This window comes from Curcuma longa, chromosome 5, assembly GCF_044706935.1.
Source record: "Curcuma longa cultivar G26 ecotype Majalengka, Jawa Barat chromosome 5, ITB_CL_G26_1.1, whole genome shotgun sequence".
NCBI classification, from domain to species: domain Eukaryota; kingdom Viridiplantae; phylum Streptophyta; class Magnoliopsida; order Zingiberales; family Zingiberaceae; genus Curcuma; species Curcuma longa.
In genome coordinates, this window is record NC_133865.1 from 4,662,823 (window position 1) to 4,807,001 (window position 144,179).

General features: G+C 37.1%; 7 protein-coding genes, 1 long non-coding RNA gene and 3 pseudogenes across 8 annotated transcripts in view; 5 read left to right on the forward strand and 6 right to left on the reverse strand.

The window, feature by feature from the left end:
• Positions 1-1,098, reverse strand: part of LOC141829642 (cytochrome P450 703A2-like) — a 1,581-nt gene extending 483 nt beyond the window's left edge. The window contains exon 1 of the mRNA XM_074717166.1: positions 1-1,098. This exon is cut by the window's left edge and continues 483 nt beyond it. Coding sequence (XP_074573267.1) covers positions 1-1,083 — 1,083 coding nt within the window. The 5' untranslated portion in view covers positions 1,084-1,098.
• Positions 1,099-1,186: 88 nt separating this feature from the next.
• On the forward strand, positions 1,187-6,163 carry LOC141829745 (uncharacterized). The gene is made up of 8 exons (XM_074717263.1): positions 1,187-1,196; positions 2,453-2,770; positions 3,387-3,502; positions 3,706-3,819; positions 3,893-3,949; positions 4,537-4,641; positions 4,721-4,978; positions 5,939-6,163. Exons 1-8 carry the CDS (start codon positions 1,187-1,189, stop codon positions 6,161-6,163), a joined length of 1,203 nt encoding a protein of 400 aa, XP_074573364.1.
• A 281-nt stretch (positions 6,164-6,444) lies between these two features.
• Positions 6,445-6,945, forward strand: LOC141829746 (uncharacterized; annotated as a pseudogene).
• Positions 6,946-18,280: 11,335 nt separating this feature from the next.
• On the forward strand, positions 18,281-54,562 carry LOC141829014 (uncharacterized). Its single transcript, XM_074716422.1, has 22 exons — positions 18,281-18,579; positions 25,978-26,232; positions 26,310-26,434; positions 26,538-26,582; positions 27,192-27,273; positions 29,050-29,118; positions 29,242-29,412; positions 29,501-29,566; positions 41,783-41,851; positions 41,988-42,059; positions 42,189-42,250; positions 46,052-46,333; positions 46,623-46,759; positions 46,945-47,039; positions 47,110-47,145; positions 47,249-47,308; positions 50,932-51,057; positions 51,168-51,219; positions 51,309-51,346; positions 52,067-52,131; positions 53,475-53,526; positions 54,126-54,562. Exons 1-22 carry the CDS (start codon positions 18,406-18,408, stop codon positions 54,195-54,197), a joined length of 2,205 nt encoding a protein of 734 aa, XP_074572523.1. The 5' UTR covers positions 18,281-18,405; the 3' UTR covers positions 54,198-54,562.
• Positions 33,448-34,258, forward strand: LOC141829082 (lysine histidine transporter-like 2; annotated as a pseudogene).
• A 1,445-nt stretch (positions 54,563-56,007) lies between the features above and the next one.
• Positions 56,008-57,534, reverse strand: LOC141829747 (cytochrome P450 703A2-like; annotated as a pseudogene).
• A 12,392-nt stretch (positions 57,535-69,926) lies between these two features.
• On the reverse strand, positions 69,927-71,519 carry LOC141830223 (cytochrome P450 703A2-like). The gene has a single exon (XM_074717707.1). The coding sequence runs from the start codon at positions 71,490-71,492 to the stop codon at positions 69,927-69,929; it is 1,566 nt and encodes a 521-aa protein (XP_074573808.1). The 5' UTR covers positions 71,493-71,519.
• A 1,454-nt stretch (positions 71,520-72,973) lies between these two features.
• Positions 72,974-73,925, reverse strand: LOC141828812 (uncharacterized). The gene is made up of 3 exons (XR_012601835.1): positions 73,587-73,925; positions 73,329-73,427; positions 72,974-73,233 (listed from the first exon to the last, which is right to left on the reverse strand). It is a non-coding gene; the product is annotated as an uncharacterized LOC141828812 (long non-coding RNA).
• A 17,418-nt stretch (positions 73,926-91,343) lies between these two features.
• On the reverse strand, positions 91,344-92,839 carry LOC141828992 (tubulin beta-1 chain-like). Its single transcript, XM_074716391.1, has 3 exons — positions 92,446-92,839; positions 92,086-92,355; positions 91,344-92,017 (listed from the first exon to the last, which is right to left on the reverse strand). Exons 1-3 carry the CDS (start codon positions 92,837-92,839, stop codon positions 91,344-91,346), a joined length of 1,338 nt encoding a protein of 445 aa, XP_074572492.1.
• Positions 92,840-94,005: 1,166 nt separating this feature from the next.
• LOC141829748 (uncharacterized) lies at positions 94,006-95,091 on the reverse strand. The gene is made up of 2 exons (XM_074717265.1): positions 94,177-95,091; positions 94,006-94,038 (listed from the first exon to the last, which is right to left on the reverse strand). The coding sequence occupies exons 1-2, from the start codon at positions 95,089-95,091 to the stop codon at positions 94,006-94,008; spliced, it is 948 nt and encodes a 315-aa protein (XP_074573366.1).
• Positions 95,092-118,881: 23,790 nt separating this feature from the next.
• LOC141829721 (protein RGF1 INDUCIBLE TRANSCRIPTION FACTOR 1-like) lies at positions 118,882-120,682 on the forward strand. The gene is made up of 4 exons (XM_074717247.1): positions 118,882-119,094; positions 119,946-120,020; positions 120,115-120,255; positions 120,350-120,682. The coding sequence occupies exons 1-4, from the start codon at positions 118,882-118,884 to the stop codon at positions 120,680-120,682; spliced, it is 762 nt and encodes a 253-aa protein (XP_074573348.1).
• The last annotated feature ends 23,497 nt before the right edge of the window (positions 120,683-144,179 follow it).

The window sequence follows — 144,179 nt, forward strand, 5'->3', positions numbered from 1 at the left end:
GGACTCTCGCACCATACGATCCCGTCCGACCACTCTGTCCAGCTCCTCCTGTGCCCGCTCTAGCACCTTTGGGTTCTTCATCACCTCCGCCATCGCCCACTCGCTTGCAACCGCAGCAGTATCAGTCCCCCCTGCGAATATATCCAGAATTATGGCTTTCATCTCCCTAACATCCATCCGCTCCTTCTCTTCCACCCCTGGCAAGGAAAGCAAGACATCAACGAAGTCCCTGTCCGCGCCATGCTCACCATCTGTTAGATTCTTTGCCTCAATGGCTTGCTGGTGTTCGTCGATAACCCTTTGCAGGAACCCATCCATCCTTTGAGAAACCTCCCTAATCTTCTTCTCAATTCCGACGAAGGGGTCGACGAGCCACCTCCATAACGGCAGGTAGTCGCCAGGATAGATCAACCCCAGAAGCCAGAACAATTGGTGTGTGAGGTCTAACAGCTCAGCCGCCTCATCTGGGCCGTCCCCTAAGTACCGCCTTCCCAGGAGCATCCTCGTCACGTTGTTCATTGTGAAGTTGCCGAGCACCTGGCTCACTTCGATTATTTCACCTTTGCACGCCTTCTCTCGCACATCGCGCATGAGGTGGAGCACCTCCAGCGCCCTATTCTTGGCGAAACACTTGAAGCGCCTGGCGGTGAGGAGGTGCTCAACGCAGGTCCGGCGCAGTCGCTTCCATTGCGGGCCCATCGAAGCGAAGGCGATGTCCCTACCGCCATAGGTGAACTGGAATGCGGACACCAACTTTGGGCGGGATGCGAAGAGATCGTCTTGCCGGACAAGGATCTCGTGGACGACGGCCGGGTCGTCGGTGGTGATGGCATCGACGGTGCCGAGGCGGAGATAGACAAGCGGGCCGTAGGAGGAGCAGAAGCGAGCCATGTCCTTGTGGGGAAGAAGGCCCAGCTGCGTCAAGTTACCGACGATCGGCCATCTTGCTGGGCCTGGTGGAAGCCTCAACTTGGAGACACGGCGCCTCTTCTCAGCAGCCGTTAGCAGAAGGGTGGACATTAACATGAGAATTAGAACAAGAGGAATTGAGAATGGAATGTCTCCGAGATTAACCATCTCCATTTCTTAGCTTGGAACAAGCATGCAATGCTCTTTGCCTTTGATCTCCTCAACTGGATGCAGATTTATATAGAGATGATTGCGAAAAGTGGAGATGACATAAGGAATGTTAAATGGTAATTTGTACTAGATTACTATTATACGAAGTATTGATTGTGTTTATAATTTTTTAGGTTACGTCAAAGTTCAACAGTAGTAATTGCGTTAAATGTTTTTATTTTTTTTAAGATGGCCAAAGATTATATATTTTCTAGCTAGATTAATTTAAAAAAATTAATTCCAAAGCATTCTTATATCTCCAACAGGAAAAAGCCATGTTTTAACGAAAAAATCAAAAAATTACAACAGTAGCTTTGAATCTTCTTAAAATTTCTTTTCTTTTTGTTTCTATCGCCAACAGGAAGAAGCCATGTTTTATTCATTTAGACTATGGAAGCCAGCCATGTTTTATTCATTTAAACTATGGAAGCCAGCCATGTTTTATTCATTTAGATTGCGAAAGTACACCGCCAAACAAGTAAAACGGTACACTGAATAGCATTTTATTTATTTATTAATAAAATAATATTTCATTCTATTTTTTATTCTTAAAAAAAATAAAATATCTATACTTTAATAATTACGATTCGTAATTATTATAATATAATATTGACGATAATGGATCGAAAATCCACATTTAATCTTTTTTTTCTGTTTAACATCTATGAATTTGAATAAAATAATTAGTTTAATGAATTAAACGTTTAACTTTCATTTATATCTCTTTGTATGACTGATTGACTTTTTGCTGTATCAATTCCATATCTCTTATTTTAGATCTTTTCATTATCTATAGTCATTTGCAAGAAGATATAAATATTTTACAAATATAATTAAAGAGATTCATATTAATTCATAATAGAAAGAAATAATTTCTTAAAAACCACTACAACAAAAATGACTTTCCGCAGCGCGTCATCCGCAGCGCACATCATAGGCGCGCCGTTAATAGTTGCTTTGACAGCGCGCCCAATAAAATGCGCTGCGGATAATACCATATTTTTATCAACCGCAGCACGCAACAATAGTACGCTGTTAAAAATACTTTTAACAGCGCACATTGTACGCCGTTAAAATTATTTTTGACAGCGCATATTGTGCGCCGTTAAAAGTATTTTTAACAGCGTACAATGTGCGCTGTTAAAAATTTATATTGACAGCGTACAATGTCCGCCGTTAAAAATTTATAAATTATAACATTAATAATATTAATTTTAATTTCTTTTTTAAAAACCCCTAAATTTTAATTTTAATTTCTTTTAAAGTAACGCCTTTTTCCCCATCGCCCTCGCGCTCGCCCTTTTCTCCGCGCTCGCTCGGAAATTTCTCTGAGCCCTAAACCCTCCCGCCCCGCCGCCGCCCAGACCCTCCCTCCCCGCCGCTGCCGGAGATCCCTGCTCAACTGCTCCAGGCAGTTCCTCTCTACGTCGTCCTTCTCCTTGCCCCATCCGTTCACTCTCTTGCTCTTCGTCGGCGCGTCGGTGCGAGGCGGCAGCGCGACCTTGTGGGAGGCGACAGGGACAAGGCAGTAGATTCGGCCGTGGTGCAGGCAGGCGTGGGGCGGGAGGCGTGGTCCCTCCTACTCATCTTATCGCGCTCCGTCAATCCCAGTCTTCATCGACAGGCCGTGCCCTAATCTCATCGTCGCCAGGTATCGCGATTTGCAAGGAAGATTTAAGAAGCTTACTTCTAGTTTATCAGCTATCATTTTCCATCTTTAAGTTTCATGTTCCTGCCATTGCTTATGATTTTTGCCTTAACTGCAGTTATTCCATATTTTAGTTTCTTTACTTTAATTTTGGCCTTTGAATCTCAAAAGCACCATGCACTGCAAACTTCAAGCATGTTCCGTTATTCGGGTTTGTCCTCCAAACATTTGATGCACGTTCAAGTTCTATCACTAGTCTTCAGTTAAGCAATCAATTTGTTCATCTTTACCCTGAAAAGGGGAACTTACATCCCCTTAGAGATGCGGACTTACATACACTCTGTCTGTCCATCCAAAGTCAGTTATGAATTCGATCCCCAGTCGCGACTTAGCTTTACAGTAAACCATAAGTAATAGTTTCAGAAACATGTTTTCAGTCCCAATAATTAGTAACCTCTTACTTCAACTGAAACTATATATTATTTGTTTTGTTGTGCCAATTTTTTTGGTCCGTGCTCAGCCAACCATATTTCTATAAAGACAAAAGATGTTACTCCATGCTAGAAATCCTGTTTAATTTGGGATTCTGTCTGTAACCCTATCTGTATATTCGATGTAGCCTTGTACAGATGGGGTGTGGCTCTGCAGCAGCGATCCAACCTGCGTCGAAACAACAGAGGGGAAAAGCTGAAGCTTCTGCAACAGGCTAAGAGCCTGTTCGAAGATCGTCGCCAGGTATCACCCCCTTCCGTAAGTCCTCTGAATCATGTCTGTATGTTCCTGTCTGTCCTCGAACAGATTTCATTTTGTGAACTATGAGAATCTTGCTCCACTTTTAGTTGAGACAGTTCTCTGAATCATCTCTGACTCTTTGGTTAATGATTCAGTTAAAAATTTCAAATCTAGGTTCCTTGCAGTAAAATGTTCTGTTTTTGCAGGTGGAGAAACTCACAAATGAAATCGAGCTGCAGAACAAAAGAAGAGATGCTTTGGGTGCTCTAGCTTGTGAAGCTGAAAAGAAAGCGCAAGAACTTAATTTGAAATTGGAAAACGTAATTCTAGAATACTGCACATTATCTGTTAGATGCTAACATTACCTCACTGTTGCCTTCCACGTTGCTTTAGGAAGAGCTGATGAGGGCACAACTAGAAGTAACAACTAAGTCAAAGGTGTTGTCACAGGTAATGATATTTTTGGAAACAATTGTAGTAGTATCTTACATATTGATCTTTGGTCAGTCTATATCATGTTATTTATTAAGTCTTTTATAGTAGTCCTTTGAACAATTGTTCTCTAAATAATGTTTCTTGACTATCCATCTTTGCAAGACGTGACACTTGAACTTTTGCATTCCTTATTTTCTCTAGCGCATGCTTTTCCATATCATACATAGGTGTTGTTGGAATCTAAGCAATTTTCATGTAACTTGTTTGGAGCAAATTCCTATTGGAAAATAAAATACTTCCTGCAAATTCGGATCTTAATTTATATGTTTGAATTTAAGAGCGAAAATTAAACCTGATGTTTCATTTGCTTATGTTTTGAATAAAAGACTATGGATGCTGACAATTGGCATTGTTTTAAGAGTTCTTTTGCCTCATACTTATCTGCAAATCATCTTCCATCACTTATAGAAACATATATAGTGCCTAAGTGTGCTTTGTGGCATCTGTTGTGTTTTTATGAATTATGTGATTTGTCTTTGCTTTCTACTTCTGCTGTTACAAACTTTTAGTGTTAGAAGATTATCCATGCTTTTCTGCAACAGGTGCTTATTAATTGCAGGAACAACAAGAAACTACTTGATCAAGTTAGAGCATTTGATCGCCACTGCAACATGGTCCTCGAAAATGTTAGGGAGATGTGGACCGAGGTATTGCAACTTTACAAATGCATACAATTCATCATCTCTTTTCATGCATGACTCCTTATGGTTTTTACCCTGATCACAGATACCCAAGACGGGCAAGGGGAAGAAGAAAGCTCTTCCAGTCAACAAGGATAGATTCATCAGCAAGATGTTCCTTCGCAGAGACTCTGTATTTTCGCATAGATTCATCAACAAGGATAGATTCATCATCAAGAAAGCTCTTCCAGTCAACAAGTATATATGTGCTAAGTATCAACACATATATACACACAACCTCACTTATTTTCTGTTTTTCTTTATGTTCAAGATAACACAGTCTTGTAAGCTTATCAAAACAGATGTGAATGTTATATATAATTGTTGGATTATAAATGTGTAATTTTATATGGTATTTGTGTGTGGTATTTATGTTATTAATTATTTGAGTTTTGAGTTTATAATTGTGATTTGAATGGTTTAATTATTTTATTTTATCCACAGCGCACATTGTGCGCTGCGATTGATCACATCTGCAGTGTACATTGCGCGTTGTGGAAGCTCACATCCGCAGCGCGCAATGCATGCCACGGATGATCACATTCGCAGCGCGCATTGCGCGCTGCGGAAGCTCACAATGCGCGCTGCGGATGCGATCATCCGCGGCGTGCATTGTGCGCTGCGGATGCCTAACGACTTTTAACAGCTTGCAACTGTGCAGCGTGCGATGTGCGCTGCGGATAACATATTTGCGCGCTGCGAAAAGTCATTTTTGTTGTAGTGAACACATATAAATTAGTGCATGACATTTACTTTAAAGGAACATTTCCAATCAACATCAAATCACCATCTTTGTCTTTGTAAGTGATTACATATTCACATCCATTGCAACATTATTTTCTTAATACTTCTCCTACAAGAGATGTGATAATCAATAATTTGCAATGATGTGGTGGGAATTTGTTACCTCCATGTGTCATGTGGGATAAAGTTACAAAGTCAATTCATCATTAAGATTAGAAAACTCTAAGACCGTTTCACTTGAAGAATAAGAAAAATATTTTAAAAAATATGAATAATTGGAATGCATATATCGGAACAGAATCTCGTATTTCAGAATATTTCCTAAACGGATGTCAATATTTCGAAGATCAATTCTATAAAAGGTTGCACATATTTATGGGTACACGTATGCATATATTACCCCTAATTTTTCAAGTCTTTAAACTCATTCCTCATGTAAAATCCTAATTTAAGAGTCGGAGTGGCTTGCTAGGACTCACCCCTAGTGTCATTCTAAGCCTTTTTTTAAAGTATTTTTCAGGTCTCTTCATCTCTCCAAGCGACTATCTTCGAGGATTGTGCACGTCAGCAGTTCGTTGGCTGGTGCCTTGATCATCCACGCTGTATTGGCCGGAATAAATTGGCGTCATCTGTGGAAAATCTGAGCCAAGACGCTGCAATGGTTAACATCGGAAGAATTAATGACAATCATGACTCCATCGGAGAGAAAAGCTACGGCGAGAATATCTTCTCTAATAGCATGTGATCTATCCCCTCTTTGGATTAAAATCCTAAGTTTCTTTTTTCCCTTGCAAATGAAACCTTATATCTTTGATCTCCTCTTCTCTCTTTCTCTTCCATCTCCCCTCTCTAGTCGTCGTCCAAATCCCTATCGCCCTCCGATCGATTTTCAATTTCTCATCTCCCCTCTCCGGACCCCTCGGCCGCAGTCTTCGATGGGAAGAAACACTCGAAACAAATTTAACTACGCAGCGACTCTTGAATCTTCCTCCCCAAATCTCGACCTGACTCATCCTCTAGGATGCCATGGCGATCTTCTGTTCTTCCTCGTCTTCTTCTCACTTCTTCTTCTTTCTCCTCCTCCTCTCCTATCTTCTTCTTCTTTCCCTCACTACCATTAAAGACCACTCCTCGGCTTCTAACGGCACCACTATCTTTGATCTCCTCCCTCGGTACAGTCTCCCTCCGGGTCTCCTCCCTGACATGGTCAAGTCCTTCTCCTTGAGTTCCAATGGAAGCTTTTCTGTCGATCTCAACAGCCCTTGCTATGTCGACTTCGAGTACCTAATCTACTATGAGACCAAGGTCTCTGGCATCGTTAGGTATGGCGGCATCAAGGACCTCAAGGGAGTCAAGGTCCACCAGTTCCTAATTTGGCTGGAGGTCAACGCCATCAAGGTCGACCTCCCACCTTCCTAGTATATATACTTCCAGGTTGTGTGGATCATGCGCAAGCTCAGTGTCGAACAGTTCCAGATAGTGCACTCCTGCAACAAGAAGCAGGAGCTTTTTGATTGGTTTCTATAGCTCCAAAATGACGTCACACATATAACGAATAAGTTGGAGAATACTCCCTACAAGATATAAATGAAGTGTAATTTTTTGGAAGAAAAAAATGATTTGGCTATCACTGCAACTGCTACAGTGTTGGCTTAAGACATATACTCTCTAGCAAATGTCATCAGACAAGGAGTCATTCCAACTATTATTGAAGTAGAGCCTCCACACTGAGTATAAGCTTCTCTCCGAATCATCAGGATATTTTCCTTAACACTCTTTATCTTATAATTCATTTATCAAATTACTAATGTTTATAGTATTGCTTCATTTAATATTTGTTCACTTGAAGTATCTCTAGAAACTCTCAAGTACTTCCAAAAACTCTTTTGGTCTTAGACCAGTGATATTTATCAGCAATTACTTTTCTCAAGGTCCGATCTCCCTAGACTTGGAAATAGTCGTGGACATAACACAAAAACCAGTGGTTTCTCCCATTACTAGCGAATCTAAAGCCTGAAGTTGATAATGAACCGACCTTGCCAATGAAGGGCTCCGATAAATTTAAATCATTTCATCAATGTTAGAAATATAATATTATCAAATATTTTCCATGATGATCCAAGATATTACAGGCCTGGAATACCAAGCCCGAGCTTATGACTTTGCTTTATGACAAGAACACAGAGTCTCGAACTCGTGACTTTCTTACGATACACCTAGAACACCAAGCTTCCTGACTTTGCCTTACGATAGGCCTGAAACACTTAGCCCAAGCTCGCGACTTTGCCTTATGACAGACTGAAACACCAAGCCCCAAGCTTGCGACTTTATCTTACGACAGGTCTGAAACTGAGTCCTGAGCTCTGAATTTTGTCTTACAATAGGCTTGGAACACCGAGCCCCGAGCTCGTGACTTTGCCTCACAACAGGCTTTGAACACTGAGCCTCAAGCTCACAACTTTGCCTTATGATAGGCCTAAAACACCAAAGCCCCGAGCTCACGACTTTGCCTTACAATAGATCTAGAACATCGAGACTCGAGCTCGTAACTTTGCCATATGACAAGCTAGAAACACTGAGTCTCGAGCTCACGACTTGACTTTATGACAGGCCTAGAGCACCGAGCCTCGAGCTCTTGATTTTATCATATGATAAGCCTAGAGCACCGAGTCTTGAGCTCATGACTTTGCCATACGATAGGCCAGAAGCACCAAACCTCAATCTCGAGACTTTACCTTACGACAGGCTCAAAGCACCGAGCTATAAGCTTGCGACTTTGCCTTACTATAGGTTCGGAACACCGAGCCCCGAGCTCACAACTTTATCTTATGACAGGCCTAGAATACTTAGTCCCGAGCTCACGACTTTGTCTTATGACAAGCTTGGAACACCGAGCCCCAAACTTATGACTTTGTCTTACAACAGGCTTAGAACACCGAGCCTCAAGCTTGTGACTTTATCTTATGACAGACCTGGAACATCGAGCACCGATCTCGCAACCGTAGGATCTATAGGACGCACTAGAGGAGGGTGAATAACGCGTTCTTCGTTCATTCATTTTTCATTCTATCAAAGATACTTAGTAGCGGATATTATAAAATTATGCAGGGACACACGAATTTACTTGGTTCCTAACCCCTCAGGATTAATACATCCAAGGTCTATGTACAGGAGGCGCCCGCCCACTAGTGGTCTCCTTTCCGAACCTTGTTTGTGTTTGGACCAATACGTTCGCTAGAGGGGGTGAATAACATTTTTCGCTCTTGCCTGCAAGATTGTCAGCGGAAGCACAAAAACAAAAGTGATATAGAAGAAACCAATGCTAACCCAGTTTGTTTACTTGGTATCCACCTCAACGAGGTGACTAGTCCAAGGATCCACACACACAGATGACATTTTCACTATGAAAAATCTCCTTTTTAAAGCACGCTTTGAAGGCGGAGAAACCCTCACACAATCAGTCTCTTCCTTTCACAAGATCTAAGTGAAGTTTTGAGGAAGAGGAGAGAGATATTACAGAGTCAGAATTTTACCAGAAAGGTGTAAAAATGAACTGTGTTTTTCTTTGGCGTCGTCTTCTATTTTTGTGTATTTTCGTACATCAGTCGACTGCTCCAAGTGCCAGTCGACTGATGGGCTTCAACAACTCTTTGATCTGCATTTAATCAGCCAGCTGTCGCTCCAACAGTCATCTATCAGTCGACTGCACCATCGCCAGTCGACTGCTCCAATCGACTGATGGACTTGATTGATTTTTCTGTAAACTCTGTGTGTGCGTCTAATCAACCACCAGTCAAAGTCTAATCAAACATATAGAAGTTAAACATCACTTTATACGCGACCACTTTGCAAAGGGGGAAATTGTACTCGACTACATCGAGTCAAAGTCAAATTTAGCTGACATCTTCACTAAACCCTTACCTGAATCCGAATTTAGCATACTTAGAAGAAAACTAGGCTTATGTTTAGTAGAGTAGGAAAAAGAAATTTATTTTCGAAAAGTCATGTCTTTCAAATCTATTATTATTATAATTCAACAGGCTTTCAAAAATTATTAAGTATATTTTAAATAATTTTTAAATTTATTTTCAAAAATAAGCAAATGGAGATTTTTGTCTTAGACTAGATGCAAACCCCCTAGAAAGCATGTACCTATAGATCTAGGTGGACATCTCACAAAGCACACTAGATATCTTGGTTGTGATTGCAAAAATTTAGAACGGTGTAAGATGTATAGGCCTCTAGTCTAAGCTAAATAGATGCTTTAAGTCAGTGCATCAAACCAAAAGCTTAGACTCTAATTTCAATTGATCAAGTTAAGTGTCCTAAAATAAAAAGACAATCTTTTAAACTAGGATTAAACACTTATACTTGGCTAACTGGGTCAAGCTACTACTTTCTAGTAGATAGCTAAAACCTAAGTTGGACACGCGCCCCAAAGGAATATTTTTTTTAGCTTGGACTCAACTCAATAGAATCCAATAGTTTTTGATTATGTCATAGGGGGAGAGAATTGAGATTCAAGTTAATCAAAGAATTTTTCAAGTTAAAAATTTTTTATAATTTTTAAAAGTTAAGTTTTTTTCAAGTTAAAATCTTTTTCTGAAAAGAGAGAAAGCATAAGTTACCTGGAAAAGGGGGAGTAAAAGATTCAGGGGGAGTAACACACATGCATGCATTGAATTTCCATACTTAACTTATTTATGCAAAATTGTGATATTCGCTTTAAGTTGTGATTTGTAACTTAACTTGAAACCTTAAGTTGTCATAATCAAAAAGGGGGAGATTGTTAGTGCAGGAAGCACTAGCAGATCAAACCTGAGTTTTGATTATGGAACTAGGATCAAGTTAAGTATGTGGTTTGGTTAATCAGGCTGAATTGAGTGTGCAGAAAATAGATTAAGTCCTAGTGTGGTTAGACATGAAGACTTGGCAGAGTCAAAGTGCACCAAGCAGAAGACTGGACTTGGTCAGGAGGACCAAGTTGCAGAAGGACTGGACTTGGTTAGGAGGACCAAGTTGCAGTAGAAGAATGGACTAATCTGGAGGATCAGTTGCGTTCAAGTCCTGGGGGGCAACGACAGAGCCGAGCAAAAGTCCAATAGGTCAGGAGGACTTGGTTGGCATCAGGTAAATTCTCCCGAGAGGAGTGGGTGAGAACGCGTTCCTACGAGGAACAGTAGGCGCCGGTCTAACCCAGAGTCTCACCGGAGATCTGAAGTTAAGACTCGAAGTTGGTTCGGTGAACCAACTTGTTCCTTTACATGTTATATTTGAGCTAACTTGTTGTGCAGGAAGGAAAAGCCCGACGAAAGCTAACTCCGGACGAAAAACTTAGTTTTTCGGGTCTGGAGTCGACCCAGATGGGCTCTGGAGTCGACTCCAGCCGAATCAGCACGATTCCGGAAGTTAGCGCGTCGAGGTCTCCGCCAGATCAGCCTGGAGTCGACCCAGGAACGCTTCTGAGTCGACTCAGGTCAAAAAGTTATCGCCGCTGCCGCCACCGCGACTGGAGTCGACCCAGAATGGGATCAGAGTCGACTCAGGAGGGATAAGCGACGAAAGGATTAAGTTTTATCTGCCACGTCGGCTGGAGTCGACCCAGATAGCTATCTGAGTCGACCCAGGTCGGCTATATAAGCCCTCCGCGAGCAGCAGCCGAGCAACACATTCAAAACGCTCACAAACTCCGTTCCCGCGACCTCTGAGCCTCCATTCTTCGATGTCGGTGCTACGCCTGCTCTAAGACACTTCTACAAACACCGAGGCGTCGAGTTTGATCTCCGGGGAGCGAAAAATTTGGTAACAAAGTCTTGTTTTGTAATTCAGTTAAGATCATTTCTGTAATCGGATTTTGTATCGGATTTTTCGATACACTTGCTGCCGGATAGGGGCAAGTGAGTTAGTGGATTGCCCAACGTAAACGGTCAAGGATCGTGGGCCTTGGAGTAGCAGCGTTGCGCTGTGAACCAAGTAAAAACAAAGCGAGTCATTTCTATTCTGTACTTAGTTTCTACTTTTGCTGCGTTATTTTTTCCGCTTCCGCTTCCGCACTCGAGTTTTCACGAAAAATCGAAAAGCGTGCAAACACGCTATTCACCCCCCTCCTCTAGCGTGTTTTCGATCCTACATAAGATTCCATATGCTTCGGTAATAGGATCAATCATGTAGGCTATAATATGTACAAGACCTGATGTATCATGTGCTCTGAGTGTTACGAGCGGATACCAGTCAAATCCAGGAATGAATCATTGGATGGTTGTTAAGATAATTCTTAAAATACTTGCAAGAAAATAAGAATTTATTCTTGGTACATGGAGAAGGTGATATGGTTACACGCGGGTATATGGTTGTCAGCTACCAGACAAGACAAGGATGACTCCAAGTCCCAGTCTGAGTACATATTCACTTTAAATTATGATGCAATAAGTTGAAAGTATTTCAAATAAGACACCATTGCAGCTTATGAAGCAACAAATAAAACGGTTAGATCAGAAAGTTTATCACTGAACTTAGAGTGGTTCCAACCATTATTAAAGTATTACTTGCTTACTACGACAACAATAGAACAATTGCACAAGCAATGGAACCTATGTCTCACCATCGATCTAAACATGTGTTTTGGTGATATCAGTTGATTATAAAATTATTAGTAGAAGAAAAATATAAATCAAGAAGAATCCCACCGAAAGAAACCTTATGGATCTTTTAATCTCTACCTTAAAGTAAATTTGAGGAACACATAGAGACGAGTGATATTGGATACCATGGCAATTGGCTTTAGGCCAAGTGGGAGTCTGTTAGATTTGAGATGTGTTCTAAGAGAATCACCTTACGATTATATTATTTATTAGATAAATAACAATTCACTATTTGAGTGCATATTTTCTATGTGTTGATTGGATCTTAAATTCATTTACTGAATGTCTGCAATACGATTTATAACATGAGAGAATTTGTGATTGGATCACAACTAGTGAGTATATCTACATGTGCAATTATGAATGTATTAAAATTATCCCTAGTCGAGGAATTAATGAGTATGAACGTTATCGATTCTGTTGAGACTAATATGTTTTGAACTCCTTGTTAGCCAAGCAACTGATCTCGCTAGCTGGAGACATTGGATGTTGAGAGTTAAATGTGGATGTTGGTTAAAAGTAACCAGTTTATTGGAGTGACCTGCCTTGAGATTTTATATGGTTCTATACATATGTCAATGAAGATCTCAGTGCAGCTTAAGTATGAGTTTCCTTTGACTTGCAGTATTCAAGTCACCTAAATCATGGAGACTTTTATTTTGACATCTTAAGCAAGTATCTCTGAGGAGGTGTGGACCCGGGATGATTAGGTATAAGTCAAAGTGCTCGAAGGTGTTTAAATAGCCCACAGAGAATTCATCGCTCCTTGAAAAAGGAGACATATACTTTACGATCACTTATCAGGATTGTTACTAAAAGTCCTTAGCCAAAGAATTACATGTCAAGAGTACGGTACTCTTGGATATATGTACAAGTAACTTGAATCCACAGAATAAGAAAGTTAGCTTGGGCTAACTGTGACGTAGTCAGCCTAGTGGGGACTAACACACATGAACTATGTCCTGAACCAAGCGGATATAAGACAATGAAAGGAATAAGACACGATTCAGTATAGCTACTGAAGGGTTTAAAAATCATTCTAGAATCAATTATTGATTTTTCGATCAATTGAAGGTCATGATGTATTACTAGGTGTCACTCATGATTGTTCCGTAATTAATAGTTAATTACAGACGACCAATATAGTCGGAAACCTATTGGGTCTCACGCACTACAAGTTCTCTGAAGAACTTAAAATGTGCTTGAGAATTGGATTCTTAGAATGAGAGAAATAAAGTCTGACTGGACTAGATAAAAGACAAAATGATAGAATTCGTCTTATGAATACGAAATGAACGAAATTGATTTTATTTAAATCGGAGATCGTTTGGTTATTGAATCAAATGGTATGATTTTAAACCAAAATTGAACCAACTTGGTTTGGTTCATGATGGAAGAAGTTTTGGCAAAATAGAAGAGATAAGAAATTAAGAAGTTTCATCTAGTAAAGACGAAATGAATAAAACTAGTTTGAATCAAATCGAAGTTCATTTGGTTAGTGAACCAAGCAATTTAGTTTTAAACCCAATTTGCTATAGTAAACCCTAAATTAATCCAGTCTGGTTTGGTTCTTTTTGGGTTTTCTTTAGTTCAAGCTTTCTCGGATTTAGTCAACCTAATCGATTTTGATTCAATTTAAAGGCCACTCCTGTAGCTCCTCTTTACCATGCGACAAAATAGAGGAAACAAGGTCGTTCTTCTTCGAACCACGTGGCGGTGCTCTCCTTTGTCGATTATTGGAAACCCTAGGACGCCGTTCCTTCCTCTCATAAGAGCGTGCAGAGATGGAGTGGTTGGAGAAAAGCCCTAATCGCGAGCTTCTCCCAATCATGATTTAGGTTTTGGGACAGGGGATAGCCAATTGTGAAATAAGGAGCTTGGAGCCCGGCTTTGTCTTCTTCCGTGCGAGAAGAGAACCCATCTCCCAAATTCCCAATCGGCTTTCTCCCGTGGCTGCTGCGTTCTCTCCTTTTCTCCTCCCATAGATCGCGATCTCTCTCGGGCTGATCACGTGACTGTCGTTGCTCCCTGATCCCCCCGCGTGGGAGTGAAGAGAGCATCGTCGGCGCCTCTCTTTGCCGGAGCACAAGGGGTTGTAGTGTCGCCTGCCTCTTCGCCGAAGCACAAGAGGTTGTAGGAGCACAAGGGTTGTTGCTTCCGCGTGATCTTCTTCTTCTTCCCGATTGTGGCTGCTATTTTAGATTCTCTCCAACATCGGAGCTACTATAGCTGCTGGCTGGAGTTTGTTTTCAGCCACGGGTGCTCTTGTGAAGGGCCTCCGTTGACCGGTGAAGTGTTCATTGAAAACAACGGTTGTCGGAGAAGAAATGCCATTGATAACTCTTGTGAAGAGTTGTCCAATCGTGACTAATCAACCTTGATCGTCTGATGATCATCTGCCAGCTTTTTGGGAGCTTGTGAAGCTTCCAAAGAACGTTCCATCAACGTCGGAAAGGTTTCGACAATTTGTCCTGATCGGCAGTTAATGGTTGACCATCAAAAATTACATCGGAAATATGATTTTCGGTGATAGTTAGAAAACTCCAAAAAATGATCGTGATAAAAGTTGTTGTGTGTTTTCAAAATAAGATTTTTTCTCTCGAATCGATTGTTATCGATCATCGGCTAGTACTGAAGACGATGACGTGACTCGTAGCTTCGGAAGCCGTCTAGATGAGAGCTTGGCATGGATCACTAGTAGAGATAGTACTTCAACAAGGATCACTCGATTGATGTCAATTTCACTCAACGTCATCAATAAGATACGCGTTAAATACTTTGTTATTCTGTAAAATTTTAATTTCCTGTCATGCCTTGTACATGTTATTTCCTGTTTTGCATATGTGTGTTATAAATAATTTTCTATTAATTATTTATATATTTCTACTAATCACATTTGTGAAACGTGTAAAAATGTGCATTGCCCTGGGACGATCCCAACCCACCAAGCCTCGAGCTCGCGACTTTGCCTTACGACAGACCTAGAACACTGAGCTCTAAACTCGTGACTTTGCCTTATAACATTCCTGAAACACCGAGCCCCGAGCTCATAACTTTGCCTTATGACAGGCCTGGAACACTGAGTACCCGAACTTACGACTTTACCTTACGATAGGCCTAAAACACCGAATCCTAAGCTTGTGACTTTGCCTTACGAGAGACCTCGAACACCAAGTTCCGAGCTCGTGATTTTGTCTTACAACAGGCCTGGAACACCAACCCCCAAGTTTGCGACTTTACCTTACTACAGGCTTGGAACACCAAGTTCCGAGCTCGCAACTTTGTCTTATGACAGGCCTAGAACACCGAGCCCCGAGCTCATGACTTTTTCTTATGACAGACCTAGAACTCTGAGCCCCGAGCTCGCGACTTTGCCTTACGATAGGCCTGGAGCATCAAGCACCAAGCTCGTGAGAGTGCCTTACGACATACCTTAATTACCATGTCTCAACCTTGTGACTTTGCCTTACGACAGGCTTGCAACACAAAGCCTCGAGATCACGACTTTACCTTACGACAGACCTACAACACAGAGTCTCAAACTCGCAACTTTGTCTTACAACATGCTTGGAGCCTCGAGCTCGCGACTTTGCCTTACCATAGGCCTAGAGCATCGAGCTCGGACTTTGCCTTACAACAGGCCTGGAGCCTCGAACTCGCAACTTTGTCTTACAATAGGCCTAGAGCACCAAGCTCGTGACTTTGTCTTACGACAAACTTGGAGCACTGAGCTCTGAGCTTGCTACTTTGCCTTACGATAGGCTTAGAGCACTGAGCCCCGAGCTCGTAACTTTACCTTATGATAGGCTTGGAGCATCAAACTTCAAGCTTGCGACTTGCCTTGCGACATGCCTAGAGCATCGATCTCTAAGCTCGCAACTGTACCTTACGATAGGCCTGGAGCACCAAGTCCCGAGCTTACGACTTTGCCTTACGACAGACCTAGAGCATTGAGCCCCAAGCTCACGACTTTGCCTTATGATGGGCTTAGAGCCCCGAGCCCCGAGCTCAAGATCCTGTTATGACCACTTTATCCATATGTGGCGGAGCGAGGACACCTTATCAAATATAGTCCAATCAGTCAGACTACACCTCTTTCAACTAGACTAATTGGGGATGCTTGTGATGTGACGGAAATCTGCCACCTCCACATGTCATGTGAGATAAAGTTATAAAGTCGATTTATCTTTAAGATTAGGAAACTCCAAGATCGTTTCACCTCGAAGAATAAAAAATATTTCAGTAAACATGAATAACTAGAACGTATATATCGGAATAGAATCTCATATCATGAAATATTTTTTAAACGGACGCTAATATTTCAAAAATCAATTGTATAAAAGGTTCTCCCTACCTATGAGCACAAATATGCATACATCAATCCCAATTTTCCTAAGTCTTTAAACTCCATTCCTCACACAATCCTAACTTGAGCCTCAAAGTGACTTACCTGAATCCATCTTCGGCACTATTCAAACTCTCTTTTTAAGTGCTTTTCAAATCTCTTTATTTCTTCGGACAACTATCGTTAAGGAACATGTACGTTAGTCATTCATGAATCAATGGTTTGATGATCCACGATGCATTGACCGAAACAATGAAAAAAAATGAAAAATAGACACTGAACTTAAAGACTACAAAGATTCCAATTTGATAAGAATTTAAGATTTTTAAGATCGTCAAACATTATCAAACAATTTTAGTTAAATATATTTGACAGGCGAATTGAAATTATATATTGTAGACTAGTTAATCACAGCTGATTGATCATTTAGGTGGTAATAAATTTATAAAGTGAATTGGGAGAAGGATATTTTTGAAAATAAATATATCTTTTAATAAAATTTAAAATATAATGCACCCTTGTGTATCCTTCCTTACAGACGAGATAAAAAAAACAATATCAGTAAAATAATAGTTGTCCAACTCACAATTTGATTTGGCAGTGATATTTATTTATTTTGAATTTTGTATAAAAATCAAAAGACAGACTCTTAAAAATATTAAAAAAGTATTTGATCTTATTTTTCAATTTAAAATATTTTTATTTTGTTATTATTATAATGTTTTTGATCAAAATTATTAAAAAATTATAATTGATCACTGTGGAAAGGATATTTTTCTTGATAAAATTGAGATTTTACCTTATCCGTTATAGCAATATCTATCCACAATAACCAACTCAATATTATCTTAGAGATCAAAAAATATTACATATGAAACATTATTACAGAGATGGAGTTAGAAAAATTATATTAAAAGAGTAAAATTTTTTATTAGTATTTATAAAGGTGAGAGAGGGCGGCTATTCACCTTCAATTTCTATATCCTTATACTTCTTATACTAAAAAAATTATTAAGGGATCCATATACCCCCCTTTTACGTCACCATTACCCCCTTGCTTCCTTCAATTGTTATATAATATGAAGCATTGATATATGAAAAAAACCCTTTTATGCCGGCAAAAAAACTCTAAATTATTTACACTTATGTCAACTTAATTAAAATCATATTATTTGAAACAAAAGTTATTTATAATAATTTTAATTAAAATAATTAATAATTTGATTAAAATATTAAAATAAAAGTATTTTAAAAATAAAAATAAAAATAAAAATAAAAATAAAATGAGATGCTTTATTATTATTTTTAAATATGAGATGCCGTCACGCCGTGATAAAGAAAAATTAAGGATGCACTCTTTAAATTTTGCCTTATTTATTTTTGGATGTGCCTTGATTTTCTGGAGGAGGGGGGCGAATCTTCGACGATACGCTGCCCCAGAAACATCCACACTCTCGTACTCGACTCGTACGCGCATCGCGTTAATATTCCGAGACCCGATACTGCAAAGCGGGTCCAGCAGCAATAATGCCAGGAGGCAAGTGGCTTGGGTTCATTTCCCCGCATGAATAACACTCGCCTCTACCCCAATAAGCATTGCTCACCCGCTTTCAATCTTGCCGGGGACCACTGCATCCTCCACGACTAAACCTGGTAGGAGATGTGGACGAACTTCGGCAGCGATTGGGAAGAACGGGTTCGTCATGGGTCGGTGAGACCCGACCCGAAACCTTCCTGCCGCTTTCGCGTGGCCTCTTTTGGGCTTCCTTTCCGCCGTCGCGCGGGTGGTACGGACCACAACCCGCCGCCCATCGCCACGTCAGCTCTCGCCATTTCCCATCGCGCTCACTCTCTCTCTCTCTCCCCCACACGCTCTCGATCCGTCCGCTTCTCCAGTAGTCATCTTGTCTTCATCTTCGGTTTTACGCCCTCCCTCTGCTGCTTTTGAAACGGCGGTCAACGGTGGTAAGAAGCGGACGAAGGGTGGCCGATCGGAAGAGGATGTGGAGGAACGGGAGCGTGAGGCGGAGCTACTCGTTGTCGCCGAACGACTACAAACTGCTGGAGGAGGTCGGATACGGGGCCAGCGCAACTGTCTACCGGGCGAATCACCTTCCCACCAACGAGTTCGTCGCGGTCAAGCGCCTGGATCTCGATCGCTGCAACAGTAACCTCGTGAGTTAGCCCCTCTCTTTGTTTACCAGCTGGATACCTTTGTTTCTTACTGAGGCACAGTGCCAGGAATTGGTTATCGAGAGCAGATTGGATCGAGGCTATCGGGAAGGTGGCTTTAGGCAATCTGAGATCCTTTTGGAACTTTTTTGCTTTGTTGCTAGTCAAATTTCATTCTTGATTTTTTAGATGGTATTGTAGCCGAACTATGAACACGTTTATGCTCTTTCTAAAAAGTGCAACTTGCGCTTCTTAGACAGTTCGGAAGGAATTTTACTGCCAGGGTTTCGACAAAGGGTTAATAGAGTGTTGGCAGTTGGAAATTTAAGGATATTTTGTGAAGTAGTAACGAGTTTCCATATTCAGAATTCATTTTGGTCGATGCTTGCTTCTCAGTTTGACTACTGACCATATACTTTAGGAAGCCTTTTTAGAGTCTGTTTGTCTGAGTACGCATAAATCTATTCAACTTTTTTTTCATGTTTATTTCTGTTCGGAATTCAATTTTGAGAAACTGATCTCAGCCATTTATCAATTCACAGTTATTGTGTGTCCTTGATACAATATTCCCAGCTTCTGGAATTATTGTTTCCAGTGACTTGGGTGGTGTTTAAGATGCACATTTATGATTTAAATTGCAAAATTATGTTTTCCACTTCTTCTTGTTTTCAGATATTTCCTTTTCTCAAGAAAACACACATTATATAAGGGCAAATAACTCGCAATCTGCTGAATAAAGGATGCATCGTATATAGGGATGAACGACCCACAATTCATAGAAATGCATCATAAATAAATATAAATATATAGAGTGAATGACCTGCAATTCATCCATCAAAAGATGTATTGTATATGTAAAGGTGAATGACCTACAATCTACTTGATACGAGAACCCATCATATATAAATGTAAGATAAGTGTGAATGACTCACAATCTGCTCTATATAATTATGCATTGTATATAAGAGTAAATAACCTGTAATCCAGTTGCAATAAAATGCATCATGTGTATGCACATATACACATACATAAGGTGAATGACCAACAATCCACTTGAAATGCACCTCACATAAGAATAGGATCAATAATCTGCAATCCATCCAGTGAGTAATACATCTCGTAATATGACTGAAGTATATGAACACACAAAAAGATGCAAGAGCCCTTGTTTAAGTGTGGAGCATATGCTCTATAATGTAAGTAATTTATTTATTTTATTAATTCAAATAAGTCGTCATGCAACTCCTTCAGAGTGGAGCCGAATCTATAATACTGCAAGTAGTGACGCAACTCTTTCAGAGGGTGGAGCCAAAGTTCTATACCACAAGTAGTCACGTAACTCTTTTGGAGGGTATGATGTAAGCGTTGATTTATTATAAATAGTTTTACAACTTCTTGAGAGCGTAGAGCCGAAGCTTTCTTATATAATTTACTTATTATTTGATTTGTTTTACATAATTTGTGTAATTTAACTCATCGTAATTCTCATGGTATTTTGAATTCTTTAAGGGGATTACTCTAGGTTTCCCTACTTTTCTTTTAGTTTATAGTTAGTTGTTGATAATCTAATCAATAAGTATCAATAGAGAATAAACATGATAGATAAACAATCATAATATATCAAGATGTTAATGAGAGTAGGGACGAGATTATAAATAATCCTATTTCTAACAACTACATAACTATACCATCTACTTTCATAAGTTAAATCATGCACAAGATAAATGTTCTGAAACAAGTAAGAAAATCCCACCTCGAATAAAGAAATCCCACTGCATGTAATTAAGTTTAAACTATTATATTTGAGAGGTATCCTAACACAATCGTCTTAGATAATATATCATTTATTGGATAAATAAAATCATTATTTGAGTGTACATTCTCTATGTATTTGATTTGATCTTAAACTCAATTAATGAGGTGTACAATACAATGTATAGCATAAGAGAAATTGTGATTGGATCATAATTAATGGGTATCTCTACATGTGTAATTATGTACGTATTAAAATATTTCTTAATCGATAAATTGATGAGATTGGACATTATTGATTCTGTAAGACTAGCATATATTAGACTTATTGGTTTTACCAAGTAGCCAATCTTAACTGGCTGGAAACATTGGGATGTTAAGAGTTAACATATGGATACTGGTTAAGGGTAATTAGTTCATTGGAAATGATCTGCCATGAGATTTCATGTGGTTCTATACATGTCTATAAAGATCTCATTGCAGCTCGAGTGTAAATTTCCTTCGACTTGAGATATTTAAGTCATCTTGGTCATAGAGACTTATATTTTGATATCTTAAGCAAACGTCTCTACGTAGGTGTAGATCCGAGATGATTGAATATAAGTCGAAATACCCAAAGGTGATTAAGTAAATCATAAAGGATTCACCACTCCTTTTATTAGGAGACGTATACCCTATGACTACTTATCAGGATTGTTACTTATAAGTCTTTGGCTAAAGTAGAAACACGTCAAGGGGATGATCCTCTTGGATAGATGTTTTGAGTAATTTAAATCTGCAAGATAAAGAACTACTGCTTAGGCTAGGTGTGACATAGTCAGCTTAGTGGGGACTGACACATAAACCATGTCCTGAACTAAGCGGGTATAAGATGAGTGAAAGGAACAGACACATGAACAACTATAGCTGCTGAAGAGTTCGAAGTTATTCTGGAATCAACTGTGATTTTTCGATTAATTAGGGGGGTATGATGTACTATTAGGTGTCACTCATGATCGATCTATAATTAATGGTTAATTATTGACAGTTAACATAAATCATGAACTTATAAGGTTACATGCACTACGAGATTATTCAAGAGACATAAAATAAGTTTGAGAATTTAATTCTCAAGTCGAAAGAGATTGAGTTTAGTTGGATCAGACAAAAGCAAATATGGAAGATATTTTATCAGAACAGAAGCGCGGATGAACTACATCTTTTGACAAAGACCTCTTTGATTTAATTATAAACCAAATTGGTTTGGTTTTAATTAAAAGGTGGTTTGATTTTGAACCAACATGGTTTAGTTTTGAACCAAACTTAAGATTATCAGTTTGGATTTTGGATTAACGGATACGGGATTTTGGTTCGCGAACCAAACCCATTAGAGATCTATAAATATATCTCTATGGAAGAGTTTTTAAATGGAATTAGAAAATCCTAAGTGTTTGATTTTTCTTCCTCCTATTCTTCTCTTCTAGTCGCTGGCCACAACCCCCCAAACCCTATCCGTTGCCTACCACCTTGGTGGAGTTGCCGCCGTCTAAGAGGGGTTGTCCAAGCTCTCCTCCGGCTAAGCCTCCCTCCACCGGTCAGTCATCTCCCTAAGTCAGCCATCCACCGAGCCAAAGGAGCTACAACTAGCGGTGGAAGCAAGGAGCAAGAGGAGAAGCAACGGTTGTTTCTCTGCCACGAGGTATCCTTCTTCCTTCCTCTTTGGCTATTGTTCCCAGCAATTATTGTTGCCGAAACTTCCACGCCATTAGACTCGCTACCCCTTATTGATAGGAAACTATTTGACCTTCGAACGGCGGTGTGATCACTTCCATTCAGTTCGATTCGTATTGTCAGGTTGCTTTGAGCCGTCGGATACCAAATCAGACCATAGGTCCTCTCTCGGATCGTTTCGTCTCCTTCTTTCGACTAGTATCGAAACGGAGACACGACACGTGACTTAGTGAAGTCGTCTCGAGGAGATCTCGGCGTGGATACGAGTAGAAACAACCTTTCTCAAGGTTGCTAGTTGATGTCATTTCCGCTTTACGTCATTGACAGATATATTTTATGTATGCCATATATTTCTATGATTATGTTTGTATGCGTGTGCATCCTTGTGTGGATTTTATACAAATTGTAATAATATAGATTATTACGCTTCTACTGTTTGTTTAGTGAAATAAATTTTTAAAACGCGCATAGAGAAATCCAACATAAACACCTCGAGTCTCCATAGCCACTAGATACACAAGATGTGAGTGAGAATAAATAACAATTAAAATTCTATAGTAAGAATGAATTATCACAACAAATCAACTTACTTTCCAACTCATATCAAGAGCGATACTATTCGAAACCACATCCTTGGGAGTCATAAGTCCCAACCTTGTAAATTCAAGAATTTTGGGTTAAGGGCCTTAGGAAATGACTATAGTTGCTGCTCAAAATGAAGATCCATTAGGAAACTCCTCAAACACAATTTAATTAGATAATCACTAGTGTGGAAACCTCAAGGATCCAATACACAACAAACTACATGACAATGGCCAAAGAACGTAGATTAATTAGTTCCTATTTAGAGCTAGGTGGGGAGGTGCAATGTTGCTGGTGGTGACCTAGCATGATTGCTGGGCATCAGATGATTCCGACATGGGTAATTGTTGCTTCCAACATGTGGCAACCCTAGCAATTGAGGCAAGCAATGGAAACCACGACAACATGTGGTTGCCCATGACGGTGATGGCAACAATGGGCATTGTTGTTGCAGGCAGTGGCTTTGCGGGGTTGCAATAACGACAACATCGTCGCAGGTGGTGGCTTTGTTGGGCTGTGATAATGGCAACATCACTAAGCGATGGTGTCGCGAGGCATAACATCGCAAGGCAGTGACGACGTTGTAAGATTATTGCAACGATAGCGATGACATCGCAAGGGCATGATGGTAGTGGCGGTGTGAGGTCATTACATTGATAGCGTGGAGTGACAATGGTGTGGGGCCACGACAAAGACAACATTATATGGAGAAAAAAAATTAGGATTTGGGGTGTGAAGATGACACGCACGAGGGAGAAAGAAAATAGGGGTTGGGTCATTAAGTTGCACTTTGGCAAAATGATCCCAACATTTATAAAAATTACAAACTGGGTCCTTTGAAAATTTCAATAATATAACAATGACTTTTTGAATTTAAATAATTTAGCTTTAACAAATACTAGGTGCCTAGTAGGATGGTGCCAGAGGCATCTATACTCGACTAGGAGAACATAATGGAGTAATAGGTACTGATAAAGTTTCAAAGTTAATCCTGTTTGGCTATTTAGGCCTACATTACTTTCTTTCATCAACTTATATATAAGCTACTGTGCTGATTATTTATCATGATGTTCTCTTTATTCAATTCTCTGCTATGTGGTCTTTGAATTTAGCTTCTTTAATCATTATTTGACTATTCATGGTAAAGTTGTTGCCATGTGATATTGAGGTCACGGGTATGAGTCGTGAAAACAACTTCTTCCGAAATGCAAGGTAAGGCTATGAACGATATAACCAATGTGGTCCTTGGATTCATGATATTCTCTTTATTCAATCCTTTGCCATGTGGTCCTTGGATTTAGCTTCTTTGATCATTATTTTACTATTCAAGGTAAAATTAATGTCATGTGATCTTCAAGTTATGGGTATGAGTCGTGGAAACATCTTCTTTCAAAATGCAAGGTAAGGTTGTGAATAATAAACCCAATGTGGTCTGATCTTTCCTTGAGACCCCGCATTAGCGGGAGCTTCGTACACCGGATTACCCTTTATCATTATTTAACTATTCATATTCTATATTGAGTTGCAAACTTTCCACTAAATTGTGAAGAATAGCGGAAATCAATTCTTTTAACCACTTATTTATTGTTACAATTAAAAAATAATATGACAGTTAATAATCTGATGACATTCTTTGAAGCATGCATCTTATTTGTAGGTGGGTCTGGCAATACTAATATTATCATGCTTGATAAAAATTTTTAGGGACAACATTTGAAGTTGCAATTTAGAATATCCAAACTGTGATGAGTGAGAGAAATGGAAGAAGGGTGGTCTTCCTCCAATGTGGATATTATGAAGAATGCCATGCCTTTAACAGATCATATGTGAATTTTGATAATTATTATCTCCATACTATAAATTTTAAATGTGTCAAGTAGCACCTGAATTATGTCACGATTAGTAGTATATTTATACCCAACAACTAGTCTATCAGTTGTAAGTGCGTGGTTTCTAGGTTAAATCTTGCTTAAATAGACTCTTTGCTATCCTAAGATGCTGTTACATTATTTGATAGTGATAAAAAACATTGTGTACTATGAGTCACACCTCTTCTGTATGAGAGAAGATGCTAAAATATCTTTAGATTATTTTTTATTTATTTTAAAAATAAATCCCCTTGCACTATGCTACTTGGGTTCGGATATGAGTATTCGATGCAAGTATGGATCTAGGTGTAAAGCGAGGACATGAAGACTAACTAGAAAAGTGTCCAAATTTTGGACACGGATATGGGTATATTATAAATCTTAGAATTAATTATGATGTATTTTAATAATATGATAATAAAGCTTAATGATTATGAAAAATGATAAAATAAGTCAACTACAAGTTAAATAGCTAGTACTAATATATTGTGCATATAACATATGTTATTATTACCTAATGCTTTGAAAAGAGGTTATACATTCCATGCACATCAAATCTATTCCCATTTATCATCAGTAGAGGATTAAATGAGAGAATGCTTCCTTCTCTCTTACAAGGGTACATAGTTCACTCTATTAAAAAAAAACTTTGCATCTTTTTCATCTTCTTTTTGCATCACATTACCTTCCTCTTCATCTTCGTACATGATAGATCTTCTTCTTGCTCCAACCTATCACCTTCACCACAGCTTCTTTCAATATCTTTGGTGATAGACTAGCCACATTTGGGAAGTTCAGTGCAAGTAGATACACACAACATTCCAGAAGAAAGCAAGTTGAAAATCAACTCATCTCATACTTGTACCCTTGTTGTGTTGCCACGGGTATGAGAGGATGAATAGAAGAGTCCGAGCATCAAAGCTCAAACATAATATTTTATCTCCTCTAATATATTAATTCTCATTCTGAGTGTCTTGCATTTGGTCAGTCTCTTTCCCTAAGGATACATATAATATATGCTACTGAATGTTACATTCACAGAATTGTAAATTTTTTCTAGCAAAATTACCAGAAACATCCTTTATTTTTTCCTATGTTTGAAGTGATATTCTAAAATTGGTGCAACATACTAGCATTCACGTTATCCATATCCATCCATCCATCATCATGATTCTAGACAATCCTCACCATCTATGTTAAAGAAAGAGATGAAAAGGGCAATGCTCTTCTGGTATAGCAGATAGTTGTTTTGTCTATAACAAGCTACTCAGTATAACACATCTATGATATTGATTATATGTTACCATCAGTGTAGTTATGATTTTTGAAGGTACAAATGCTAAAATATCTAATTTTTTTCTCTGTGAAATGCTTTTTACTGTGTCATTACTGAATTTGAGGGAGGCTTATTGTATTATATTAGGAATTGATTATGTAAATTTGGTTATGTTTCCTTGTTATATTGTAGTGATCAAGTTAGTTTATATAGGATGACATACGAAGGGAAGCCCAAATAATGAGCTTAATCGATCATCCAAATGTTATAAGAGCATATTGTTCATTCGTTGTTGAGCGATACCTTTGGGTTGTTATGCCATTTATGGCTGGAGGCTCGTGCTTTCACCTGATGAAGATTGCATATCCAGATGGATTTGAAGAGCCTGTCATATGTTCAATTCTTAAGGAAACACTAAGGGCTTTAGAGTACCTTCATCAACATGGGCATATACATCGTGATGTCAAGGTTACTTTTGTGTTGTAATTCTTTTTAGACATTATACAGGAGGCTTTTTCTTGCTTAAAAAATTAATTTGGCTATAGGCTGGGAATATCCTTCTTGATAGTTCTGGCGTGGTGAAGCTCGGAGACTTTGGTGTTTCAGCCTGTTTGTTTGATAAAGGTGACAGACAACGTTCAAGAAATACTTTTGTAGGAACACCATGCTGGTGAGATATTAAATTTCATTTTATCATATACATGTAATATTAGTAATTATTTCTGGGTAATGCTTAGATAATAGCAAAAGTTTTGATGGGAATTTTTGTATAGGATGGCTCCAGAAGTGTTACAGCCTGGAAGTGGGTATGATTTCAAGTAAGTACTATATCCAATAATCAAGCATTTAGACATTGCATATAACTATTCATGCCTATTTGTAAATCGTTAGGGACCTACTTAAAATTAGGTAAATACACAGAGATGTGCAAAGTTAAAATTGTATGACATATATATGGAAGAGTTAAAATTGGTGTTCTCTGGTATTCTAAGTACCTGTGTGCTAAAATTAATTATAAAGATTTTACTAGATTTTTTTCAATTGAATCACTATCGCCAATAACAATATAAAAGGTATTGAAATACAATTCAATTAGAAGAAGCACCATTTTTTTTGTGGCAACAAGACTTAATATAATAATCGTATCACTTATTTTATGAGATAAAATAGTAATATTCAATACACAGCCCGAAAAGCTACAGCCACACTTAGGTGGATTTTATAATCTTTTACATAGAATTCCAAGTCCAGATGAATACCATGTTATTCCATGAATGAAGATATCTAAACACAAGTATGAATGATGGAAAGAGAACTCCTGTTCCAAACTAAACCTTGTTGATATAGGCAAGTATAAAACTGGATTTGGCTTTGTAACTTTTTTTTTTAGTTTCTGCTCTCATGACTGATAACTTTTCTGTCTGTAGAGCTGACATTTGGTCCTTCGGAATAACTGCACTAGAATTGGCGCATGGCCATGCTCCATTTTCAAAATACCCTCCAATGAAGGTCTAATTAGTCCCTGATTAAGGCTTTCTATATGCTTATACCTATTTGTTTCTGTTGCTTATTATTACATGCTCACTGAATAAGAGGAAGCATATGTATTTTTTGGCTTTTGCTTGATCACCATATGTGACATAATGTGTTCATTTGGGAAAGGATTATTTTTTGTCCCTGGCTAACTATGCTAATCACATAGTTGTGACTGACATGTGAGTTGTCACCATGATCATTTCCAATTTGTTACTCAATCCATCCGTGGTGAACTAATATTGACAAATTATTTTGGTTGTGATTTGCTAGCCTATAATTTCCACTTCCATCCATGGTGAACTATGCTGAAACATTATTTTGATTGCGACTTGCTAGTCTACTATTTTCATTGGTTACTCAGAAGATAATCAAGAATATAACATTCAAGGAATAATAGGAGTTTGTATAAAGGTGGATAATTTGATGTGATAATTAGTTGGCTTACATGCAACTTAACTAACTACAAAGGTGAAAAATACGATAGGAAGAAAATTTCAAGTATGCTAGTTTACAATCTTGCTCGTACATGACATTACACATGGGTTGGTAGGCTGCAAAACGTTATGACAAACTAAATTTTGCTTTGGTTTATTGCAAGGATTGAAATTTCGAGCCGTATTGGGCAATACAGGCGAAAATGTTCCGTTGACGCACCGGCACTAGCACAGGCACAGCGCTGGCATAGGAATTTCGACCGGGGGACGGGAGGTGCCGCCCGAGGCCGGCAACGCCGCCGAAGGCGTTGCCCGGGCACGGTGATGCCTCCGTGCGTGGGCCGCGCGTACCTGGTCGCGCATTGTGGCCGCGATTTTTATTTTTTTGGTTTTTAAAACTTAGGGTTTAATTAGATTTTAATAATCAATTTCTAGCTATAGTTCGGGATAATTTAAATAGGCTTTATTAAAATCTATAAAATTATCAAAAAAATTTATTTTTTATTTTTAAATATTTAGATTAAATTTGTTATTTTAATTAATATATTTTATATTTTAAAAATATTGAAACTATACCGACACGGTACCGAAACTGTATCGTTCCAGTCTGGGACCGAAACTTTGGCACGGCTCGATATTTTAAATCTTGGTCTATTGGGAGCATTGGGTCAGGTGGTCCTTTGTGCACTGATATAAGATAGTGTCCTTGCCCCCATTGGCTTGTCATTTTGGGTTGGTCTAGAGGACATCCTAAATTTGCTTCTATTACGAGCACCAAAGAAGGTGGTTCTTTGAGTGTTTTCTCTCTCTCCCATTTGGCCAATTATTTTGTGTTTGATTGAGCTGCACTACATGGTATCGAAGCCAACTCACACCTTTGCACTGCGTAGGCATGTTGCGAATGTTGAGTGCTTGTGGGAGGGTTTTCCCTTTCCAATTAGCTAGTTATGTTAAACTAGATTAGTCTCCACCCCTTCAACATCTTTTACCATGACGACAAATCTAAACTCTTCACATGAATTTCAGTGTCATGATGAATCCATGATAACAATGGACATGCTATGTGGTTTGGATTGTACAACATAATGGATTAATATTTTTCTGTGAGATAGTAGTTGCTTATTTATAATTTATGTGGATTTAGATGTTTCTTGTACATTACTGATCAAGTACGCTAAGAATTATTGACAATTCAGTATAATCATGAAGTTTTTCATGCTAGTTTATATTTTTGAGTGCCCCTAAAATATGAATAAGCTGGAAGTGTAGAGTCTTTTAGATAAATTTCTGATTTATTCATACCTGCATGCTGTAGGTTCTCTTGATGACTCTTCAAAATGCACCTCCAGGACTTGATTATGATCGTGATAAAAAGTTCTCAAAGGTATTAAAGGTCCCTTTTGATAATGGATACCTGTGTATGTTTCAACCGCTTGAACTTTTTATGGAATAGTTTTACAATTTATTTTGGCAAATCTTCTAACAAACAATAATCAGTTGTACTCAGTCCTTTAAAGAGATGATAGCAATGTGCTTGGTGAAAGATCAAACAAAGAGACCAACTGCAGAAAAATTATTAAAGCACTCTTTTTTCAAGCATGCAAAGCCTCCTGAGATATCATTGAAGAGCATTTTAAGTGACTTGCCTCCACTTTGGGATCGTGTGAAGGCACTCCAGGTTAGCTGTTAATGCTCTTTTATACTGTGGCTACTCCTTTGCTCCTTTGGACAATATGATATGAACATAAATCCATTCATGTGTTTAGTTAGATGATGCTGCACAGTTAGCTCTTAAGAAAATGCCGTCGTCTGAACAGGAAGCATTATCACAGGTTGGTGCTACTTTTGGTGTTATAATTATGTTTCTACTGAATTTCAAAATTATCGCTATTAATTTCTTTCTATTTTTGAGAAATCTCCATGTTTAAAATTCAATGGGTATGTGCAAAATTAGGTCAAATGCACATATTCAACTTAATTTATCTGGAATACACAGAAAAGTGCAAGTTCAATTCATAAATGTGACTAATAGGTTGCTAATTCCATGGTTTGAAAGCTTCTGCTATGTTGAATGACAGTTAAAATTTACCATCCCATTAAATTAACAAAATCCACTATCAACATAGATAATCTATCTCATGCTGCTTAGATCATACCAATTATTATGATACTGTGTCGACGTTCAGCACATAATGACACACATCAATATGAATTAAATTAATGTTTGATATATTTTATAACTAGTTTCTCCAAACTTTATTCAATTTATCATCTAGTTGTCATAATCTTATTTTGAAAAATAGACAAGTGAAAGAAGATTATAGGGTTAAAACTTATGTGACACATATTTAAGTAAAAAAGAGTAAAATATTTTCATTTTAAATTAAAAAATCTAATTAATATTGTATTGTTATAAGTAAAAAAATCTAAGTAAAAGAACAAGATATCTAAAATCATTTCAAGATACTGTAATACATGACAAATTATGATGAATATTAGTGTGGTCTACAACAAAAACAACTAAAGCCTTATTCCACTAAGTGGGGTTGGCTTAGTGTGGTCTAATACAACAAAATTTTAATCCAATGAACTATTTAATTGCTATATCTTTTTAGAAGGAAATAAACTAAGGGAAGGGTGTTAAAGGTGTAAAACTCATCTAAATTCATCTCAGTGCACGCTTTTGATGCCTTCTAAAGCAATATTGATTGTTTGTGCAACATGGTGCGAGAACCATATTAATTTGGCCTGGACCTAAACTTTGAAACGGAATGATACTTTAATCCTTGGCTAATTCTTCTGTTTTATATATTTTGCTTAAGCACAATATCATGGATTCAATTAACCATTATCAAACATCTTAGTTTCGAGGTTTGACTTAATTACTTTTAAATTTTTAAGCACCGTCTTTTCCCAATTGATTTATCTCTTCTTGTATGCACTGTAGGTTTCACAAAAGCACATTCATATGTTATCCCTATATCAAATATTTCCTGAGAATCCTTCCATCTCCAAGCCATGGCCATTTCAGAAATGTGATCTTTTCATGGAGCAGAAGATCGCATGCATTGTTTCCATTCTTTGTTCATGTTGTTGTCACATATTTCCTGTAAACCCCATATAAAAATGCCCTCCCCCTCCATCATGCTCGTTTGAAGCTTAAATCCTAGTATTTCAAAGTACTTTTGGTGCTTGGAGCAGCACATTGAAATGCTTATGTCCCTACTCTCATGCGAATTCTCATTATTCAGCAGGTTAAAATCCATAGCTCCCCTTCTACCCATATATTATACTACATGACATATTCACAAAGATAAGTCGATACATTAATGTATTTTCAAGTTAGACCTCAATGCTCTCTCAAACTGGTTCAAAGATATATGCCCCAGTTTGTTATCTATGTAGTGATTAATATCTCAAAGACTTGGTTGGATAATCGTAATTGGTTATTACATATTAAAACTAATAGAAGATTTTTTTTATTACTTTTGCATCTCTTTAGCAAAATTTCATTCTATGTAGGTTTTATCCTAGTTGAAATGGGAGGGCGTCATGTATTCTTTATATTCTTTGTGATCATGAGATACATCTAAAGCTTAAAGGGAAGTTTTACAAAATAATGGTTAGACTTGCTATGATATATGGAGTTGAATATTAGGATACGAATCAAGGGCACGAGCAGAAGATGAGAGTCACAGAGATGAGGATGTTAAGATGGATGTGCGAACATATGAGGATATACAAGGCAAAAATGAGAATATTAAATTGAAAGTTAGGGCTGCGCCTAGTAAGAGAAAACTCCGAAAGATACATTTAAGATGTATGAACATGTACTTAAACGACAAATAAATATCTCAGTTAGACGATGTGAGACTATAACAAATACACATTAATCGAAAAAAAGGGAGACTAAAGAAAACTTGGTTAACAATGATAAAATAAAATTATTTAAATATAAATAATGATATACTAGGAGATCCATTTAGTGGGATACAAAATTAGTTGTTGTTATGTTTCATCCTCCCAGAAGGCAACATTGGAGGTAATGTGCATGATAATCTTTTTGTCACAAGATAGTTTCTAGAACCTAACCCAATTGGATTATAACAAATATGATATATGCAAAATCTTCATTTTCAACTAAATAATGCTCTGGCTACTATGAAAGCACACTACTATTCTTAATTTAGTCTAGCTGAATCAAACCAATCAGGGGCTTGTTTACAAAAGTTGGGTTTCTCTAAAACTCTAGCGCTAAATAAACAAAGGCATAAAATGCATTTATCATTTAATTTTTATATGCAATGGATCCAATCGCTTCCCTATCTAACAAAGATCAGAAGGAGATGATTCCAAGGGAAGAGGGGGTTATAGGTTCAACTAAATAATGCTCTGGCTACTAAAAGGGAACACAACTAGTCGTTAGTAAACATATCAAACCAATCGAGAGTTTGTTTAAAAAGTTGGGTTTCTTCTACAAAACTAGTATTAAAAAAACAAAGGCATATCAATCCACTTAGACATTTAACTTAGACATTTATGCAATTAACACTTTTGCAGCATCTTCACCCACTTAACAGGGATCACTTGGTCAATTATCTGAAATGTTAAACAACAACCTAATCATCATCATCCAAACAAACTGAGTTCATAAGAACCATGATTCCTACATTGAACCATCTAATAGTTGACACTACGATCTAAGATTGATTGACCAACAAATCTTTCCTTTCCTCATTTGAACATGAGTCATAGCTAAACAGTCATCACAACATGCTCTTTGACCTACCTAAATTAGCATAAAAACATATATCATTTAAAACCTTTAATTAATCATTTGTTACACCTTTAATTGATAGAAACCAAATATTTAGTAAGTTAAGCAAGATTAAGTATTCAATTAGTTGTACCTAGGAACAAATGTAGCGGGAAAACATGATTTATAACTAGATTATGATTTTATAAATTATGGGATATAATAGCAATGCATTTTTTTTATTGAAAAAGTGTGTTATTTTATGAAGAATAAATCGTGTTATTAATCTATACAAGGGTTATGATCACATCTATTAGAGGATGTTAGAGTTAATATAATTTTCAATTTCCAATATGGTATCATAGCAAACCCTAGCCATCTCTCCAAATCGTAGTTATGTCTCTAAACTCTAACCATCTCTCCTTTTGTATCCATTGAAGGACTCTCCTTTTGCAGCCATTGAAGGACTGCTAATACTAGCCTCCTCTCTCATCTTGATCGCAATGGATGGAGAGGTGTGATTGAGGCAAAGTTTTGATTAAGCCAAATGACAACGCCTGGTATTAAAGGCGACAATAACTTCCATGATCCTATATTCCAATAGCATTAGTCGAGTTCATTAATCCATCGGTTGAGTTAATCTAATCTATGGTTTAAAATTTTGACTCGTATTGAAGTTTCAATTGTAATCCAGAATGATACATTTTTTATACCGTATTGTGCCGTGATGATACAAAAACTAAAAATTTAAACTTAAATATTAAAAAAAATGAAAAATACAAAAAATATTTTTTTAAAAAAAGGGAAAAAATATAGGATTGCGGCACCTCTATGACCTCGTGGTGGCCCGCAGTGTCGGTGTTGGGTGGTGGATGGAATCGTAAATTTCTTCTGATTCATCCGACACGATATGAAATTTTAAACATGATCTAATCTGTTGTCTAATCATGGAGTAGCATGACGGTGCATATCAACTAGCAATGTTGGAGAAGCAAAACGCCAATGAGGATTAGCTTCTAGTCATCTCCTTCTAGGATGCCAAGTGGTGGTACTCTCCCTACGATAATGTCATCGCCATGATCGACTCCAACATCCTCAGCCTCCCTCATGCCTTTTCAGAGCTTGGATGGGGACCTAGTGTTGCAATACTCTTGACATAGTGGATCATCACTCTATACATCTTATGGCAAATGGTGGAGATGCACAACATGGTTCTCGGCAAGCAGTTCAATCGCTACTACAAGCTTGAGCAACAAGTGTTCGGGGAAAAGCATGGGCTCTGATCATAGTTCCACAACAACTCTTAGTCAAGGTGGGCGTAACATCGTTTACATGGTCACTGACAAGTCATTGAAGAAATTCCATGAAGTCTTTTGCCCTAATAGCAGCAACATCAAGCTTTCCTACATTATCATGATCTTTGCCTTCATGCAATTTGTGCTCGCTCAACTTCATAACTTTAATTTCATCTCCGAAATCTCCTTGGCTATCGTAGTGAGGTCCCTTATATACTCAACCATTGCCTGGGTTGCATTAATAAACAAAGGGAGGCACGTGAATTTTAGCTAAAAGGTTACAACCAAATTAAGAATTTTCTTTTAACTTCCTTAGCACGTTGGGAGATGTCTCCTCATATCTAGGGCACAATGTCATTATTGAGATCCAGACAACAATACCTTTGACCTCCGAAAAGCCTTCAAAGAGGCCAATGTGGGAGGACGTTCTTGTGCATAACTTATTTGCTACGCCTTTTGTCACTATTGGGTAGGGGACTTTTGGCAATGCTGTCGATGACAACATTCTAATCACACTTCAGAAGAGGGTTGATTGCAAAGTGCTGCTCTGTTCTTGAGGCATGGAAAGTGATTGAGACTCTTAATGTCCAAGGGGTCATCTGGCTTGTCTACACTATGAATCTAACAGAGAATCTTTGGAGAAGAATCATTGGACGTATTTGCTCCATCACCCGTCTCCTTCCTGTTATATTCTTGCTTGGACTCTCCTTGGCTTACCTATGGATGTTAATGCAAAGATGGAGAACGACCCATCATCAGCTGCAACTTTGTGGAAGGAGGCATCCAGGATGCTTGTGATAATGCTTGCAGCATGTCTAGAAGCCTTGTGAAAGTGAAATCCACAGTTGCTAATTGCAAGCATGAATTCCATCTACAATGCATTCTTGAATGGTGGCAAAGAATGGATTGGCCGCCGTATGCACTATCTGTAGGGATCTATATGCGCGAAAAACCGATTAAACCGCATATAACGCAGCGGAAAACAGGATCCCTCCAGAAGATCCATGCGAAAAACATACTCGTTTGACGATTCTACCTACTAGAATCGAGTTTACCTTCGATGCGTGCCCTTCGCAATCCCGACAGCAACTCTTTGCCTTCAAGGTCGTCGGATCTCAGCACGATCAGTGTGTTCGCGCCTCCACGGTATCCACACGAACACTGAAATGGAGAAGAACCGAACTGTGGTGCTAGCCACAAAGTAAGGTTCGGCCAAGGGAAGAAGAAGAAGAAGAAGAGCAAGAGCAAGAGCATCCAACAACCCCTTCATCAAGAGCCTCTCACCCTCTTTTATATCCCACCATGAGATATAATGGATGAAGGGGAAATTAATATAATATTAATTCCGAAATTAATATTTTATTAATTCCCATGCATCTCATGCATGAAGATCTTTCTCCTCTTTTAATGAAGATCATGCATCTCATGCATGACAATCTTTCTCTTCTTTTAAGGAAGATCATGCAGCTTTTTAATGATCATGCATCTCATGCATGATAACCTTTTAATCAAATTCGAATTTGGCTTGTGTGACTTGAGTCCAACTCGAGTCTCACACAATCTGAGTTGACTTGAGTCCAACTCGAGTCCAACTCGAGTCCACTCAATCCGAATTGACACTAAGGGCTAATTTTAACACTCCCACTAGCACTAGTGTCAATCACTGTAATCCGAATCATTTTGAGTCCAACTCAATGAATCTTCCTTGAGTCCCACTCAATGAGTCTAATCTACATTAGTCTCAACCCAATGGCTTAATGATTCATCACATGAACCATCTCCAAATCACATGTTCTAAGTGTGTGACCCAATAGGTTCTCGTAACGTTGGCAATGTCTCTAAAACCATTTTAGAGACATAAGCAATGAGCGGCATCTAGCAATACATCATTGCTACCCAAGTGACGAGAATGTCGAGATCCGACACAACCTTTCCGTGACTACTATCTTGTATGACTCAGTCCTTCTATCCTTGATATCTAGATTGATCAATGAGGCATAGACCGTGTCATCCTCTTATCAATCATGAATTTCTTGATCTCCAAGTAGACTACTCAATCAAATAAGCTCAATATCTCATATTGACTTATTTAAGCATGATCATGACTTCTGTAGTCCTACTCTATCAAGGGGCCCATAGATATCGCTTCCGTCATATGGAAGGGATAGATCCCATCTACATCACTCACATCCCTCCGCATAACTCATTGCATACCCAGTGATCGCCTTTATAGTCACCCTGTTACGGGTGACGTTTGACGAAGCCAAAGTATGCAACTCGTTATGTAGGGAACCGTAGTGACTTCAGGTCTAAGGACTATTCATACCAATAGTCACATGAGAATGTTTATGACACTCATATAACGATCCATGAAACATTCTCATGGCGGGTCTATTCAGTACATAGTCTCTAATATGTACCCATGTGTCAACGTGATATCACATATCCATGACTTGTGAGATTAAGTCATCAATTGACCTACATGCTAGTCTTAACGCATTAATATTGTCCTTGCATATTAATGCTCGACTAGGAATAGTTAAGAGTAGTGTTCTATATATGTCTACAATCTCTCACTATCAATTCAACCAATTGATATGTTGTAGACAAGAACCTACTACTCAAGGACATTATTATATTTATTCATATAGCACAGATAAGAAATAAATATAATAAGCAAACCTTGCCTTTATTAAGTGAATATGATACATATGTTCCTTATACAATCATCTCATGAGTGACACTAAGGGCTGACACTAACAATCTCCCACTAGCACTAGTGCCAATCACTGTAATCTCTAAGACCCAGTGACCTAGTGTGACCATCATGCTTCCTCTGTGCTAAAGCCTTGGTCAAGGGATCCGCAATGTTAGCATCAGTATCTACTCTGCATATCCGTACATCTCCTCTATCGATGATCTCTCGAATGAGGTGATACCGCCGTAGTATATGTTTGGAACGCTGGTGAGAACGAGGTTCCTTAGCCTGTGCTATAGCCCCGTTGTTGTCACAATAAAGCTCTATAGGGCTCACAATGCTAGGAACTACACCAAGCTCAGAAACAAACTTTCTGATCCAAACTGCCTCCTTTGCTGCATCTGAAGCAGCAATGTACTCGGCCTCTGTAGTAGAATCTGCAACTGTTGCTTGCTTTGAACTCTTCCAGCTCACAGCACCACCATTTAGACAAAAGACATACCCTGACTGCGATCTGTAATCGTCCTTGTCCGTTTGGAAGCTAGCATCGCTGTAACCCTTTACAACGAGCTCCTCATCGCCTCCAAATATCAAGAAATATTCTTTAGTTCTTCTCAAGTACTTAAGAATATTCTTGACGGCTGTCCAGTGACTATCACCTGGATCTGACTGGTACCTGCTCGTCATGCTCAAAGCATACGAGACATCAGGGCGAGTGCATAGCATGGCGTACATGATAGACCCTATAGCAGATGCATAAGGGATCTGATCCATGCGGTCCCTTTCTTCCTTAGAAGAAGGGCATTGAGCCTTCGAAAGGCTCACACCATGTGACATTGGCAGAAATCCCTTCTTGGAATTCTGCATGGCAAAACGATTAAGCACCTTGTCAACATATGTACTCTGACTTAAGCCAAGCAATCTCTTAGATCTATCTCTATAGATCTTAATGCCTAAAATATAGGCTGCTTCACCTAAGTCTTTCATTGAGAAACAATTCCCAAGCCAAGTCTTTACAGACTTTAGTATAGGGATATCATTTCCAATGAGAAGTATGTCATCCACATACAAGATAAGAAATACAACTGTGCTCCCACTAACCCTCTTGTAGACACAAGGTTCATCTTCATTCTTGATGAAACCAAACGATTTGATCGCATCATCGAATCGAAGATTCCAGCTTCTAGAAGCTTGCTTTAATCCATAAATGGACTTTTGCAGCTTACATACCTTTCCAGCATTCTTTGGATCAACAAAACCCTCAGGTTGTGTCATGTACACATCCTCGAGAAGATTTCCATTCAGAAATGCGGTTTTGACATCCATCTGCCAGATCTCATAATCATGGTAAGCTGCAATAGCAAGCATGATCCGAATGGATTTAAGCATCGCAACTGGTGAAAAGGTTTCTTCATAGTCAATACCATGAATTTGCTTGAATCCTTTTGCCACCAATCTCCCTTTATAGGTATGCAGATGTCCATCCATGTCAGTCTTTCTCTTAAAGACCCACTTACACCCAATGGGTTTGATCCCCTCAGGTGGTTCAACCAAAGTCCATACTTGGTTAGTGTACATGGATTCCATTTCGGATCTCATGGCCTCCAGCCATTTCTCAGAATCTGGGCTCATTACAGCCTCTTGATAGGATGTGGGCTCATTGTGATCAACTATCACAACATCATCGTTGTCACACAAGAGAAATGAATACCTCTCAGGTTGACGACGTGTCCTATCAGATCTGCGTAGAGCATGGTCTACTTGAACAGGTTGTTGCTCTACAACTCCTTGTGGTGCAACCATATCCTCAACACTTTGAGGTTCCTGTTCGGTGTCCATCAAGGTCTCAGTGCTAATTTGTGTATCTTGAACTTCTTCAAGATCAATTTGACTCCCACTAGTTTTTCTAGAAATAAATTCTCTTTCTAGAAAAATGCCATCTCTAGCAACAAACACTTTGCCTAGTGTGGGATTATAAAAGTAATATCCCTTTGTTTCCTTGGGATATCCTACAAAATAGCACTTATCTGATTTGGGTCCTAGTTTCTCTGAGACTTGACGTCTAACGTAAGCCTCACAACCCCAAATCTTCATAAAAGACATCTTGGGACTCTTCCCAGTCCATATCGCATATGGTGTCTTTATGACTGCCTTAGATGGGACGCGGTTAAGTGTGAAAGCAGCCGTCTCTAAAGCGTATCCCCAAAAGGAAGGAGGAAGATCTGTGTGACTCATCATGGATCGTACCATATCTAATAGTGTACGATTTCTCCTTTCAGATACACCATTCCACTGTGGTGTTCCTGGTGGAGTGAGTTGAGATCTAATCCCAAACTCAACTAGATAGTCACGAAACTCTTGGCTAAGGTATTCCCCACCTCGATCTGATCGAAGCATCTTAATACTCTTACCAAGTTGGTTTTGTACTTCATTCTTGAATTCTTTGAACTTTTCAAAGGATTCAGATTTGTGTCTCATAAGATACACATATCCATATCTACTGAAATCATCAGTAAAAGTAATGAAGTACTGATAGCCTCCTCTAGCTGCTATACTGAAAGGCCCACATACATCAGTATGTATGAGTCCTAATAAATCAGTAGCTCTTTCGCCTTGTCCACTAAAAGGAGTCTTGGTCATCTTGCCTAATAGACAAGATTCGCATACCTCATATGATTCAAAATCAAATGAGTCCAAAAGTCCATCCTTATGGAGTTGGGATATGCGACTCTCATTTATGTGACCCAAGCGACAATGCCAGAGATATGTTTGGTTCAGATCATTAGATTTGAACCGTTTGGTATTTATGTTATAGACTGGGGTCTCAAGATCTAGAAGATAAAGTCCATTCACAAGATGTGCACTACAATAAAACATATCTTCTAAGTAAACAGAACAACACTTGTCCTTTATTACAAAAGAAAAACCTTTCTTGTCTAAACAAGAAACAGAGATAATGTTTTTAGTTAAAGCAGGCACATAACAGCAATCTTCTAGTTTGAGGATAAGCCCAGTAGGCAAAGACAAAGTATATGTTCCTACAGCAATGGCGGCAACTCTTGCTCCATTGCCTACTCGTAGGTCCACCTCGCCTTTAGTCAATGATCTAGTCTTTTGAAGGCCCTGCACATTAGTACAAATGTGAGAAGCACATCCGGTATCTAATACCCAAGAAGACGAAACAGATAAATTGACTTCTATAACAGCTTTTAATTATCATGCATCCCATGCATGATAGCCTTTAATCAAATTCGAATTTTGTCTTGTGTGACTTGAGTCCAACTCGAGTCTCACACAATCTGAGCTGACTTGAGTCCAACTCGAGTCCAGCTCAATTTGAATTGACACTAAGGGCTAATTTTAACACCATTGTAGAGCCAAATAATGAGGTTGTTACTGCTGGTCAAGTTGACACTTGTGTGAATGCTGGCAGTTCATTAGCAGCTCATGCAACAACTTCAGGTCCCAACTAAGGTGTATTGGATTTTCTAACTCTCTAAGATTGCTTCAGTATTTTGCACTGAAAGCAATAAATTCTACAAGCAAGCAAGAAGCTAAAAGTGGAAGTTGCAAATCCTACGAATGTTAGTTGAGAATTTTTTTCCCTTTTTGCTTTTGCTCAGCCTTTATTACTGATTTTTCCTTCTACCAGCCTTTGTAGTCGGAATCCCCTTTATTTTTCCATTTTCCTCGACCTTTAATGCTGATTTTTCTTTTTATTAGCCTTTCTACTTGAATTATTTTAGCAACTTGTGTAGTTGGATTTTCCCTTTGACCCGGTCTTCATTGTCAAATTTTCTCTTTCATTTTACCAACATTCATGGCCGGATTCCTTTTATTAGTCTTTTATAACTAGTTGGATTTTATCTTTGTTGGTCTACCTTCATTGTTGATTTTTCTGTGTTTCACTAGTTTTTTTTTTTTGTGTGAAGGGGAGTCTTGATGTAATGGTAAAATTGCTCTCGTGTGATTTGAAGGTCACGAGTTTGAGTCGCAGAAACAACCTTTTGCAATGTAAGATAAAATTGTGTATAATAGACCTAATGTGGTTCGACCTTTCCTTGGGACCCCGCATTGGTGGGAGCTTCGTGTACCAGGTTGTCTTTTCTTTTGCTAGTTTCTTGTCTTGCACCAAATTTTTAGAAGTGGCTGTGTAGTCACAAGTGGTCAAAAGGTTGATTTTTAACAAGCCTTTAGGTATCTATTCATTGGTGTATTCTAGACAAGGATTCAGGAAAGATGATGATTGAACATGCTAAAGAATGGGATGCGCCCGATTATCTTGAAATATTGGGTTATTCCTCAACTTAGAAAAGTTACAAGTGCTATCATGCTCCATCGAACAAGAAGGGGAACAATAATGCAGACTTAACTGCAAGTTAGCTCGTCGAATATTGTATCAAAGCTAGAAATAATAAATATTTATTCACTAACTTGATGGGGAGTGTGGGAAAAAATATTTTTATAATAATGTATATCCTTAAAAATTAAGCTAAAAACATTCCATAAATCATGACGTTATAATTTCATAAATTATGAGATATAATAGCTTAGAGTTTTTTTTATTGAAAAAGTATATTTTATGAAGAATAAGTCTATGTTATCAACTATAAAAAGGAGTCAGGATCCTATGTACTATACGACTTTAGAGAATACAATTTTCAATTTCTAACAGTAGTTAAAAACAGTCGCCCTTTAACTAGGTAGCAATGAAATCCATTCAAGCATTGATACAAACATGTCACAATTTAAAACACCATTCCGTATCGATTGACATGGTCGGGCATGTGGATTGGTCAAGATGAGCTTTGTGCAAAGTTTCCTCCATTGTTTTCTGCTTCTAAATTCAAAATATTGAGTTTTGTAGCCAGCTAAGGAGAGGAGAGATGCTTGTTTTGCTTAGGACAGGTGCTTAGGATAGGTGGAGATGAGCTTTGACATGTGGCTTCCTCATCATTTTTTGTATTCCTTGACTAGGAATGGGGCTGCAATCTGCATTTTTCAATATTATTCTTGATTTTTTCCTAGTCTATAAATTAATATTTTAGAATCATAATACACATAAACTACTTAGTCAATCTCACGTAGTGGAATAATGCTTGGTTGTTGTTGGAATATACATACAACCAATAATATTTCTTTTGTAGCAAGGATCATCATGTAGGATATATCATAGAAAATTGAAGGATGGATGCCTTCCTTTTTAAAGGCATATGAATGGTATTATTAAAAAGTCTCAAATTTAATATTCAGTCATTATCAAATTTTGATCATCTTCTGCTGTATTCTATGTTTACAGAGTGAGTATCAACGAGGTGTCAGTGCATGGAACTTCGACATTGAAGATCTCAAGGCTCAAGCATCACTGGTATCTTGCCTGTTCTGTTTGATAAGAAAATTTCTTCTCCTTTTAATTGCTAGCAAACCATCATGCTTTCTTCCCCTATGAAGCTGCTCTAAAATCCATCTTAATATGCCTGTGAACTTCTATTTTGCTGTCACAGATTCTAGACGATGACGACCTTTATGAAATGAAGGGAGAAGAAGAAAATATCAAAAATTTTGTTGCCAGCAAGGTTGACCTAACTCCCTTTATTGGCTAGTAATACCTTTCATTTCTTCTAATCAATTGTCAGAATGGATAATGTGCTGCTCCACTTCCTGCTAAAAATAAATAACTCATTCCAAGGATTTTGTATTTTCAGGATCCCTTGATATTGAGATCCAGTTGTGAAAAGTCGGTAATTAATGATAAAAGCAGCACAAGGTGAGTTTTATTATCCTATGTAGGTAAATGTTTCTTTTTAAAATTTTTTCTATGTAATTCTCTATAATGTCAATGATTAATTTGGGCTCCAAGGCACCAGTGAAGAGGAGTGACAATTGAATTTTGTTTAGTCTTCATTGTACTATTCTCATTTTTCTATGAGTTTCATCTTACAACAATGAAACAATTTTACGAGTCTCATTTTACAGCAATGAAACAGTTCGTTTCTCTTTTCACCTCTCTTCTATCTATTTGATTCTATGAAAATTTCTTATCCCAAGTAACCTAAAGATGATTGGTGTTCTCTTTTTCTCTCAACAACTATATGAGATCTTATGATCCCTCAGCTCAACAAACACTAATGATCCTCACCTATTGATTTGACCGGTGTCTACATCTCTAACACGTGTCAAAGCCATTCCATGGGTGACATCTCAATGCCCCGAAGTCCCTCATAGAGGCATGTTGCAACTTCCAAAGAACTTTATCTTGGTCTAGGAGCAAGGGACCAAAACCTGCAACTTTGGTACTATCTGAAATTCCAACTTGTAGCAAAATTTTCTTGTATTTTCATCTGTTTAAACCCTTCAAATATGAAAGTATCATTCTCCTCAATACCTAAATTAAATGCGTCTAATATGCAAGTACTCTCACTTAACTACCATTAAAAAGTACCGAAACATGATTTGTTTATATAATTTCAAAACCTAAACTTGACTATTAGGTAAACTAACTTGACATTGGCAAGTTAGAAGGTGTTGATACTCCGTAACACACTATTTCTCTTCATCCTTAATTGAGATTATGCGGCTTACTAGAAGTCACATACGAATCACAACATGAGAAAAACTTGCTGTAGGCATTCCTGTCTATATCCACAAGCAACCCCCTCTGACTCTCCTGTTGTAGAAACCCTGCTTCTCTTGTGAAGTCTCACTTGATGGCCATTATCATTATAAAAGTACAATAGCAATGAGCCTTATCATCCCCAAAGTGTTATTATAGTGGATCTACCACACCTCACAGAATGGAAGTACGACATGAGGTAAACTTGTTTTAGACTTTCCTCTCTATTATCTTCTATTGCAAGCACCCTCCTCCAACCCTTCCCTGTTGTTGACCCACTACTTCTTTGTGTCTCACTTAACAACCTTGTTGTAGAAGTGTAGAGCAGCAAGCCTCATCTTATCATCGCCAAAGTGTTATCATCGTGGATCAACCCTCACCTCCCAGATTGGAGGTGTGTCTCCTTCCAAATTTGAAGACTTCTTCCACTCCTTCCTTGACCTTCTCAACCAATCCACTTCTCATACTAACCATCCCTCATAGGCCAATGTGACATGCTCCTGCATTAGACCTCTCCGGAGCAAATACATTTGTATTATTGCTCCTTTGCTTTCCCACATAAGATTGTTTTGCAACCAATACCCTACCCTTGCCAAAAAAATTCCCTTTTCTTCCACCAAACTATTCTTTCTCTCCCAAGTGTGCTTCCACCCTTTCCTGGTCCCCTAAAAATCCAATTAGGAATTGCTCCTTATCCTGTGGACCATACCAATCCTCCTTCAATAAACCAGGGCGAACCTCCCTTCAGAGAACATTGTCTCTTCCTCTATGCTACAATGTTAAGACACTACTACTCCTTATCCTGTGGACTGCAATAATTCTCTTCTATGCATTGCTTTTATCCTAAACTAAAGGGGACCAATCACTACCTTTGAGTCTCCTCCTCTATCTTTTGAAGACAAGTTGTTCTCATACCCTCTAACAATCCTCCAGATCAGGACTTTCTTGCTTAGTCCTCCAAACCAGGTCTTTCTTGCCCAATCCTCCAGATCAGGACTTCCTTTGCTTAGCCTCCAACTAGGACTTTCCCTGCCTAGCCTCCAACTAGGACTTTTTTCTCCTTGCCCAGATTTCTCCTTCTACCCGACTAGGACTTCTTACTAGTCTTCTGGTCAACTTTGACCTGACTAGACTTCACTCACATTCAAACATTAGGTCTTGTTTGATTAATCCTTGGTCAAACAGATCAGACTTAGGTGTATTGTCAAACATCGAAACTCTAGGGACAGACTAGTGCTCCTTGCACCAACAACTTATTCTTGAATCAATGTTTTATTGGTGTTCCTAATTATAAGTTCTGTTAAATGAAATTAAAGAGATGCTATGTTTCCAACACAAATATTATATATTACGAATAATAAATGTAAACTATATAAATTGTGCTCTAAGATATCTTTTACCTTTCAAAGCTATTTATGTAAAAGTTAGGACCAGGACCAAAGATTTAATTGTTGTTTTTCCTTGGAAAATAAAGCATATACATAGTTTATATCTAAGATCACATTGTTGTTTTTCAAAGATGTTATAGTTGAATCAATTTAGCTTTATTTTGATATAAAAATGATGAGAAAAATTAAAATATTAATATTTGTATCGAATGACAACAACAATTAGATGGATAGATAAAGCAGGCGACAATATATTTTCTACATGAATTTTGAGAAGGAAAAAAAGAATATATATTTTTAATTTTGGATGAAAAAGTTGACAATAAGAGGTTTTGATTCATTTTGACAATTTTCGGCTAGCAAAAAATAATATTTTTGTTAATGCAAGTATTAATTTACATGAATATATTCTGAATGTTAAATGCATATCTTATACACAAACAAAGCTCTTTCTTCATATAGCTATTGAATTCCTACTTCCTACAAAAGAACCAAGTACAAACAATTGTCAATGTGCATCCCAAAAATAAGTAAAAGAAAACAAGTAAAAAGGAAACTACAAAAAATATAATTTGTTTCAAGAAACCTGTAGATAATATAAGCTTTGATACTGGTAACTGAAAGGGACCAAAATTCTTGTAATAATATGTAACCTATTACTCACAAATATTAATGGAAATAGTTCTTTAATTGATGTCTTCTTATAATAAAAAGTAAATAAATTTTGAAACCATATTGACACAATACAATATGATACTGAAACTGTTTGAAATCCTGTATTGTGTAGGGAAAAACAATCGAAACATATTATTTCAATAAATTATCAAAATTCGATACTATTTGGCAGACAATATCTCCTGTGTTGTTGTGCTGATCATATTGATGAGTAGTTCATGTCAACATTCAACATCCTTTTGATACTTATTTACTCTTAAACATAATGTTGAGATAACATTGTTTTTTGTAGTTTGTCTTCATACAAGATAATGTCAAATTTGTAACATTCTAAATGAAATGCAAACATTGAATTTTTTATTTTTTCTTCTTAATCTTGTTGTTCCTTCCACCTCCAATTCACCACTGGCAGCAACATTGGAATGTCAGTATCATATCTAAACCGAAACAATATAGTTTCTTTTAAAAACCCAAACATCAGCAAGGCTCAAGATTTCGAACCTTGGCTCTACGTTAAGCTTTCTTCCCTAATTATCCCTTTTTACTCGGCCATTCCAACAATGTTGCAGCATGTCGCAATTCAAAACTTCGATATGTTGTAGTAGTTTTGGCCAAAACTGCTACAATATTATTGGACTGACTAGAAAACAGAAAACTTAGATTGGGTGTCCTTTTGAAAATTTTTCAACATGGGGTGCGCTTTTGACAATAATGAAAAAAAGGTGCCTTTTGATTTTTGCCCTATTTTTTCTCCTCTTTTGCTAAGGATGCCAAAAAGAATCCTTAGCACTTCGAAAATCAAATATATCACAATCCTTAGCATTCTAATAAAAACCACTTCAATGAATAATAAAATCTTCTTTTAATGCACATGTTCCTTTTTTTTCTGCAGAGGAAGTACTCATAGAGCAGAATTCTCCGAGACAAAATGCTCAAATACAAGAGATGAGATATTGCAAACAGATTATTCAGATGCTAGTAATCAGGAAAGGCTTGATCGATATGACAGCTGCAGAGTGCAAGGTGATTCAGCACCATCAACATCAAATCCAGATACACTTCCCAATCATAAGAAAGTTGACATTGGAAAGAAACGTCAAACTTATAGTGGTCCACTTGTATCTTCACACATGCCTGCCACCTTAGTGTCAGAAAGAGGACATCCCTCAGAAAGGTTAATCATTGGCTTTCTTTATTCAGTTGATTAGGAATAAGAATCAATGATACTCTTTCTAAATGTTCTTTTCTTCTTATGTTATATAAGGTAGATGCTTTGACAGAAGTTTCTCATTCCTATTTACTGTTGTTAAATGGAACAATAACCTTTCCCTGTTGATTGTTGTTTTGTGATGATTTGCTAATATTCAGATTTCTTTTAGGTTGTCCTGATTGAAATGAGCAGGTCAGCTTACAAGTTACATACTCATGCAAAAATGTGAATAGTTCTGCCTCTATCTTGCTAGGTTTGATAATGACAATCAGCAAGGAGCTGAGAGATACATACGTGATACATGCAAAGTGGCAAATCTCAGCGGTCCATTAATGCTTCCAAACCGTGCTTCGGCTAACAGCTTATCTGCTCCCATGCGTTCATCAACAGGTTTGTAATAGTTGGTCTACATTTAACTTTACATGACTGACATTTGTTCTGTATTCAATTATGTGCTCTTATGTTTTGTCATTAGGAATATTTGCAGTGTTTCTAGAAGCCAATCTTTTAGGTCTAACAATTGAAATTTCCCAAATGTACTACCGTATTCTTCCTTTTTGTTTTCACATGTACAGGATGTGGAGACTTATTGGAGGACAAGATCAAGCCTAATGTGGTTCAAATAAAAGGACGATTTTCAGTTACATCAGAAAATGTGGATCTTGTAAAGGTAAGATGCTGAAAACTATTCATTATAATTTTCATGGTTTTACTAAATATTGAAATCTCTGTACATTTAGGACTTGCCATTAGGTAACATTTCAAGGTCAACCCAGGTACATAAAAATTTTAGATCATATTCCATGAAATAATGCAACTATGTAGTCATCTACATTTAACCTTGACAAATCATTTGTTGTTTCTCCTTTCCTTCTTCAGGAATCCCCCTTAAGAAAATCTGCCAGCATGAACGATTGGATAATTAATCAAAAGCCAGTGGTATGCCATCACTGTTCTATTTGTTCTTTTTTGTTTCTTTTCCTGTTGGCATCTCTCAGTTTATGGTAGTTTCATATTCCATGGAGATACTATTTACTCTATAGATTTTTCCTTGTAAATTCCTCATGCATCTCTTGTAATGTTTTTCTTATTAAGCAAAGCTGCAATTTATGTGGCATCAAGGAAAAGTTCTACTATTCTTAGTAGTAACATCATATCTTTCAACATTAGCATCAAAAGGTTTTATATTAGAGATTTCTATCAACATCATGGGACATATATCAAAGAGAGTATCCAGATAGTTTAGAATTTCCTTAGACCCATAGTAGAATGATTAAGAAGCAGATGTCCTTTATGGTATGGTTGAGTAGTGAGCTATAGATGCACAACAAAAAGAATAGTCTTAGAGATGGTGCTAAAAGAATAATGTGGCTAACATAAAATGATCTGATCCAAATAAAATAAACCAGCTCTAAGCCCCAAATAATATCTGTGTTCCTAGGACTCAGGTATAAATATCTAACTCAGATCATAGATGTCTGGCATAAGTGAGTCTGGCATGATTATTTCTAATTTTTTTTACACGTGAACGATACAAATATTTGAGTTTCCACTTGAAGGGCTGATGATTGAGTGTCTCTAAGGAAGCTCAACAAGAGGTGGACTATATAAGTGACCTAGTGAAGGGTGATATGCGAAACAAGCTTGGAGAGTTTGATGCATAAGGATTGAGAAGCTGACTGGAGGTGCACTCTTGGACAACACAAAACTGTAACAAATGGAATACCTAAAAGGAGTGAGCTATGAGAGATTATGTGAATTGTAATCTAAGTTTCATGTTTTTGGGTAACATTGTTAGTGGACAATGTGGGTAAGCTAGGTAGGAGTTACCTACTTGTCTTGTAAAAGAGTCTTCGACTAATGAAGAACAAGTTCCTATTTATAGTCAACGGTCAAGCTTGATTTCGGAGCTTTGTGTGGCTTACATGGCATGAGTTAGGCAAAGTCGTGAGCTTTAAGTAGATTGAGTCGATGATCCAATCGACTTAAGTGTTGAGTTGACTATCAAGTTGACTAAAAATCTCTTCAGGAACAAATTTGAGTTGACTAAATTAGAGTTCCAATCACATAAGCAAGATTTTAGTTAAATAGAGATTTTGTTGAGTTAATTGAATTGTCGACCGTTGACTGCAATAAATATTTTATGAATTCTAATAAATGTGGGGTTTCAAACGACTAATCCCGTTTACAAATTAGTTGTTGGCTAACTGCTGGGAGCCCTCTATATAAGCATTGACCGTATTTTTCTTGGTAACTATGCATGACATAATGGCCACGAAAAACAACAATCAAGGGCTTTTGAAAGGCTTCTTCTATGAGCCGCTAGTATCGTCTTCTTTTGTGCTTTAGTTTTACATATTTGCAAGATAACATATTGCAAGAGGTTTCTTGGCCTTGAAAAGGGGATTCTTATTGGTGCGATTTATGGATTGATTTTTCTTATAAATCATTGGGTTGTGGAGTAGGATGGGCTCTAAATCACATAATCACTTTTTGTTAGTTGTGTTTTATTTTGTGTTTGTTTATTTTTGTTGTGCTTACACACTCTAACACAATCACACACGAGCACCACTCCAACATATTAATGAAATTTGATTTGGCCTTGCATGAGTGCATGGGAAGCACCAATCTAACATACTAATGAAATTTGATTTGGCCTTGGACGAGTGCATGGGAAGATGAAATCTCTCACTATTTGCAGGTTAATGAGTTTTACACCCGCCTCTCAGTACACCGATATCTATCCAACTATTAAAAGGTTATGTCCTAAATTGTGAGACAGAACTTGTAACACAACTATGCAAAATGGTAGTCATATTTACCATGGTTCAAACAAATAAATAATGAAATGCATGTTAGATAATAAGGATGATTATTTTGTAGAAATAATGAACTGCATGTTAGTCATTTTTACAATGATTCAAGTTAATAAAGACAAGCATTGAAACATAAAATAAGTTAAATGTCTGAAGTCAATGGTGGTTGCATCTCATAAGCTCTAATGCAGTGACTCAACACTTCTAGAGCGAGGGGGGGGGGGGGGGGGGGGGGGGGGGGGGGGGGGGCTATCAGACTTAGAAAACTCTCTTGACCCTAAGGGGTTGTATCAACATAAAGTCAATGGTTTAAAAACTTGACTCTTTAGTTGAGCGAGATAATACTCAACTGTCACAAATTATTATAAGATGGCATGTCATACTCAATTAGGTTTGGCCAAATCTACTTTTGTAGATCCAACTTCATAGTAGAAAGGTTGTACAAGTATTTCCCCTAACAAACTATTATTTAATTGTTTCAGCGCACAAATACTACCATGTTTTTAGAGTGTATTCTCTCTCTTTGCTACACATCTATCATCAATTTTTGTACAATAAGTAAATTCATGATTAATATCAACCATAGAGTAACAAAATATGCTCTAACAGATGAATATTTTACTATGAACCATCTAAGCATAACAAAATTAAGAGAGTCCAACAATAGAACAAGATGACAAAAGAAACAGCTTAATAAGAACTAGTGGAATCTCCACTAGTTTAGAGCTAAACCAAAGTTATAAATGCTAGGCTCGGGTTTATGATAGATGCATTTAACTCCAAATCGGGGGTGGTTTCTACATAGTAAAATACCCACAACCTTACAAGCTCTTGTAAGGTTAGGATGCAAAACTCTCATTACTTATTTTCCGCCACGAGTACATTCAAGAAATTACATCTACATTTATTATGCAAAAACAAAAGTGGAATCTCCATTACCAATTCTAACCATCACAAAACCCCTCATTGCTCATTCTTTTTGTGGTTGTCTCACTTAGGCTAATGGATTCACCATGCAAGCAAAGAGGAGGATCTTACCTTGGTTCTGATGGTTGTGAATAGTGAAACACATTTTGAAGTGGATGTCTAAAATTGGCTAATCATGATTAATGGTGTTGCTTAAAATAATATCAAGGGTTGGGAAGTACAATAGCAAGGGTAGTAATCTAACAAAAACCAAGTTCTTATGTCTCCATACCAAGATATGGATCAATCCACAAAGGGAAAAATTGTATCACATGCAGTTGAAACTATGGTTCCATTGTCATCACCCTAATTCAAGAGACATAAACGATTACGAGAATACACAGCTAGGAAGAGAAATAAGGGAGAACACCCCAAATCTTACTGTGATACTTATCAATAAGAAGACACTACCTAAATTAGATGGCAAACTAGATTTGATCAAAACGGTAATCGACAATCAAGAGAGGAGGGCAACCAGGGTGCCTTTTAGAAGTGGTTCTCATGCTTCTCCATGAGGGTTCACTGAGAACTTCTATTGGAGGAATCACTCGATGTTTTTCTGTATGGAGACTAAGTTTTAATGCTTTCTCTTACTCAAATTAGATATCTATAATTGTCTGGAGCAATCACAGGGTAGATTCAGAAGTCTCATGATGCAATTATTGTTGGCCGTTTTTTGTTGAAACTAACTATAGATGCATCAATATTTTCCGATAGTTATGTCTATTCCATCTCTCCATTAGTTAGTTGCCTTAGGTACCTGTATTTATCTACTTTCAGTCACTGGGCCAACCTCCAAATGAAGACCGCAACAGCAATCCGAAGGAAGTTAGCAGCAGGGCAGTACCTGCATGCATTCTCAAGCCGCACCTTGAAAATATTTTTCAGCAAACATCTTTTCAACAGGTATCATCCATTCCTTAACAAATTGATGCATGCCTGACTGAAATCTAACAACAAATTTTTTAGTTGTTTAGAACACTGATGTGCCTAAACTTAGTGGTTTTAATTGCCAGGATCTCATTATGAATCTGTTAAATAGCTTGCAGCAAAGTGAGATAATTGATTGTGAGTTTAAAGATATTCCTGTTGTGTTTCTGAAAGATCAAAGTAGAAAATTCTGTTGAGCTATTCTTTTTTTTTTTTTTCCCCTCCAGTTCCTTCCCAAGCTCAAAATGTGAAGAATGAGAAGTTGGTAAGCATGCTATACTTCATACTCTTCGATCTTTTTGATTACATGCCATTGGTAGTATTATGCTGATTAGTTGTGTGTTTATCAGATTTCCATAGAAACATTTTGGTTATGCCAACTCTGGTATCATGCCAATTAGTAGTGTTTATTACATTCCAAGAGAAACATTTGGGGTTACCTCCTGTTCCAACTATGTTAATCTTGCAGCACATTGTTGTTGAGTGAATAACAAATTACTATTTTACTAAAATTTTGCATTTGATTTTTCATTGCAAATGGAGTTGCTACAATATTGGTATTGCAGTTATTTTGTACGAAATGTAGATCCAATGCATCCTATCAATTTATATCCTACTCACTGCTTTACCACCTTTGGTGTTGGAATCACAAAAAAGATTGAAAGAGGAAAGCAAGAGAAATTATATGGTGATTTATTGTGGTAGTCATAACTTTATTCCTCTACTGGCAGCATATACTCAATTTAGTATACTTATATCATGGAATAAATCACTCAAAATGGAGATTGAGAGATATAATAAATATGTAATTGATTACTATGTGCAGGTAAACAATGATTAATTCTGGTTGCTAAAGGGATGCTTTTGCACCATACTGCTCTTTTGTTGTTAAATTAGTACTTGTTCATCATTTTGTTTTCAGTTTAAATTGAGTGGAAATGATGTAAAGTTTGGTTTATTGCTGATTAAGATTTATTTTTAATAGCTGGATGGCGTGAACAGCGAAAGGGAGCGCATACTACTGAGTAAAATCTCAGAGCTACAAGCCAGGTAGTTTCTCTTGGCTGTGTAGGTTATTGTAAATTAAAGGCATTTATAACAGACCAACTTTAGACTTACAAAATCATAATCAAAGTCTCCAATATGAATGATGAATTATGATCTCATTTTGACCTGAAATTAAATGTTAGTGATTGTCAAAAATCATATTTTCATGCCTGCAACTGAATCCAATATTTTAGTATGGACCCTATGAATACTCCATGCATGTACCATTTTTTTTTTGTTAGCTATAATCAGTGTTTTTCTCAAATAAAAGAAACAAACAGGAGTCTCCTTAACAAGTACACTAATTTTCTGATGACAATGGCACCCTATATACATTTTTGCATTGCAGCTTAATGATGCAAAAATTTCCTTCCCCATAAATATTGTTTCAGAAAATTTGTGGGATTTTTTTTATTATAAACTTAATAATTAAAAAGGATAAAAATTTGAAACTTAGGAATGCAATATTATATTTGTGTTTATAATTATGATTTCTCTAAATTAATAGCATGAATCATGATTTCTCTAACTTAATAGCATGTAAGTTGAACAAGTAATTATTTTTTAGGATAATAAAATAATCTCTTTTCAATGTTTTTTACTCACAGTTTTTGTTCTTTTACCGTGAATGTATATTAGCCACTATATTATTGACTATAGAATAATTCTCTTAATCTTATATAATATTTTTTTTATCACCTATATTAGTCTCTGTCATCTATATTGAGCTTTGTATCATCTGTATCTAGCTCAGTGTTGCCCCACGATGCGTAACTAACCAAAATGTCGCATATCAGCTGATATCAGCTGTGCCTCCCTTGTACAAGTTTCTGAATGTTGCAGGCACTGTACATTTCAACCATATCAGCAATAAAGAACAAATTTTACTCTTATGAATAATTCATTTATTGAGAAGCATAACAAATTTATTTTCCAGTAGCAGGATTTTTTGCTTGTGGTTCAAGTTAGAAGGTGGCCAGTAAAGCTGGATTATCATAATCATTTTTATTGATTAAATAACCAAATTATTCATTAATAAACACATAGGACCAAGTGAAATAAATATTTTACGATGCATGTCTCGTCAGCTAACATGGACTTGCTATATCCTGCATTATACTAAACTGAACCTTACCACTATGCCTATTGTTTTGGTTTTCAATTCAGACTTTATTTAATTAAAGGGACACATGACTGAAAAAAAAGCAGTTCCATATAAATTTGTAATCTTTTGAATGCTAAATTTATATGTATTACATAATTAAAGTTTTCTTCTATAATTCAGATAGTAATGTTGTGCTCCTAGGGCGCCTGATATCCAGTTGATTTATCTTTTATTGCTGCAGGATGATTACCCTAACTGATGAGCTTACTGTAGCACAGCTGCGACATATTCAGGCAAGCAAACTCTTTGATACTACTATAAGTTAGGAATGGGTTGATCATGCTAATACGGATATCTTATCATTTTTATCTTTGCCTAAAGACGTGTTCTCACAATTTCTACCAATATATGTTGGCTATGTGGGTATCTAGTATTAGTTATTGCAGTCCCTTAGTACTGGAAAAAGTAACTGAAAATAGATATAATAGTTATGTTAGTGGTTTTATATTCTTTTCATTTGTTTCTACCAACAAGAAAAGTGGATGCTTAGAAACATGATAGTAAAAGTTAGTTTCTTTTATAACACTCTTTCTACCTTCTATAAAAGGGTATTATAGTTTATACCTGTTACATTTCTAGACAAACTGCCATTTATGTTTGTACCAGTTAAATTTACCATTATTAGTGGTCCAGGTTTGGTTATAAGGCAATTTTATGATTTGCTTATCCTTCTTGTGCATGTATAGTATTTTTAATGAACACAGGACGAACATATTTTAAGGATTGTAACATAACAAGTTAAGAGAAAAGCAGAGCCATTAAATGGGATGCTTATATGTTTTCCCTTTTATTTATCACTTGGCTTATCCAATTGATTTCCTGCATTTTTCAGTTACAACAAGAGTTAAATGCATTGTATAACCAAGAAGAGAACAAGAGGAATGAAGAGATAGAAGAATGTTGATCAAGTTCCTACATCCTGGAGGTTCTGGATCATTTTATCATGCCAGAAATATAGATATTCCTGGCTGAGATCTTCCACGTACTTTCTTGTTACCTATCTTAAGAAGATCTAATAGAAAGGAACTAACGAAGATATCAATTTCATGGCTCTCACAGTGGCATATGGCTTGGTTTGTTGGAGACCATATTGCCCAATGCTACAAAATGTTCAGGATCATGATGTACAATGTAAGCTGTCAGGTTTTCCGTGGTTCCAATTTTGGGAAAATTCCATTTGTTTAAATTTGGTAGTAAGCAGTGTGTTGCTGAAACGCATGGCATCAAGTTGTATTTGTACAGTGCTGCAAGTCTCTCCTTTCTCTCTTTTCTGGTGGTGTCAAGTTGTATTTGTACAGTGCTGCGAGTCTCTTGTTTTTCACTTTTTCAGGTTCTTTCTTGCTTTGGATTTGAAGTTAAGAAGTTTGAAGATCAAGCGGATGAAGCTGCTTTTGCAAGACCTATTTATTGTATCCAAAGTTCATGGTATTATAATAATCATATTCATATTCATATTTGCCTTGTCATGAGTCATATATACATTTTCCTTAGTTTTGTATTTCAATTTCTGAATTGTGATTATATGGCTGGCCTGCTTTTTCTCATTTGAGCGTGTGAACACTAACCAGATGGTAAGCTACATCCTTCTCTCCTTTCTTTATTTGAGCATGTGTCTGACACTAATCAGAAGGTCTTTCGACTGCTTTTTTCTCCTCTGAGTTTCATCCACCATGCAGCACCACTAATTAAGTCATATTTATCATATGAAAGGAAGATAGCTTTAACAAGATCTTCATTAACTATAGATTGATTAACCTCAAGTATACTGTGGACATGATATTTTGCCATCTAAATGAATGCGATGGACTATTTTAGATGAGAAAAATGATAAGGAGCATGAAAAATGATAGCATGAATGTAGCATGATACACTCAATTGCATGGATGTGAGTTCCACTGCATGTAAATGGGACCCATTGCATGCAGTGTGTCATGCTACATTCATGCTACTCATACTTTATCATGCTCTTTAGATGATGTAGTTCAGGCATTGAAGGATGTTTGGGAGGCCTGTATAAGCAACTTAACATTGAAAAGAGGAAATTTAGTCATGCTTAAAGACAATAATCCAATCCACTACTTAACCCAAGAGGGTAAAAATAAGGAACCCCCTTTTTTTTTTTATTGAAATTACCCTTATAATAACGTTGTTATAACAACTATAAATCGATTTAATTTAGTTTAAAAAATTTATACATAGATTATTTTTATATACATTTTTTTATTAAATATTTAAATTTAATTAAAATGGCTTTAACATTGTCAAAATCATTATAATATTATTGAAAGTCATTTATAATTATAACAGTTATTTAATTAGTAGCAGTCAATTAAATAGCTGATATAATTTCATTTAATTAGATATTATAATATTATAATAATTTTGATCATTTTAAAATGATTTTTAATTAAATTTAAGTAATTTTAATTAAGTTGATAAAAATTTGTTGATATAAAAGAATCCTATATATAATTTTTTTTATTTTTATAAGGTATTATAATAATATTGAAATAAAAATATTTTTTTAATAAAAATATATTAGAAAGTTATTTTAATTTAATTTTAAAATGATACACTTTTTTCTATGCTGATTATAAAAGGGATCTTTTGATTTATTTATTTTGTCCTAAGCCAAGCATTCATCATGTGCTTTTTCTTTCTTCAATTTGCTGAGTTGCTTGTCATGTCAACAAGCTAAGGGTTCGCATGTGTTGTTAAAGCGCCATGGCCCGCAGCGGCTTCTCTCTGTGTAGGGTCAAGCCGAACGCCTCTTCCATATCGATCTCTTCCGGCGCCTCCCAGTCGAAGCCATGGAAGAGATTTGCGAGGGCCAACAGAACCATCGTTGTTCCCATCGTCGCGCCGGGGCACTTCCTCTTCCCCGCGCCGAAGGGTAAGATCTCGAGCTCACCCCTGCGGAGAATCTCGACCCTCACCTCGTCTGCTAGGAGGTGCCTTTCCGGCATGAACTCGTCTGCGTTGTCCCCCCACACGCGCTTGTTCCTCCCCAACGCGTGCGCGTTGATGAACACCCGCGTCTTCGCCGGGATGTCGTACCCCATGAGCTTGGTGGCCTGCGTGGACTCGTGGTTAATCAGAAGCGGCCCCGGAGGGTGCATCCGGAAGGTCTCCCTGACGATGCATCGGAGGTAGTTCAGATATACCAAGTCGGACTCTCGCACCATACGATCCCGTCCGACCACTCTGTCCAGCTCCTCCTGTGCCCGCTCTAGCACCTTTGGATTCTTGATCGCCTCCGCCATCGCCCACTCGGTAGCCACTGCAGTAGTTTCGCTCGCCGCCGTGAATATATCTGAAATTATGGCTTTCATCTCCCTAACATCCATCCGCTCCTTCTCTTCCACCCCTGGCAAGGAAAGCAGAGCATCAACGAAGTCCTTGTCCGCGCCATGCTCACAATCTGTTAGATTCTTTGCCTCAATGGCTTGTCGGTGTTCGTCGATAACCCTCTGCAGGAACCCATCCATCCTTCGAAAAGCCTCCCTCATCTTCTTCTCATTTCCGATGAAGGGGTCGACGAGCCACCTCCATAACGGCAGGTAGTCACCAGGATAGACGACCCTAGAAGCGAAAATAGTTGGTGCGTGAGGCTCAACAGCTCAGCCGCCTCGGCTGAGCCGACCCTTAAGTACCGCTTTCCTAGGAGCATCCTCGTCACGTTGTTCATATTGAAGGCGCCGAGCACCTGGCTCACTTCGATCATTTCACCTTTGCACGCCTTCTCTCTCACATCACGCATGAGGTGGAGCGCCTCCAGCGCCCTATTCTCGGCGAAAGACTCGAAGCGCCTGGTAGTGAGGAGGTGCTCAACGCAGATCCGCCGCAGTCGCTTCCAATGCGGGCCCATTGGAGCCCAGGCGACGTCCCTTGCCATAGGTGAACTCGAAGGCGGACACCAACTTCGGGCGGGATGCGAAGAGGTTGTCCTGCCGGACGAGGATCTCGTGGATGACGGCCGGGTCGTCGGTGGTGATGGCGTCGATGGCGCCGAGGCGGAGATAGACAAGCGGGCCGTAGGAGCAGCAGAAGCGAGTCATGTCCTTGTGGGGAAGAAGACCCAGCTGTGTCAGGTTACCGACGATCGGCCACCTTGCTGGGCCTGGTGGAAGCCTCAACTTGGAGACACGATGCCTCTTCTCAGCAGCCATTAGCAGAAGAGTGGACATTAACATGAGAATTAGAACAAGAGGAATTGAGAATGGAATGTTAACCATCTCCATTTCTTAGCTTGGAACAAGCATGCAACGCTCTTTGCCTTCCATCTCCTCAACTGGATGCAGATTTATATAGAGATGATTGTGAAAGTGGAGATGACATAAGGAATGTTAAATGGTAATTTGTAATAGATTACTATTATACGAAGTATTGATTGTGTTTATAATTTTTTAGGTTAAGTCAAAGTTCAATAGTAGCAATTGCGTTAAATGTTTTTATTTTTTTAAGATGGCCAAAGATTATATATTTTCTAAATTAATTTAAAAAAATTAATTCCAAAGCATTCTTATATCTCCAACAGGAAAAAGCCATGTTTTAAAAAATCAAAAAATTACAACAGTAGCTTTGAATCTTCTTAAAATTTCTTTTCTTTTTGCTTCTATCTCCAACAGGAAGAAGCCATGTTTTATTCATTTAGACTATGGAAGCCAGCCATGTTTTATTCATTTAAACTATGGAAGCCAGCCATGTTTTATTCATTTAGATTGCGAAAGTACACCGCCAAACATGTAAAACGGTACACTGAATTATTTGTTAGGCATTTTATTTATTAATTAATTTATTAATAAAATAATATTCCATTCTATTTTTTATTCTTAAAAATATTCTTATTTTTACACTTTTAATATAATAACTGCTACATGCCATATTAATGTAATATCACCACGTAGAAAAAATAACTTAATCATAATTATAATAGTTACAATTTCGAATATACTACATTGTTACATTGTTGTAATATTCATGAGACATAATTAATACAATATAATATTAAGCCAAATGAAATATCTATACTTTAATAGTTACCATTCATAATTATTATAATATAATATTATCACTATTGATAGAAAATGATATATATATATATATATATATAATAAATCATAACTATTATAATATAGTGTTATTAATATTGATCATGAGTTTAAGTGTTCATATAATATTTTTTTTGATAATTTAGATGTCTAGATTTTACTCGACTAATCTTTAAGGTAGACAACTTTTCCTCTGATTCATTTACTGAATAAATTTAGAGTACAAAAATATCAGAGTTATGAATCGTAGTTGTTATAATAATGTTAACAATAAAAATATTTTCAAGAATTAAAATAGGATGGGACAGGATGAAATTTCATTTTAATGATAAATTAAAAAGGAAAGTCTTTTGACAAATCTAATAAAAAATAATTTTTTTTATTTTTATCCTATTTTTATATTGAAATGTTTTTATTTTAGTACTTTCCACATAAATTATTTTATTTTAATTAAATTCATTATAAATAAAATACTATTGTATGGAAATAATTTTATCAATTTAATTAAAATTATTTAAATTTATGTAAATTTATTTGAAATTATTTTAATTATTATTATAGTTGCTATATGTTTAATAAGTAAATTTAGCTTATGTCTTTTTTTTTTTAAGTGGCCAAAGTATACCTAGTTAAATAAGTAATGATCTCAAGTTGGTAGGGAATGCCAATTTGGATTGAAAATTCTAAGCCCAAAATTTTCATGAAGCAATGATAGATGATCCTGTTTGAGATCAAGGGAGGGGTCAACTCCTATCTGATTGTCCTCTATTGACTTGTACAGAGTCAGTAGATCTATCTCTTGAATCTGTTAGTGCAAGGATTATTAATTTATCTTCAGAGTTTCGATGCTTGACAATACACCTAGGTCTGGTCTATTTAACTAAGGATTGATCTAAACATGATCTAATATTTGGATGTGAGTGAAGTCTAATCAGGTCAAGGTTGACTAGAAAACTAGCAAGAAGTCCTAGTCGATTAGACCGGATAAGAGAAGTCCTAGTTAAGGCTAGGCATAGGAAGTCCTAATTGAGACTAGGTAGGGAAAGTCCTAGTTGAGGCTAAACAAGAACAATCCTTTGTTGACTTGTACTGAGTTAGTAGACCTACCTCTTGAATCTGTTGGTGCAAGGAGTACTAGTCTGTCCACAGAGTTTCGATATTTGACAATACACCTAGGTCTAGTCTGTTTGATCAAGGGTTGATTCAAACAGGACCTAATATTTGGATGTGAGTGAAGTCTAGTCAGGTCAAGGTTGACCAGAATACTAGCAAAAAGTCCTAGTCGGTTAGATCGGGCAAGAGAAGTCCTTATTGAAGCTAGGCAAAGAAAGTCCTAATTGAGGCTAGGCAGAGAAAGTCATAATTGAGGCTAGACAGGGAAAGTCCTAGTTGAGGCTAGGCAAGAGCAGTCCTAGTTGGAGGCTAGGAGAAGTACTGATGTGTGAAGCTGGGCAAGAAGACTTAATTAGAGGTTAGGCAAGGAAGACCTAGTTGGAGGCTGGGCAGGAAGTCCTGGTGATTGAAGCTAAGCAAGGAAATCTTGACTGGAGTTGGGCAAGGGAAAGTCCAAACAGGTCAAGGGTGATCGGATATTTGGCAAGTGAGAAGTCTATTTATGGAAGTGACTAGTCCTACCTAAAGGTTAAGCAAGGGAAAGTCCAAACAGAATGTTTGGCAAGTGGAAAGTCTACCGATGGAAGTGATCCTAGTTCAAATTGGAAGTTAGGTATGAGTAAGCCAGTAGGTTAAACCTACAGAGTAAGGTTTGGGTAAACCTAATAGATCAGATGGACTACAAGTAGGCTTAGGTTGTTTGTTTGTTTGTATACTGATCTTGTAAAGACCAGGAGTTGGAAGCAAGATGGAGGAAACATAAGAAGAACAAACAGAAGTAGCCAAACCAGTCAACTCAGGATCTCAAACCCAAGTTCAAGCGACTGGATGGTCCAATACCCGGATCAAGAAGAATCGACCCCGATAAAGACTGAAGAAATCAGATCGGATCGGATACAGATGCTCGGATAAGAATCCAGGCGCTCGAAAGAGTCTATATAAGGGTCTCAACGTGCACCACAAGGAATAACTCTCTGATTCTCAAAACCTTTCATCCTGTGGTGCTACTAAATACGAACATCTTTCGACTTATGCTACCAGGGAAGTTCCAAAAAAGGTGCACTGCACTCAAGGACTTCCGGATTGACTACAGTGGTGGTTTTACTTTAAGTCTTACTTTCTATACTTTTTCTTATTATATTTTGGACTATAAGATGAGTTTCTCCGCCTCCGGAGAAAGGTCCATAAAGGAGACCATTAGTGGACGAAAGCCTTCCCATGCATAGGCCTTGGACATACTAACCCTGGGGGATTAGGAACTAAGTAAATCTACGAGTCCCTTGCTTGTTATTACTAATTTCGTTGCTAGTTTTTGTAAAGTCGAGTGAATGAAACAGGGAGAGAGAAAACTATAAAAATCAATGTCCTACTCATAAGACTCAGATGGTACCATCAACGACAAATGGGCAACTGATGTTAGAAGTCCGGAGGAACAAAGAGCACATCACGTGCTTTAAGTGCCAGAACCGCAGGCATTACAAAAATCGATACCCGGAGGGGAAGACGGAGGAGAAGAAATCGAAATTAGGAGATGTGATTCTAGTAAGTATATTAATTATAAAAATACCCTAGGGTTTTGCATGCTAGAGCTAATTTTATTGAAAATCAAAATAATTTAAAATTTTAATTCATTTAAAAATTTTAGTTAATTTAAATAATTCAAATATTTTAAAAAATATATAAAAGTTAAAATTAATAAATTAAAAAATCAAATAAATCTAAAATTTTATTAAATAAAAAACAATTAATTAATTTAAAATTTTTAAATTTAGATTTTATCAAACTCATTTAGTTTGACTAATTCAAAATTATTCAATTTGATAAATTAAAATTTAATTAATTCAAATAATTTAAATAATATTAATAATTTAATTACTTCTAAAAATTTAATTAATTAAAATATAATTTTAATAAATAAAAAATTAGACCAATTATTTAATTTATTTATTCAAGATACTGACAAATTAGATAATTTAAATTTAATTAATTTAATAAATTTAAAAATTAATAATAATTTAATTATAATTAGCAAGATAAATTGAATAATTTAATTTTAATAAATAATTTAAAATTAAATTATCAAGATAATCCTAATAATAAGAAAAATGTAAAACACATCAAGAAAAGTGCTAAAATTAATAATTTAATCATAAAAAATTTTTAAATTTAAAAAAATTTTACAATAAATTTTTAAAATTTTAAAAATATTAATTCAAATTTAAACACTAAAAACTTAAAATTAACTACAATCATATAACTTTTAATTATAAAATAATGAATAATTCTAAAAATTTAAAATTAAATTCAAAAAATTTGAAATTAAATCCTAAAATTCAAGAAAATAAGTTTATAAATTTTAACAAGTCAAATTTAAATCTTAAAATCTCAAATTTAAATTATTCTCAAATTTTATTTAATTATGAAATATAACTAATCTAATAATTCAAAAATAAACTAATAATCTACAAACAAATTATAAACAAACTAATAATTCAAAAATAAATTTATAAAATAAATTAAAAATTCAAACATAACTTAATTCAAAAAAAAAAAAATTAAATCCACAACTTAATAATTTAAATAAAAAGAAATTAAAAATCATGAACCTAATTATAATAAAATATTTATAATTATGAAACTAGCTTAACATATTATATAATGAAATAAAATTTAAAGTGTGTCAAAGTAGATTGACACATTTACAGTTCCATACAAAATATATCAAATTAAAATTTAATACATTATTAGAAATTAAAAATTACTTAACTTGATTGAATCATGTGTACTTGTCATGTACATGCATATGCTTATTTATTACGCACATAAATACCATGTCATCATATTTAATACGTGCTTAATTTAGAATAGTTAGTTAAGAACAAATGACTGCCAACATAGTACCGGGGTAGGGCTAGATGATAGTACGTCAGGGAAACTTAGTATAGGTAATTAAGTGGAGTAAGGATTACCTTACTTTGTCTGCTTTGCTAAGTCGATCTAACGAAAGCTACCTCGCCACATCCTAGACTAGCTAAATTAGGATTTTTCAAGAAGTTGATTAAGATCATAATTTTTTAAAAAGTCTTTATCTAAGGAAGTGGTCGTTGTTCCGATAACCAAGAAGGCTCCTGCCTTACCACGACTTGGAAGTCAATTTTTGAAACGTGGACCTAATCAACTGACAGTTAAATCTAAATCTAACACAAGGTTAAATACTCATTAAAACTCAACTTAATTTAATAAAGATAAAATTGATAAAACATCTCACGAAACTCATAAGGCAACCATTGTGTGTCATGTACTGAAGCACTAAGAATGAGTGAGATGTTAAGGACTAAAATCATAAAGTTTTTAAAAATATTTTTAAAAATTATTAAACTATTTTCTTAAAAAACTATTTTTGAAAATTTGATAATTATTTAAAATTCATGTTTTCTGTGTGTAATTATATGCTAATATTTTTAAAAATCTATATTTTTGAAAATGGGTTGATCAACACTTAGACACATAACTTTTAGGTTAACACTAAGTCTAGAACCCTAAGATACATAGGTAGAAAATCTTTATGGTTAACAAGAATATCATAAGAGAGTGTCTAGTTGAGGAGGAAGTACTTTTTGAAAGATTTTTCATTTTAAAGATCTTAAAATTTAATTTAAAAAAATCTAACTTTTTGAAAATATCTCTTTTGAAAACTCATATTTTATAATATATTTTTTAAATTTGGTCTTTTGACTTAGAACAACCCCTAAGACACATAGGAAGATTGATTTGTGGTTAACAAGGAACCCTATGGAAGTGTTAGAGATAATGGGAAGTCCAACTTGAAAGTTCAATTAAAATTTATATTCTAAAAAATTAGTTTTAAAAATCATAAGTTATTTGTTCTGATGACTTGGATTAATCTCTTAGACACATAAGGAGCTTGCTTTGTGGGTAACAAGGAACCCTAAGGAAGTGCCAGATTGAGGAGGAGGCCCAAATCATTGGAGCAAAACTATTTCAAAAACTATTTTTTATAAATATTTGAAAACTATTTCAAAATCATGCTTCAAAATTATTTTAGAAGTATGCTTTTAATTTGGGTCAAACTCTCAGACATATAAGGAGGTTTCTTTGTAGTTAACAAAGAGCCTAAGGACGTGTCAAGTTAAGGGAGAGATTCTGATTTAAAAGAATGATAAATATTTTTTAAAAATTCATCTACTTTACAACACTTTCAAAACTATTTTTGAAAATATTTTTGAAAAGCTCTGTTGAATGTCTTTGCAAAATTCTTTTGAAAGATAATTTTAAAACTTATTTTGAGAACTATTTTAAAATTTTATTTTACAAAATTATTTTTGAAATCTACTATAGTCTTTTAAGAACTGTCAAGATTAAGTTGTGATCATAGGACATACAATGATTGTTGGTGCAATTTAACAGGTTTTGATGTATGAAAAGGGGGAGAAGAGACTTAAGTTAAAAATCTAGATTTCTCCCAGGCTAATAAACTCTGACCTAATTTTAAACTTAAGAAATTGTCAAACATCAAAAAGGGGAAGATTATTGGTGTAAGGAGCACTAGTCTGTTTCTAGAGTTTCAATGTTTGATAATACATCTAGGTCTGGTCTGCTTGACCAAGAGTTATTCCAAACAGAACCTAATGTTTGGATGTAAGTAAAGTCTAGTCAAGTCAAGATTGATCAGAAGACTAGCAAAAAGTCCTAGTCAGTTAGACCGGGCAAGAGAAGTCCTAGTCGAGGCTAGGTAGAGAAAGTCCTTGTTGAGGCTAGGCAGGGAAAGTCCTAATTGAGGCTATGCAAAAGCAGTCCTAATTGGAGACTAGGAGAAGTCCTAGTGAGTGAAGCTGAACAAGAAGACATAACTAGAGATTAGACAAGGAAGACCTGGTTGGAGGCTGGGCAAGAAGTCCTGGTGAGTGAAGCTAGGCAAGAAAGTCGTAACTAGAGGTTGGACAAGGGAAAGTCCAAACAGGTAAAGTGTGACCATATGCTTGACAGGTGAGAAGTCTACCTATGAAAGTGACTAGTCCTAACTGGAGGTTAGATAAGGAAAAGTTCAAATAGGATATTTGGCAGTTTGGAAGTCTACCTATGGAAGTGACTAGTCCTAATTGAAAGTTAGGCATGAGTAAGCTAGTTGGTTATACCTACATGGTAAGGCTTAGGTAAGCCTAATAGGTCAGACGAATTATAGGTAGACTTAGGTTGTTTGTTTGTTTGTATGTTGATCTTGTAAGGACTAGGAGTTGGAAGCAAGATGGAGGAAGTATAAGAGGAGCACACAGAAGCAGTTAAACCAAACCCGAGGTCAACTCAAGTCAAATTCAAATTGTCTGGATCCAGGCGTCCGAATGTTACTCCAAGCGTCCAAACGGTCCAGGCACCCCTGGATGGTCTGGATGGTCTAGGCTCTCGGATCACGAAGAATCGACCCCGATAAAGACCGAAGAGATCAGATTGGATCGGATCTAAGCGCCCAATAAGAATCCAGACGCTCGAAAGAGTCTATATAAGAGCCTCAACGTGCACCACAAGGAGTAACTCTCTGATTCTCCAAATCTTTCATCTTGCGGTGCTGCTGAACACGAACGTCTTCTGACTTGTGCTAACGAGAAAGTTCTAGGAAGATTGCGCTGCGCTCAAGGACTTGCAGATTGACTACACGGGTGATTTTACTTTAAGTCTTAGTTTCTGTACTTTTATTTATTATATTTTGGATTGTAAGATGAATTTCTTCACCTCTGGACAAAGGTCCGTAAAGGAGACTATTAGTGGATGGGAGTCGTCCCATGCATAGACCTTAGACATACTAACCCTGGAGGTTAGAAACCAAGTAAATTCACGAGTTCCCTACTTGTTATTACTAATTCTGTTGCTAGTTTTTATAAAGTCAAACGAATGAAAGAATGCATTATTCACCCCCTTTAGCGCGCCCACCAGTCCTACAGAATCGGGTCAGCCTTTGGAGGATCATATTTGTGTTTAGCAAGTGGAGGTTGGGCGGACAAAATTCCAATGAATTGTTTTCTCTCTACTTTGTTGAAAGTAACTAAAAAAATGTTAGAAGGGGGCTAAGGCGCACCTTGGCATGACTGTTCTAAAGCTCAAGTCAAAATTGAAGAAAAGAACAAAAAAAACAGAGAAATAGTAGTAGAATAATAGTTTTGAAGTAAATTATGCATACCTCCCTTGCTAAAATCATTACCTTATATATAGAGAAGGAAAGAAGAAAAGCAAAGTGCAATGGTAAGGTGCTCATTGAGTTACTCAAGCACTCACAGTTTGAATCTGAATTATGTTGCATCGTAAGCATTTTTCTCTAGTGGGATGAAAAATTTAGGGAGTGTTTGGTTTGGTCTTTTTTCGTTTTCATTTTTTAGAAATTATTATTTGCTTTGTATTTTCCAATCTCATTTTTTAGAAAATAAGAAGTCATTTTCTAAAAAAATAGAAAATGATAAAATATCATTTTGGGAGAATGAAAACTGCGGTGAAAATGTGAAAACGTGCACACCCTAACCCGAACGCTCATCGCCCTCCTTTTCTCCCTCGATGTCAACTCCTTCCCCATCGCTACCCAATCGCAGAGACCTCGTAGAGAACCTCTCTGCTTCCCTCCTTCATCGTCCTTCTCTTCTTCGTCGAGGAGCCGGTTAGTATTTCTGTCGCCCTTCTCAACACCGATTAGTATTTTTTCTTCATGTACATGAGTGTTGTCACTAAATGACCTCCATGCCCCCGTTGGACGCTTCTTCCGCTCAATCTCAATGGCAGCAATAGATATTGCCTTCGAAGAAGCCGCAGAGCCCAACGTTGATCTTTGACGAGATCTCTAAGCTCTTCTTGCTTCCCATCACCAAGATTATATGGATCATGTTATCCATTAATTGCACATGCTAATTGAGTCATCGGCCATGATGCCCGGACAAGATGAATAATATCATATTTAGCAAGATGAACAATCATGTGGAGACATGGATGAGTCCACAAAAGCAATGTTCTCTTCCGTCGTGATCATCTGTAATTTTTCAATTTACCTCCTTACAGATGATCGTGAAGTCGACCGTATGAGATCACTAGGATGATAAATTTCACTTTTTACTGAGATAAATGAGCCCACCGAAAAGAAAATTATATATATAACAACAGTTAAAGAAAAACTAGCACCTAGAGGAAGAACTAACAACAAAAGAATCTTCGAAGATGACTTTATATATATATATATATATATATATATATATAAAAGATTTACTTGAATTAGAAAGGACTGTACATTTGTGAGTAGACCCGACCACGGGTCGGGTCCAGCCCGGACCCTGCTCGGGTCAACGGGCTGGGTGGCCCGTTGACCCGGTTAGCCGGGCCGAACCCGAACCGGCCCGATAGGATGTCGGGCCAGTTCCGGTTGAAGAGGGTGTGAAATCGGCGGCCCGTCGGTTCAAAATTTTAATTTTTATTGTTTTCCCGTTGGAACCAGCGGTTCCAACGGCTCTGAACCGGCGGTTCGGAGCTGTTGGGGTTTTTTTTTTTTTTTTTGAACGGCTAAGATCATTTGACCATTTTTTGATCAATGACTATGATTTAGTGTCCGTTATGATTAAATAGGGAGTTCATTTCATCATTTCCACACACTTTTTCTACTCTCTAACTCTCATTCTCAACTTCGCAAGTTCGCATTCTCTAATCTCTACGCATTTCCGAGTTCCGACTCTATCTTTCGACTATAATGGAAGGATGCCGCGGTGGAAGTTCTTCACATCGATCTCGGAGGGGAAAAGAAATAGCGCACGAGGACCCCAACATTCAATCCACTGATGATGAGACCGAGGCCCAACACCTTCCAACGCCCGAAATACAAGGAAGTACTGATGCAATTACTTCTAAGGTTCGGAAACATCCTCCTCTAAAATCTTCTATTTTTACTAAACATTTTGAGAAGGTCACTCTTCCATCGGGAGAAATGCATGCAAAATGCAATCATTACAATGCTTCCTGCAAATTCCAAGCCGGCGGCGGCTATGGATCGTTAAAATGACATGTAGAAACGAAGCACCCGATAGAATATGGACTCGACTGTTCTTAAACATAATTATTTAGATTTTCTAGCGGTAGTAGTACTGATTCCGATTTATTTTTATATTCTGATAATAAATTAAGAGAGTTATTAGCTAAATTTATTTCCGTAGAACATCTTTTTTTTAGTTTTGGATCTAAATGCACATTTAAAGATTTTTGTAAAGAATCTCTTAATCCATGTGCTAAACGTGTTCCTAGGACTACACTTACTCGTACAATTAAAAAATTAGTAAAACAAGGAAAAAAGAATTTAATTGATAAATTTAGTAAATTAAATAATAAAGTTTCTTTATGTGCCGATATTTGGAGTGATCATTGGCAAACTCATTCTTATATGAGTGTGACTTGCCATTGGATTGATAGCTCTTGGATCCTCCAAACAAGGTTGATAGCTTATAGAGTTTTTGATGAATCACATATTGCCAATAATATTGCACAATTATTATGTTTAATTTTAGAAGAATATAGATTATCTCATAAAATATTTTCAATATCATTAGATAATGCTAGTTCTAATACCGCTTCTATAAATGAACTAAAATTTGTTTGTCAATCTGTTATTGGTGGTTTATTTTTTTCATATTTATTGTGTATGTCATGTTTTAAATTTATGTGTTCAAGATGGATTAAGACTTTTAGAAAATTATATTAAACCAATTAGAATCACAATTTCATATTTATGGTCTCATCCATCTATGATGAAACAATGGGGTAGATTTTGTAAAGCTAATAGAATGAGACCTAAAAAATTTCCACGTGATGTACCAACACGTTGGAATTCCACATATCAACTATTACAAGATTCATTTCAATATAAAGATTTATTATGTTTATTTTTTGCAGAAAATAGTAATACTAATATATATTTATTTTCACAATAATAGAATATTTGTAGTAATATTTGTAAAATTTTAAAAGTATTTAATGATGCAACCAAATAACTTCTGGTGTTTATTATCCCACTGCTCATTTAGTTTTAGTGAATTTTTCTAATATAGTATTAATTTTAAATAAACATATCAATAATGAAGCTTTAACTTCTTGTATATTAGCTATGAAAACTAAATATGAAATATTTTTATTTAATTCCTGAAATTTATTTAGTTGCATTTGCTTTAGATCCTACATTTAAATTAGAAGTTTTACAAGAAATGATAACTTTATACTATGACGCTTTAATTCCTGTTAAAGATCCTTCTTCTCCTAATCCAGCTAATATTATATATAATATTAGAAATTATTTATATGATATTTATAATCAATATTATGTGAAATATGGAATACAAACTAATATTTCTGAAACACAACAACAAACTATTAGTACTAATTTAAAACTTTCAAAAGCATAACTTTTATTAAAAGAACGGACGAAACATCCACGAGGATCCTCAATTTCCACACAGGAACTTGAGAATTATTTTACCACTTCTTTTGATTTTAATGAAGCAGATAGTGAAGATTTCGATATTTTAAAGTGGTGGTCACAGAAGGCTCAAAGCTTTCCCATTCTCTCCGTAATTGCCAAAGAAATTTTAACATGTCCAGTGTCAATTGTTGCTGTGGAGTAGACATTCAGTGCCAGCGGCAACATATTAGATGAACGACGATCAACTATGTCTCCCGACTCATTGGAAGCCCAAGCATCACTCGACGATTGGACCAGAGCCGAGAAAAGAATCCAAGGAATACAACTTTCAGAAGACGAAGCCGAAGAATTTGATACTGAAGGAACGAATACAACGAGAGGAACGGGAGGAAATGAAAGTGAGTGATGTAAAAGGGTGAAAATGTAAAAGAACTATGTGGGCTTTGATTCCCCTATACCCTAAGGGGATACGTAGGCAACTTAATAAGTGCAAGGCTGCAAGCCTTTTTTTTAATAAATTTTAAATTTTAAAATTTTTAATATAATAATCTCGAACCGTGAACTGAATCGTGAACCGGCGGTTCCGAACCGTGAATCGTAACCGTCTTGGGCGGTTAAGGTTAAGGGTCGACCTGTCATGAACCGTCGAACTGGCGGTTTTAAACCATCGAATCGTCGGTTCTGAACCGTGGTCGGGTCTGTTTGTGAGAGAGTGGCTGTTGAAAGAAGTTGTTCCTAGAGGAAATTTAAACCTTGTCAGAGTAGAAGGGATTGAAAGAACTAATCTCTGAGTAATTTGATTGTAGTGAGAAGATGATCATGGGTATTTTTGAAGGGTAAATAAATACACTTGAAAAAAGAGTTAAAACAGGGAGGGTGCTTTTGTCATTAAATTTGTGCGAGTATAGTCGCGATTAACATGCCATGAAATAAAATAACATTTAAACGTATACAAAGAAATTCGATTATTATTGTTTTACATTTATTTATTTCAGCTACTTGCCATCCAAATCGCTCACTAGAACAGGGAAGGTGCCAAACGCGGTCGTGCCATAACCCGCAGCGGCTTCGCTTTGCGCAGGGTCAAACCGAATGCCTCTTCCAAATTGATCTCCTCCCGCGCCTCCCAGTCGAAGCCATGGAAGAGATTAGCGAGGGCCAACAGCACCGCCGTCGTTCCCACCTTCGCTCCAGGGCACTTCCTCTTCCCCGCGCCGAAGGGTAAGATCTCGAACTCACCCCTGCGGAGAATCTCGACCCTCTCCCCGTCTGTTGAGAGGTGCCTTTCTGGCTGAAACTCGTCTGCGTCGTTCCCCCACACGCGCTTGTTCCTCCCCAACGCGTGCGCGTTGATGAACACCCGCGTCTTCGCTGGGATGTCGTACCCCATGAGTTCGGTGGCCTGCATGGACTCGCGGGGAATCAGAAGCGGCCCCGGAGGGTGCAACCGGAAGGTCTCCCGGACGATGCACCGGAGGTAGTTCAGATCACCCAAGTCGGACTCTCGCACCATACGATCCCGTCCGACCACTCTGTCCAGCTCCTCCTGTGCCTGCTCCAGCACCTTTGGGTTCTTCATCACCTCCGCCATCGCCCACTCGCTTGCAACCGCAGAAGTGTCAGTCCCCCCTGCAAATATATCTAGAATTATAGCTTTCATCTCCCTAACATCCATCCCCTCTTTCTCTTCCACCCGTGGCAAGGAAAGCAAGACATCAACGAAGTCCCTATCCTCGCCATGCTCATCATCTGCTAGATTCTTTGCCACAATGGCTTGTCGGTGTTCGTCGTCGATAACCCTCTGCAGGAACCCATCCATCCTCTGAGAAACCTCCCTAATCTTCTTCTCAATCCCGACAAAGGGGTCGACGAGCCACCTCCATAACGGCAGGTAGTCGCCGGGATAGACCAACCCCAGAAGCCAGAACAATTGGTGTGTGAGGTCTAACAGCTCAGCTGCCTCGTTTGGGCCGTCCCCTAAGAACCGCCTCCCCAGGAGCATCCTCGTCACGTTGTTCATCGTGAAGGCGCCGAGCACCTGGCTCACTTCGATTATTTCACCTTTGCACGCCTTCTCTCGCACATCGCGCATGAGGTGGAGCACCTCCAGCGCCCTGTTCCCGGCGAAAGACTCGAAGCATTTGGCGGTGAGGAGGTGCTCAACACAGGTCCGACGCAGTCGCTTCCATTGCGGGCCCATCGAAGCGAAGGCGATGTCCCTACCGCCATAGCTCAACTGGAAGGCGGACACCAACTTCGGGCGGGATGCGAAGAGGTCGTCCTGTCGGACGAGGATCTCGCGGACGACGGCCGGGTCGTCGGTGGTAATGGCGTCGACGGCGCCGAGGCGGAGATAGACAAGCGGGCCATAGGAGGAGCAGAAGCGAGCCATGTCCTTGTGGGGAAGAAGGCCCAGCTGCGTCAGATTACCGACGATCGGCCACCTTGCTGGCCCTGGTGGAAGCCTCAACTTGGAGACACGGTGCCTCTTCTCAGCAGCCCTTAACAGAAAGGTGGACATTAACATGAGAATTAGAACAAGAGGAATTGAGAATAGAATGTCTCCGAGATTAACCATCTCCATTTATTAGGTTGGAACAAGCGTCCAATGCTCTTTCCTTCAAACCCCTCAACTGTATTCGGGTTTATATAGAGACGATTGCGAAGTGAGATGTTGCCATGTGTGAGTAGATCTGCCCGCGAGCCACGGCCGAAATTTGAATCGGATCAACGGCCTGATTTCATAGTACGGTTCAATAGGTCCTACTCATAAGACGGGCCGATTAAGGATTCAATCCCAAATGACTGTTGAATTGGCGTTGATCTTGTCAATTTAAATTGATAATTAACCATCAATTCATTATATTCCTATTTATTTTAAAATAATTTTTTTTATTTTATCATAGGTTTTTCATTTAATAATATTTATAATATTTTACTAACATTAATGATGTAGTTTATTATAAATTAACTTATTTATTTTAAAATTTTCAATGTGGGATTTAGAACCGTCATATCATCGATTTTGTATTATGGTTGGGTCTAGGTGTGAGGTGCACTAAATTATATTTAGTGTGAGACAAGTAAATGGTGCGCTAAATTATATATATGGTAGGACGTTTAATTTTATTTTGGCAAAAATAAAGTACATCCTTTTTATTGAAATGCTTATAAGGGTACTTTTTTATATTTATCTTCGCAACAATATATCTCATCTCAATCTATTTTTATTTCTAAAAATATGTTTATTTTTCAAAGTTAGTTATTGCAATTACGGAGCATAAATATAAAAATAATAATTTAAATATAGTTGTAGCAACTATAATTTTGTATTTGCTTCACAATTATAATAGCACTATGAACCGTAACTATTATAATATAATATTGATCAAAAATAAAATATCTATATGGTAGTAGCTAAGATTTATAACTAATATAATATAATATTAACTAATATTGATTAAAGATAAATTATATATTTGATAGAAGTTATGATTATAATATAATATTATTAGTGTTCATCAAAATTAAAATATTAATTATGAATAATATCAGCTATAATAATATAAAAAATAATGATATTTTTAGAAATAAAAATGGGATGAGGATGAAGCGTTATTTGGATGATAAATTAAAAAGGACAACATTTGACAATTCTAATAAAAAAATCTTTTATCTAAAAATATTTTTATTCTAGTGCTTCTTGCAATTGCTAGAGCTAAATTATTTTTTAATTAAAATTATTATAAATAAAATACTATTTTATTAAAATAATTTTATCAACTTAATTGAAATTATTTAAATTTAATTAAAATTACTTTAAATAGCTATTAATTATATGTGTAATATTTTTTGTTATAATTCTATAACTTATAATAAATTTAACTAAAATTAACTATTATATGTTATACAGCTATGAATAACCACGATTGAAAAAGAATATTTTTAAAAGAAAAACTAATATGAAAATTCTTTTTGGTATTTTTTTTATTTCGATGGTCAAAGTATACCAAATTAAGTAAGCAATGATCTCAAGGGGCTAGGGACTGCCAATTTGGACTGGAAATTCCAAGCTCAAAATTAATTTCCATGAAGCAATGATACAAAAACTGGGCCTTTAATAAAAAAGAGAGAGAGAAGTGCCTCGTTGGGGGGCTGAAATGGCAGAGGTTTAGATCGAAGCTCAGCGAAAGAAGAGGGAGGCTTTGTGCCAAAGCTTTCATCATCAGCGAGGAAAGACAGAGAGTACTTTTGATATTCCTCCTTTTCTCCTTGTCTTCGTTTGCCTCCTATTTTTCTCCTCAGTAAATAGAATCTTAGACAAACTGATCATTTATCAATTTATACGAATTACTAGATCAAGAATAAAACAATCGATCGAATCTAAGCACTCGACCTCTAATAGAGAAAGAAACCATACCAAGAAATTAACTAAAGTGGGAAGAAGATAGTGGTCATTGTAGAACAGAAGCAGAAGCCTATTAACTAAGGTGATCTCGCCCCTCCTTTTAGCTAAACCCTGCAAAAATAGTTAACGGCACCGTTAATATTTTCTCATGCACGAATCCATGCATTTTCACTTTTGACGTCGAGAATGAAATACATATGCAGAAAATAAATTTTGTAGTACTATGTATCAAACTAAAGAGGGAAATTAGTAATTAGAGAGAAGGCATGCATGCTTGGCTCCTTGCACACCACCCGCAGCGATCAATCCCCCAAAGATTAGCCTCCGTGTGTGGCATGCAGGGAACCAGGCACGACTCCTATATCATCTGGAGACACCATGCATGCATCATACGCCGGCCTCTCTACCATAATAAGGAAGATCCCGTCGTCGTTTCTTCTCTTTCAACCTTTTTTATGGGAGAACAAAAACCAGTATGATCTATAGCTAGGCCTAGACCATCCTGAACTAGATACAAACCCTAGAAAGGAGTGAGTGAAGGGGTGGATGATTGAGGAGACATTGGAAGGTTGGTGAATAAGAACAAAGGAAAATATATAACAAAAGGAAAAGAGAGTGGCGCAGGCTTTGCTAGCTGCATAGCCAGTGGAGGGGGTGGGGCGTATATTTGTTGTCTTTTTTTTTGTTGTTGTTGTGGACTGGTTTGTTTTTTTGTCTTGAGCAGTTGGATCGAGCAAGATTCTTGGAGGCAACGTGTTGTTTTTCTTGCTCACCATTGTCGACCCAGCTTGGACCACACCGGTGACGGGTTCAAACTGCAGGCTTTTGAACGAGTGTGTCGACAAATTTGCCGATTGTCGTTGATTAAAAATTCCGGAATTTTCATAATCAGTGCCGATAATCGAGAAATTAGTTGACAGTAACGTCGACGATTTTGACTTTTGGGAATCATCACTAGTTATAAGTTATCTGTTTCTATTTGAATTTTAGGCATTAACTATAATCCAACTCTCTCTCTCTGTATATATTACGTTTTACTCTATTGGGATGAATGGATAATTTTCCTGCATGTCTCTGTAAATAATAAATAGACACGCACCGATGAATAGTGGACGAAGTTGGAGATCTATATCATTTAAAGAAATAAAGTAAGATGTTCTCCTTCGTTCGTTTGTACCAATTTACATATCTAATGAAGTGAAACGGTATGCAGTGGTCTACAGAGGTAGAGAGCGAGGAAAAGTTGGGTTAAATCGCAAAAATTCATGGAATTGAGTGAATTTTAAAATTCAGTTTGATTATTTTAAAAGTTTATTTATTAAAAAATTAATAATATTGATTAATTCAGTTTGATTTTCATTTTAAAGCTTTTTATTTGATTAAATCGAATAAATTAAATAAATCAAATAAATTAAAATTAAAAAAATAATTGATAAATTTTTAAGTAAGTGAACCTATAAATCCGTAACTAGTTGATAAATCTTTCATATTATTTAAAAATTTTAGTTATTTCAATTAATTTAATTTTTGATCAAATTAATCGATATTTTATCGATTTGGTATGTTCAATTTTATTTACAAATTCGATCAGTTTGGTTAGTTTGAAAATTTTGATTTGTTCAGTTTCGATTAATTTAGTTCAGTTCGATTCGATTTTAACTGAATACTCAACCCTAATAATATCCATCAAATTGTCTGTATTATTTAATTATTTATAATAATGAAAAAAAAGTTTGTTATAAACAGATTCTTGCTTAAAAAATTGATAATTTCTCAAACCGCGTAGGTGGTTATGCATTTTACCCAAATCGCGTAGATGGTTTTGGAATTATCCAAATTGCGTAGCCTCGTGTGGGTTCATTTCCCATTTTACCTTTTCCAAAATCGCTAGACAATCTCACATGTGTCCAAAGCAAAAATCATCCCGAACTGCATTCGTGTCTTCTCGGAGAGAGCGACCTTAGTCCAAACCAAAGGCGACGGTTGATGAATAGTGTAGCTTATTTTTCGACGAATAGTGATCTTCTACTGCCCGAAAAAATCAAACAGAGAGAAGTTGATAAACTTCGGACTAATGCCTAATGTTTTTCGATTGATGAACGGTGCAATTTCTTGTCAGAGAAAATGGGGAACAGAGCATAGGTTAAAATCGTCGCTCTGGTGGAGTTTCTTATTCGGTGAACTTTTCATCTTATTGTATGTGGAAAAGATGATCGGAGAAAACCTAACAAGCGTAGCTCTGGTGCAACTTTTTTCTTTAGTGAACAATGCAGTTTATGTCTCCGACAGTCTTTAAGAGAAAAATGAGGAATGGAGCATAGGTTAAAAATCGTCGCTCCGGTGGAGTTTCTTATCCAATGAACTTTTCATCTTATTCTACGCAAAAAAGGCGATCGGAGAAAACCTAACAAATGTAGCTTCTTCTTCGACAAACAATGCAGTTTATGTCTCTGACGATCTTCAAGAGGAAGTTGCTCCTGACCACGAAGTTGAAACTGACTAAACCTTACTCTAGGCAGTGGCTTTGCCAGTTCTCTGTTATTGTATTAGAGCAAGATGCAAGCAATGTGTTGGCGGTTGGGTGTAAGAAACTATAATGTCAGCTTGAAAAATTTCAAGTACTCATTCAATTCTGTCAACCAATATTCTAGAGGTGACGATAACATCTCAAATTACTCTTACAAATATTATAGTCTTGGACATCTTCGTAATATTGCCTAATATTTTTTATCATTGTAGAAAAATCAATCATAGTAGCAGTGATAGTTGAAATCGTAGCATGGACGAAGTTTTACGTTCTAATCAATCTCGTGAACAACATATAAGTTTTCTTCTACTAAACTATAAATGAATTAATATAATGTATAGATTAGCATTATATGAAACATTGCTAATGTGGTTTAGTAAAATATCGATTACCTTATGTTGTTAGTGTTATGTATCTAGACTTTATTATCTGTCTTTTTTGTCTTCAAAGTTTCATTAATAATACCCTTAATCAATCAATAAATTATGTGGTTACAAGCTTAAAGTTGTTTGTTTATGAAATGTTAAATTTTGAAATGTGTAACTGTAAATTTAGGGACATGTGATGATGTATTGACTTCATTCACTTAGCTAGTGTGTTATAAAAATATTCAAATATTTAATAGAAGTGATTATTATTTGCGGTTGCATCAATGCAGAAATCTATTTTCTAATGAAGTGCTCTCATATAAGATGAAATCGGTTGATTCACAAAAATAAAACTGATTCGCTAATGCTACATCAAATATAAATATCAATGGTAGTAAGATGTCATCTTCCAGTTATGTTAGTGTTGTGGTGAGAACGGGAGAGAGTGTGAATATTAGATACAATTTAAAAGAAGAAGTTGTTAGTATTGAGGATGTCTAGGTCATAATTTGAAACAAATATTTGAAGTTACATGAACTCAACCAAAAGATTACAACATTAGAATACTAGCAGAAATTGAAAGGGATGTTTCCACTAATAAATTTATAATGAATGATATGAACTATTCAATAGATCCGCCATTGTCTTTCAATGAGTATAGTGAACTTGAAGATGTGTTTCCATTAGCTGAAGAAGCCTATGTAATGAACTCAACACTTATTGCGTTACAAGGACAAGAATCAAACGGGAGTGATGAATTTTTTGTTGGAAAGGTAATGTAAAATTTAATTTGTAATAAGTTAAAAAAATTATTTCAAATAGTAGTGTAATAAGATTTCTTTTACGTTTCATAATGAAATTTACACTCAATTGAAGTAATGATGTAATATATATTTTTTTAACTTTCATATTCTTCACTCCACTCAATGGTGATAGTAGTGTCATGGAAATGGTTCAGAGAGGACTATGTGTAGGTGCGGAGAGCACAATCTACCTCTAGGGTTTCGATATTTAACAATATACTTAAAAATGATTAGTTTAATCAAGGATTGATCTAAACATGACATAATATTTGGATGTGAGTAAAGTCTAGTCAAGTCAATTTAACCAGAAGACTAGCGAGAAGTTCTAATCAATTAGACCGGATAAGAAAGTCCTAGTCAGGTTACGTTGATCAGGCAAGAAGAAGTCCTAGTTCGAGGCTGGGCAGGAGAAGACCTAGCTGGAGGCTAAGCAAGAGAAGTTCTAGTTGGAGGCTAGGCAATAAGACATGGTGAGTGAAGTTGGGCAGAAAGTTCTGGTGAGTGAAGCTGGTGCAGAAAATCCAAACTAGAGGTTACGCAAGAGAAAGTCCAAGCAGGTCAAGGGTGACCGGATGTTTGGCAGGTGAGAAGTCTACCGAGTGACTGATCCTAACTGAAGGTTAGACAAGGAAAAGTCCAAACAAGTCAAGGGTGATTGGATGTCTGGTAGGTAAAAAATCTACTTATGAAAGTGACTGGTCCTAATTGAAAGTTAGGCACAGATAAACCTAGTAAGTTAGACCTAAAGGGTAAGACTTAAGTAAGCCTAGTAGGTTAGACTACAGTTAGGCTTAAGTTGTTTGTTTGTTGTATCCTAATCTTGCAGGAATTAGAAACTGGAAGCAAGACTGAGGAAGCATAAGAGAAGCAAACATAAATAGCTCAACCAAGCCCAAAAATCAACTCAGGTCAAACTTGGTTGATTGGTTCATGACACCCTGATCATACTTCGAGTGCCCGGAACAATCTAAGCGCCCTTGTAGGTCCAAACGCCCAGATCAGATGGAATTATCCCCGATAAAGGCCGACAAAATCGAATCAGATCGAATCAGTTTGAGGCCGACAAAAATTGCTTAAGAAAGTGAAGCATGTGAACAATGAAGTCGGTGAACAGTGAAGTCACTAAAGGTGGTGAAACCGATGAAGGTGGTGCTGACAGGGAACAAAGAAGCCGTTGAATGGTGAGATTGATGAATAGAAAAGCCAGAGTGAAGGTGGTGTTATCTAGGAACAGAGAAGTCAAGGTGAAGGTGGTGTAGGAACAGAGAAGTAGGTGATGTAGGAGCTTTAGCCATCAATCATTTCAAGATGAATCACTGAAGCCAACGATATTCGATGAAAATTTGATCGAAAAAAATTAAGGTTGTAGCTAAAACGAAAAATGGCTCTAGCATTAGGATTTTAAATTTTTACGGGGAAAAAATAATGAAGTGGTTCAGGTTGCTAATCTGATTCAGATAATTATGATGAGGAATTTTGTGGAAAGGTAAAATCGAAATAGGATAAGCGATTTGGACCATTTTGAAATCAAGTAGTGATATAAAATGGGTAGTGTTGGTGTCCAACATGATCCGTCAAAAATAGATGGTCAGGTTCTATTTATCCACGTGTCATGTCAGAGTGAGCAATAAGGGTATAGTGCAAATCAAGCATGACAGATCAAGAAAAAAAAATAGTTTTAATAAAATCTATAAAAATTCTAAAACGCTAATGCCTTTTAATTCCAATTAAAAAATAATTATTAGTCAACTTTAAATTAAAATTATCAATTTGCCTAAAAAGAAATTTTAAAAGACTTTTTTATATTTTTAATATACCATTATTTCTCCGACAATTGAGAGTGCATTTAAAATTGTCTAATTGATCAAAAAGCGTTTCTAAATTGTATATGAGAAATGATACACTATATGAAAATACAGTATGAAAACGTAGCATGATACATTACACTACATGGATATAGGACTCAGGTCTTACTTTTTCTATAATATATCATACTGCTTTTTCATAATGCATTTTTATGTAGTGTATCATTTCTTATTTCATATTTCCTAAAGAACACATTTGATCCTTATTATATTCCTCTAAGATTATTTTTATTTTCTCAAACATCTTAGTCACATATATATATATATATATATATATATATATATATATCCGAGACATGCACCCAAAAGAAATTTTCTCTAAAGAAGTTAAGATCTCCATGCTTTCCTCTACCTCTACAATGTTATATCAAATACTATTTTTATTTCATTGTGATATAAATGTATACTATTTAAAGACGAATAGTTTATATCGAGTAGAATCAAGGTTTAGAAAATATTGTTTTAAGGTTTTTCTATCATCCATTGTTGTGTAGTTGAGATTTTTAGAAAGATCAGTTGACATTGTAAATACAATTATCCGAAGGTAAAGGATTAGTTTTCTGAGATAGCATGTGGTGAGCGAATAAAAATATATATATATTTAGAGGTGGTTTTCATTTTAGTTTGTCTACACTTATTACTTAACGTTGAAACTTAGAAGATGTATAGTAGTTCCAATTTATAACATAGTGGTACTGAACATTAGATTTCAGCACCACTATGGTGCTCAACTTTCCACAATACCACTATGGTGCTCAACTTTCTACAGTACCATTGTGGTGTTGTTCTTATATAACCAACATCATTGTGGTGTTAATTTTTACAACCAGCACTAATGTGGTGTTGATCTTTACAATCAGCACTATTGTAGTGTTGATCTTTACAACCAGTATCACAATAGTATTGATTGTTGGAAAGCAGCACTACTGCCTCTGACATATGAAAAAATTGGTTTTGACATTTTAAAATCAACATTGGTGTTTTAAAAATTTCACCATGTTTGCTAATTAGTACGGACCCAAAACTTCATGGAGGGGCTCACAACTAGGATTACATAGCATATATACCCTCTCCACACTCACCTTCTTCATTTCATGGCAATTTTGCATAAATCCAAATCCTCTAGGTCTATCAATGAATTTCGATCAAAACTCATTGATGGACTTAACAAGCTCCGATTGTACTCATTCCAACTTCTATAGGTTTCTGCAGTTCCCGAAAGTCCAAGTGTGGCCTCTATTATCATCATGAAGCATTCTTAGCATTGTTCAAAAGGTTTAAAAAGTTTTAGACTTTGTGCCAATTAACATGAATTTATAACTTTGTTTTATGGAGCTCAAAACCAAGCTTTCACACCATATCTATATTCTCCACACTCACCTCTTCAATTTTATAGCAATCTGTCATAAATTCTTATCTCATAGGTCTATCAATGGGTTTCGGTAAAAACCATTGATGGACTTAGTAAGCTCTGATTGCTCCCATTCTAAATTTTGTAGATTTCGCCTAAGAGTCTAAATGTGCCCTCAGTTACCATCTAGAAGCATTTCCAGTGGTGTTCAAAAGCATTTGAAAGTTTCATACCACTATAGTCATGTTCTTTGATGATTAACACTATAGTGGTGTTGATCCTTGGAACTCATCACCACTATTTTCTGATTTCTAGAGGCAAGCAAGTGTAGGGGGCCTCGAGTCATATTTTTCAAAGGGCTAGTAGAAAAGTTGTTTAATTCAAGCTTACGTGCTGTATTTTTCGGGTTTTCTATAAAAATGGGGGTTTAGTATTTTTGGAATGAAATAAAAATAAAGAATGTAATGAACTTTACTAACCATGATCTCAATCCTTAAACTAATTCACCAACACTAATAAAAATTTAGAAAACTGATACGGAACAGTACACTATGAAACAGAATTTCAATGGCAGGATGCTATCCTAATTCCTTTGCAAAGTGAAGCTAATTGTTCATTTTAACTATCCATTCCCATTAGCTATCAACAACATCCATACTTAAGCCAAGTAACCCTAACAAACTGATACATGACACTCAAATGGCATGGAACAGTAAAGAAATGCAAGCTAATGGAAATAGATTAAATCCAAAAGAAAAACAACAACTAAACTTAGCATTAGAAATTAACAAACTCAAACAACTAACAATGATAGCCTAAAATGCAGTGAAACAAGAATGTTCAGAAACAGCTAAAACCGAAAATCAGAAACTCATTCATCCCTCCTCTTCTCCTCTTGTTCTCCTCAGCTGGGTGTCAAACCAGCTTCACTGATCAATTAGGAGTCTTCACGTCGGTCTCTTGTGTGTTTTCTTGCTGCCCAAACCCAGAAAAGCGCCGAAAAAACCTCTCTGAACAAAAATCAAGCTGTGTAGTGACTTTTCAAATGGAAAAATTGGATTCCTTACTTCCTCTTTACTCCGATGATGCTGCTGTTGATACAAGGAAGCTCCACGATCCTAGGAGAACCCCTCCATGAAGCGAGGGCTCGAATTGTGTAGCAGAACGCCAGAACAGCAAGAAACAGGGTGGTTCGGCACCGAAAAAACCCTCTCCGCCGTGAGCCACCAACCGCTGAAATATACCCAATCGGCCGGCGTTGGAATCTTCGTGGATCAAGGATCACAATGGGAAAGGTTTGGGAGGACAGGCCTGGCCTGGGAGTTACGCTAGTGAACAGGGGATGAGTCGCGGTCGCGGGTTTTGGGACAATGAACAGTGCGGCCAGCCACTGTTCATCAGGTAATGTTTTTGATTTTATACTGCTGATTAATCACTACATCTCAGCTCTTGAATTTGAATCCGACGGTCAAAACTTGATCTAGGCTCTAGGGCAGCTTAGGGCTTCCAAAAATTTGAGGGATCTTGATCGGGCTTGATCTAGGTCATGCCCTCCATGTTGGCTTGATCAATTTGGGTAAATTGGCTCGAGTTGGCTTAATTTGATGGCGATTGAGCTCGAGCTTAGTCTGATTTAAACCCTACAATCAATTAAACTCAATTAATACAAAATTTGCCATTAAATCACATAAATTATAATCAAACCTTCAATTATACCACATGACACAAATATAATCAAATCGATTCATTTAACAATTTATTTTCATGCAAAAATCTAAAATTGAATCGATTAAAAATGCATGAAACCCTAACTCATCAGGCACCCCAGCAATACTATTGGTATCCTACCCCCTATCACCGAGTACCCAATTAAGGACCTCTCCCAGTCAATAACTGTTAGTTATCCCTCATGAGAATTTGTTATAACTCAAGGATTTCTTTGGAAAGTCAGTCCGATTAAAAGTTCACCTCCTGTCACAAGGCACCCCGGTCATACGATCTTAAGATTTCCTATGAACAGTCACTCCCATCAATATGAAACTACTTCTTCAAAATATCAAAAATAAGTACGAGAAACAATTCGATAAAATAATGTATAAGCATGTCATATAAGATAGCAAAGAAAACCATCAAGTACAATCATTCGTTACATCCCAATTCCTCCTACATCCTAGAGTCAAAGAGATTTACTCCATAACGAAGGAGATACAATTCAAGAAAGAAGAACAAGAGTTTATCTTAGTTCCTAAATCCTAGAAAGATAGGAAAAAGGACTTATTGGTGTGTGTAGTTCTTCCTTGAATTGAGATCTCCTCGTCGGTGGTGGATGGAAATGGCGAAGTAGCCTCTGGAAGATGGACGTGATGGCGGATTCCCCTCCAAAACTTGGTTATGGTGCCTTCTTGTTGTCCTCTCGGACCGCATCCCTAAAAGGGTTCCAAAAGGATGTATATATAGGCTTCAAAAGGAGACATGGCCGTGTTCCGTTCGCATGCCCGAGAAGATCGGGGAGGCATGGTTGTGTCTCATGGCGTGACAGAAAAGATCAAGCAAAATTTATGCTGACACGATCGAGTTTGGTGGAATGACATGGCTGTCTTGTGGAACAGTCAAAGACTAGGTCTTTTGTATAAACATTTATGAAATAAGAAATCATGGTTTGGTCAAATGATTGCAATAGTGTAATTTTGCAATAAAGTCCTCTTAGTTCACACTGTAGATAACTTGGTGTCTGTGAGACACAGAAGACCATGATTATCAGTCCCCTGTGAATTATAAACTAAGGCTCACAACCAAGATGGCGTTGGACAACCCATCGGGAACGGTTGTAGTGTAATTCGGTTACTGTCTGTCTTGACTGTAGAATTACACTAGTACACTTTGTGTGTATTGAGTAGGACCATTGAGGTTGTTCAATTTACTCTGACTCACAAATTGAACAAGACCTCTGTTATTATAGATTATGCACTCTTAATCCCGATGTAATAAATGGGCATCTATAGGTAGTAATTATTGCTTTGATTTACCAAAGGGTGAGATCTTTGCGTCAGATCAATTATTCCCGGTAGGTTGGGTGATGTTATTATCTATACGGTGTGCCATTAATTACAGAAGGAATCCGTGTCCCAGTAGGGGTGATGATGTCCCCTTGGATGGCTCATAAGGATTGTCAAGTCAAAATCTTGCAAGTGGACTTGGTCCGACTGACAATGAGGTTGAGTGGTACTATTCAAGGTCCTAGATGTCGATTATTGAGTTGTCAGTGAACTCAGATAATTGACGGACATACGATATCTTAAACACGGGGAGCAATGCATAATATAATAAGAAGGAACCCAAAATGTAATTTGGGGATTAGATTGGTAGTGCAATAATGATCCTCTAGTGGAATGGATCGTTATTGATGGATGTAGGTGTGTATTCGGGGTTGAATACGGGATCCGAAACCCATCAGAAGGCCAGATCTAATACCTCCTCGAGGTCCCCGCTGTAGCCTAAAGACATCTTCAAAAGGATGCAATCAATCGGATACCGTTGGATGAGATTGGTTCTCAACCGTAGGATGAGTTAATGGATGAGATGGCAAAGAAAAGTCCAAGTGGGTAGTCTTGGCAAGCAAAAGTCCAAGTGGGTAGTCTTGGCAAAGAAAAGTCCAAGTGGGAAGTCTTGGCAAGCAAAAGTCCAAGTGGGTAGTCTTGGCAAGCAAAAGTCCAAGTGGGTAGTCTTGGCAAGCAAAAGTCCAAGTGGGTAGTCTTGGCAAGCAAAAGTCCAAGTGGGTAGTCTTGGCAAGGAGAAGTCCAAGGGTGGTCTTGGCAAGGACTTGACATGACGAAGCTGATGGAAGCATCTCAGGCTAGTGCAGGGAGGCATGAGGCTATGGGAGGTGTTTGAAGGCCGAGGTCTAGGTCAAGAGAAGCTGAAATGTGATTTTTCAGCTTCACCAGTCGACTGGCCCTGCCAGCAGTCGACTGCTCATAAATCAGACGCACACAGAAAGATCAGTCGAGCCAGAGGAAGACAGGAGTCGACTGGGAAGTCGACTGGGATTATGGATAGTCGACTGTCTCCAGTCGACTGGTCTTGGACAGTCGACTGTGATTTGAACGTTGCAGAAAATTGGCAAGCATTTAATGGCATTTAATGCAAGATTTTGTTGCCGATTGAAGGCATCAGTCGACTGGCCCTGCCAGCAGTCGACTGATGTTGCAGAGATTATAAAAGAAGCCTGCACGAGAACAACTCATCTTCTTCGCCATTCTTTCATTCTTTTGTGCTTCTTTTGTGAGCGTTTTTGTGCTCAGATCTCTGCTTTATTCCTCTCCTCCTAGACAATATTTCATATCATTTTGAGGAGATCCAAAAAGGTGTAAAGGTTTCTCCGCCTTCGAGTTTTCGAGAAGGAGAAGATTCATAGTGCATCGGGTGTGTGCGTGCGTGTGGATCCTTGGATTAGTCACCTCTGCGGAGGTGGATACCAAGTAAAATAAACCGGGTTAGCGTTGATCTCTTTCTTTCTCTTTTATATTTTTGCTTCCGCTAATCTCTGTGCAGAGAAAGATCAAGAAAAATATTCACCCCCCCTCTAGCTATTCAACCGATCCTAACAATTGTGCCAATTAACATGAATTTATAACTTTGTTTTATGGAGCTCAAAACCAAGCTTTCACACCATATCTATATTCTCCACACTCACCTCTTCAATTTTATAGCAATCTGTCATAAATTCTTATCTCATAGGTCTATCAATGGGTTTCGGTAAAAACCATTGATGGACTTAGTAAACTCTGATTGCTCCCATTCTAAATTTTGTAGATTTCGCCTAAGAGTCTAAATGTGCCCTCAGTTACCATCTAGAAGCATTTCCAGTGGTGTTCAAAAGCATTTGAAAGTTTCATACCACTATAGTCATGTTCTTTGATGATTAACACTATAGTGGTGTTGATCCTTGGAACTCATCACCACTATTTTCTGATTTCTAGAGACATCGATCCTGATTTTGCAAAAGCAGCACCACCATTTTAAAATTTTCATCATGCATGACAATTGACACGAACCTATAACTTCATAGAGGAGGCTCAAAACCACTATTGTTCATCATATCTACCTTCTCCACCTCAACTCTTCCATTCCATGGTCATATTTCAGAATTCCAAATCCCTTATCTATGTCCCCATCAATGGATTCTAGTCAAAATATCATTGATGGACTTAACAGACTTCGATTAAACATATTCCAAATCCTATGGGTTTCTTCAGTGCTTCAGAGTCCAAGTGTATCCTTAGTTACTATTTGAAGACATTTCCAACAATGCGCAAAAGCTTTTGAAAATTTCAGACCACTACGATGTTAGTCTTCGAATAACAACACCATAATGATGTTGATATCTCCAAACCAACACTAGCCTTTTTGAGAAGAACAAACATTGTGGTGTTGTTTCTGAAAATCCAGCATCACAATGGTGTTAATCTTCCTACACCAACACCAATTGAGACGGACTCATAACTTCTTGTACGGGACTCAAGATTAGACTTTCTCACCATATCTACCTTTTACATACTCACATTTTCCATTTCATGGTAAATTTTCATACATCAAAATCTCTTAGGTCCATCATTAGATTTTGATCAAAACTCATTGATGGACTTAGCAAGTTCCTATTGCACTCATTCCAAGTCTTGTAGATTTTTGTAGTACCTCAGAGTCCTAGTGTACCCTTAGTTATTATCTTGAAGCATTCTCACTAGTGTTCAAAAGGTTTAGAAATTTTCAGACCACTATGATGCTAGTCTTGGGTTGATCTTTGAATAACAACATCATAGTGATGCATCTTTCAAAACCAACACCACCTTTCTGAGAATAATAGAATACTATGGTGCTGGTCTTCAAAGAGCAGCACCATAGTGGTGTTGATCCTTGTAAAACTAGCACCAGAATCTGTGCCAATTGGCACAGACCCATAACTTCTTATATGAGAATCATAACTATAATAATAAACCATCTATACCTTAGTCTATGTGATTGTTATGATTGCAATTTTTTCAGGGATGATCTTATTTATGATAAACTTCAATCATTTTTGACCTCTATTGATTCAAATTTAGAAGAGAGACACTGAACTACTCAACAATCCATAAATATAGGCCCAAGTAATACTCATCTTCTTTTGAAAATACTAATATGGTGAACAGAAATAAAAATACAATTATTTTGATGTTTGATTTAATTGAAAAGCAAATCGATTAGAAGATGAGGTACCCGATAATAGTACAGTATTTGGAGAATATTTTGAGCCAACATGGAGAGAGCGAGAAGATTCAGATATTTTGGATTGCAGAGGAATTAGAATGCAATACAAATTCAAAAGAATTCTTAGCTGATGATATCCAATTTGACCAAACTAATTTTAATTCAGATCAGTACAATGACTTAGAGGAGGAGTTTTCAATTGCTAATGATTCATATGTTATGAATTCACAATTAATACAAAGGTCAATTGTAGAGACAACAAATAAATATGAATTTTTCATTGGACAAGTTTTTCCCTCCCGACAAGAGTTCAAGGATACACTTGTAAGGCATGTTATTTAAAAATATCATATACAATCCAGTTGGAACCCGACTAAATAGAATTAAAATTATTTTCTTCAATCAACCATGTACATGGAGAGTAGTTGCTAGGGAAGATGTGAAGTTCACCGTTACAAATTATGTACATGAACACCAATGTAGCACCCTTAGGGAAACATCTAATCATAAGCTTGCATATCCACATTTGTAGCATCTTAGATTGAAGAGCAATTTGTTTCTTCTGTACAATACTTCTGTACAATACAAACCAAGGAGTATTCAAAGATATGTGAAAGCTAGGTATGGCTTTTATATATCATATAAGAAAGTATACATAGTTCGGGAGAAAATATTGAAGAAAGTGATTTGTGATTATAATCAAGCTTATAGAAATCTTTCAATGCATTATGTGATTTAAGATTGAGGGCTCCTGATACTTATGTGGTACTATATATAAATGAAAATAGTAATTTACAACGGTGTTTTTCGACTTTCGATACTTGTGGAAGAGTATTTAGGTCCAATCTATATAAATTGATTGTAATTGATGCTACACATCTTAGTGGCAAGTATCCTAGTGTGTAGTTGACGTCAACAACAATCAATGGTAATGGCAACATTATCCCAATTTACTTTGGAATTGCTAAAGTTGAATGTGGGTTTGCTTGGGAGTGGTTATTGGATCATGTAAAAATATTCCTTGTTGTCGATCCACATTCATTAAGCATTATATCAGATAGACATCGAGGTATTATATCAACAGTTAGGAAAGTCTATCCAACTGTCTATCATATTTTCTACTGCTACCACTTGTCTTGTAACATGATAACAGATACTTAGGATAGAACAACTTTAGGCTTATTTTGGATAGCAGCAAGAGCTAACACAACATTCTAGTATGACCAAGTAATGCAGTCTTTACTTGAAAGGCATTCGGATGTGTATCAGTGGCTATAAAATATTGATCTTAAAAGATGGGCTAATGCACACTTTATTAGAAGAAGGTACATAATGTAAACTACCAATTGTTTAGAGAGTTTAACTGATGATGGTCTTTGAATTTCAATACTAAAGTGGTGTTGATTTTTAAAAGTAACATCATAGAAGTGATATTTTTTGAAATCCAAAACCTTGTTTTGAATGCTCGATAGTAGCCACATGTGGTGTTGTTCTTTGAATCCAACACCAAAGTGATGTTGGTATTTTAAATACAGCACCACAATGATATTGATTTTTGAAACCAGGTAATTCTGAGTACCCTATCCATTAACTTCAAGCAAACTTGACCCATTAATTTTAAAGCACCCTATCCCCCTCTTGCTTGGGTCTGTCACTCTCGAAACTGGTGCTTGTTTGTCTTCTCGTTGCAGCAAGTTATTCGGCGATCTTTGTCTTGAGCATCTCCTTCGACCGACCAACGTGTGTTCTACGGCGTTGCTAAAGCTGTTTAGTTTTATTACATTGATAGGTTTTCAATAATGTTTAGGGTATGCTCAAATTTTAACTACACAAGCTTAGAGTTTTATGGATTAGGCATTCTGTTGATAAGACTTTAGGGCATGTTTGATTCAGAATTATCATTGATAACTTTGTGTGATTTAGGTTATGATTGATTCCCAAGTAATACAGTATCACCGCCACATCAACAACACGTCAGTAAATGAGTTATAAATTTGGAATGTGATTACCTCAGCAGCCTAAGGTTTTCTACAATTCCGGAGGTTAATAAAATTTTTTTTCATAATTATCCTCTGATTTTAAAACTGAGTTAATTGAAATGTATCATGAAATCTAATTAAAATTGAGTTAATTAATTCAATAAATTTTAATTTAAATACTTATAAATTTAAAAGAGATAATTTATTTTAAATTTTAAAAATAAAATTAACAAATTAGATTTATTAATTTAATAAATTATTTTATTATAATATATATAAATTTATTTTAAATTTTAAAAAAATTATAAATAAATTATATTTATTTTTTATGAATATTATCAATTTATTATCATCATTAATATTATTAATATTAATATTATTAATTTATTTTATTTTAAAAATAAATTGAAAAGACTGATACAGTAAATGTTAAACTGGTTATGTTTTATTACCTTCAAAATAAATAAGTTAAAACAAAAAATATTAGGTTCTATTTTATATCTCATAATCTTGATTATGTAATTACCTGATAATCATATAATCAAAATTATGCATGATAACTTGAACCAAATGCATCCTTAGGCTTTATGGTGTCAGTATATGTTTAGGATTTCAATCGAAACCATAGTTGGCTCTGTAATTACTAGAGCAGCACCATCATGGTCTTGTTCTATTAACATCAAACAAATAAATTTTATACATTATATTCACTACTTATTTCTTATTTTGTAATTTGGGATGACTTCAGATACATTATCATCAAGTCATGATGTTGCTTGAATCAGTGCCCTCATGAGAGGTTGCATGAAGAGAATGAATTGTAAAAATAACTTTTTTCAATTCAAGAAATTAATTACACCTGCATCACCAACTAATGAACAAGCAGAACTGATCCAAAGCACCCCTTTGTGTAAGTCTTGGACATCCTTGAGGATTCAAATCTTAGAGCTATTGTGCAAAATATGTTTAATAATTAGAATCTTGAACAAAATGGCTTTCTGTAAGCTCACTTGCTCAGGGACACAGGATGATAAGGCAAAATGATACTAAACTCAAATGGGAGAAAGAAAGTTTATCAGTAGGTGAATTTCAACAAAAATCCTAACTCACTTGCTACTAGCTGAGAGGGGAGCAAGATGACCTATGTGTAGGGTTTTGGTTTCTAAGATTTTCGATGAGAGAGAGTTGCTTTAGACAGAATATTTTTTTCTGAACAGAGAGAGAAAATATTTATTTTCTCAATACAGAGAAATATTGAAGTTACGTGCATCCGAATCAAAAAGTATTTCTTTTTGAAAATATGACTCAGATGTTTGTGAAAACAGGAATGAGATCAACTATTGACGGAAGAGGTAAAATGAAAATCAAATGCGCCCCTCGAGAAATATAAAATCCATGTGAATCTTTTGAAAATTCGATAACTTTAAATGCCTCTTTGACCCACTGTCGTTATTTCTCATCTAAATAATTCGCATTCTCAGCTGTCCTTTTTTTATAATTGGTTCTCACTTTTTTTATAATTGACTCTTCTAAAAAACATTAGCACCCGTGTAAAAGAGGACATCTTTATTTTAATAATTTTTATATTCCCTCGTCCATCTCTCAATTTTATTCTCAATTTTTTTTTATATTCCCTCATCCATCCTCCTCTCAACTCATATTTTAAAAATTTTATAATTAATTTTTTATTTTATAATATTTTCTCGTAATTAGTTTAATTCACCAAGCTGTCTTCATTTTGTTCACATGTTAGATATCATATTTATGGAGCGGCAAATTTTTAGATCGAGCTGGATTTGAACCAGCGTAGACATATCGCCAACGAATTACAGTCCGTCCCCATTAACCACTCAGGCATCAACCCAGGAAGAATTCATTCTAAGCTTATAGATAATCCATAATCAACTTCCTTTCGTAGTACCCCAGGGGAAGTCGAATCTCCGCTGCCTCCTTGAAAGAGAGATGTCCTGAATCACTAAACGATAAGGGCATATCCACCCGACTGTCATCATACCTAACAATCTACCCCTCAAACAAAGGACCACTGGGAGCCCCTCTTTAACAATCCCAACGGATCCTTTATTAGTACGGATCCCAACGGATCCACCCTCTTAACGGTCCCAACTGACCCTTTATTAGAAGCCCCCACCACATAGATCCGTTCTGATACTACTGTTATATCCGATGAAATTCATATATATCACTACAATAGTAGAGATATTGTCCACTTGGGATCACGCCCTCATGATTTTATTTTTGAGCTTTACCCAAAAAATCTCATACCAATGAGATATTTTCTATCTTATAATCTCAAGATCTTTTTCATATATTTTCAGTGTTGGACTTTGATTGTTATCCCAATATCACATGCTTTTTTTTTTTTTTTTTTTTATGGCAGTCGCATGTTCCATCATTTATATTTTTCCAGATTTCTCGGTCCATTAGAACATCTATGTTGATGTTAATATATTACAACTAATATGGACATATGAATATATTCATGTTTAATTCTTTGAATGTAATTAACATGGATGAGTGTATTTATTTATTTAATATAAAATAAAAATAAAAATGAATAAGGACAGCAAGATCTCAAATAAGAAAGGTTAATATTAAAATGAATATAAATATATTAATAAAAAAAGATGTTAATATAATGAATATACAATATATAATATTTTAAAAAATTGATATTTATTAACGTGATAATAAATGCCCCAGCTCTTCACAGAATTCGTAAATAAATTATTCACATTTCAGCATAATTAAGCAGTAATTTTATAAAAATGTAATTATCAGATAAACAGAATTCTTCTGGAGCTATATAAATAGATACTAATTCATAACAACAAGATGAACAAATGCTTGTGATGGGAGAAGGCTACCGATCATGCCGCAATCTCCTCCTCCTCCTCTTCCTCCTCGTATTCTTCCTCAGCTACTGCATCCTGATATTGCTGGTATTCAGCAACCAGATCGTTCATGTTACTCTCAGCCTCTGTGAACTCCATCTCATCCATGCCTTCGCCGGTGTACCAGTGCAAGAAGGCCTTCCTCCTGAACATGGCCGTGAACTGCTCACTCACTCGCCTAAACATCTCCTGGATGGAGGTCGAGTTGCCGATGAAGGTGGAAGCCATCTTGAGCCCTTTTGGAGGGATGTCGCATACGCTGGACTTGACGTTGTTAGGGATCCACTCGACGAAGTAGGATGAGTTCTTGTTCTGCACATTGATCATCTGCTCGTCCACTTCCTTGGTGCTCATTTTGCCGCGGAACATGGCCGAGGCGGTGAGGTAGCGGCCGTGGCGGGGGTCGGCGGCGCACATCATGTTCTTCGCGTCCCACATTTGTTGGGTAAGCTCGGGAACTGTGAGAGCGCGGTACTGTTGGGAGCCTCGGGACGTCAACGGTGCGAACCCTACCATGAAGAAGTGAAGGCGGGGGAAAGGGATCAGATTGACAGCCAGCTTCCGGAGGTCAGAATTCAGCTGGCCGGGAAAGCGAAGGCAGCAGGTGACGCCACTCATCGTCGCAGAGATCAGATGATTAAGGTCTCCAACTGCAATGGCAAACATGATAAATAAAAACAAAGACAGATGAAATCACAAATATACATATCTTAATTACAAGTAGGAGTGGCGAGCTTGAGGGTGCGAAAGCAGATGTCGTAGAGCGCTTCATTGTCCAAGACCATGCATTCATCGCCGTTCTCGACCAGCTGGTGAACAGACAATGTGGCATTGTAAGGCTCCACGACGGTGTCAGACACCTTGGGCGATGGGAAAACAGAGAACGTTAACATCATCCTATCAGGGAACTCCTCTCTGATCTTGGAGATAAGAAGGGTGCCCATTCCAGAGCCTGTTCCTCCTCCCAAAGAGTGGCATACTTGGAATCCTTTCAAGTCAAATTAAGAGGAAGAAGTATCAAGAACAAAGCATGCAAATTCAACATTAATTAATCGCAGGCAGAAATTTTGCTACGTACCTTGCAAGCAGTCGCAGTTCTCGGCCTCCTTGCGGACGACATCGAGGACAGCGTCGATGAGTTCAGCGCCCTCGGTATAGTGCCCCTTGGCCCAGTTGTTTCCGGCTCCGGACTGACCGAAAACGAAGTTGTCGGGGCGAAAGATCTTGCCGACGGGCCCCGATCTTATGGAATCCATGGTGCCGGGCTCAAGGTCCATGAGCACAGCACGCGGCACATAGCGGCTGCCGTTGGCCTCGTTGTAGTAGACATTGATCCGCTCGAGCTGGAGATCGGAGTCGCCCACGTACTTGCCCGTGCTGTCGATGCCGTGCTCGTCGCATGTGACCTCCCAGAACTTGGCGCCGATCTGGTTCCCACATTGCCCGCCCTGGATGTGAAGAATCTCCCTCATCTTAATTAATTCTCGTGCCAGAGATCGTTGCAGAGACGACGAGGAGGAGGGAGAGAAGCAAAGAAATAAAAGGGATCCAGGACACGAGACCGAGGACAGATGGCGGTTCAGTGCCTGTTTATAGCAGGGTTCGTGCGGTTGAAGTTTCTCCAAGACCGAGTAATCTTACCATTTATGCAGCGAGCTGTTATTTTTAGAGGACTGCTCCGGTCATTAAGCCGGGGAAGACAACACATCGATCGCCATCTCCAATGATTATGGCACAAGTTTTTGTTCCACCTCAACGATCTTCGTAACCGATTAATGTAAATAAGCAGCTGTTTAGTTTCTTGTTTCAGATCATTGGTTGTGTTGCCACGTCAAATTCTGGCTCAGTTCTTATCAGTGCTAACGGCACCGGATCCAACATTGCTAATTTGACTTGCAGAGTAAAAGATACCTTATCCAGCTGTCAAATCTAGGCAGACAACCAAAAATTTTCTTTCTATATATGGTTTATTTTTTATTTTAAATTCATAGAATAATGTTCTTGTTGTACCACAACTAGTTGCGTGGAGCATAAGAGTGAGCTGGCTAGATTGAGCTAACTAATGAGTTGGTGAGCCTCTTAAGCTGATTGGGTTAGGCGAACTAGTCAGATTAGTTGAGTTGAAGAAGTTGGTTAGGTCAGTAGGCCAAGTCGAGTTGAGCAAGTCAATCATGTTTGACTTGGTCTAACGGGTCTAGTAGATTAATCAAACCAATAAAATTAAGTGGCTGATCTAGCGAATTAATAAGGTTGAGCGAACTGATCAAGATAATCAATTTGACTATGATACAAGACCAATTCATCCGGTTAAAATAATTAGTGAATTATTTTAGCTAGGTAGATTGATCAAGTTGAGAAGATCGATTGGACCAAGTGTGCAGTTGGTTGGGCTAGCTAGATGATTGGATCATGTAGTATCTACCATAATTTGTATCTACCATAAAAAGAACCGGAAGAACAGGCTAATTTTTGAAGGCATCGAATTCTTAGCAAGGAGATAGTTTGGAGGAAACATCTTGTCCACAAACTCCACAGCAAAATGACATTGTAGAACGGAAGAACCGGCATATTTTAGAAATGGCACGTGCACTTCTTCTTGGCACCAATGTACCGAGCCATTATTGGGATGATGCTGTTGCTACTGCCCAATTATCTCCTTGCTAAGAATATCCTGAAAAAGATAGAATTTCGGATACATTAGCATGATACAATTCAATTCATCAGTGATTTGACTAACTGACATCAATTTATTTGATAGAGATGGAACTAATAAGGTGTGAGATAGAGAAAGAGAGGGTGATATTGAAACTGTGCCGGCTCCAGTAACTGGATGTGCAACTCCGTTGGCATTAGTAACATAAGTTCGTCTTGGAGGTGTTATTTTAGAGAAATCACTAGAGTCAAAAGTCATGTGATCGGTAGCCCCGGAATCAATTATCCACTCACAGGTACTTGACTTCTTAGAGATATAAAGAGCTTGTCCAGAGTTACCTCCATCGCCATCTAGAGCAGATGGGTCTTTGATAGGAATGAGAGATAGGTGGGGTTCTGCAACAGCTACAGCAACACACCCTGTGTTTCCAACGAAATTCTCCTTCTCCTGTTTCTTCTTGGCTTGTAGCTCATGCCACCAGTCTGGATAGCCATATAGTTTGAAGCATACATCGCGAGTGTGTCTCGTACTGCCACAATGAGAACACTTTCCCCCTTCTGGTTGGCCTTTGGATTTAGCCGCAGATCCATTCCTTACTAGATGTGGCTGGTACGCTCTGATGCCTTTAGTAGCCATGACAGCACCATTAGAATTAGTTTCTGATGTCAAAACACTTTTGTGGGTATCTTCTCTTCTTACAAAGGCATAGGCTTGCTCAATTGTAGGGAACAACTTTAGCTCTAAAACATCACTCCTGATGTTATCAAACCTCTCATCTAATCCATCTAGAAATATGTACACCCTTTCTTCCTGGACAATGAAATTATATTTCTGTATATCACGTGCACACTCCATCGAGTTTGGCCGGCGGAAGTCAATCTCCCGCCATAATCCTTGTAGATCATTATAATATTTCTCAAGGGATCCACCCTCTTGTCGCATTCGAGACACACGCTGTAGATCATAAACTTGAGACAAGTCAGAACCATCATAGAAGGTTGTAGCAATAGAATCCCAAACCTGTTTGGCTGTGACAAATCGAATGAAGTTTCCGACCAATGATGGTTCCATGGAATTAATCAACCATCCCTTTACGATGGCATTCTCTGTTCGCCATTTCCGAAAGGATGGGTCTGTGTCCGAGGGTTGTGAAATATCTTGTTGATATATCCCCGTTTGTCTTTGCCTGAGATATACATCTCAACTATTTGAGACCATAAGGCATAGTTGGAGTTGGTTAGCTTGATGGTTATGGGTATTGTCATAGATCCAATAGTATTGTTGGTGGTAATGGGTATTGTCATAGATTTAGTAGTAATCATGGTTTGGTCGTCCATGGTTTGGAGAAGAAGAAGCCTCCACAGAAAAAACTCAAGGTGGCTCTAATACCATGTAGGTTAATAGAAATAAAAAAGTACATTTATTTAGTATTTGTATCTGATATATATATACAACCACATAGAGAGATTCAAGGATCTATATTTGGCTATACATGATATGGGGCATGATTACAGCTAATCTATTATGGGAACGAATATTTACAGCTGTAGTATCTACCATAATTTGTATCTACCATAAACAGAATGACACACGCTAACAACATATATTGTGATTAGACTTTCCTTGCTACAATTTAATAATATATTTTTTTAGAAAAATACTATCTTGTTGGTGCTGGATTCATATTGAAAAGCAATCTTATTACACCATATCGAGAAGAACATTATCATTTAAAAGAATATAGCCGTAATCTACCACAAAATGCTTGAGAGTTATTTAATCTTCAACATTCTTCCTTGCTCAATGCAATTAAAAGAGCTTTTAGAGTCCTTAAGAAGAGATTTGCTATTATAGGAAGTTCAACAGAGCCAAATTATGGAGTTGAAAGTCAAAAAGAAATTATTCTCTGTTTTGTATTTTACACAATTACTTGATTAATGTTGATCAAGACGAGGGATTGCTTGCTAAGGTTGATGCTAAACTTAATAATAATAGTGAACATGAACATCAAGAAGAAAATCATAGTAATAGAAATGACAATAAAGATGCAAGAAGGGGAAAATGGCTTAGGATTTCTATAGCTACGGTTATGTGGTTAGATTATAATATGTGATATTTATGTTTATTTATTTATCTTGTGGTTTTAGACAAATTCTCTTGTAATTGGATGATTGTGAATGTTGCCATTTTAATTTATTATGTTACTTGAATTTTATGTCATATGACTGTTTATGTTATTATGTGTATGATTTTTATTATATTTTTATTTTTAAAGATGCCAAAAAAGGACTTGCAAAGTGAAAATGAATGTGCAAGCAAGGCGAATAATTAGTGTGTCTGAAATAAAGTAATGGATGATGCCATTATTGATGCATATTTAAACCAATATAATATAGGTAACAGGGTTGATGGAACCTTTACTATACATGCATTTGAAATATTGTGAATGAATTGAAAGCAAAATTTCCCAACAAACATATTAATAAGGACAGGGTTCAAAATCACATGAAACAAATTAAAAGAGGTTGATTTTCATGTTATGATATATTCTAGAATGGTATGAGTGATTTTGCATGGATCTCATCATAGAATTCTTTAGTGCTGAACTTGAAGTTTGGCAAAATTGAGATGTGTAAGAATTTGAAAACTATATTTGATTTTCTCTTGTGATACTATCTATGAATGAATGTTTGATGCAATTATTGTTGAAAATTTGAATGGAAATAAAAGGTGGTGGAAGGAGAAAGCTCCTTTGTGAATGAGAATATAGTTCACATTGAAAGTTTCAAAGCTTAGTTGTTGGTTTATATTGTGTTACAAGCATTGATATTGTGAACAAATGCATGGAGAGAGACTCTCTCTTATGTGTGGGTGCGCAGGAGGGGGGGGTGCAAATTTAGGGCCCAGATTGCACTACTCACAAGGCGACTTGCGCATATTGAATGTCAGACCGGTTGGGGCAAAATTTGTCCAAGCGAATGAACCAACATTTTGCCACTTGAAAATGTTTTCTTTTTGCTCAAATGATAAGTATGCAACTAATGCAATTTAGTGATACATGAACGTATGGATGTAATTAAATGCATGAACGTATGGATGCATGAATGTAATTTAATGGCTTGAATGCTTGCAACGTATAGATGAGAAACTTTATATAAGACTCCAAGTCTTGAGCAAAGGAAACATCTGAAAGAGCGCTAAGCAAATCCACCAACAACCCCATCTTTCTGTTGGGTTGCAAGGGTGCAAACATAGTCCCACATCTAAAGTACATGGAAAAAGATCATGGATTTAAAAGGATGGAAAATATCTCCATTGGTATGAGGCCTTTTGGGAAGAGCTCAAAAACAAAGCCATGAGGGTTTAGGCCCAAAGTGGACAATATCATACCATTGTAGAGATGTAGACATCCTTAGGGATCCTACAATTGGTATCAGAGTCGGTGCACTCTTGATTGGACTAACCGCCAAGGGAGTAAAACGGCAAAGATGGAGGGGGTCGGGGAGAAAGGTATGTTTTTAAAAGTTCATGTTAAGTATCATATAATATGTTTTAAGTGCAGGGAGAGAGGGCACTACAAAAATAAGTGTCCTACTCGTAAGATTCGGACGGTACCACTGGTGGCAAAGGAGCAACCGATGCCAGGAGCCCGGAGAAATAAGGACCACATCCAATGCATCAAGTGCCAAAGATGCGGACACTACAAGAACCGATGCACGGAGAGGAAGACGGCAAAAAAATGAGTATATTTTAATAATTACGAAAATACCCCTAAGTTGTATGCGCATGCTAGATTTACTTCTTCTGTAAGTTTAGATAATTTTTCTGAAAATTTAGAAAAATTAGAAAATGTTAACTTGATTAATTCAACATTTACTAAATTTAAAAATATAAAATTAAATAATTAGAAAAATTCAAACCTAGATAATTTAGAAAATTTAGATCTGGATAACTTAGATAATTTGAAAATCTTGAATAAGTCAAACTTAGATATAAATTTAAATAATTTGACTAAATCAAATTTGAACAATTCAAATTTGAAAAAGTCAGATCCATAAATATTAGATAATAATTTAACTAATTCAAACTTGAATTTTTCTAATTTAAAAAATTCAAACTTAGATCATAAAAATAAGGAAAACTTATCTAATTTGGATAAATTAATTAATAAATTTGAATTAAAAAAATAATTTAACTAATTTAAATTTAACCAATTTAATTATTAATAATTTAAATTTAATTAATTTAGATTTATTTTAAATAAATAAAAAATTAGACCAAGTCTTTAACTCATTCAACCAAGATAATTCACAATTTAATAATTCAACTTTAAATAATTTAATACTTTCAAAAATTAATAATAATTCAACTAAATAAGATAAAATTAATAATCATCCAGATAAATTGAACAATTCAATTTTACCTAATAATTCAAAATTAAAAATTTAAAATAATTTTAATAGTAAGATAAATTCAAACTCCACCAAGATAAATCTTAAAATTAATAAATTAAATATTAAAAATTTAAAATTAAATAATAAAATTAATTATAATAATGTACCCTTTAATTATGAAATATTGAATAATTTTAATTAAATTAAATATTAAAAATTCAAAATTAAATTAAAATTAATTATAATTGTGTAGCTTTTAATTATGAAACATTAAATAATTAAAAATTAAAATTAAATTAAAATTAAATAAAATTAAACTAAAATTAAATTAAATTAAAATTAAAAATTAAATTAAAATTAAATTAAAATTAAAATTAAAATTAAATTAAATTAAATTAAATTAAATTTAAAATAAAATAAATTAAATTAAATTAAATTAAATTAAATTAAATTAAAATTAAATTAAATTAAAAATAACTCAAATTTAAAAGTCATGAACTTAATAATAAATTACTTTTAATTACAAAACTAAATTAAATGTTACCAAATGAAACAATAAAAATAAAACTCAAAGTGTGTCAAAGTGGGTTGACACATTCGCAGGTCCACACGAAATGTATCAAATTGAGAATTTTATACATTCTTAGAAATTAAAAATTACGTGAATTGCTTGACTCATGCATACTTGTCATGACATACATCTGCTTTATTTTAAATGCATATAACATGTCATGTCATCATGTCTAATTTTCTGCTTAACTTAGAATGGTTAGATAAAGACATATGAATGGTTGATACTTGCAACATAGTACCAGAGTGGAGCGAGATGATAGTACGTTAGGGAAGTTTGGTCTGAGTAGTCAAGTGGGGTAAGGAGTACCTTGCTTGGTCTTCTTAGCTAAGTGGAATTGACTGAAGCTACCTCGCCACATCCTAGACTAGTTAGACCAAGGTTTCTCAAGAAATTGGTTAAGGTCATAATTTCTTGAATCAGTTTTGTCTTAGAACGTGGTCGTTGTTCCGATAACCAAGAAGGCCTCTGTGCCTCGTCACTGCTTGGAAACTGATTTTTGAAATGTGGACTTAATTGATTGATGGTTAAACCTGAAGCTAACTCAAGGTCAAACATTTCATTAGAACTTAACTTAAAATCAATAAAGATAAAATTGACAACTCATCTCACATAACCTATAAGGTAACCCTTGTTTGCCATGTACTGAGGCACTTAGAATGGGTGAGATGATAAGGACATTAAAGTACAATGTTTTGAAAAAGGCTTTTAAAAATTATTATAAATACTTTTATAAAAACTATTTTTGAAAATTTGATATTTACTTAAGATTCGTGCTTGCTGGGTGTAACTATACTAAAATTTTCAAAAATTTATATATTTGAAAAATTGGTTGACCAACACATTAGACATAAACCTCTAGGTCAACACTAAGTCTAAGAACCCTAAGACACATAGGCAGAAAATCCTTGTGGTCAACAAGGATGTCCTAAGAGAGTGTCTAGTTCAGGGGAGGTCATTCTTGAAAGATCTTATTTTTAAGACCTCTTAAAACTAAATATAAAAAAATCTAAAAATTATTTTAAAAAATCTTATTTTGAAAAATACTTTATAAATTATTCTTTTAACTTGGAACAACCCCTAAGACACATAGGGAGATTGCCTTGTAGTCAACAAGGAGCCCTAAGGGAGTGTCAGATTTAGGGGGAGTCCAAACTTAAAAGTTTAATTAAAAATTATATTTTAAAAAATCTTAAGTTATTTGCTCTAGCTGATTTAGATTAACCTCTAAGACACTTAGGGAGTTTGCCTTGTGGTTAACAAGGAGCCCTATGGAAGTGTCAGATTTAGGGGGAGGTCTAAATCAAAAGAGTAAAATTAATTTAAAATTATTTTTAAAATTATTTTCAAAATTATTTTATACATTATTCTTTTGATTTAGGATCAAACCCTAAGACACACGGGGAGTTTGCTTTGTGGTTAACAAAGGGCCCTGAGGACGTGTCTAGTTAAGGGGGAGATTCTAATTTAAAAAGGATAATAAATAGTTTTTAAAAAAAAGTTATTCTTTTAATTTGAGTCAAACCCTTAGACACACAGGGAGATTGCTTTGTGGTCAACAAAGAGCCCTGAGGATGTGTCAGGTTAAGGGGGAGATTCTGACTTAAAAGAATAATAACTAATTTTTCAAAAATACCTATTTTGCAAAATACTTTTGAAAACTAATTTGAAAAATATCTTCAAAATCTATTTTGAAAATCAAAATTATATTGAAAGTATTTTTTACAAAAACTATATTTTACAAAAAAAATTAATTTTTAAAAAATTATATTGTTTTAAAATTAATTGAAAAATTATTATTTGAAATCTACTATGGTCTTTCAAGAAATGTCAAGACTTAGTTGTGACCGTAGGTGTTACCATTATTGTTGGTGCAAGAGAGAATGAGCTAAAACTTAAATATTTTTTGATGTATGAAAAGGGGGAGAAGGGACCTTAAGTTAATAATATAGATTTCTCCCAGATAATTAAACCCTGACCTATATTAACTTAAGAAATTGTCAAACATCAAAAAGGGGAGAGATTGTTGGTGCAAGAAGCACTAGATCTTTCCTAGGGTTTCGATGTTTGACAATATACCTAAGTCTGGTCAGTTTGACCAAGGGTTGATCCAAACAGGACTTGATGTTTGGATGTGTGGAAGTGAGTGAAGTCTAGTCAGATGACTAGCGAGAAGTCCTAGTCGGTTAGACTAGGCAGTGGAAGTCCTGATCTAGGCACGATTGGGATCGGGCAAGGGAAGTCCTGGTGAGTGAAGCTAGGCAAGGGAAAGTCCTAGTTGTAGGCTAGGCAAAGGGAAAGTCTTGGTTTGGAGGATCAGGTGGAAGTCTTGGCAGAGTCGAAGCACCAGGTGAAGTCTGGGCTGGTCTGGAGGACCGAGCCGCAGCAAGAAGTCTGGGCTAGTCAGGAGGACTGAGTCGCAGTAGAAGTCTGGGCTGATCTGGAGGATCGAGTCGCAGCAGAAGTCTAGGTTGGTTAGGAGGACCGAACCACAGCACAAATCCTAAGGGCTGAGGACAGAGCCGAGCAAAAGTCCAACAAGTCAGGAGGGCTTGGTTGGCAAAGGTAAATTCTCCTGAGTGGAGTGGATAAGGACGCGTTCTCAGAGTGGAATGGTAGGCGTCAGACTAACCCAGGGTTTCGGTAGAAATCCGAAGTTAGATCCACAAGGTAAGACTTAGGATTGTTTGTATGTTTGCATGTTATTTTGCTAACATTTTGTGCAGGATTGAAAAACTAAGAAACGTAGACTTCGGAGAAAAAAGGCTGATTTTTGCTATTGGAGTCGACTCAGATAGGTCTGGAGTCGACTCAAGCTGAGTCAGCAGCATTCCGGAAGTCAGCGCCTTCGGTTTGCTGACATTCTGGAGTCGACTCAGATGAACACTGGAGTCGACTCAGAGTCAATACTTATCCGGCTGACTCCACATCGGACTGGAGTCGACTTAGTTAGCGATTTGAGTCGACTCAGGCAGCGGATAACGAGCTGGAACGAACAGTTATCAAGCCACGTCGACTGGAGTCGACCCAGATACACAGTTGAGTCGACTCAAGCAGGCTATAAAAGAGAGGCAACATGCACAATCAAGATCATCAATTCATAAATCCTTTTCTCCAACTAGCGGCGACTCTAAACGTGAACGAGGCCAGAATATTGCAATCGGGGAAGATCCAGGAGGAGTGCGTGGCGCTCAGGATTTTCTAGATCGACGAACAAGTTTTGGTTATCCTTTCTTACTATCTTGTTTACTTTTATTGTTATTTGTTTATTGGACTGTAAGACGGGTTTCTCCGTAAAATCCGTGAGTCCCCTGCATTGTTATCTAATTCGTTGCTTAGTATTCTGATAGAAAATGAACGACCGAGAAAAGCGACAACACACTATTCACCCCCCTCTAGCGTGTTCCAGCGATCCTACAGTTGGTATCAGAACGAGACCGCTCTTCACCGGACTAACCGTCGGAAGAGTCATGATCCAGATCTAACCATGTGGATTGAACCTTAAACAAAGGAAGTGAGTGCTCCCGTGTCTGAATCAAGAGGACCAGACACCAGGCAGGAAGTACTAGTTGTGGCTAGGTAGGAAGTCCTAGTAGGTCAGGTGGACCGAGGGGCAGGAAGTCCTAGTTGCGGCTAGGCAGAAAGTCCTGTTGGGATCGAGGCATTCACTAGAGGGGGGTGAATAGCATTTTTCGATCTTTCTGTAAAATAGTTAGCGAAAGCAAAAGAAAACAATACAAAAAGAACAATATGCTAATCCGTTCGATTTACTTGGTATCCACCTCTACGAGGTGACTAATCCAAAGATCCACACACAGTGAGCACCTTTCCACTATGAAACTTCTCCTTTTCAAAGAGCACTTTGAAGGCAGAGAAACCTTTACAAATCGATCTCTTCCTTGTACAAGATTGGTAGTGAAGTTTAGAGGAAGAGGAATTAGGTTTACAATGATTGGAGTTCGTGCAAGAATATAGAAAAATGAATCGCACCTTCTCCAATCGTCAAACTACATTTTTATAGAATTTTCGTACATCAGTCGACTGCTCCCTATGGCCAGTCGACTGATGGGCTTCAACGACTATGTAATCTGCATTTAATCAACCAGCTGTCGCTCCAACGGTTATGTATCAGTCGACTGTTCACTCGATCAGTCGACTGCTGACTGCTTACTCGATTGATCTTTCTGTCCGCTTCGGTGTGCTTCTGATCAATCACCAGTCGACTGAAACTACAGTCCAGTCGATTGATACTTATGATAAGCAGACTGAATTACAATTTCAGTCGACTGACCAAGCTGAAACTCCCCTTTCAGCTTCTTCTTTAACTCTTAGCCTGGACGCAAGCCTTCAAACGCCTTCCACAAGCCTTGTGCCCTTCCTTGCACTAGCTTGAGACGTTTCCCTCAGCTTCATCGTGCTAAGTCTTCCTTTGCCAAGAGGTCGCGCCTCCGGGACTTCACCTTTGCCAAGAGGTCGTGCCTCCGGGACTTCACCATTTGCCAAGAGACCGCGCCTCCGAGACTTCACCTTTGCCAAGAGGTCGCGCCTTCGGGACTTCACCATTTGCCAAGAGGCCGCGCCTCCAGGACTTCACCATTTGCCAAGTCTTCTAACCTGGACTTTCCTATGAACTCAATTCACATACATTAGATCACCAACATTGCCTAACTTAAACTCATTTTAGCCAAACATTAAAATTCACTTCACTTGGGGCAAGATTGCAACAACAAGTCCTAGTAGGTCGAGTGGACCGAGTGGCAGGAAGTCCTAATTGCAGTTAGGCAGGAAGTCCTAGTAGGTCGGGTGGACCGAGGGGCAGGAAGTCCTGGCGAGTCAAAGATTTGGACATTAAACAGAGGCTTTCCATTGGAGGGCGGCCTGTGGTCCTTTGTTTGAGGGGGGGATTGTTGGGTTGTAATGGTGCAAATATAGTCCCACATCTAAAGCACATGGGAAAAGATCATGAGTTTAAAAGGATGGAAGATATCTCCATTGATATGAGGCTTTTTTGGGGAGAGCCCAAGAACAAAGTCATGAGGGTTTAGGTCCAAAGTGGACAATATCGTACCATTGTGGAGATGAAGACATCCTTGGAGACCCAACACTTTCTTTCTCTCATGATAGTGTTCGGGTACTATCTCAGTTCACCGCGATATGCCTGTGTTTGGTGGTCATTGCGGTTCTGTCGTTGTATCTTAGGAAACAGACATCTGTCGCGACCTCTAAGCACCACCGGAGGGGACGAATCTATTTTAAGGAAACTGCGTTGAATGTAGGCCTCGACATCATCCATTCGACCCTCTCGGTGTCTCGGCACTCGGCCACTCGGCCACTCGACGTCTCGGCTCTTGGCGACTCGGCCACTAGGCACTTGGCGACTCGGCCACTTAGCACTCGGCACTCGGCAATTCGGCTCTCGGCAGTTGGCGACTCGGCCCTCACGGCAATCAACGACTCAGCCATTCGGTTGACTCAGCACCGGTGATCGGGAAAACACCAGCCCCTGCTGGTAGCTTGAAATTATCAGCCCAAGTCATCTCTATAAGATAAGTTGAATTGTCTTGTAATTTTAAAAGGAATTAATCTCTCCGACTTATCTAACAATTATATTGTAATTTGTAGATCAAATCAACAGTTGTTGAATGGAAGAGCAAACCTATTCGAAATTATGAAAAATTAGTTCAATTACATGGGAAAGATAGGGCTATAAGACAACATGCTAACACTGCGTCAGAAATGCGAAAGAGAAGAGCTAGGATGGAAGTGGAGAATAATGTTGGTGAAAATCATTTTGAAACCATTGATAAAGTTGAATTTATGATATCTCAACAAGAAATCCATTTGGATAATTCAAATGCAGTTAATTCCAATTCCTAGTTCTGAATCAACTAAATCTCAAGCTAACTCTTTTATTAGTGTATCATCAAAGAACAAAAGTTCAAAGAAAGGTAAAGTTGATGATGACGATATAAGCAATGCAATTGACCATATAGCTCAAGTCATTATGAGTTCAACACATGAAATGGTTAAGTTAAATAAACCTCTTAGTCCTGAGAATGAATTGTGGAGTTTGTTAACTTAATTAAGTATTGAGCAATATATAATTTCTACATGTTATTTATATTTTGTTCAACGTTCAAAGATGTTGAGAGTTATACTTGGATGTCCTTTTGAATATGATAAAAATTTATTATTCCAAATGATGGATGGAGAGAATCTATTGTATGATTAATTTATTACCTGTTGGATGATATATATTTGGATGCTATGTATTATGCATTTGGATGTTATGTACTTGGATGATTTTGAATGTTTGCTAAACAATTATTATTTAATGTAAAACTTATTACTTAATTATTAGATATACTTTATTTTTATCATGGTGGAATAGATATTGTATATTCTTATTTGGAGTAGTTTTTTTTAAAACTGTGCTATATACACAGATATATAAAACACATAAGAATGATGGTCTCATCTCTTAGTTGTATCAATGTTTTTATTGCCATACATTTTTATAATTTTCATAAAAATAGGATAGTAGGTGTTTATGCTTTATGATGATTTGTTTGTTGTGTTATTTATGCACTAGAGTATTGACATGTTCTATCTATTCTATATTGTTAGTTTCTAAATTTTTACATCAGTAAGTTTTTATAAAATATCTGCAAAAATACTGATTTATCTTCTATCAGACCAAAGTATACAAATTTTATATTTCATATACTTATTGTATATCTACGTACTGTTTCTTTAAATTTTTTTTATTTATTTAAGTCATAAATATTAATTTTAGTTGGCTTCATAGGGTGATTTTAACAAGAAAAATCTTACATCATAGGTTTAATGAGTTATACATATTTTTTCACATGTAGATTTATTTTAAAAAGTGAGAGTGTTTTTATAATTTTATATATTTAACTTTCATTCCACTTCTTTTTCTCTCAAATAAGGTAATACATGTTATATTAATGAACATTTCCTCTCTTCCAAACAAAGAGAACATAAATATTTTCTTTCCCTTCTTTTCTCTCCCTTCCCCTCCCCTTCTATTAATAAAGCTTCGCTCATGGTCTCACCCCATCCAAACATAACATTAGGGATGTTTGATACCTTAGTTATATGATAATTAGATAATCATATAACTAGATTATAATGAATAAAATATAATCTAATATTATTTGATTTAATAATATCATTTTGACCATGAAGTGATGGTTAAATGTGAGTGGAGATTGCAAGGTTGATCTTGATCTGGAGTTCAAGTCGTTTGTTGATACATCAAGAAGTTTTAGATCGTTTCAACTGTTGATCTAGTTGCTCTATGGTTCTTCAGAAGTTCTGGTTTTGGTGTTTCTGAGGAATGTGTCAAAGCTTAGTACTTGAAGTTGATACTCAAATTTGAATGCTCCATGTGAGGCAAAACATGTTTTTTTAAATATATTTTTGCTTGAGAGATTATTTAATTAACCTTTTTTCCTTTTACTAAATGACTATTTTAGAGGTTAAAATAAATTAGAGCATATTTTAGAATTTTTTTATTTTAAAAGATGCGTTTTTCTTAAAAAAAAAATTGTAAAAAAGAAACTTTGTATTAAGGTGGTGCAAGCGGCATGTTAAATATTAGTATTAGAAAATTTCCTTAGAATTTACAGCTAAATTAGAATTTTCTTCTAAATAAGGCATCAAATAAATATAATAAAAATTATATATATATATATATATATATATATAGAGAGAGAGAGAGAGAGAGAGAGAGAGAGAGAAAGAGAGAACTCTGCTTAGCGACCCGTCGTGCGCCCGTGAGTGCCGCCCTTGACCGGCTGACCCATCGCTGCCGCCGCCCTGGCCACACCGTCCAACCACCGGTTCGGGTGCGATCGATGCGCCGCTTGTCAGCGCGTCAGTCGACAAATTTAGAGAATGCATCATGCATCATCATTCTATATTCACCTAAATAAATTCAAGGTACAAAATTAAAGAATCACTATAAAGAGTAGGCCACAAGAACTAATATTCAATTGATTTACTTGGCATGCATATGTAAACTTGGTATCGTTGCTACTGAGGAATTTTGTCCTTAAATGTAGGATCTATAACTATACATAACTTTTTTTACAAGACTTGCATACTATTTTTCAAGTATGCAAATCATTTAGATACTTGGAGAACAAATTAACGAGATGCTCTACAATTTATAGCCTCAAAATACCAAAAGTAAAAGCATAAATGTATAGATGTTGGTATGAAAATCTATGATCATATACTATCCACTCTAGAAATTGTATTTGTTATGAGCAATTTGGGTAATATTGTCGTTTTAATTTTAAAAAAAATGATATATACACGATGTTTAATTTCCTTAGAATTCATATAATGTTTATACAACAACCAATGTTGATTATTAGATAATATTGTTTAATTGAAAGTGATTCACATACTAGTATGTGTTGTACACATTGCTATTATATAACTTCTGCATTATTAATAAATTTAACAAATAACATAAAAAGAAAACAAGGTAGCATAAAACTTTAGATTCGAAGAAGATGGAAGGGTGCAATGGGGAAAGGGAAAAGAAAAAGAGGGGAGAGGAAGAAGATGAGGGGAGAGGGAGTAGGCGAAGTAAGAGTGATATGGTGGATAGGGGGATCTATATGGGGCAGAGTCAAAATAGCCACCCGACTTTAAGTGACTCGATGCGACCTACTCCTTCAGCTTGAGCCACTCAACTCTAGCAGCTCGATCTTTGACCTCTTCAACTACTTCAGGCGACTTGAGTCACTCGACTCCTTCAACTCGGGTCTTCGACCTCTCCGACTACTTCAGGCAACTCGAGCCACTCGATTCCTTCATCTTGGGTCTTCGACCTCTATGACTACTCCAAGCAACTCAAGTCACTCGACTCCTTTAGCTTGGGTCTTCGACATCTCCAACTACTCCAGGCGACTCGAGCCACTTGACTCCTTCAACTTAGGTCTTCAATCTCTCTGACTATTTCAGGAAACTCAAGCTACTCGATTCCTTCAGCTCAAGTCTTCGACCTCCTCTACTAATGGGCTCCAACTCCTCCTGATCATTCCTCCTAATCAGGCCTTAGACTCTGGCAGCTTGATCACCCGACTTTGATAGCTTGATTCACTCAATTCTCACAATTCGAGCATATGCCCCCCTTTGACTCGGTTCGTCAATGTCCTTCGGCCAGAAGGCCCTAGATTAAGATCTACATCCTATGTAGCTTACGGTACCATCTTTCCTAAAGAACATGGATAACACAATCGTTTCTCCTAAAAGACGAGGACAATGAAGTCATTTATCCCGAAGGATGTGGGCAACATAGTCGTTTCCCCTGAAAGACATGGAGAACATGTGGATCACGTAAGGGTGCTGCTACCGCCCTATAAAAGGTTGCATGCTTCCGTAGGTGCAAGTACGCGCACACAAACATTCCCTTCCTCTACTATTCTACTACTTTCGTCTCTTGCTAGCCCCTGTGCTAACTTGAGCATCGGCATGGTCACGCGGAGCCCAACTTTGTGCTCATTCTAACCCTCGATTAAGTGTTACAGACATTCTTGACACCTTCATCATCAATAGAGCCTCCTGCCTCTCCACCTCAACAGTTGTGTCCCATTGACTCACCATATTGCAATCATAGATAGTAACAAATTGACATCATCTGTGGGAAACGACCTAAACTAAGACGTCGAGATGGTGGAACCTAGAACTATTGAAGATCCTAATTCTACAGGAGATGTAGCTCATGGTGAAACTATCACCATGGCTAAAGAAGAGTTTCAAGTATTACTTAATCAAGTGGTACAGTAGATTTTGCAAAGACTCCCTCCTATGAACTCAACTCCTGAAGTATCTAACCTCTCAACTAAGGCGCCACCTTTTCCCAACCGAATGTCGATGGGTTTAGCAGACCCTTCCCCTAACGCCCTTGCTAAGAAGCGGAATAACACTGTAATGTTGCCTGAAGAACACTCAAATGGATTGATGGTTGAAAAACACCACCACCGAATCGAAATAAAGGCAAAGAGCTCGTACCTATGGAAAGCACGTACACCTTTCTCGTTCCACATCCTAAATGATGACCTACCTCACACCTTCCGGGCACCTCAGCTCGGGGATTATAACAGATCATCTGACTTCAAAGATCATGTTGAGGTAATTTTGCCCCTAGCGATTTGGATTTTAATATTTGGCTAAATCAGGTTAAGTTAGGCAATACTTGTTGATCTAACATGTGTGACTTGAGTTCACAGGAAAGTCCAGGAATGAAGTCTTGGCATTTGGTGAAGTCCCGGAGGTGCGGCCTCTTGGCAAAGGTGAAGTCCTGGAGGCGAGGCCTCTTGGCAAGAGAAGTCTTAGCACGACAAAGTTGAGGGAAACGTCTCAAGCGAGTGCAAGGAAGTGCACCAGGCTTGTGGAATGCGTTTGAAGACTTGTGTCAAGGCTAAGGGATGAAGAAGAAGCTGAAAAAGGGAGTTTTCAGCTTAGAGCAGTCGACTGGCCCTGCCAGCAGTCGACTGGGGTTGATCCGAAGAACACACAGCCAAGAATAGAAAGATCAGTCGAGTGGACAGTCGACTGGGACCAGTCGACTAGCGTTGGAGCAGTTGACTGATATACTGCCGTTGGGTGACAACTGGCAAATTAAATGCATATTTAATTACCGTTGAAGCCCATCAGTCGACTGGCCCTAGGAGCAGTCGACTGGTGCACTGAATTTTATAAAAAGAGCGGTCAACGTCGCAGAGGAAAATAATCAGATTCTTTCATCTTCTTTACTGCTCTTTTACATTGTTAAAACTACTTCTCTTCCTCCTAAACTTTACTACAAATCTTGTACGAGGAAGAAGATCTGTTGTGAAGATTTCTCCGCCTTCGAAGTGTGCTTCGAGAAGGAGATTATTTTCATAGTGGAATCATCGGCTGCGTGTGTGGATCCTTGGATTAGTCACCTCGTTGAGGTGGATACCAAGTAAATCGGACCGGGTTAGCGTTTGTTTCTTTGTGCTTTATCATTATCTTTTTGCTTTCGCTAACAAACTCGCAGAGAAAAATTGAAAGATACTATTCACCCCCCTCTAGCGAACGCCTCGATCCCAACAGATCACTTGGGTCAGTTTAAGGAAAATGTCATGCTACATCAATATACAGATGGTGTCATGTGTATAATCTTTCTACCGACTCTCTTTGGCTCTGCTCAATAATGGTTTGACTGATTACCATCTGCATCCATTTAGACTTTTGCCACTTCAAAGTCGCGTTCCTGTAGTACTTCTCTAGCAGCAAACGATATCATAAGATGCATCTTGACCTGTTCACCTTGAAGCAAACAGCTAAAAAAAGTCTGAAAGACTATATATATCGATTCAATAAAGTTGCCTTAGATGTGCCCTCAGCCATCTCTAAAGTTCTCATCAGCATCTTTTCCCAAGGGTTGGTTGCAGGAAGGAGACCTCTTCTGATCTCTTGTGAAGAAACCTCTGATGAATTTTAACCTTCTTTTAGGTCATACATAGAAGTATATCAATGTAGAAAAAGCCCAAACCGCAAGGAAAAAGAAGGTTATGTCATCCACATCAATGTCGGCTCGATCTGAGCACAAGACTCCTTCGCTACCTATTCGACACAAGGAATCATTCTCTCACCATCAATATGCCCCAATTCAGATAGGCGTGCAAATGGTTCAAACTATGGAAGTCATCCTGACTGCTAACCTTGAGTCCAATAGGTCGGACAATGAGAGGGAACAGTATTATGTTTTTCATAGCTCTCGTGGGCATTTCACCCATGAGTGCTAACAATATTCTCGAGAACTCTGTTGTGCAACTGATGAGTGTATGTCTACTTGGAAGATCACCTCCAAGATCAGTCCATCAATCATCCATCCACTACGCTCAGGATAAGAACTCGAAACACCGAGCCACCCATCAAAGGGAATCGCTAAATCACCGAACTGATCATTAAAGGAACACGCCTCCGTGAAGGAAGTCTCAATCTCAAGAGCCAGCTCGATGTCGACAGATAACCAGTATCGATGATGCAAGGAGGGATCCGCCATGCCGAGGGGACATCAATATGATATCGGAAGGCTCGATTGATGGAGATTTCATTTGAGTTTGGAAATCTCATGGCCAAAGACTCGAAAGTTACGGATCAGCATAAAATCTCAAGCAGAGATAGGCCCCTCGATCAATTTCGATTCCCGAGACTTAGATGGGGTAGCTACTCCCCATGAAGATGTGCTAGTGATATGAATTGTTATAACTAATTACAACATGACTCGAGTTTTCATCGACATCGGGAGCTCAATGAATGTGCTCTTCAAAAAGACCTCCAACCAAATGCAGATAGACCAAAACAAGCTACGTCCCATCTCCACGACATTGTTTGGATTCACTAGACACGAAGTGAAATCGTTGCCTCGTTGGGGATCAGTCTCTCGTTGTCCTTGGGAGAACAACCCTTAAAGAAGACTCAGGCTACTATCTTCACAATAGTTGGCACCCCATCTGGCTATAATATTATCCTTAGATGATCCACCTTGAGTTCATTTCGAGCCATGGTTTCCACCTATCATTAGAAGTTGAAATTCCGGGTAGGCGATCAAGTGGGCGAGGTTAGAGGTGATCAGGTGGGCAAGGAAGTACTATTTGGAGGTTGACTCATGAAAAATCAAAAAACTCGAGAAGCTGAGGTTCAGCTCATCCATGATGTCCCTCTAACTCGTCGGTTGAGAGACATGAAGATGTGTCAATAATCCCTGAGCAGTCAAATCTAATTACTCAGGTTGCAACCAACCTTCCTCTCGAGTTGAAGTAAAAGATAATCACTTGTCTCTCGCAATCAAGATATCTTTGTTTGGTCTGCTAAGGAAGTCACATGGATATTGCCCACGATCACGGAGCACTGATTCAACATCGATTAAGAGGCGAGGCTGGTTCCACAAAAGAAGTGTCACTTTAGGCTTGAAAAGGATAAGACAATCAGAGCTAAGATTACTAAGTTGATGGAAGTTGGTCACATTCAGGGAGGTTCATTTCCTGACTTGATTAACCAACGTGGTGGTAGTTCCCAAGCCAGGAACAAATGGAGAGACTGTGTGAACTTTTGAGATCTCAACAAAACTTGCCTGAAGGACTGTCATCCCTTATCTCGAATCGACCAACTGGTGAATTCGACCTTGGGCTACAAACTCATATGTATGTTGGATGCATATCAGAGTTATCATCAAATCCACCTAGAAGTTGAAGATCAAGAAAAGGTCAGCTTCATCACCTTTGATGGAACCTTTTGCTACAATATTATGTCTTTTATGCTAAAAAATATAGGGGTGACATATCAACAGGTTGATGGACTGAGTGTTCAAGTATCAGGTCGGCAGGAACATTAAAAGTCTATGTAAACGATATTTTGATCAAGAGTACCCATACTGAGAACCTGATTAGCAACATTGATAAGATTTGCAGCAGACTGCGCCGATATGGCCTTACTAAATCCAAATAAGTGTCTATTTGTGTAGGGAATCCTATGTGACAAAACAACAAAATTCAGCGAAAAATAGGATCCCTTCTATGATCCATGCGAAAAATTCGTACAAGTTTAGATCTATAAAATAAAGTCCTATTTAATAGGGTATACCTTTGGTACGTGCCCTTCGCTTATCCCGCTCGTCCAAAGGTTGTTGGATTTTTTGCACGTTCAAGTGTTCGTGCCTCTATATGTATCCACACTAACACTCCTTTGGAGAAAATTTTGATTGTGCTAGCAACCCACCTTGTAAGACTCTGCTAAGAAGAAGAGGAGAGAAGAAGATGAACATCCAACATGACTTTAGGGAAGAAAAACTCTTTTTATACCCAAGCCATGAATACCAAAGGTTTTTAGGCTTTTGGTATTCTCTCATCAATGCATGATTAATCCTATTAATCATCATGATAATGATAACTTTCTCTTCTTCAATGCATGATTAATCTATATTAATCATGCATGATGAATCAACCTTCATTCATCAACTTGGTTTAATTTGAGTCTAACTCAAATTCAACCAACTTGAGTCTAACTCAAGTCTTGGCCATCCAATGAGCTTAATTGTTCCTTTAGTCAAACTAAAATGAACTTATCTCCAAAATAGAATGTTATTTGTGTGTGACCCAATAGGTTCTTGTAACGTTGACAATGTCTCTAAAACTCATTTTAGAAACATAAGCAATGAGTGACATCTAGCAATGCATCATTGCTACCCAAGTGACAAGAATGTCGAGATCCGACATAACCTTCATGACTATGATAATGTATGACCATGTCCTTCTATCCTCGATATCTAGATTGATCAATGAGGCATAGACTATGTCATCCTCTTATCAATCTTTGTGTTTCTTGATCCCCAAGTAGACTCACTCAAGCAAATGAGCTCAATATCTCATATTGACTCATTTGAGCATGATCATGCATTTCGTGGTCCTACTCTATCAAGAGGCCGCAAGATATCACTCTCGTTATATGGGAGGGATAGATATCATCTACATCACTCATATCCCTCCGCATAATTTGTTACATACCCAGTGATCACCTTTATAGTCCACCCTATTACGGGTGACGTTTGATGACACCAAAGTACATAACTCCTTATGTAGGGAACCGTAGTGACTTCAGGTCTAAGGACTATTCATACCAATAGTCACATAAGAAAGTTTATGACACTTATGTAACGATCCATGAAACTTTCTCATGGCAGATCAATTTAGTATACATTCTCTAATGTATACTCATGTGTCAACTCGATATCCTATATCCATGACTTGTGAGATCAAGTCATCCAGTTGACCTATATACTAGTCTCAACGCATTGATATCGTCCCTGAATATTAATGCTTGACTAGGAATAATTAAAAGTAGTGTTCTCTACATCATTTAACTATCGATTCAAACATTCGATATGATATAGATTAGAAGTAGCTACTTAAGGATGTTATTATACTTAGTTATTTGGCATAAACATAAAGTAAATATAATAACTAAAAATCATGTCTTTATTAATAATAGAATATGATACAAAAGTCCCTAGTCAATCATCACATAATTGGCTCTAGGGCTTCTACTAACAATTTAAAATCAAGAGCAGGTAGTTTCTCAGATATATTGTGGTTGACGAGGAATTGAGGCGAACCCCGAGAAAGTGCAAGTACTGCAGAGCATGCCCTCTCCCAGAATCTCAAAAAGACACAAAGATTAGTGGGTCGAGTCACATCCCTCTCTCAATTCATCTCCAGATCAGTCGACAAGAGTCTACCTTTCTTCAAAATTCTCAAGAAGTCAACTCAGATTTGAATAAAACGAGAAGTGTGAACAAGCCTTCACATAACTCAAGGCATACCTACACAGTTGCCTCTTCTCTCAAAGCCTATAGCGGGAGAGACTCCCTGGCTTTACCTAGCTACGATCGAGGGAGCAGTCAACTCAATTCTGCTCCAACAAGAAAGTAGCACTCAACATCCATATATTTCACCAGCCACCTTCTGAAAGACGTTGACATGAAGTACTCCACCCTAGAAAAATTAGCTCTGACTTTGGTCACGATGGCTCGCAAGCTACGTCTATATTTTCATTCTCACCCCATCATTGTGCTCACCAATAGCACCCTGGGGCGAGTATTGACCAGCACCGAGGCTTCAGGAAGGACGATTTATTCGATCACATAGTTTGGGCTCCTAGAATATGGCGCCCTTGGACCAATCTATTTGATTGTATTGAAAAGCCCACTGAATTGGGATTTCCCTATCGGGCCGGATCATTTCAGGACAAGCGGAGCATTCATCATGAAGAGGATGAATTCAAGAGCATGAGGAGGAGTTCTTGTAGAGGGGAGCTATGCAGTACTGAACACCAGATAGATTTTCCAAAGAACAAGACTTTTTTTGAATAAGCCAATTCATTTGGGACACTGTAGATCCATTCTTTTTCCTATTCAAAGATCAGTCCTTTGACTCTGTGTTTTCACGTTGAGAATTCTTTGCATATGAAGAGATGTCAAAAGTGCTTATTACTTCTCAAACAGATTCTCCTACATCTATGTATACACGCTGGTTCATCGAGAATAGGCAAGAAAAGTACTACAAATTATTGATTCATCGCCAGAAATGGCTTAGAAGCAAGAGTTCATTATCTAATGGATCTTTCCATTCTAATATTCTATCCTTTGTCTGGCAAAGAAGTAGAAAACACTGACTTCCATTTTCTTCAGATAAAAAAATAATAATGGAAGACTCGGGGTATGAGGGGGATTCGATCCCGGCAAAATATGATGATTACTCCGCAAAGTAGTTAATAGGAGTTGGGAATTAACTATTGTAGAGGAATCTAAAAGTATTCGAAAACCTCAGCAAAGAAACTAAGGATAGGAAACCTAAGACCATCTATCATCTTACTTCGAAAAAATGTTACAAAACCAACGAGAGGAAGGTGAGGTCGATCTATGGCATTCAGGATAACTAATCGATGGTTAGCGAAAATCTCAAATTGTATCTGGTCTAAATCCCCCCGTTAAAGTCTGACACCATGGATTCATACAGGGGGTGGATGAACTTTCGGCAACCATTGATGGTTCCAATAGAAGAGGGGATAGGTTGTAGAGGATATAAGCGTAATGAGAGGCGATATGTAGAAGTGGAGCAAAAGTACAAAAGACTTACGAAAATCGAGCATTCGCATAGTTGTAGAAATCACCACAAACAAAGCTTGAAGACGAAGGAGATGATGAATGCGGCGGCCATTTGTCGTCGCCAACCATAATATAACCCTTGCTCAGAATATCAACTATTAGATTTAGGAACCGAAAAGGCGGGCTATCACTCTGAGTCATTAGATCCCACATCTGAACCGACACTAACCTAACAAGATCCGCTATCATCAGAGCTAAGCATCTGGCATAGCCTCGACATATGTCAACCTTAGACCAACCTGTATAAATGATCAGATATGACATATTGACCTCAGCAGTGATATGTCATCACGCGTATCACCTACATTAATAATGCACAGTTCAAGTATTACTAAGGCGTTGGAGAATAAGGTGGTAGAGCCTTGATGCCACATCACCCCTATATAATGGATATGCAGTTGAGCTACAGATATGAGTCCAATCAATTAGACTCGGATCTCCTTTGACTAGTCTCGGGGGGAGGCTTGTAATATGGTAGATAGGAAGACCTACATAGAACAGAGTCAATCAAGAGTCAAGTCTAGCGGAGGTGGAGGTTAAAGTAGTCATCCAACTCCAGGTGACTCAGTGTGCTCGACCCCTTCGGCTCGAGCCACTCAACTCTGGCAGTTTGGTCTTCGACCTCTCCAACTATTCCAGGCGACTCGAGCCACTAGACTACTTCAGCTCAGGTCTTCAACCTCTCCAATTACTCTAGGTGACTCAAGCTACTTGACTCCTTCAGCTTGGGTCTTCGACCTCTTCTAGCTACTCTAGGCGACGCGAGCTATTCGACTCCTTCAGCTCGGGTCTTCAATCTCTTTGACTAATCCAGGTGACTCGAGCCACTTGATTCCTTCATCTTGGGTCTTTGACCTCGCACTCCCCTAGTCGGCTTGGACTCCTCCTGATCATTCCTCTTAATCGGGCCTTAGACTCCAGTGGCTTGGTCACCCGACTCCGACAACTTGATTCACTCAATTTCCAACAATTCGAACATCTGCCCCTTGACTCGGTTCATTAATTTGCTTCGGCCCAAAGGCCCTGAATTAAGATCTACATACTACGTGGCTTACGATACTGTCTTTTCTAGAGAACATGGATAACATAGTCATTTCTCCGAGAAGACACAGGCAACGTAGTCATTTATACCAAAGGGCGTAAGCAACGTAGTTGTTTCACTCGGAAGACATGGAGAACATATGGGTCACGAAGGAATGTTGCTACCACCCTATAAAAGGTCGCATGCTTCCGCAAGCTCAGGTATGCACACACAAATATTTCCGTTCCTCTACTATTCTACTACTTTCGTCTCTTTCTAGCTCCTGTGCTAACTTGAGCATCAGATTGGTCGAGTCCAACCTCGACGCTCATTCTAATCCTCAATTAAGTGTTACAAACATTCTTGACGCCTTCATCATTAATAGAGTCTCCTGCCTCTCCACCTCAGCAATTGTATCCCATTGACTCACTAAATTGCGAACTCAAACAAGAACAAAGAGAAAGAAAGCAATATGAAGGAAAGATACTCTATGATGGGTAGCTAGATGAGTAGAAATGCATGAGGACAATGGGGGCCACGTGAGCCGATCTAACGATCACGAACTGTCTCTTGCGATCATGAACATTGTTCGTTGAAATTCGATTGCCTCTTATGACGACTGTGATCGAGAGAGGAACGAAAGTTGCTTTCGGTTTGATTAGATAGACACACGAAAAAATAATCCACGGATGAATTCTTAAATCTATCTATCCATCCATTAGATAAATAGAAGATAAAAAAATAATTCATATTTTTTTATTAAATAAACAAGGGAAAATTTTCCATCATCAAAATTTTTTCATAATTTTTATTTCTATCCTCTTAAATAAATAGGGGTTAGAGACCATTTTCAAGTTGTATTATCCTTAACAAGGCATACGATAATAGTGGAGGCAATTATATTTATTTTTAAAAATTACAAAAAAACTATAGATAATTAATATATGTATATATTTAAAAAATATTGAAACCTTTAGAACAATTATATATATAAATTAAAAATTTAAAGAAAGAGAAGAGGAGGAAGGAGGGCGAAGAATGATTTTGCTTTGCATGGATACAAAGACTTTAACGTGTGGCTTGTTGAAGAATGATTTCCTTTTGCATTCAGTGTCTTTTTTTCTTTTGCATTCAGTCACACGGTCGTAACCAACTCACCTATGCTCCGAGGATCAATCCATAGGAAGTGATCGATCGATTTGATACAATGAATTCAACCATTCTTTTGAAACCAACAAGGTGCACCAGTGACCGAGGAGAGAGGTAAATCACTTGCTGCCAAAAGATCTTTGTGTGTGTTTTTTTAATCTACCCTTGGAATATAAGGCATAAACGAATTGCAACATGCATCTTCAAAAATAAAATAAAATTACTCGTCATCATTTGTTTCAGGAAAAAAATTTCATGATATAGTAAAATAGATGAATCATTTAATTTCATAATTGTAAGTATGGATGAGGATAGAAATTAAAAGGCGCATTTGTTTATGTTTGAACAATGAACAGAGCTCGAAAGCAGCGAGTATCAACTGCATAATGTCAGAAGGCAGACAGAAGGGCAACATTTGGATCAAGACCAAGCAAAAGAAGAAAAACGGAGAGAAGGCAAAGTAGGTAATGGCGACGAATCTCTTTCCTCAAGCTTTCCATTTTATTTCGCACCCTTGTAATTTCCACCTTCTCCCTTGAGATTGAGCCAAGAGAGCACAGCACAGCACAGGGAAGGAAGAAGTGCAGTGAAGTTGTGGTGTGGCTACTCCATTCTCACCTTCAGCAAAATCCCCCACACAAAAAAAAAACACTAAATAAAATAATAAAAATAAGCAAGTTACACCACGACAAAGCACCATGAAAATAATTTATTTTATTTTATTTTATTTAGTTTTTGATTTTCTCTTCCTTTTTCTTGCTCTGTTCTGCTATAAATAGATGCAGGGGGGGGGGTCGTTAACACAGGCCTACACTACACACAACCTTCTTTTTTTTTATTTTTTTAAATTTCCTCTCTCTCTCAATACGATCTCGTATAAACTTAAAGCCAAGAATTGGAACGCCACTGTGCAGTCACTGAAAAGTCACAATTCACAGAGAGAGAGAGAGAGAGAGAGAGAGAGAGAGTTGGAGTGAAAAGGAGGCTGAGGATGGGGAGAGGTGAGTATGGAGGAGGAGGAGGAAGGGCGGTGATGGCGGCGGTGCCGGGGTGGCTGGGGAGGCTGGTGGAGGAGAGCTTCTTCGTAGCGTGCGGGGCCCACGAGAGCCGCAAGAAGAACGAGAAGAACATCTTCTGCCTCGACTGCTGCTCCAGCATCTGCCCCCACTGCGCCCCTGCACACTCCCACCACCCTCTCCTCCAGGTCTCTCTCCTCTGCGATCTCCTTTACTATTATCATCCACCACGGCAGAGATTTAATTTTATTTCTTGCTTCGTTTCGTCTGATTTATCGTCAATTCTCCGGTTTTCATCGCCATGGTAAATCTTTTTTTTCTTCCCCGCGGTTTATCACCGCGGAGAATTGTACAGTTTTGAATTCCACGCAATTAACTCCGCACCGATAACATGTATCTTGAGAATAAGCAGAGAGGGATCGAGCAGCCTGCTAGATCTTGTCTCCCCTGTCGTGACAGCAAAATCTCGCATAGATTTTTCATTCAAACTCGCTCGAGCAATTTGCAGTTCCCTGGAAGTTTTCTGTGCTCCCCCTATCAATTCATATTTCTTTCCTCCACTTTCGTTCCTTGCCTGAAAATTTGAGATCTTTAATCATCAATCAGTAGTTCTCTTCCCTCTCAATTCATTTAATGTAAACATTCCATGGATCTACGTATACAAACTGCCCGACTTTCTTCAGGGTGTGCAAACCTTCAAAGTGGTTTCTTTTCACTAATTGCAGTGCTATATCTCGAACTATCCCAGGCCAAGATAGTTAAGTTTACAATCAAGCCCTCGAGTACAGTGACTCTTTTACAATGTCGTACTGTTAGCAGAGGGGCATAATTGTTCTGTTGGCTCTTTTCCCTACTTTCTTGGTCAATATCAATGCATACCCAATGGCTCTCAGTACTTTAACGAACTCGCTCAATTATTAGTCAATCACCATGCACAAGCTTTATAAGGTTCAACAGATTTAATCTTTTTATACCTTAACTATTTCGATGACTACCCTTTTCCTCATCGGATTTTATTAACTTTTGTTGCACAATTTAGGTGAGACGGTATGTGTACAACGATGTGGTTCGATTGGATGACCTCGAGAAGCTCATAGACTGCTCTCATATGCAGGTGATTAATTATAATATATATATATGCAAGACATTTATTTATTTATATGTTGACGGTCAAAATGAGTTGATTAATTATTGAGTTGCATCGACAGCCCTACACCATCAACAGTGCCAAAGTGGTGTTCCTGAAGCCAAGGCCTCAATCTCGGCCTTTCAAAGGCTCAGGAAACATTTGCTTGAGGTGTGACAGGATCCTCCAAGAGCCCTTCCACTTCTGCTCCCTCTCCTGCAAGGTACAGTGATATATATCATTCTAGCGTAATTATGAGAATTAGAGAGAACACAAGTGATGATCCAGGAAGTTAATGAACATACTAGTTAATGCAGGTGGAGCATGTAGTGTCACGAGGGGAGGACCTGTCAAACATACTCTTCCGGTTCAACGAGTCGGATTTTGCGTTCTCCCACTTTGAGAACCTCCGGGTGGACGGCTCCGACCTGACGGAGGACGTCGCGGACGGCCAATTCACTCCGAATTCGATCCTGGAAGACCCAGCGCAGTGCAACGGCAGCTCGGCATCCAGCACCGGCGGTCACGAAACCGGTACTGGTTCGGAGGCGCCGAGGAAGAAGAAGAGTGGGGGTGGGTTCTTCCCCCAGATAGTGCTATCGTTGAGCAACAGGAGGAAGGGAGCCCCTCACCGGTCCCCCCTCTCCTAATGCATGGTCGTCATGAGCTGCAGCAGCTATAGCTTGGTGTCGTCGTCGATCGTAAACTTTGAGTACGTACGTAGGAGTAATTTAATTTGTTTGTGTCTAAGTAGAGTCGTCGTCTTTGGTTGCTGGTGCTTGTAATTTATTAAGTCTGATCTCTCGTGCTCAAAATGCCCCTATATATGCATCCCATGTAACGTGGGGGCATTTTGTGCCGGTTTAGCTGTGGATGGAAGTAGCTAGCTAGGCTTCTTCCCGACTACTGAGCATTCCCGTTGCTGCCTAGGTGGGCTCAGTGGATGCATGCCACACTGCTCACCAATTTTGTTTCCATGTAATGGGATATGCATACTTCAATTAATTAATATATATATATCATGTCTCCTACCTTCATAAATACTCGAATATGATTAAACAACACAAAACAAAACAAAAAAAGCTCTCTTGTGCTTGTCTGCATCCTTCTACTTTGCTGTCCTTGTCTTTGACCAAGCCACACTGCGCTCGTCCGACCATGCATATTCTTTATTATGTAAACGTTTTTTTTTTTTTTTTTTGGCTGGCTGGTGGCCTGAGAGCTCTGTTGGCCACTATACACTTCTGCAAAGGCATGTTTTCTTCTCTCATCGCCTGGAACATACTACATTTTCTCCTTTTCTTTTCTTTTCTTTTCCTCCTTTATTAGTTTTAGCGTTAATTATTACCTAATTTGGATTAAGCACTCGGTGTATCTGCTAATTAAGCTGCGAGGGCATTGATGGAGGAAGGAGATGGGGGGCATCGAGAAGAGAGCCAGTTGACCACAACACAACAACGACATTCCCACTCCCGAAACCCGCCCTCTTACCTCTGGAACTGCACCCGCACACAATGTGTCGGTGAGCGCCACGCCAAACGAGCTTTGTGGCGTCACACTAATTGCATGCCTAGCTCGCCTTAGTTTACTTCTCCGTTATTAGCACCAAAAGCTAAACCTGCATGCCTTCTCCAGCAAACCTCGCATTAATATAATTAACAGAGTATCGCCATTGATGGATGATGAAGCCTCTTGTCTTGTGAGAGAGAATATCTCGGATAACGAAGCTGATGTGGCGTGGTTCAGCGTGGATGCTGGAGATGAGCAAAAGGAATATGTTTAATTGTTGCTTGGCTTGCAGCGAGCGAGTGGTCTAGCGTTGAGCCATCTAGTTCAGCTAACTGTTCGTACGCGTTGTTTAATTGTTATGTTAGATTATGTAAATTGTTCCGGAGTTAAGCTCGTTGGAACAAGAGTACTCTTCGCATGCTTCTGCTATATGACTTTAGACCTTAACAGTGTCATTTCTAAGAGAATCTTTAACACGTTCAAGGAATAGAATAGATAGGCTTTGTTTTTATGTAATTATTATATTTAAATTCTTAGATTAGATTTTTTTAAATAGTAATAAATTAACAAGAAATAATTTTAATAATAATGATATATATATATATATAGTCTGTTTAGATCACACGGTCCTCCTTGTAGATTCCAATAAATAATTTATTTTAATTTTATATATGATTTATAGATATATTATAAGTAATAGTTAATTTAATTTATTCAATATATTAATTTGATGTTGTTCTGGTAAACCCGATCAAGTCGTCGCACACTCACACCTGTCTAGGTCTTGTAGATTAGGTGATGCCCTCCAAATCATTGAGCCCCACCAAGTCCCGGCTTCTTCTACTCGCACGATCGCAACAATTCCTAGACTATGAAGAATCCTCAAGCGAGCAAGTTCTCTTCGACCTCAACTTCCAACATCCCTAGACGTGAGACCGACCCTAGCGAGACAGTCTACACTGAGGATAACACTTGACTAACAGTTCGACATTACCAAAGGTAGGTCCAATTGTTGTCGCCCTTAATGTGCTACCTCCATGTGTGCAATCGGTCAGCAGGCGATGTTGCACTCATGTGGTAGCTTACGTGGCTCGCCTAGGGCTTGCGTGAAGCTTACATAGACCTTCCACCTCCACGATTATATAAGGTTCAACGTAGAATAGTGAAGGTATTGGTTTCTTCTCTGAAGTAAAGGCTATTCTTCTCCCTTGTTATTATTGCTCTCTCTCGCTCTCTCACACACACGCAAGCTCCTTTTCTTCCACTAGGAGTTGAATTAATCTTCGAAGGGCCATGCACGTTGGAAATGTCAGCCCCCGCTAACTAGCTTTGATTCATAGGTGACCCAGTTTCTCCTAGCCAGCCCCCGCTAACTAGCTTTGATTCATAGGTGACCCAGTTTCTACTAGCCAGAGGATGGGCTAAGTCAAAGTTCGAAGGAGGAAGGGAGAGGAGCGACCCAAGCGTGAGAAAGACACCAACAATACTCATTTGCTTTGTTTGTTGAACTCATCCCTCTCGTTCATTTGATCTATAGGTTGTTATTCATAATCTACGTGGATATAAATGTAAGAATCAATAGAATCAAAATATCTCCACAATAGTATGATATTGTCCACTTTGGGTCTAAGCCCTCATGGCTTTGTTCTTGGGCTTTCCCCAAAAGGCCTCATACCAATGGAGATATCTTTTCCATCCTTTTTAAACCCATGATCTTTTCCATGTATTTTAGATGTGGGACTATGTTTGCACCCTTGCAACCCAACAATCCCCTCCTCAAACAAAGGACCACAGGCCCCCCTCAACGGAAATTTTTGATGTCTGAATCCTCGACCCACCAGGACTTTTTGCCCCTCGGTCCACCAACCTACTAGGACTTCCCACCTAGCCGCAACTAGGACTTACTTTTTATCCCTCGGTCCACCCGACCTACTAGGACTTCCCACCTAGTCGCAACTAGGACTTTTTACCTCTCGGTCCACCCAACCTACTAGGACTTTCCACCTAGCCGCAACTAGTTGCCCCTCGGTCCACTCGACCTACTAGGACTTCTCACCTGGTGTCTGGTCCTCTTGATTCAGACACGGGAGCACCCACTTCCTTTATTTAAGGTTCAAACCACATGGTTAGATCTGGATCATGGCTCATCCGGCGGTTAGTCCGATGAAGAGCAGTCTCGCTCTGATACCACTTGTTAATACCTAATAGAATCAAAATATCTCCACAATGGTATGATATTGTCCACTTTGGGCCTAAGCTCTCATGACTTTGTTCTTGGGCTCTCCCCAAAAGGCCTCATACCAATGGAGATATCTTTCATCCTTTTAAATCCATGATTTTTTTCATGTATTTTAGATGTGGGACTATATTTACACCCTTTCAATCCAATAATAAAATATATGAGAAACAATAATTTATGAATGACATGAGCAATGGTTATACATGCTGGTTAGTAGTGAATTATAAGTCCATGAAAATTTATATTCTTAATTTATTTATATAACTAAACATATGAATATTTATTCATTAAACTTTAAAGCAAATTAAGGTTTCATTTGATTCAAGGAAAAACATTTATATTCTAACATATTTTAGTTTTCACGCTATGCTAATAGAAAATTGAGGCTAATGGAAATTATTTTTAACCATTGAAAATATGACATTTTTGTTGGTGTTGAGAGCACCATAACTTATGTTTTGATGTATGACTAAAGTTTAAAATTAATTTGTGTGTATTGATGAAATATTGTCAAGTGTATAGGTGTAGATTACTTGACAAAAGGAGAAGTCCTGGTTGAGAATCAAGCAATGACTAAGTCCTAGTGAGACTAGACAATTAAAGTCATAATTGGGAATTAGGTAAAGGCAAAGTCCTAGTGGAACTAGGCAAATGAAATCCTAGTTGAGAACCAGACAGTGGAAGTTCTAGCAGAGCTAGGTGGTGGAAGATCTAATTGGGAACCAATTAAATAAGAAAATCCTAATTAGGAACTAAATGAATCAAGTCCAAGAGAAGTCAGTTGGAAGTTGAGATTTTGGCAGCAAGTCCAAACAAATTAGTTAGGAGCTAAGTCTTGACAATTAAGGTATGTGAACTCAATAAATACTATCTTTATTATACTCATTACGCATTTTTTTACAAGGAAGCATTTTTCAACGATTTCAAACTACTGAAAGGGAGTCCGGGCGATTGATTGGGGATAAATCTCGACTAAGGGGTCAAAAGGTTCCTCACAACCAGAGCGAGGAGTAGGGTGACCTCGTCATGGCAATTGGAGATAGCTTCTAGAGTGATCGAAGATAACTGGTCTAATGATCTGAAGAAGGCTAGAGGGTTTCAGGTGATCGGAGACCGCGAAAAAGTTATCTATGGCAATAGAGTTTTTAACTACGTCAACATACTCTAGTCAACTGGAGGGGGCTTCCAGTTGATCCGAAGGTTGTCAAGTCAACATCGACAAAGATCTATATAAGGAGGCTTGAGGCAGTGCTTCCAAATCAATCACAATCTCGTTCTAATTCTTGACTCTCTGATCATACTCGTTTTGCTTCCATGTGCCAACGTGTTGCTCATGTTTAAATAAGGTCAATGACAACTTTGGTTCTTGTAATTAATCTCTATTTTTAAGTTGTCAAATTTTATTTTATTGTGCATACCTTATTTAGATTTTTTAAAGATTATTTCACTTCTAGAAGCTTTCTAGAAAGGATAATATTTTAAATGAGAATTATTATTTTTTGACTTGCATACGAGTCTTTAATTAGCACTTTATCAATGTTGCAGTTTCTTGTGTTAACTTCTCTATTAATTTTGCATGCTTATTGTACCAAATCTATATTAATTTTGCATGTTTATATTGTGTTCAAGTCTATATTGATCTTGTGTGCTTATTGTGATTAGTTTTTATTTTATCATTTTATGTTAAGTTTGCTTAAGTGATTGCCTGGTTTATTATATATCTTGTTTAAATGATTTAGGATTGGTTCTTGTTTGGTCTAATTTTAATTTCCGCTGCATATTATTTTAATTTAGAATTAAATTTTCATAATCTATCACTCGTAAAATTATAAATGTTGTTCACCCCCTTGCCCTCCTCCTCTAGTGTGCAATTAGATCCTACAATTTTTTAGGAGAATAATTTTAAAAAATATACAAAAGAGTACTTTTCTAAACGATACACATACATAAACTCTTTTCTCTATCAATAAACATTTCTCTTCATTATTCTCCCACTCAAGGAGGTTGATCCACCCAAGCTAACTAATCAAATCTAGGCATTCGACGGGTTAGCTAATTAGGTCAATTTGATTACTCCCTTTCCCCTAGTCATGGTTGACTAGGTAATCTTAATGTCATAGTGGCAAGGCATTCAACAAATTAACCAAGCACCCACAATTTGAATATCAACTATGGTGAACTATAAGATATTTTCCTCCAGTGAAATAAAATTTTTTAAGGTAAACCTTAATGCTCACTCGATTTGCATGTCTACTTCTCTAAGCCATTAGATCGTTGAAGAGTCGAGGTAAGTTGTGTTGGATTGCAAGGGTGCAAACATAGTCTCACATCTAAAGCACATGAAAAAAAATCATGGGTTTAAAAATGATGAAAGATATCTCCATTGGAATGAGGTCTTTTGGGGAGAGCCCAAGAACAAAGTCATGAGGGCTTAGGCATAAAGTGGACAATATCATGCCATTGTGGAGATATTTTGATTCCTTCGATCCTTACAAGTGGTATCAGAGCGAGACCGCTCTTCACCGGACTAACCGCCGGAAGAGCCATGATCCAGATCTAACCATGTGAGTTAAACCTTAAACAAAGAAAGTGGGTGCTTCCGTGTCTGAATCAAGAGGACTAGATATCAGGTGAGAAGTCCTAGTAGGTCGGGTGGATCGAGGGGCAAAAAGTCCTAGTTGCGGCTAGGTGAGAAGTCCTAGTAGGTCGGGTGGACCGAGGGGTAAAAAAAGTCCTAGTAGGTCGGGTGGACCGAGGGGTAAAAAAAGTCCTAGTTGCGGCTAAGTGGAAGTCCTAGTAGGTCGAGTGGACCGAGGGACAAAAAGTCCTGGTGGGTTAAGGATTTAGACATCAAAAAATGACGTTTGAGGGGGGCCTGCGGTTCTTTGTTTGAGGGGAGGATTGTTGGGTTGCAAGGGTGCAAACATAGTCCCACATCTAAAGCACATGGAAAAGATCATAGTTTTAAAAAGATGAAAAGTAACTCCATTGGCATGATACCTTTTGGGGAGAACCCAAGAACAAAACTATGAGGGCTTAGGCCTAAAGTGGATAATATCATGTCATTGTGGAGATATTTTAATTCCTTCGATCCTTACAAGTGGTATCAAAGCAAGACCGCTCTTCACCGGACTAACCGCTAGAAGAGCCATGATCCAGATCTAGCCATGTGAGTTAAACCTTAAACAAAGGAAGTGGGTGCTCCCGTGTTTGAATCAAGAGGACCAGATACCAGGTGAGAAGTCCTAGTAGGTCGGGTGGATCGAGGGGTAAAAAGTCCTAGTTGCGGCTAGGTGGGAAGTCCTAGTAGGTCGGATGGACCTAGGGGTAAAAAAAGTCTTAGTTGCGGCTAAGTGGAAGTCCTAGTAGGTCGAGTGGACCGAGGGACAAAAAGTCCTGGTGGGTCAAGAATTTAGACATCAAAAAATGACGTTTGAGGGGGGCCTGCGGTTCTTTGTTTGAGGAGGGGATTGTTGGGTTGCAAGGGTGCAAACATAGTCCCACATCTAAAGCACATGGAAAAGATCATAGTTTTAAAAGGATAAAAAGTATCTCCATTGACATGATGCCTTTTGGGGAGAGCCCAAGAACAAAACCATGAGGGCTTAGGCCTAAAGTGGACAATATCATGTCATTGTGGAGATATTTTGATTCCTTCGATCCTTACAAGCGGTATCAGAGCGAGACCGCTCTTCACCGGACTAACCGCCAGAAGAGCCATGATCCAGATCTAACCATGTGAGTTAAACCTTAAACAAAGGAAGTGGGTGCTCCTGTGTCTGAATCAACAGAACCAGATATCAGGTGAGAAGTTCTAGTAGGTCGGGTGGATCGAGGGGCAAAAAGTCCTAGTTGCAACTAGGTGGGAAGTCCTAGTAGGTCGGGTGGATCGAGAGGTAAAAAAAGTCCTAGTTGCGGCTAAGTGGAAGTCCTAGTAGGTCGAGTGGACCGAGGGGTAAAAAGTCCTGGTGGGTCAAGGATTTAGACATCAAAAAATGACGTTTGAGGGGGGGCCTGTGGTCCTTTGTTTGAGGGGAGGATTGTTGGGTTGCAAGGGTGCAAACATAGTCCTACATCTAAAGCACATGGAAAAGATCATGGTTTTAAAAGGATGAAAAGTATCTCCATTGGCATAAGCTCTTTTGGGGAGAGCCCAAGAACAAAACCATGAGGGCTTAAGCCCAAAGTGAACAATATCATGCCTGAATACCACTTCACATAATAATAATGCATATGCTCATTAATTTTTCAAAACTTAATAGAAACATAGGGGGTAATTCAAATCAACTTAGCGTGCATTTTTGAAATAAATAATGAGGTGAAATTAGAGATGATGATCAATAGTATAAAGAAAAGATTGTATGATGTTGAGACTGATGACTAGAGGAGAGGTGATTAGCGATTGTGATTGTTTGATCTTTGTTCATTGTGCTTGTCTATAAAGAGTAGTTAATATGCAATGAAAATACACATAAAACAAATACCAAAATAGAAACAAACACAAATGTAAATCAATTTAACGTAGTTTGAAACCCTCGATTCCTACTCTACGGTCTACTATCCTAGTGAAATCATCATTAGCTCTCTCCTTACCGTATACCTTAAGGAGGTAGAGAAATCTCTTAAAACACCTATTATTATACAAAGCAACACAAACAAAACAAAAATACAAATACAAATGAATATAACGAAAATAACAAGTTTATGCTAATGAAATTTTGTTTGAGCTCTTTTGATTGCTTTAGTTTGTCTCCTGAGGTCTGGAAATGCAACAACACTTTCCTTCAAAACACCCAAGAATCGACTTCAAAAATCTCCTCAAAATCTTTCTTTTATAGCCTTCAGATTGGAACTAATTTTCACCTATTAATCGACTATTCATCACCATCAACTGATTGCTCCACTGAATTCGACCGTTGCACCTATAGAATAGCTCTTAATAACTCTAGTTTGACCATGAACAATAGACTATTATTATTTATCAATTGATTGATGCCCAAACAGTTGAATATTATAACAGATCCAGAAACTTTCTATTCGTTACAATAATGATATTAATCAATTATTACTATTTATCAATCGACTATTTCTGCATTAGTCAAGTTTCCAATTAGATTTAGAAATCTTCTGTTCACTGCAACAGTGTCAACAGTAGAGACTATTACTATTTATCAATCGACTAATGCCCCATTAGTTGAGTTATTCAGCTGGGTTTTAAATATTTTATTTATTATTACAGTATCATCAGTAGATTGCAACTATTCATCAATTGATCATTACAGTAGTAAAAATACTGTATCACTCGACTAATACTGTTTATCACTTAACTGATGCATCGTTTACCATGCTGAAAATACTGTTCACAGTGAAAAGTATTATTCACACCGAATTCGCTTATGTTAAAGGAGCCTCATATCTCTGGAACTTTCTTGTACGATTAATATATGTTAATCTTGATTTACTAGGGTCTCATCCTTGTCCAGTATCCAATTGACTTCAATCTACTAGGACTTTATTCACCTAGGATCCGATTAACCTTGACCTTCCAAATTTTTCATCTCATGTCTAACATCTGGTCAACCTTGACCTGTCAGAACTTCGTCCATTGCCAAGTATTCGATCCTCCATGACCCACTTGGACTTCGCATTTGCCAATTTCATATTAAACTTTCAGCCGTCAAATGTCTGATCAACTGTGATCCACATAGACTTCTCCATTTGCTAACTCCACGAAGTATTCGATCAACCTTAACCCATTTGGACTTTTCACTATCAAGTATCCCATCAACCTTGACCTAACATCCACATCCACATTAATTTTGATCAATAATGAGATATAAGATCGATTACACCGACAATCTCCCTCTTTAATGAACTTTTTTTACTTGTCGTTTCCCTCTCATCAACAAATATACTAATCAAATATTGAAGCTCAATTTGAGTCACTCGAGTTAACTCGAATTTTGTCAACCTTGATCAAAGGTCAATTGCACCAGTATTTGAGGAACTAAAAGTTTTTAGAAAGGTAGACTTTAAGATGAGGAGCCTAAAGTGGTTGTTGATTCAATAACTTTGATGACTTATAAAGAAGTGAGCTAGTAGGTGTATGTTGAAGGATGGCATGAAGCCTCTGAGGGATTCAAAATTCTTAGCAAGGTTTACTCTAAGGAAAATCAAGAGGAGGTCACTCCATGGGTGAGTAGCGAAGGATGACATATTGGAGCAAGCTTCGATGACTTGGTACATGCAAGGTATTGAAAGTCTAACGCAAGGTGAACGTGATGATAACATAAATCATCTACAAGGTTGAAGACCTAATAGCAATATGAATTGGTAGTGAGAGATTATAAATGAAATACAACCTTGTGGTTCACACATTTGAACAGCATCATTGAATGATAAAATGTGTAAACTAGATATAGACTATCCAAGCGGCTTGTAGCTAGGGAGCATTCAACTAACAGACAATAAGTTTCAGAAGTTAGCAGTTGAGCTCATCAAGTGACATTAGGATCGTTGAATAGATTCAGTAGACTAGAGGTGAACAATTTGTCGATTGAAGTGGTTAATCAACTTGGGAATTAATTGTAAATTCTTTGTTCATGGAATATAAGATTTATGTTGGAGTTTTAATTGACTAGATCCGGTTTCCATTGATTGGAAAAAAAATTCAATCAATTGGCTACAAGACCATTGGTTATGCAATTGTTAGAAGTGCCCAATTAGTCGAATGTAGCTTATTTTAATTGAATGGGGGAGCTTAAAAATAGCCGTTAGATAGCTTTCTATATAAGTTATGGAGGTACACAAATTCTCTTATGTAATTCAATCAAGCTAAACAACATCCAAAAGTCTTTTCGATTCCAAGGAAGGTTTTCTTTTCAGTTTCTCAGTATTATTCTTCTCTATTGCTTTAATTTATATATATTTTTATTGAGAAAAAAATAATACAAGGTTTGCTCTACCTCTAGTAAAAAATATATATATATTTAATTTATTAGTAGATTACAAGAGTGATTAGAGGCAAAATTAACTTCTAATTAACCACACAAAATTGCATTGTTACTATATGGAACTTGACAAGATCAATCAGTGAGCTAGGTACTGACATTAATTTCTTTGCTTATTCACCCTCTCTCTCCTCTAATTGGTCCATGCATGGAGACAATAGCTAAATGTAATAAAAATTCTTGTGCACATTTTAAAGTGTTACGATTACCTCAATATTAATTATCATTGATATAATGTCAATAAATAATATTTAGCTAAATGTAAGAAAGCAGACTTTATTCATCCAATATTATTTAACGCTTTCTCATGTTATTATGTGAATGACTCTTTAAGTTCATGGAACATAATTAAATTGATTAAAACGAAACAGAATTGTAAAAGAAAAGTGCAGGACTCTTTAGAATATATATATCTTTATTACAGATCGAACAACAAATAGTTTTAGCACCACTGTGAGATCTGAACGTGGCAAGGTGCATGCATGACCGAGAATAAGTTGAGGTGAGGCAGGCTATAGAGGAACCTAACCTATATATATGTATCTTCTTTCATGATCAGCACACATTAATTAGTTTCTTTCTCAGTTTCCAGTGATGCAGTTACGTTATCTGATCAACTTAATTTTAATTTTAATTTTAATTTTATGGGTTTTCAGCTGTTGAACAACATGCACAAGTTTGTCAGTCTCTCGTATATATTTTTGTAATCTTATGAGAAAAAAGTTGCATGCATGCATGCATGGTCAGAAGTTTTGCATGCAGACTGTGAGGGTCGAGCCTATACTTAGACTTTAGAGCGTATTTATGGCTTAACGTAAGTGGTCCTGGCTGGAAGGGAGACCTCATTCAACTCAGATATATATGCATGGCCTTCATTATATTGGAGGTGGGTCACTAGTCTTCACGTGCGGGGAGAGTGGAGACTAATGCTCAGAAAGTGTTGCTCATAATTAAGAATTATAATATAATAAAAAAATCATTTTCAATGGCCGTAAGTAAATTTATAGAAGGAAATCGAAAAAGGCATCATAATATTATTTATATCATTAAAACAGTATTTTTAAAAAAAATTATTAACATAATATCTTACTTGTAATTTAAACATTAAAATATTTCTTTTTAAAATAGCTTTGATCAAACTTTTATTTCTAAATCATGAAATGAAAGAGATGCTCCACTTTCATGTTTTTATCAAAAGGATATTTTATTTTACTATTCAATAGTGTATAATTATCTAAATATTCTTAGTACTATTTTATACTGTTAAATATTATTATTTTTTATCTAAATTTTAAATCATAAATTCTAATTTCTTAATTGATCGGATGAATTGTAGCAACTACTATTTAGTAGCTACGGTTTGGTAGCTACAATATATGTTGTAGCAACTACGATATCGTAACTATTATAACATGTTCGACATATTTAACGTTCAAAATATTCACGTTATAGTAATTACAGTTTTGTAGATGCTACAATGCATACTTAATTTATTCAAAAATATCCACGTTGTAGCAACTGTGATTTCCTAACTGCTATAATGTGGATTCAATCTTGTTCATATATCATTCACGTTATAGCAGTTACAAAATCATAGCTATTATAATGCAAATTTGACCTGCTCATTTTCACATTGTAGCAACTACGCAGTCATGCATAGCTGCTACAACATATGTATCGACTATGATTTCGTAACTACTGCAATGTATCCGACTGGTTTAAAAATTAGACGGGAGATTTAAACTGAAAATAATAATATTAAACAGTACAAAATAATTATGGACATTTGAATAAATGTACACAGCTAGTGGGACACTCTTTTAATTAAAAAAAAAAAAATCAAAGTGGAGGGTTCGTGATTTGGAAATAAACGAGCTCCCTTTCGATTTTTGCCCGATCAAAATTAAACCATCTTAAAATAACTTTATCTAAAATTTAGCCATTTTAAAATAATAGCCTTAATCAAAGTCGTGTTTCCTTACAGATTATGTGTGAAGTTGTAGAGCATAAAGAGATATTTTGGATATTAAATTATATGAGAGATGTTATTTTATTTTATTTTTGAAAAAGAGGTATTTTTGACTGTATAAAGAAGTAGGCACACTTTTTTAATTTGTCTGCCTATTAAGTTATAAATTAGCGTTAAATCAAATTAACACGTCAACAATTTACTTTTTTTGGTTCTTAAAAAACTTGATTATTTTGGGGGCTACTATGCATTTACAAACTTATTGTGCAATTATATACTTATCTAATGCAAAAAAATAAATAATAAAGTTATTATATGCTGGTTGAATTAATTTAATAAAACATTAACACTTCTTTTATAAATTTAAAATGGCTTCTAATTTTTGAATTTCTATTATAAAAGCTGCATATATAATATTTTTTTAAAAAAATAGGGGTTTTTGAGTTCTCTAGATATTTATGATGCTTATGGTATTTTTCTTAAAACTTTTAACAAATATTGGGCAAATGTCCTAGGCAAATTCTTATTTTTCGTTAATTTCCACTAAATTCCCTCTATCTAAAAATTGTTTAAATAATGTTTTTTATACAATTCAAAATAAAAAAAATCCTTGACTTCATTGGAGAGTTCAACAAAAGTTGACCTTCTATTGCTAGACCACTACTATAACCTAAGTACAAGATTAGCATACATCTAATATCAAGTATTGTAATTATGTAACTATTAAACAAAATTTAGCCTTTATGTAATATCATATAAATTTAATATCAAATTTAAAAAAATTTCACCATAAATCATTTTTAAAATTAAAATAGATAATATAGTATTGGATGAGTTAGATAGTATAGTTTTATATAGTTAAAACATAAAAGGTGGGCATTAGCTTCTTTTCTAATATGTAGGTACCAATTATAGCTCAATAAATTTATATTTTATTTTTTAAAATTTATTTTTCACATTTAAGAACCATCAAATTATGTTTTTTTCTGTCTCAAAACATAGTTTTATCTCATAAACACATTCATTGTTTTCATTTTAATATTAATAGTATTTTTAGCTTTCTTTAACATAATTTATGACGCCAGATAGAATAGCGATTATTTCGAAGGTGGAAGATTGGAGGAGAATTGAGAAGGGATCAAGATCGAGAAATTAGAAAAATAAGTAGAAAAGTCGCCGCCGCCGCCGTTTTAAGTTTTTGTCAAAAAATAAAATTTTTTATTAATCAATCAAAACTGGCCGTAAACAGCTAAACACGATATAAATAGGCTATAAACCAAAATCCTAGCTTGACAAAATCAAAAATATCAAAAAAACCGAAAATAAAAAATTACTATAAATAGTAAAAAATAAGTTTGGAGATGCGGACGGAGCACTGAACGATGTCGGATGGGGCCAAAAGTGGGTCGGTATAGATTTATCCAGTATCGAATAAAGGTCTTTGAAAGAGCTTCGAAACGCATCTGACTGTGCCTTGTTCTGATTCCCGAATCAAAAGTTATGATCCGTTGGAGTTTGACTCCTCATGTGTTGCCCTGCATCAATTTATAATAAAATTTTTCCCATAAAATATTGGTTCTACACCTCACTAATTAACTTAGGCTTATATCTAAGTTATTATAGTCGGTTGAAGAGAGATTGAAGTGGATTGAGATTGACCTAGTTAGATCAAAATGTCGACTTATTTTGGCTAAAATGAAATGGCTTGATTAAGGTGATCAATTGAGTTCGATTAAGTGATTCTAGAAGCTATTTCGGCACCACTCTAGTTGAGGTGCTAGGGAATTGTAGAAAATGGTCTTGGCTAATCAAATAGGTGTGAAGGTGTGTTGAGTAGATTGGAACAAAAAAAAAAGGAGAAGAAAGTGATTGAACTAAAGTGAGCTAGTGAATGACATGTATTCACTTGAAAGAGACCTCTATGTTTCAAGTACTTTGATAGATTATTATTATAGTAGACTCAACCTTAAATCCCTCAGAATTTGTTATATTCTATCCTCTTTTATAGGTCTCGAATTGAGATCTAGTTAGTTCATATTAAAATTTTCATTGTTAACTAATCCCATGAATTAACATCCAAGACCATTATTAATAGTTTGTTCAATTTTTTTAGATAATAATTATATATGTAATAAACAAGATCATAAAATTTCATCACCATTTTATCAGGTAGGCTTAAAAATAGTGTTCATTAATAATAAAAGTCATATATAAAGTCAATTTCCTTTTAAAGATGAAAAATCACAGAAATAATTAAAAAATGAGTAAATGTAAAATTATCATTAATGCAACTAACTAATATTTATTGACTGGTCGATTAAAAGTATCATTAATAATTTTAACAAGCAAATTTAGGATGATAAATTTAATAATAAAATTATCAAAATTAAAAATTTTAATATCTTTTTTCTTTTCCATCGCGTGCACATGAATGATCATATATATTCACATTGTCAATAATTTTCAATGAAATAAAAACTAAGCACACTATTGAAATTGAAAATGTGTTTATTATTTAAGACATTTCCATGGATTTTATGCATACAAACAAATTAATTATACGTGTGTATAGATTTAGCTATATATCTTGTAAGTACATAAAATAAATTTCAAAAAGAGAATAAAATTTAATATCATTATAAGACTAAATTAGTATATGTTGTATTTTAAATTTATTCAAATTAAAAGAAGATCCTCCCTCTCCTTTTATAGAAATAGTAGGGGGCACATGGATTACCAAAAGTATATATATATATATGCATGCATGAGTTAATATATAATGCATTTATATAATTCTAATGTCACGGTTTTTGATGACATGCACATCTGATGATCCCATATAGGGTGGCTCAAAGGACCATTGCTGTCCCTTTGTAGTACTGGTAAGGACGTCAAGTCTTATCATGCCATGGCTTGTTTCACGATATGTAATACCGTCATGTGGTCATTAGGCACGGCTAGTAGTAGTGGTGGGTTCTCCTGACAAACTTAGAACTGGTTCTTCCAGCTCCTTCTAAACTAGCTACTACAACACCACATCAAATCACCCCTCCAGGCTCCAATTCAATAATTCACACAACAACAACAAAGCATTGCATGCAATTCAGATATCAGTTAGTCAATATTTACTTGAATTGCCTTAGCTTGATTCTATCTAGCTAGCTAGACCTAAGTCATAGCTACCAGCTATCTAGCTAGCAGCCCTAGGGCTAGCTCGATCTCTTTATCATTCACTGATTAAAAAACATATATACACACAGCTGCCATTAATCCTTGATAAAGTTGAGTTGGGGAGAGAGATGGAAGCCAAAGCTTAGCTTGCAGATGATGAGGTGACTGGTGCAGTGCGTTGCACTGGCACTTGAAAAGTGATGGCGTTTGGGGGGCAGACAGACAACCCATTGGGAATGCACCAAAGTTTCCCAGTGTGCATGTACATAAATACAGCAGGCTTCTTTTTCTTTTCACAATCGGCAAGGACATGAGCTAGCTAGCTAGCTAGCTTATCCAACATAATGGTATCCTACACTTTATCAAAATAATAATGACAATAATATCTAATAATTCAATGGTCACAAGATCTCATTTTGACTAATGCCCCCTGACAGTGACCCTTCTATCTTTCACTTCGCCAGCGGTCCCATGACTGCCCGATTTTAGGGGTAAATTATTTCATCTGCTCTTTCATTGACTTGCACTCAGCACTCGCTTTTCTTCTTCATAGAATGGTGGTCCTTGTGCAATTCATGAACTAAAAAGAGATCATTCATCTGAACTCTGGGCTTTCTGCAGGCAACTGTTCATAGATTTTTGCCCCAAAATATCTCACACCTGTGTCGTCCCTGCATGCCAGATAAAGCCTCGCCGGCCATATGTAGCCTAGTGCGGACTGTTGTTAACTGCGATGTTGTTGATCGGGCTAGCTATTGGCGACTCCATGCACTTGACCACTGAGATTGACTTGATCAGGGCGAGGTGTCTGCTGCCTGGGTGGGCCGGGAATCAGTTAAACATATAAGCATTGGAGCCTTGTACAATACAAGGGAACAACAGATAACCCACATGTTGGGATCAGATCATATAGGCGACATTATGCACCAGTCGAGAAGCCACCCATGGCCATGTGATGGAGGAGAGTTGGCCGTAGTTGATTGATGTGTGTGTTAGTTACTCTAGCTGAGCTGAGATGCTGGCTAGAGCCACTCCAATGATTAGAGTGTTCGCAGCATCTCCCTTTATATGCACCTGCAGAATCTCCCATGCCCTCCCTGGCCCAAGTGTTTCATCCATCTGCAACCCTCCACATGCCATCTCCCCTCTCGATCCCTTTCAACTCGCTATTTTTCACCCTTTTGACCAATCGCGAGGAGTGGGACCGACACTGTATCATTGAGCATTGGTGGACGAGGTTTGTTTGTGTCCCAGCATGGGTTATTAATGTTGCACGCTGTAACTGGAAGAGTGGGTATGAGTGAGAGTTAGCCATGCCAAGACGATGACCCCAGGCTAATTTGGGAGAGCCAGGAAAGAGAGGGAAGACTTGATGGTGAACGTTTGCTCTGCTTTGGATTGGGGCACTGTACAATAATGGCGGTGAGAGGGAGAGGACAAGCCTGCTGCTGCCTGCTGATGCCTTTGGGCCTCACCTCTCTCTCTCTCTCTCTCTCTCTCTTTGTGTTGCAGGAGAAAAAAAAAGGGTGCAGAGGTTCAGATCCCCATCATTGTACACCACTTTGACCATTGGTCTCCCACTACTTCAATTCCACTCTCGTTGATTTCGAAGTTTACAAGTAAAAAGGAGCTGCCAGTTCCCTTCCCCTTCTTACCATTTACATTAACGTCAGTAGTTTCGTTTTCTTTCCCTTTTCTATTTCTTGCTTTCCATGCCATGCATGGCATGGCATGGCATGGCATGCATTGCATTGCATGTCCCTTCAACCGTCCTGCTCATTAATTGTCGTAACGGTAAGCCTTGATGCTGTCTCCCTCCCACGTAACAGTCCAATCATCCTGCTAAAACGCATATATTTTTGATGTGTTTGCACAAACTGATGTAGTATGAAATATGATATCTAGACTTGCACTAGGGACTTCTGCTAGATTCTGGGACAGGGATTAGATATGTTATTGTATATTTGTACAATATGTCCGGGACCAACTCGATCATTATAACCTCTACCAAAGTGTATTCAATGCAAAGGCTGACAAATGGGTTCATTTACTGTTTTACTGTGCAACAATATTTTTATCAGTGATTAATTTATTATAGTTTCGATTTTACCCCTTTTTTTTCCAGAAATAAGCAAGAGAAAATAATTGGTTTACATTTATTTGGCACGATATTAGTGAACGTGCAACACGGGCCGATGAGACGCAATGGGCCTGGTTAAATGGTTATGGTAAGTTGGGCCTGATTTTTCTCATTTTTGCACAGAAGAAAAAAAGGAATGGTGTAAATATATATTTTATATTTAAAAGGAATGGTGTAAATATATTTTTTATATTTTTAAACTTTGTTATTTGTGCACCAAAATTATTACCTCTTGGCTTTTGAGAACCTTTCGGATTTGTCCATTATTTAACTTTGTCAGGGCAAAAAAAAACACAAGGAATATTCCTAGGTTATTTTAAAAAAAAAGGATTTTGCTTTACAACTTTACCACCCATAAATTTTTTAAAGAATTTATGTTATATATTGGCAAAATTTGAATTGGGCAAGATTAGTTTTCACAATAGTCACCACAAGCTCAAGCTCAAGAACTTTAACCTTCCTAGATAGAATGAAGAACAAGTGGAAGGAAGAACACTTTTGTATATTATATGGCATGAAAAAAAATATAAATTAATTACTTTAATAGAATGACACTAGTGTATTAATTCTTAAACTTGATTTCGAAATGACAATACACCTATTTGATATATGGATATAGAAGAGATAAAGATGTGTTTCCTTCGGTGGAAAGACATAAGGAAATAATGCTGAGAAGAGGAAGGGGGTGATAGATATCTTTGGGGTCATTGCGGTCGGAATCAAAAGCAATCTAGTTACACAACTAGTTACATCAAATTGTGACTTCTTCGAGCATGCACAAAATGACTCACAAATTGTCTTTAAGTATGTAATATTAGGATTTGTAGTAGTTACATCAATAAGACTCTTGTTGAGCATATGGAATAATTTAGTCACAAAGGGTTACCTTTGACACAATTCTACTTAATATTAATTATTTGTTTTTTTATTCCAAATTTATGTAAGATGTACTAGAGGGGGAAGCGGAGAGGGGAGGAAAAAGGTGAATAGTGCTTGTCGCTTACCATTTTTAAAACTATTTTCTTTTCAAAGTAAAATCGTAGTGGAAAGATAAAATACACAATTCAAGCATAAAGACACGATTTATTTTTACTTTGTTCACAATATTTGGTTGCTACTCCAATTACAAAGTTTGATCACATGCAACTATCTTCCAGTTGCATGGTTTTGTTGCATATGGTTGACATGCACATACAAGAGGTCTGATGCATTTTGGTAGGTGATTCTGGTATGTACAGCTCTTCCATTCTTCCAGTTTTGCATTTCTTACTATCCTTTCAGGAGACTGTACTGACATGATTATTACTGCTAGGGATAGTTTACTATACATGTCTGTTAGATATCCGCTGAGTTCTTTGAACTCACTCCGTTGGTTTCCTTCTTTTCAGGTTGATGTCTATCTGGAGAGCCGCCCTGTTAGTCCCCTGTCGAGATGACCTCGACCATTTGATTTTTCACTATATTTTCGGTATTTGTGTCAGTACTGGTTCTTTATAGTATGGGTCTACTTATACATGTTGGGTTTTAGTGTTTTTGTTATAGTTGCGGGTTGTGACCTTGTGGGCCTTATATTGTGTTTGTTATGCACTTTTGACATGTTTTGTTTATGGATTGTGGCCGTGTAGGCTTATTTGTAGCCTTCGTTGGCCTTATAATAGATATATATCCAGGGAAATGATAATTGTTACAGGGGAAAAGCTGCCAAAATTTTCGGACAGCTATCTCCCGGGGCGTGACATGAGTTGAATGTTCTATTCACTGCTAGAGTACCAACAATTAATTATTGAGTTTTAACAATCGACTGCTACTATAGCAAAATACTATAGTAGAAAAACCTGAAACCTGGCACTGCAGTAAACTTTGAAGTTTCTATAGTAAACTCTGAAGTTACTATAGCATCCCTAGTATTGTAGCAGATACTAAACCCTACACTAAAAACTTTAAACTCTGTTATTATAGTAAACCCTGAAATTACTATAGTAACTCTCAAAATTACTATCCTAAAACACCTCAAACTCTAATTTTGGAGTTTATAGTCCATCGATCAATCGATATACCTTATCAATTGACTGATACTCTTATTTTAACCTTATCAAGTTTATATTCTCATCTTACCTAGTATTCGTTTGACCTCAACCTATCAGAACTTCCTTGCTCAATATCTCAGTCTACCTTGACTTGTCGAGGCTTTTCGTTACATAGCATCTGATTAACCTTGACATATAGGACTTTTTATCATCTAACATCCAATCAACCTTGATTTGCTAGGACTTCATCATTCACATCTATATATATGGTCCTTCATGACTTGTTAGGACTTGCATCCACATGTCATGTATCCGATCATTTATGATCCCCACTTGGACTTCACTTTTTTATTTAAATGTTTGATCCTTCATGATCCAGTACTTGGACTTCCGTCATCTCTTATCACTAAGTGTCTAATCAACTATGATCCACTTCGGGACTTCCCCATCTTCAATCACCAAGTATCTGGTCAACTATGACCTACTTGGACTTTCTTCTTGCTAACTTTCTTTTGGGCTTCCGACTATCAAGTGTCGAGTCAACTGTGATCCACTTGAACTTTTCCTTTCTTATCAAATATTTAGTCAATCTTGATTTACATGACTGTTACTCAACCAACTAATTAATCATATTGATCGACTGTTAAATATCTAATCAACTTTGACCTACTTAACATCGAACAAACATATTGATCAAATATCAAAATTCAACTCGAATCAACTCCAACCTTGATCAGATGCCAATTGCACTAATATCAAATATATTGATCAAATATCAAAACTCAATCAAACTTTATCAAACTTAACCAAAAATAGATTACTCTAACATAGGTCATATAGGCCTTTCAACAAACTTCCAAGAGTTATCTTGCTAGACTTGTGAGATACATGCAATTGACCACCACAATTTAGTCCACTAACTGATCTTCATGATGGCTACTTTAAACTTTGACTTCTTTGTGTTCATAGGCCATATTGACTATCAAGACTTAGTTTGACTACGACTATAAGAGTTGTAGTTTGATTCATGAGCATATCTCAATAATCAATATTAGTGGGCCAAACCAAATGGCTAAAAGGGGTAAATGCATATCAATTAGTTATTGTCGATGTTAGTGTTATCAACCTCAGGTAAAAGTTGACTAAGTTGATTAAGCTTGATTTGACTTGAGTTAGTTTTTGATGTTTGATTAATATGTTGGTTAGGTGTCAAATAGATCTAGATTGATCGAATACTTGATGGTGAAAAGTTTAAGTGGATCATGGAGGATCAGATACTTGGAACGAGACGGGAAGTCCAAGTGGGTTATGGAGGACCAGACATTTGGCACGAGATGGAAAGTCCAAGTGGGTCAAAATTGATCGGACACTTAGTAATCAGAAGTTCAATAGGAAAGTTGGCAAGAAGAAAGTCCAAGTGGATCAAAGTTAATCGAACACTTGGTGATTTGAAATCCTGACAGATCAAGGTTGATCAGATACTAGACAACAATGAAGTCCTAGTAGGTTGAGGTCAATTAAATATTAGGCAACGAGAAAGTCCCGGCAGGTCAAGGTTGATTGGATGTCAAACAATGATGAAATCTTGGCAGGTCAAGATTTACCATATGCTAGGCAACAAGACATCTTAATAGGTCAAGAATGACCAGATGTCATGCAAAGGAAGTTAGAAACGACAAAATAAACTTCCGAAGGTCATAACTTTTGACTTTGATATCGGAACAATCTTTGATGTGAAACTAAGCTCGTTCAGAGATGTATCTTTTTACTAAAATTGATTTGACTGATTATGTGTATTAGTCGACTGATTTGGATCAGAATCAAACAGAAGTAAATTGATTCAACTGATCAGGGTACTTGATGTGGATATTTTGTTGGGAAAATTATTATTTATATACTTTTATTCCCTTATTTGTTTTGTCACTTACACCCATCAAAATTAACTATTTATTTTATTATCAAACCCTTAACTATCGCTAAAGTAGTATAGAGAGGTCCGGGTCGTCTCTCTCAGACTCAATGATGTAAGTAGTCCTAGACAGTCGGTACAGGGGTTTTATTATTATTTTATTCATTCCTAATTATCTAATCATACAAAAGAATCTAATCATTCAAACTACAGCCTAATCATACATTACAATTATAAATCATACACACAATATTATACATCACAATTCTGAGTACAACAAAGAGTATGGTACACTTCAACATTTATTCAGATAATTCAACAACTTTATTTTATTTATCAAAATAATAGTCTATTACATGAATAATGTTCATTAACACAAGTTCACAATACAACATACAACCTACATCCAATACATACATTATACAACAACCATATTCAATATACAATGTCATACAACCTGAAATATACAACATCTAAGTTACAATTTGTACATATAACATGGGTTTATCATACAAATAAATACCACAAAGAAATCACAAAACATACATATAATTTACAATCTACACTTCTAAATTATATTACAACATTGATCATATAAGCCTTACATTAAAGTATTAACAAGCATTACACTAATTACACAACACTTATTCATACTATACAACCTATACATTCATTTTACAAGTTATACTACAACATATCTACACGTTCACAATACATTTCACAACAACAATAGTTTCAGTCAACCTATACGAATCATTCCCATTCAATCCATGACACAAGTTCAAGCTTGAATTTATCATCTATTCACAACCGGATTCAGACAATTCATCCAACTCAGAACATCTCGAATTCCAAACATGAACATCACTTCTCTATCATCTTAAACAACAAAGCATTCATTACATTATCAAGCATCACTCAACTAAACAACATTCCCATAACACTTACCATCCATCATCTAATTAACTCCATCATACCACAAAGATCAATTCATTTCATACAAGATAAACTATCACAGCAAAGCACCAGAGACATGCAATCTCTTTTCAATGATGGTAAAAATTCAAACCAGACAATCAACATTTAAATTGAATAACATCAGATTACACTCATTTATTCAGTCGATACCATTCAATCCGATTGAGCAATCGATAATTCAATTTCAGCCAAACAACAGCAACAACAAAGAAAAACACAGGGGGATTTTGATACTTCAACTAACTAACAAAACTAAAGGAAAAAATAATTAATCTAGGGTTAGGGTTAGATATTCCTTCCCTTGCGGTTCGGAACAGAAGAATAGAGGAACAGAGGAAGCGGTGACAGTGTGGAACGGTGAAGATGGATGGAAGGACCCAAATCAGCGCAGAACAGAAGCTTGATGCCATTTTGAATGAGTCACAACAACAGGGAGTGGTCGAGCGTCGCCGGAACTGGCCGATTCCGGCGAGCTCAAATCGGAGAAGAAAGAAATCAGCAACCGTCGAGCTCCATTCCTGCTGCAAACCACAGACAGGGGTTAGAAACCAACGGAAACCCTTACCTCATTCCTCGGTGAAAGGTGCGACCAAAGCTCAGCCCGACGTCCCGTGCCGGTCTCTGATGGATGCGGTCAGATAGGGAATCCGGCGGAGCGAATCACCCACGCCGTAATCACTGCTGCGGGTGCGACGGCCACCATCGCCGGAGCGAACCACCCACGGCGGCTGGAGACCTGAATGGTAAAGAGGAGTAGTGCCGGAGCGAATCACTCACGGCGTCTCCCCTGCGGTGCTGTTGGAGTTAATCGCCCTCTGTTGACGTCGGCTGCCGCCTTGTGGCTGATCAGAGATGAAGGTGATGAACGGAGGAGGCGCGACGGGGAGCTCAGCGAATCGCGATCGGAGAAGGAAGGAAAGCACAGTCGCCGCGATGCCCCCTGTGCGGTAACCCTAGCTTGCCTTTTACCTTCGCGTGAACCGGGTTTAATTTCCATTGAACCGAACCTTAATTTGAACCGGCTGAGCCAAGTAGACTTTGGGCTGGGCTTGGGTTTGAATCGAATTGAGATTGAATTGTGGCTTGAATTGATTTGAATCTGGGCTGAATAGTATTAGATTGGACTTGAACCAAGCTAAGCCTCAATGGAACCCAATTGAATTGGGTTGTGTTGACTTGGATTGATTTTAAAATG

Bases quoted from the DNA above. Each gene is read 5' to 3' on its own strand.
- LOC141829745 (XM_074717263.1), top strand. The intron at 3,820-3,892 runs GTAATTCTAGAA...ACGTTGCTTTAG, and splicing joins TTAATTTGAAATTGGAAAAC to GAAGAGCTGATGAGGGCACA. The intron at 3,950-4,536 runs GTAATGATATTT...TTTCTGCAACAG, and splicing joins AGTCAAAGGTGTTGTCACAG to GTGCTTATTAATTGCAGGAA.
- LOC141829014 (XM_074716422.1), top strand. From the start codon at position 18,406: ATGTGGAGGAACGGGAGCGTGAGGCGGAGCTACTCGTTGTCGCCGAAC. The intron at 27,274-29,049 runs GTCTAATTAGTC...TGCATGCTGTAG, and splicing joins CAAAATACCCTCCAATGAAG to GTTCTCTTGATGACTCTTCA. The intron at 46,334-46,622 runs GTTAATCATTGG...CTATCTTGCTAG, and splicing joins AGAGGACATCCCTCAGAAAG to GTTTGATAATGACAATCAGC.
- LOC141830223 (XM_074717707.1), bottom strand. From the start codon at position 71,492: ATGGAGATGGTTAATCTCGGAGACATTCTATTCTCAATTCCTCTTGTT.
- LOC141828992 (XM_074716391.1), bottom strand. From the start codon at position 92,839: ATGAGGGAGATTCTTCACATCCAGGGCGGGCAATGTGGGAACCAGATC. The intron at 92,356-92,445 runs GTACGTAGCAAA...TTGACTTGAAAG, and splicing joins GAACTGCGACTGCTTGCAAG to GATTCCAAGTATGCCACTCT. The intron at 92,018-92,085 runs GTAATTAAGATA...TTGCCATTGCAG, and splicing joins CAAGCTCGCCACTCCTACTT to TTGGAGACCTTAATCATCTG.
- LOC141829748 (XM_074717265.1), bottom strand. From the start codon at position 95,091: ATGGAACCATCATTGGTCGGAAACTTCATTCGATTTGTCACAGCCAAA. The intron at 94,039-94,176 runs GTTTCAATATCA...TATCTTTTTCAG, and splicing joins CAGTTACTGGAGCCGGCACA to GATATTCTTAGCAAGGAGAT.
- LOC141829721 (XM_074717247.1), top strand. From the start codon at position 118,882: ATGGGGAGAGGTGAGTATGGAGGAGGAGGAGGAAGGGCGGTGATGGCG. The intron at 119,095-119,945 runs GTCTCTCTCCTC...TGCACAATTTAG, and splicing joins CCCACCACCCTCTCCTCCAG to GTGAGACGGTATGTGTACAA. The intron at 120,021-120,114 runs GTGATTAATTAT...TTGCATCGACAG, and splicing joins TAGACTGCTCTCATATGCAG to CCCTACACCATCAACAGTGC.